The sequence below is a fragment of the Teleopsis dalmanni genome, chromosome X, assembly GCF_002237135.1.
Source record: "Teleopsis dalmanni isolate 2A chromosome X, ASM223713v2, whole genome shotgun sequence".
NCBI lineage: Eukaryota > Metazoa > Arthropoda > Insecta > Diptera > Diopsidae > Teleopsis > Teleopsis dalmanni.
The window spans coordinates 81962762-82084657 of record NC_051848.1 but is presented as its reverse complement, the minus strand read 5'-3'; the positions used below and the strand labels follow the sequence as shown (position 1 = coordinate 82084657).

The following is a 121896-nucleotide window of genomic DNA, read 5'->3' as shown; positions in this document are numbered from 1 at the left end:
TATATAATACTAATGTCAACATAGGGAAACTAGATTGAATTTTTTAGATTATATTTAAGAATTAACAAAAATAACATAAAAAAAAGTATTTCATTGTAACGTTAAATAGTTTTGACATAGTGCTATATATATAATATATTTTCTATTTACTTTTATGACCGATATATACATACATATATTATGATATTCTATAATAAACACATAATAGGGAATTATACTCTAGCACTTACTCACTTGGCCTTTATAGACGTATATAATCATTAATCAGCTCACCTGATCCGATTTTACCGAGTGACTGTTTAACGATCTCAGTTAATCAGGAAGTCCTTCTACGAGAAGGTGATGATTAAAAAACTATTCTCACCGTAGCCCTTTTCCATTATATTAACCAATATAATCATTTTCTTTTTAAGGAGTTATTAATAGTATATATATAATATATTTAATTGAATAATAATTTTATTTTTTTATAATTTTTTTTATTTTACTTTGTTTTTTGGTTTAATTTTTTATTGCTTAAGTATTGTATTGGTTTTGTTTTTGTTTATAGTTATCATTAATATAATTTAATTTGAATATTAGTAAAAATATATTAATTTCAATGAACTAATCACTTTGCTAATATTGAACGCATAATTTTCTACATTTTAAATTTTAATTGAATATTGATTCACCGTAATCTCCTTATTGCAGTTGCCCCGGTACTGTTGCTCCAAAGGTACTATTGTTTCCAATATAAAGAAACTATGTTAAATTAACACGGCAAAAAAAATACATTTATTAGGGGTTTATATTATACTAACCTATATTCGAGAAATCATTAAATTTTCCAGATATTCCGCGTCTTCGGAATCAACAGCCAAATCGAAAAGCATTGGTCAAAATGTTGGACACTGAACTTGGGGGTAGAGATTCAAAAATAAAGAATCAGTTATGTTTAGTAAAAAGACAAAAATTAATAACAAGAACCTTTAAATTATATTCGTTTATGTGTTTCACACTTTTAAGTTGAAATCTGGGTAAGTTAAGTCTAGAGTGATGAACAACCTAGTTACAAAAAAAATAAATATACCAGATTAAGAGATATGAAGTTATATAAAATGATATCTTACCAAACATTTTTTTGATTTCAGAAAAGAAATCTCAGGAAGGTCATGCATGTACTTAGTCCAAGCTGATTTAAGAAAGTTTTTAAAAATTTTTTGATTGCATATTATAAATTCTTTCAGATATTATACGTTAGAGACGAAGTTTTTTTTCGTGATGTGATTTAAATGCCAATAATAAATACCATTTGAAAATAAGAGAATAATTGACAGAAAACATAATTTATAAATTGTTTACTTCATCAGTTTTTAGGTCCCTCTATATTAATATCCTACTCGTGTAGTATTAGTATACTATTATCTAGTCGTGTATTCTGTATTACTTCAGATTTGAGGGAAAAATTAGATAAAATGTTCGAAGAATATAGATAAAATGTTAGAAGAATATGGATCAGAAATTCTACCGCATTGTACTTACATTGAAATTTCCTTTAAGTCAAGCAATGTGATTCGTGTGATTTATATTTGATTAAATCTCTTAACCTGCAAAAATAATTAAGAAACCATTAAAAAATAGTCTGCGAAATCTTTTTTCATTATTAATATAGGTCTAGCGAGAAACAGAGAGCAATACGCGAAAGTAATTGAGCTTATAGAAGAAATGGCAAATACTGATAGTCGAGTTGGTAAAAAAGAAAATATGGCTTACTTAAAATATTTTCTGAATAAAAGGATATTGATTTGCATTTTTGAAACGTTTTTTAATTACTATTAATTTTAATTATCGTTTTTAGTCCGTATTTTTGAAAAAATTTTTACAGAAATTAAAATGCATATGAAAAAATAAAAATTTATTTTAAAATGAAAATATTTTCAGATACTCAAATGTTACTATATTGATTTTTCAATTATCATAATTTTACTTATGTAGGTATGTAACAAACCTTCAGGTATATTAAATATCTATCACACCCATAGATATGTAGGGCGCTTCTGGAAGTTGTTAAAGAACTTCTTTACAACATATGTAATTTTTCTTTATTGATAGGTTTATGCTAATGTCACAATTTTTTTAATTCAAAATGATATTTTGTTTGTAATATACTGATAAGTTTATTATTAATATTAATTCGTGTTTTTTCCAAAAGATAACTCATATTATCTCTATTTCTTTTTTTTTTGTGCAATGCCAATTATAATGACACTCCGAAGAATCCACTTTTGACTGATTTATGTAAAGATCGAGTTGCACTCCACGACCAGGCATTTAACGTAACTCTTTCTAAATTAATTTTTAGTTAAAATCATACATTTTCGACATAAGCCCTTGCTACCACAAAAAGGATGAACATAGTTGATAGAGCCGAACTGACTTCGGTTGAATTCTTCATGGGTAGTAGCATAGTTAAATCTGACAAATTTAATAACTAGTCGAAAATGTGCAATCAATACTTATTTAAAATAAAGTTATTTTTGCAACTAAAAATCTATTTTCTTATATCTATTTCCAAAACTTATTAGTTGGTCAATAAGTACACAAACGTATGTAAAATAAATGTAAATAAAAATTAGTTCAATTCTGTATTCTAGCTTTAAAATACAATAGATATTTTGACGATATTTGTTGGCTTATTAATTTTTCATTTCGCATTATCTGTGAATGCTCGACTTTGGTATCCAGAAGATATAGGTTCTTAGGAAGATACTACTTTGACAGTTTATCAGACTGTTCATCGGTGAAAACGAAAGTCCTATTAAATTACCTAAATTCGGCGAGATGGATTTAGTCTCTATTCTTCTATACTAGGGTTCTTGCGAGGAATGTGGTAGCAAAACGGCGAAAAATCGCTAATTAAGGTACATTGAAGTTATCTAATGGCCTGCCACTGGAACCAACCATATCGCAATAACAATGATGTAAGTAAAAACGATAAAACTATATTAAATTATGTATTTATATTTCCGTAAACACTTTTTAAAACGATTAATCAAATGTAATAAACTTAACTGCTCCATTCGGTTCCATATGAGAAGCACTCAGAAAGTATCTCCATCACAAATCATGCGTATCATTTATACGATGTAATAATTATAGCCACAATGAAGCACATTTGCTGCTGTAATAATAATCAAACATTGGACCAATGTTTCTAAGCACCATATGATTTGCTTCTTTAAATATGCTTTTCCCACAATTGACAAATTTTGACATATTAATGTTATCTATTGCGTAGAAGTGCTAATATCTATGACATACCATGACGAATTTAAAGTTTACTTACACTGCCACATATCTCATCGATCACATTGAAGTACTTAGAATGCTGTAATACTCGTACTGTTTGTTTTGTTTTTGGAAACAGTTGTTGATAATTAATTATATTTAATTAGAGCACAAATATAAGTCATAAAGATAATTAAACATATGTTGACATACGATATTTACTCAACATTAAAATGAATTATTTTTAAATAAGACACACAATATTAATTTCAAATAAAATAAGAAACTATTGATGGAAAAAAAAATATACTCTCAAATATTACTGTATTATCTATTAATGTTATATTATTTATTATAGTACATTTCAAGACACGATGGAATATTCAAGCGTGAAACGTCATGTTTCACTAAAAAATCTTTAATAAAGTGAAGGAATTTTGATTTTTCTATGAATATGTAAAGTATTTTAGGTTTCATCTTTTTTTTTGTTATAATAAAAGTTTTTTCCTATTACTTTAATTTTTGCTATTTAAGTCATTATACTGTATTTATTTACTGTTGTCCTTCTCTCATAAGTGAAGCATAGGGCCTCAACATTATACTTTATGAATATACTAAATTCAATTTTTCTACTAACATCGAAAATGCTTTATGGAATATTTTTTTTTCTTGCGGAAAAGACTTTTCTTCATCCACATTATCCTGCGAAATTACAACAACCCCTGTCTTGCCTTAAATGTTATCATTCATCTACTGTTCTTCATTAGTATATATACGTTCAAGCTCCATCAGTTCACACACTCATCTTGCTTACGGTTTTTCCTCGCTTCCTGATCTAAAGATTATGAACTTATTATTTTACCATATGTGTAGAAATTTGAATATCTCTTAAGCAGATATCTTAAATATCTGTAAAATGATAAATTTTATTCATTTATCTAATAAGTCATTTACAATTTTCATACATATATTAGACCAGTTATCTTCGTAAGTATTCGTCTTTCGAATGTTTTAAGTGCTGATATGTGCTTCATGAACAACGTTCATGTTTCAACTATAACAAAAAAAAAACGAATTTATTTTACAGCAGCCATATATGATAGAGACCAAGACTTTGGGTATAAAAAAGGTCTTACATTCTGTAGGAGCGATATTTATTCGACAACTGAAGAGAAACCAGACCCTAACCCTTTCCTTATCGGTGGTGACTTCAATAGTAAGCACCCCTTTTGGAATAATTCTGCCTCTTGCCCTAGTGGCACTAGGCTATTCAACTGGCTGACTAGCAGCTCAGTCAGTCCTATTTTAAGTGTGGTAGCTCCTTCGGTTCCGACTCATATTAATAGTATCATTGATTTTTTCTTAGCGGATAATCGCCTCCTTTCCTGCCTTAGTGACCCACGAGTCATTGACGGCATATCTGACCACCAAGCAGTAAGGCTTGTGCTTCACGACTGCAGAGCTGTTCGTGCCTGCCCTCGTACTTTTTTTAACTTTCCTAGCACCAACTGGTCGGAGTTCAACCTCGCTCTCGACCACCTCCTTCTTAATTTGAGCATTCCCGAATACAGGAACATGACTCCTGTGGAGATTGATTTTGCTGCCCGTACTCTTGAAAGCATTTTCATCTCCACAATTGAGGACCATGTTCCGAAGGTGCGTGTTCGCAAGTTTTATCAAGTTCCTCTTGATGCTTCTACCCTTCTCCTCATTAACCTGAGGAAATCGCTTCGCCGCAGAACTTATCGCCTTAGACAGGTAGCTTCACCGCAAGCTCATGCGTTCCAAGCCATTCTTAAGAACCTGGACACCATAATTGCCCAGAGAGTCAACCAATCCAGGTTTAATTCCATTAGTGCCAGACTTCGTGCCACTCAGTGCCGGTCTGACGTCTTTAGTACGGTCAGGCAAATCTGTGGATCCAATAGGTCCATCTCAGACCTCCGCTATGGCAACTCCATGGTGTATGACGACCTTGATAAAGTCAACGTCTTTGGTGAAGTCTTTATGACTAATCACCGTCTTACGGCTGGCCTAGGCGAGCGCCACCTTACGTTAACTACGAATTCTGTAGTTCATGGGCTTTTCGATGCTTTCAATGAAAGCATAGTCACTTTCTCCCCGCAGTTCCCCGCTCACTGCATCAATGTTGAAGACACCCGTGGGTTTCTCACCCCTTCCAAACTCATCGACATGCTTCGGCTCAAAACACCTAAAAAGTCATCTGGCACTGACTGCGTGTCTTTCTACGCCATGAGACATTTCTCACCACTCTTTTTTAAAAAGTGCGCCATGCTCTTCAACCATGCGTACAACACTGGTTCCTTCCCCCAACCATGGAGGAAGGCCATAGTTTGTCCCGTTGCCAAAATTGGCAAACCCAAAGCTGACCCTTTCAGCTATCGTCCTATTTCTCTTCTCAACTCTGTCAGTAAGCTCTATGAAACCTTCATAGCCAGCAAGCTGAAATCCTTTTCTTCTGGGAATAATATTATTCCCCCTTTTCAGTTCGGCTTTAGGAGCCAAATCTCCACCATTCATGCCCTGCATCATCTCCAAAATGAGATATGCGTAGGCTTTTTCAATAAGCAGCCCACTGTGGCACTAAGTCTTGACATTGAAAAAGCCTTTGATACTGTCTGGTTTGAAGGCTTAATCCTTAAGCTTCACCAGTTCGGCTTCTCTCCTACGCTCTGCAGTGTTGTCCACAAATTTCTTTCTAACAGAACCTTTCAGGTTCGAGTCGGTTCCTCTCTGTCACGTGATTTCCCCATCGATGCTGGCGTCCCTCAGGGCTCGGTTCTTGGACCCCTCCTTCTCAACCTGTTTATAGCAGATATTCCACTCCCGCGGACCCCTATTAAGCAAATCTGCTTCGCAGACGACTGCCTTGTCTTCATGCGCTCGTCTAATCCTTTCCGCGTCTCCGATGAGCTTAATGCCCACCTTAAATCTCTTTTTGACTACTATACCAGGTGGAAGATTAAACTCAATCCTTCCAAGATCTCTGCCATTGCCTTTACTGGCCAGCAGCGTGATCGTCCCAGAGGTTTTAGCACCTCTAATATTAAGCTCAGGCTTAATAACTCTCCAATTCAGCTTGTTCCCAAGCTGAAATATCTTGGCATTGTTTTCTCTTCCAAACATAACTTCATACCACATATTGACTATGCCATCCGTAACGCCCGGTTCAGGCATACTCAACTTAAAACTGCACTTCGAAGACATAACCAGCTTAATTGCAAAGTTAAGCTGCTCTGCTATAAGCAGCTTATTCGTCCTCTCCTCACTTACGCTTTCCCTATTTGGTCAGCCATCACTTCCGCTCAGATGGAAAGAATCCGCCTGTTTGAGCGGAAACTTCTTCGCGATTGCACTAATTATAAGCGCAAGCCTAATGGCAAACACTTTTCCATATCAACTCTCTATAACAATGCCAAGATCACTCGTGTTGACGAGTATCTTCTGTCACTCGCCCGTAGGTATCTCACCCGGCTCCATGACCTTCCCCCCGACGTTTCCATTCCTTCCACTCTCTCAGAAGACTTTGTTCTAGCTTTGCGCTACAAACCCCCCCAATACCTGACTTACTACTTCGACGAAGTGGACCGTAATCTCTCCACTATCCCCTTATATAACCGCGGCCTTCGTGACCCCAGTCACAAAGTATATTGTTGATTCCATCCCCGCTAGTTAGCCGTAACCCCTCCCCCTTCTATATCATCCATCCTACCTAGTTTATGCCCTTGCTTTCTGACTTAGATGAATCTAGTTCACTAGGTATTAAGTCTATTTTCTCATTCCTCTGTCCCATGATTACTGGAATGAAGTTTCCACATTGCTGTGGAAATCTTCTTCATTCATTCCTAAGAGGTGGTTTTAGTGGGTTCAAGTCTCACACTGTGGCTTTCGATGCTTTCCACCTACCGCAAAAAAAAAAAAAAAAAAAAAAAATGGAGCGATATTAAGACTAACGTCGTGTGAATAGCTATTTTTGCATTTCAATTTTTGAAGTTAGTTTAAAATTTTGCACAGCTAAAATTACAATCAAAATTCTCGTGTGAATACATTATTTGGTTTATTAATTTAGATTTCAAAATTGATAAGAGCTCTTCTTTTTAAGCAATTCTAAACTCAGTTTAATTAAAAAAAAATGTATTTATCTTGTAAATTATGCCCGTTTTATAGTTTTAAATTAAATAGTGTTTACCTTCTGCCTTGGTTAACATTTTGATTATAAATTTATTGTGTATGTTTTTCACTCTATAAGCGTAGATAGTTCAATTACTGAATAAGAAATCTCTGTTGAAAATAACCTTGACCGAACCAAAATCCCGACAGTTACTTATACAAAGATTTGCTCTTTTTGAGGAGAATGTTGTTTTGTATGAAGTTATTTTTGTAACATAACATTATTTAGAAGTTGTAAGTACTCTTTTAGTCTAATGACTATATCTAAATCAGTTCAGGTGAAGAGATCTCTAAGGATAATATTAGCAGTTTGGTGGCCAAATGTAATTAGCAACAACGAGCTGTATTGCACATGGAATATTAAACCTATGGAAATATTAATTAATGGCGTTTCATTAGTTACATTCTGCAGAAGCAACCAACAGAGGTATGTCGTCAATCACGCGACTGAAACCCGCAAGGGTTACGAAAAAGAGGATGACCCAAAACAGCATGGAGAAGAACATTATACATAAAAATTTTAGCAACGGGGAAATCGTGGAACGAATTAAAACCTATTGCAAACAATCGGACAGGATGGAAATACGTAACTGAGACCTATTGCTCCACAAGGAATTAAGAGAATATGTTAGTCTAATGACTACCTTCTGCTCAAAAAGTACCCGGATTTTGTAAATAAAACACACAAAATTTAAATTTTATTTCAAATTTATTTTATGGCTTTTAGTTCCTTCGTCGAATTCGCTTTTACCGATTGAATCGACTCAAAACGCTTACCACGAAGGGGCAATTTGAACAGGAAATCGGGAACAGGAAAAAGTCGCACGACGCCAGATCTTGCGAATATGGTGTCAAAAAAATCGCGTACAACAAGAATTTTCCATAGTAAAGATCGCTAAACGCACTTGAGGTAGTCTCACATTAACAGCTGCTATAAACAAACCAATTGACAGGTGGCGCTCAAATTTGTCCCATATGTCAAGAAAGGGTGTGCCAACATAACAAAAAAAAATTTGAGAAAGGTCTATTACTTAAGGAGTAGTTGACAAACAACAAAATCCGGATACTTTTTGAGCAGAAGATGTGTATATATTAAACTGGAATTTAGGTTGAGACTTTCTTTTTTTCAACATATCTGATCAAATAAATACACTGCGAAAAATTTAGGTTTTTTACAAAACTTGAAAAGAATTTTTAATGATCTTTATATGTGTCTATCTCTATCGATATCTTTATCGTATTATGGTATTAGTGATATGGGTAAGTACAAGCCTTGTTTGATATTCTTTTTCAACAAGTCGAATAGATAACTATCCATCTTATAAGTTAATATTTTCAAAGTGTTCCCTCACTGCACTGATAAATTCTGCCGTCATTACTTACTTGATGATTTCATACTCCATTTGAAGTTTTAATATTCGGATAAATATTTTTTACAGATTATGTGTTCGAGCGTTTAAATCTTTATATAAGAAATTCACATATTTTTTTATTTGGTCAACAACTATTTGTTAGTGTCACTATCTCTAGTACCCAGATTTGACATTTGTAGCTTAAAACTGAGCAAAAGACAGTATTACATATTCTTAGCTTTGTTGGTCTATTGAACAAACTAAACTTAAAAAATTTGATCGCCGTTGCTCAGGAAAGGAATAGTCAAGTATTAAAAATAATTCATTGCTTCAAAACTTTAATACATCAGTTTTGAGATATTTAATGACTCAAGTCAATTAAAAAAAAGTCATTGTATCTGAGGCAATAACAGTTGAAGTTGAACTTCTTTGAATAATTAAAATAATTACAATTTGAGTTGATTAATTCCGGAGCCTTAATAAGTCAATGAACGCATGCATGTGTGCGAGCAGCGCAAAAAACCCACATGAATGCAACAACAATGCAAATATTGCCAAAGCGTGTAATGTGCAACGTGCAACAAGCCACTTGCCACTTGCAACAAAATGACAATTGACAAAACAATATTAAACCATAAAACAGCGACAGCGACAGTAACTGCAACAGCAACAGCAACAATGACAACAACAACGACAGCAACAACGACAACGACAGCGACAACGGCAACGGCAACGATATTTCGATAGTTAAAATTGCTGGGGTTTTTGCTTACTGATTGCATTTAATTAAATAGTTTTTTGTGTACGCAATACATAACGCAGCATATATAATATATATGTACAAGCACATACATACATATTTATTTATAAATGAACAGATATTACAGACCGATGTACGAGTGACTATGACTTTTTTCCTCGTTGGAGGCTTAAATTAATTAAAAACATTGTTTTGTTGTTGTTGGACACGAAATGAAACCCTTCTCATTAATGGCATGTCATTTGTTTAAGTGCATTTAATTGTTATTTAAAAAATGAATTAAACCCATTAAATAAATTGGAATTGTTAAAAAACGTTTAACCATTTTATGAAACCACAATTACGCTCGTTTTGCCAACGATAAACTTACAGTGATTTTTAAGGATATCGGTTGAGAAGCCTGACAGTCCAAAAGGGAATAGCCAGACAGTTTGCTGGTAGCTGCAATACATATCGATAGACCAATTATATTGATTTGCTTTACTGGTTTACTTTACTGGAAGTCAATTATTAAATAAATATTTAAGATTAAAAATATTCAATCGATGGTTTTCTAATGCGATATACAGATCATTTTAACTGTTGTTGTAGCTTTTAGTGTTTTATTGAAAACTCATTTATAATCAAATATCTTCCGAACTGAGCACAATTTTTTGAATTTAAAATAAAAAAATTCATACTATGTTCATTGAACATGTTTTTATTCAATTAGGAGTGATATAATATCTGAGGGGATGAGTGGATCATTATTAAGTTACCATTAATGGTAACTGGTCAAAAGTCTTAAATACATGATTCATGACTGTGTCACTCCGAAATTTCTACTCTAAATGTATACAAAAGTTTAGCACTATGTGGTATCACTAACGACAAATAGGCTTGCGTGCGGTGTATGACCAATCATAAATAACTAACCTACCGTCAATAGAGAATACTACAGAAACATGATAACTAATTTTCTTAGCATAAATTCAATGATTTTAATTTGGATGATAAGTCGTTTCAACTAGTTATCGAAACATAATACAATCATTAGTGGAGGCGCTAGACCAATTCTGGACGTCTACAGCAACAGAATAGCGAAGCCCCTTTCATTATCAAAGCATTACCGAAGCTTCACCATTAAGACGAGGCATATATGAAAGTATTATTGCTAATTAAATTAAAATTAACACAAATTAAAATAAAAAAATTTTTCTACTTTTAACCTCACTTAATTTTTTTAAAATTATATCATAATTTGCAACAGTTACAACTTTCGCTTCATTAGATAGAATTGCCAATGGAGGTAGTCTGTCTTGGCTAATCTACTTCTCAAGTGTGACTTAATCAATTTTAACTGGAACTGTGAGCATGACTCTGGTTACTTTATAAGCATTCGTATATATTTCCGCTAAATTATTTTCTTTCATATACCAGACGAGTTGTTTATATCGCAGTTCCTCATATTGAGGAACCTCCATATCTTGAGGAGGTCTATGTTGAGAATACTTTTCAAATGATAAATATCATATATGAAATCAAATTGTTCAAAATATCCATTAAGGGCTTTGAATCGATAGTCGGTAACTTGCTGCGAGACCCCTGTGGGTGCGAGGCCTTCGGCGGTCGTCGACGACACTGACGCCTACCGTCGCCACTGACAACCATATGTTATATACAATGACACAACCAATTTCCCCAAACGTCAAGAAACAATGAATGGGCAAGATATCTTTATCTCGGTATTTCTTCGGTAATATCGGTTTCGATATTTCCCCAAACGTCAAGGAACAATGAATGAGCAAGAAATTTTTTTTATTTCGGCAAAATTTGATGTCAAACTTTAACGCGGAGTTGCAGATAGCTATTTAGTTGAAGCACAGCGCAAGGTCCAAGTAATACCCATTAAAAAGTATATACCAGAGCGTTATGTATTTCGTATTCACACAAGACACGTTTTGTAGTAAACTTAAAGGTTTTAAGAAACTTGTTCAAGTGTTTGATCCCAAATTTCAGTAGGATGATACTATGTCCTAATAATCCAATTGCACTTTAGCGCTATTAATAATGTATATATTCGTTCAATAACTGTTTCGAAGAAGGCACAAAAAGAGAATAGGAAGATCTGAAATATATGAAGAAAATGGAGGAATATGATGGAAACGGTGACTATGAAAATAATGATTAGATTGATTATGTGCATTATGATAATGATGATAATGGGTATGATTATACGGAGTATATTGTGGACTATTATAATGATGATGAAATTGATGGAGTGAATTTTACTGCGGATGATAAGAATGATAATAAGAGAGATGGTGAGTGTAACAATGTTTTTGGAATTTGTTTTGTGTTACGTTTTTCCGTGTTGATTATATTTATTTATTTATTATCAATTACTTTCAATAAATGAAATTTCAAAACAAGATTTAAAAAAAAAACATTTGTAAATATGTAAAGAAAAATAAATGATGTTTTAATAAATTCTTAATCCTTTCTAAAGATAATTTTAAATCAAACCATAGAGATAAGTATCAGAGGAAATCAATGGAAATCAGTGGTTACAACACTCCGTCCCATTTGCTATTATAAGATGCACTGACGCATAGCGAACACGGAGTCAGGAACCAGCGCTTAATCAACTAAATAATTAAAGTATTTTTCGTTTTATTTGTAATAAAATATTTAAGAAATTCTAGTCTGATGGTAACTTTTTAGATGGACTTACTAAATAATCCTGATTATGAACTAATTGAAATTTTTTGACTTCATATCATTTTATCTGTTAAAGATATTGTACAAATTTTTTCTCTTCTTCTCTTATTCAATTAAAATAATATATTTTAGTAGTTTTCAGCAAAAAATAGGTTGTTTTCAAAAGAATTTGTGGTACAAGCTTTTCCATTTTTTAAAAAATATTGTATCATGAACTTATCATAACAGAGGAATCATTTTGATGGTATGCACAAATTGAATTATACAGTTTATTGTCGTATTGTTGAGAATTTATCATTTAAAATATAAAATATTAACATTTATTTTTAGTATAAATTTAAAAATAATATTGAGGATGATTAATATATTGATTTAATAATTCTTCAAGTTCAGTCAGATCTATAATAATCTAATCCATTGTGTAAATATTAGATGCTTTATTCTATATTGAATCTAACATATCAAATAAACCTAAAGATATGTCAAACGATCTTATCAATTACATTAAATTATATATCAGTTTATTTGATTAACTACATTAAACAAAAAATTATTTAACAAATATTTTTATGTAAATTATACTCAGTCAGTAATATTATAGGAGTATTAATTATACTACTTTAGTTATTGAAACTAAGGTATTTTTAAAAACACGTATTTTGAGTGACCATTAAGTGTTTCAATAAATATAAGCAAGTGATCGCCATTAAAAGTTTGGTTTAGAGAAAATAATATGAAAACATGATTATTTGAACATGATTATTATTTATTAAAAATAAATAATTTAAACATTTTGCAGTACATAGACAATAACTTCAATTTAAGAAAGTAATATATGCTCAGTTTTAACCACATAAATTTGTAATCTTTAGTATAAATATTTATATTTTATTTATTATTTCTTTTAGTTTATATTTTTAATACTTTATTTTAAATATTTGAAGAATATTTATTTAATTAATTCAAATTAATTTCAGTTGAGTGACTTTAATTTAACATTAATAGTTATTATTATTAATTTAATAACTAGAGTAGTCGTCTCACAGTATCTCCAATAAGGATCAATTTTAACGAATCACAGACCCCAGAATTGTACTGCAGCTGAAAATAAAAATAGCTGAAATTTTTTTTATTCATTAATGGCAATAATTTGAATAATAAATTTGTTTAAATTATTGATAAAAGATTCTAATAACACGCATCTTACTGTTCCAGAAACTGCTATAGATTCGCCACCGATAATGTTTCTTAAAAAATTTATTTTAAATGCTGCATAATATTAAAAATATTGGCAGCTATATCAGTGATCCCAACGACAAACCAGTGGCCATTAAGTACATTTTGGAGATTAATAAATTATTTCAAATACACTTTTCAATATTCATAGAGAAGAATAGGTGTAACACCAAAGGAGGTCAAAATTCAAACTGATTTCCTTTGTTTTACAGGCAAAAATTTATTTCTAAAGCCTTCTCTCCATCCCATTTCAAAGTCCTGGGGAAGTTTATGGTGTAAATAAAAGTTTTCTAATAGTTAACTTAAAGATGATACAAAGATTATGTAAGGTAGTATTAAATAAAAAGAATAGCCGGCTCTTACTTGAAAACTTTGGAAACAGACAGAGTTAAGTCCTGTAAAAACTGTTAAGTTGAAAATCACGATGATTTCACATCTCAATATGTGCTCATGTGATCAATTTAACAGTGCAGTTCACTTCAAATCACAGTCAAGTTATTAGTACAATCGATCTTTGAAATCTAAATTAATTCTAATCCAGTTGATAAGAATGGTTGGTTTTTTAATGTATCAAATCCGGGAGTTGTAAAGCAATGACTCATCACTGTTCAAATGATGTAAAAACAGGAAATGATTAGTTGAAAACTATATTTATAATGGAAGAAAACTAAATTTTACCTTGTGACATCAAATGAATATAATATAACACAGTTTAAACCTATTTCGGTAACGCATCGATAGAGTTTTTTGTCAATTTCGGTTATTATTGCCAAATCCAGTTGAATTTAAAATGAGATTCCTGAACAATGTTCATCACGATTTTTTATATATCTTTTAAAATAAGTAATTGGATTTTGAAAACTGATGAATAAAACACATTATTTTTTTATTCATCTGTACTAGTTATGTATAGTTTAGTTGTAATTCCAGATTATATACAAACTGCAAATAAAGAAAACTTTAGACAATATATGAAATGAATATGTGACAAATAATAACATAAATTAGTTATAATCAACTAACTAAATTTATTAAACTTTTTAAATAATTAAAAATTTAAAAATACGAAACTCTCAATTTTGAATCAGTTGAAAATATTTCTTTTTCTAAATTATTGTTGAGAAGCACGGATTTGAAATATATGACAAATATTTTCAGGGCTAAGAATTTTAAATGATTAGGCTCGGGAGTTCGAGGATCTCTGAATTCACCTACCAATTGTTTTATAGTCAACCTTTTGAAGAGTTTTTACTTTTTCAAACATCTTCTAGATATTAAATAATAGTATAACGCAAATTACAATAAAGAAGTTACTACACATATTCAATAGTTTAATTTGATCTGTTGATATCAGGACATCAAATCGACACTAAACCGAAAATATTAAAAAACAGATATTTTTACAGGAACGAAAACCAGAACCCAACCGAAATTTTTTCCTTTTGAAGCGGAACGGAAACCGGAATGAAAAAATTCCGGCTCGTAGCCCTGATTGATCTAATACTTACCATATAGGTCACCATTCAGATTTTAAGCTGTAAAATGATGTTTCATATATGCGTCTATAATACAAAAAAAAAAACAAATAAAAGTTCTATTTAAACATGAAAACATAAATATACTTTCTTGCCTCATTCCAATATCATCCAATTAATAACGCAAGTACCAATTTATATATGTGTATATATAAGTACATATATTAATCAAATGTAACCATAAATTTAAATAATTGGGATTCTTTTGCGTTTCCTTAAACTAATAAATTTTGAATATTGTGTGCAACCAGAAAGAGAAAATTTTTGAACAAAAAAATATTTGATTATTTGGGATATCAAAATTTTTTGAATTTCAAAGCCGACATTTTTAAATTGGAAAATTTTACTTCATTTTGACAGGAAAACTTTGCTAACAAAAAAAATCAATTTAATTTAGTAAATTGCACAATGGCGCTTTACGCAGACGGCACGTGCTCGATCTACTCTGACCGGGATGCCACATATGTAAGCAACACCGTACAGGGAAATATAGACCTTAGGGTGGAATACTTCCAGAAATGGAAGATTAAAATTAACAATGACAAAACCAAGGCTATATTCATAACACGAAAGAGAAGGCAGCATCCTCCAAGGGTGAGCGTCGGTGACACGGAGATACGGTTGAAGGAAAGCATAAAATATCTGGGGATCACTTTTGACAAACGGCTCAATTGGTATAAACATATGAAATGCAAACGGAATAGCTGCTCTGAAACTCCACATTTTCTAAAGCCGCTGTTTAATAATAATCACTTCAACCTCAAAAGCAGAAAGTTAGTATATACTCAAATAATTAGGCCAGCACTACTGTAAGGATGTGCTATATATAGCAATGCCTCAAATACTCTCATAAAGCAATTACAGATAGCACAAAACCTGGCTATGAGAAGAGTATTTAACATTCCATAGTAAATTAGAACAACACACATACACAGAGATCTAAGTATCGACTCAATGAAAAAATATATCAGTGACAGAGGCTTAAAATTATTCACAAAAGTTGATACGCTGCCCAACCACGCCCTAACAAACCTCAAGTCCACCTCAGGACCTCAATTAAAAGATAAATAAACGATACGAATTTCTCCACAGTTAAAGCCTAATGTGGGGCAGGGAGAAGCCCCCAGCCACAAAACTGTAAAAGTGCGCAAAAGCACTAATTCAAGACACCGCAACACATCAAATTGAACGAATTATTTGATTGAAATCAAATGAAAACGCAGGATTTTTACTTAAATTTTTATGAACTTAGATCAGTTTTTTATGGATTGAGTTCCTGTATTACGTTGCATTGTTAATGCAGGAAACTTGAACTTGAAGATTTGTCGTGGTTTTATGGTAAGTGTTAAACATCTATTTATAGTTTCTGTAGTTAAAATCTTTGTTTATTCTCTTAGTCGAGAAGCGATAAAACTCACAACTTATACTATATGGAAATAATTTACTGGATGTTTAGTGAATTTGTGTTAATGTATAAATAAAGGTTTCCGGAATAAACAGACTAAGTTGATTTATTCCTAATCAATGTGTAAGTACCTAATAATCTAATAAGAGGTTATTGATATGTTAGTTGTTTCCTCTTCAACAATATGGTGACATAATTACTAACTGTTAGCTACTCTTATTTGGAAAATCCTATTGTTGCTCACTAAACACTTGTATATTGTATATTAAAAATACTTGTAGTTGAATTTATTGTCATTTAGGGTATAAATACCATATAAATCTTTACCGAAACACTTAGATAACGAGATAGGTTTCAAGATTGATTTTTGTAAATATATTGAAGTTCACTGGAGTCAATATATTAAGTTTACAATCTTTTTATAATTTATTTACTAAGATGTTTAACATAACTGTAACAGCCTTTAAATATAAACAAACTGTTTATTGGTAACTACTTTTGCAACAAAATCAGTGCTTTTGGCAGAGGAACTATTCAAGATTATTTCTGATTATTATCAGTAATAAGTATGTATATTAAATTATAGGATCATTTGAAAGTTAAAAATGAGTGGTGACCAGATGATGTTTGCGATGCAATCCTTTTCAATAAAACACTCAGTCCATATAAATTTTGGTTTTAGAAAATAGTCTTCAAGTCCATAGCTAAATAAAACAAGAAAATTTACTGTTCAGTCTATGCTCCTTGGATTGTGCTACCAAAACAAGGTTGGAAAGTTGAAGTCTGATTTATTACTATTTTATTGTATTATATTAGAACTTCTAAACTGTTATTGTGATTTTTGAATAATCGTTCATTTTTTTTAGTTAATATAAGTGTTCTCTACCTTAACGGAGGAGATTAATCCTCCAGTAAACACATCACTCATGATCCAGTGCCAGCTCACAGTGGGAGCAAAAGGCGCCTCTCGACATAAATAAAGTTACATCATTGTCTATAAAACTACTCCAATATATGTACTGTAAATTAAGTTCTTGTATACCATATATATGCCGGTATTCATTCATTATCTATATTATTCAACTGTATGGTATATGAAGCTTACATGTGGTAAAAACTGTTAAGTAAATTAGCAAACGATTTGATACAAAATAAATAAATATTTCTACAGATGAAGTTGACCTGATGGAAAATTACATATATTGGGTCATATTTGGAATTTTATTTTCCGTTTTGATTCATAACTATTTATAGTAAAAATTAATTCTTATGCAATTTATTTTTATTGGTTTTATTTTATATTAAATCTTTATATTGAATCTTTCCTTTGCAAACTGAAAGTATGAATTATGTTATCACTTATTAGTTACAATGGTAGAGCAGAGATTTCATTTTCAGTAGTAGATTTTGTTTATAGATTTTTGATTTTACTTCTTTATTATTACATTGAAAATATTTTTTAATAAAAATAAGAATTATGCCTTAAGTCTAAAAACAGAATTACTTGAAAATATGTTGAAATACAAAGAATTTTAAAATGATTTATAGTCGTCTGTCGGAGAGTTTGGTTTTATTTTAATTTACCTTCTTGCTTAAAATTATTTACAATTCAAAAATGAAATTAATTGCCTATGTTTTAAATATTAAATGAAAAATATTAAATTCATTTATAATCAGTTTTTTGTATTTCAAAGCACTAGTAATATAGTTAATCAATTTTTTCCAGTTAGGAAAAAAGGCTAATTTAGGCTAAATTAACCTCTAAATTCCAACTGTTGCTGTATGTTTCTGTATCATTTCCTGTAGGGTTTCTGCATCATCGGCCATGATAACTATATCATCTGCATATAGCAGCAACCTTATAGTCAGTTCTTCCACCTGCATACCACCCTCTAAATAATCGTGAATCGTTTAGGGATAACGCAAACAGAAGAAGGGAAAGCAAGCAATCTTGTTTGTAACCAGAAATTGTGTTAAAACTGTCGAATATTTCGCTTCCGTTCCAGACCACCGAATTTGTCTTTTCACAAACCTGCTCAATAAAATCTGCAAATTTGCTTGAAACGCCTATGCTCCTCAGTTTCTACGCAAGTAATTTTCTAATGATTTTATCAAATGCCGCCTTTAGATCTATAAACACAGCGTATACTTTCTTTTTTTCATTAAATTTCAACTTTACGATTGATGCTAGATTGTATAGGTTGTCGACCGTGGAATAGTTTTTACGAAATCCTGTCTGGTATTCGGATATGATATTATTGTTTTCAACCCAACGTGATAGCCTTTCATTAAGCACACCTATCAATATTTTTGCTTTTGTGTTCATAAACGCCACACCCCTATAATTGGCTACAACCGAGCTATCTCCCTTCTTGTATATTGGAAATATTATACTCGTTTTAGAGCATAAATCTGTCCTTCCTGAGTTGCACATTTGGTTGTGCAACTCTCTAAAAATTCTGTCTTTGCGTTTTTTTAAAATTTGTATGGAATTCTATATAATCCAGATGCTTTCCCGTCTTTCGATTTTTTTCAAGACCTGCAATATCTCACCCACCATTATAGGTTTACCGAGCTCGTCGATTTCTACAAAGTTTGGAGCATAATGCACATCTTTCGTCGTTTGCGTGTGATTAAGAAGATTTTCAAAGTGTGTCTTAAACTCGTCTGGTGCAATTCGTACCTCATTTACTAAAGACTTATTTCTTAGCTCTTTAACCAGCCGGTACCATTCTTTGCCATTTTTAATCGTATTTATGCGTGTCTCTAGATTTCTATAATATTCAGCTTTACATTTCCCACATACATCTTTATATTTCTTATTTGCTTCTAAGTATTTTACCTCTAGTAGTGCTGTTCTCTGTTTTTCTATATTTTCTAAACAAGTGTTTAGCCTTTTTCTTCGCGACAAAGCATCTGAAGTTATACCCTTTTTATCTTTTAATAGAAAATCCCTTGCATTTTCGTATTTTGGGAGTAGATTTAAGTATAACGTCAGTTAAGTCTGTTAAGTCTAGATGTCTTTTATTTTGCAGCTTCGCCTTTATATTTTCTTTAACTCTTTTACTATATTGTACCCTATTTGTATTTTTCCATTTGAGGGTCGGATGCAGTTTTCGTTCTATATATTACTGTGTTCCACATTACAATTTCAACTCTACAACCAAAGGCATATGATCGCACCATTCTTTTTCTTCTACCGTAAAGGTTTCTATATATGTTAACATTTCTTGGGAGACTGTGCATAAGTCTCCCAGTAGTATGCAACCAGAAGTATTTCAAATATATTCTTAAAGTGGAGTTTCATTTACTTTACGGTTTTTGGTTCTTACTATTGGGTTCTATTACTATTGTATTTATTTTGGAGAGAATGTTTTCTACAAAGAAAAGAGACGTAAGTTCGAATCCCACTTCTGGCAAGAGTTTTTTTCACAATTTTTTTTACAGAAATTTTTTTTTTATTTTATCTTAAATAAATTTATTGCTTAAAATATTTGCTAATTAATATAATTGTTTCTGCTTATATGATATAAAATTTCAGAACAATAGATTTATTTATTTATTACTTCGCATAATACTACCACAAAATTAATGCATTTCATACGTATTTTACCTAAACATTTGCTCGACGAAAATTTTATGCAGAAAAATAAAATATCACTAATGCCGGAAAGGTCAGACATATTTCATTGGTTAGTCTTCGGAATAAATTTTCAATGTTTACGAGAACTTCAAATGTATGTAGTAGGCATAGAAAAACATATGCTGTTTTGCAGCACTTTTTTTCGTTGCACGTGTAAGCTAAGTAAGACAATTGCCGAGCATCGCTCGGTAGTCTCAGTGGCCTAGTGGTTAGTGCCCCTGAGGTCCGGGTTCGAGTCCCGATGGTGTTAATATAAAATTTCTAACGAATGTTGTTGATGTGTAACCTTAGCATAGTGTATTCATCAGTTGCGTAGTAAAATGTGAAAAAAATTTTTTAATTGATTCTTTTTAATGATTGTTACACATTTTATAAATGGAAAGAAGTTTACATTTTCGACGGGAACTGTACATGAGTTATATATTTATGTTATATAAATATATTTAAAAAACAAGCGATTTATTTATTAAATAAAAAAACCTTTATTTCACACTTTGAATATCAATTTAACTTTAACATTAAATACTTTTAAATTAAAGAAAAAAAAAAGGAATCACACGAAAGAAGTAAGATATAGTTATTAAAATGTGTGTTTTATAATGGGTTAACTATATTATTATATTATATTTGTACCCGTTTAAGTGGATGCCTATGTAACTCACGAATTATTGTTCAATATACATATATTAAAGTATTCCCAGTCAAAGTGGCCGACCTAAAGAACTCAACATTAAATAAGATGGCATTTAATCTCAATCCGCATTTGCTCAATTATTAATGAAGACACAAATTGATTCTATATATAATATGTGTGTAATAAAAAATGTGTTCTTTTAAATAAATGAGAATACAGGTGTAAAATGCGTCTTTGTAACGCATTGATGGAGACTCCAATGATTACAATGATTTGGCGATATCGGTCTACCAGCAACTGTAGGTCTCACTAACCACAAATTCCATTTACATAACCATAGATCAGTGATTCACTTTTCCCAAAGAACTTTTGTGAGCCTAGGCAAACGAGTTTGGAATGTGAAAGTGATTTGTTTATCTTAGTTGGTTGCATCTAACTTTTGGATATACTCTTTAAAATTTTTGATTCCATTTGGATTACATATAACTTTTAAAAATTTTATGTTTAACTTTGAAATGCAATTAAAAAAGTTTCGTAAGTACAAAATAAAAGATTGGGATTGGTTTTACAACTCTCCTCAATTAAGATATACAACACAATATTTGCAACATTACTCATATCAGGAGCTTTTATGGTACTTGAATGGCAGATTATCAAATATCCACATATGAAAATGTAGAAAATGTTTAAAATACATTACGGAATTTATATATATTATATATATTAAAAAATGATATTATATTTTAATGTTCTTTGTAGTGGTGTTGTTATTTCATATGTTTTTAAATATAGTCTTATGTTAATCCTTTTTTTCGAGTCAGCACAACTGGGCACTTTTACTCTTTGATAGCTGGGGGTACTACAGGGTCCCACCAATCTCATTGACTAAAAAAAAAAACATTCTCCGAAGTCGGGATTCAAACCTGGAACACCAAATTTATTCGGTTTAATAAAGCGACTACGCTTTCTTCGCACCACAGGGACCGAAATAAAATAATAACTTGATTTTTCCCCGCTCTCGAAATTCATTTTTGTAGTAGTAGAAATGTATGGTACGTTCGCATCATATAAGTCACATGAGACAAATTTGATTATTTTTATGAGAAATGTGCACTTTCATGTAGAAGGAGAAGTCGTCAGTCTGACTCCTTCTTTCTGCAAAGACTGACCCATAGTATAGAAGTCTTTTAAGCTTAATACAATAATTGTAAAGGCAATATTTGTCTACTTCAAAGATTCATAAATTATGTGATACTTCAAATAAAACGCATAAAATATTTTGAAATAAATATCAAGAACTACTAAAAAGGAACAAATTTTGTAATGACGCTTCTCAAAATAAACCTAAGACGGCTTCAAAGGTCCTCCGCGCAACTCTTCGGTAATTAAAACTAGCTGTTAGTCCTACAGAATAATATCATACATATTCACAATTTTGTCTATCTCATTCTTATCTGAATGCTTAACCAAATGGTCCGTGAATCAGAAGTACTTACGAAAGACCAATTTTAAGACCAGTTTTATCGCTTGCTTTCTTGCTTCTGAAGAATTTGTCTTGTTTCTGGTTCTGGTTGGTATATTCGTCAGTCAACTTTTGCGTGCTGAAATTGGCGCCGTTATAACTCACCTCATCTTAATTTTTATAATGTTTATTAAAATCACCTGTAACAAAAGTGGTCTGATTAATACCAGCCATAGTTTTGTTGTTAAAGATGATCGAAATTATTATTATTATGACTGACTTTGACTAACTTTGAATACAACATTTGCTTGAAATTTTGACACAAATTCGGAACACAACCTCTCATTATAATTGGACACAACCTCTCACTAGTTGCGAGTTAGTGCGAATACCCATCTCGAGATTTCGAATTGTTACATTAATAATCTCTAACAGGTTATTCCTTTACTGTACGTTATTCGTTATCCATTCCTGATCAGGTAACAGATTCTTTTTTTTATTTGTTTATATTACAACTACTATAGATATCTAATACTTTTAACAAAAGAAAATTTGGAAGTTTGAGCTATCTTAAATCACCATTTAAGATAACATGTTAGTGATAATGCTACATTTCATACAAATTTCAATACATTTCATAAATAAATAAATAAATTCATAAATAATAATAATAATAAATTACTAAACATAAATAATTTTCTTTTTCTTTTTTGTGAAGTGAAGAATTCAAGTTAATTTAATACTTAATTCTTAAGTAGGTTGGAAGTGTACGTTTTAGGCGTTTTTTGTACCCTAGTTTCAGGGTTCTAGGGTGTTCTCATTTCCAAATTTTTGTGCTGTAGCACTGCTACAGTTGCATATAGAGATATTCAGGTGTTTGTGAATATCGTCATTTTTAATGTACCATCTAGTATCTACTATCGTTCGCAGAATTTTTGATTGCAGCCTTTGGATAGTATTTATATTAGTCTTGCAGGTGATTCCCCATATTTCAATTCTATATTTCCAAATCGGAACAATAACAGTTTTGTAAATTAGTAGTTTGTTGTCAATCGCCAGACTGGAATTTTTACCAAGAAGCCAATATAGATCTGTAAATCTTCGATGCACTTCGTTTTTCTTCTGTATTATGTAATTTTTCCAAGTCAGCTTTTGGAATAATAGCATGCCCAGGTATTTGGCTTTCATGCAGATTGATATATCAATGTTCACGATTTTCAGTTTCTGTTATTCAAATTTCATATTGGTGAAAATAGTTTTGTCAGTTTTTTCGACACCAGCTTCTATTTTTATTATGCAGGATGTGTCGTTTTGATATTGCACAATGAAAACTCTATTTTTAAGGTAACTCTTCAGTAGTAAATAAAAATCGGCAGGCAATATTCTTAATAGTTTGTAAAGCAATTCTTCATGCCAGACACAGTCCAATGCTTTGGCTACTTCTACAAACATACCCACAGCGATCTATTTTGTGTCTATATTCATTGCAATTTTGTTAGCCATCTGATGAACTTGCTGAATTGTAGAATGCTTTCTACGAAATCCAAATTGATGACTTGGCAATAGGTTGTTTCCTTTTATTATTGATTCCAGTCGGGAGAATAGAAGATTTTCGAATAGTTTAAATAAGATGGGTAATAAGATGATCGGTCTATAAGAGTTGACAATTGAAGCATTTTTGTTTGGTTAGTTGTTACTACAACTTTCACTACTTTCCAAACAGAAGGAAAGATTTTTTTGCTAATCATGCAGTATTGGTTTTTTATTTATGTTACTTTTTCAAGTCAAGCATTTCATTACAGCGTCCACCAACAATAATGTATGTACATGAAACGTTACCTAGTAATTGTTATTATTACTCTAGGTTAGAGTGAAAAATAATATCCATATATCTGAAATCCACTAAAGCTAATAAAACTACTAAATGCCTTCCTTTATAGTTATAATAATCAACTTTAATCAAATTTCGCAGATACAAATGGTGTTTGTAGCATGAAATTTTTAACATTCGATTTGTAAACAAAAAACACATGATTTCAATAATTTGAGGCAGTGTGAACACTTTCGAAATTAGCTTAATTTCATTTTCACGAAATTAGGGAAATTTGACTGCCTGAATATAGTTTAACTTAGTAGCCAAATTTTTTTGGTTTAAATTGATATTTTCGTTTTTTGTATTTAAAACATTTATTTTTTAAAAGCATTTGGAAAATAAAAAGAATAAAAAGAAGAATATATTTTGCGACAAGCTTATCCACATAATTATATTTCAAAATTTACAATATACAAGTATTACAAGGGGTGAGTAAAAAGAAAACGCTTTTTATTCATTTAAGTCAATAAAAAAAACTGAAATTTCAACTTATTCACAAAAAATATATAAAATTATACATAATATAATCGGCGTCTACACTAGACAGAATTCAGCAAAATTTTTATAATGTGGACGAAAATTTGTATGTGCTAAAAGTGAGACAATATGCAGAAATCTTGCCATAGTCTAGCTAGTGTAGATACAGAGATTAGACACAATTTCTTGTTTATACTTGAATATAAGTATTTAATTGCGCAGTTTTATGTTGCAATGTGGGAATCACCGAAATATAATAATAAAACAATGTAAAACGTGTTAGGTTATAATTATACGAGGGGTCTTAATTTTTGCTTGTTTTTTATTCTTTATTGTACTACACCAGGTGCGGCTTCAATCTCTTAGGCACGTTGATTTATTAACGATTCTTTTCGTTAATCGAAAAAAGTTTTTCTTCTACCCTAACATATATGGCGACATAGGTTAATTCTCAACACGTCGAAGCTAAAATTTGTAAATTTTCAGTATTTAATAATAGTGTAATAAGAAAAATCACACATGCCCTCAAGTGTCAGCTAGCAAACACAATTCTCACATTGATAATACAAACTACGAGTCCTTGCTATTAGTCGTTTTCATGTAAAAATGTCAAGCTTTGAAATCAGATAACCCGAAAGTTATATTGACAAACTGCCTAGTAGAAAAAGTTGCTTAAATTAGCTGGCTTTGCGAGAATATGTTGTCAAGTAAGGATACCCGGAAAATCGAAAACGAGTTCTATATTATAATAGTATTGTATAGTAATAATTCAACAATACTATGTATATTATTATTCTACACTATGTTGTTATATACTGCATATAAAACTATCTAGTGCAGCAAAAATTCTAAGCTATATTGTATTATACCTAGAACAAGACTATCTAGTGCAGCAAAACGGGACTGGTGCAACTTCATATGCATATGTTAAACAATTACTTACTGAAATGTGGAGCTTAGATTGATTTTATTTCCTTCTCTGAAGTGCTTGCAACTATATAAAACACTTTTCCTACAATCATTCTCTGGAACTACTATATTTTTCAACAAAAATGCACACAGTTTTTTATTATTATGAAATAATCATAAGGATATGTATTCTATATAATATAGCAATTTTTTTGGAGTGATCTATTATTATGGTTTTTAATTATAATAATGGTGTATGTTTATTGGAGTTATTATCTTTCATCGGCACAACCTACTACATTCCATTCAGTTAACAATTTTAAGAGACTTCAAAAATACTAGCAAAGTAGTAATAGATTAGCATGATATTATTATATTGAATTTAATTTCAGTTATGGCGGTAGTGACTAATTTACTTAATAGAAACTATTTTGTTTCTGAAACTAATGAAAAATAACTAATTATTCGTTATACAGTCAAACTTCCATAACTCGGACTTCTATAACTCGAATTTTCTATAACTCGAACTAAATAGAGTACATCAAGACTTAGAGCGCAATTTACATACAATTTTAAAAAGTCTCCATAAGTCGAATCTTTCTTTGTAAAATGCTACTTCGAGTTATGGAAGTTTGACTGTATTATTATTATTAAATGATAGACTATGGCCCAACTAAAACAGTTCTAGACTATTTATAATTGCTGATTGCTGTGGGCTTAATTTTACCTATTTGATTTGGGACAAAGATCCAATTTTCAAGGTAGTTTAGTCTACACCTTGCCGCGGCTGTGCAGTTGCATAGAATATGTTTTCCTCATGACCGAGTAGACAGGACTCGCTTTCTACCGTACCTATAATCTTCATGTGGTAATTAAGTCTACAGTGTTCTACAGAAGTTCAGAGTAGATTTCAATATCGTTTCTGATAAGGCCAAGGATTACTTTGATGTCTTCAGCATCAATGCATCTTCTTGACTGTCGCATGCCTGTTTGGGTTCTCCAGTGTTCAAGTAGATCGTGTTTCACCCGTTCACATAATAAGTTATTTATGAAGCTATTTGTCACCCCGCAGAAAGGTTCTGGATCAATAAAAGGAGTACATGTAAAGTTTGACTGTATTTAATTATTCGTAAATAATTTTTTAGAGCTACAAGTGCTCAGGGATAAAATCGTATCCCACTAAATTTGAGTCTCAAAAACTTATTTACGAATGATTGTTGGGTAATGGGTAACGGGTATTTGGCAGCACTCGAAACAGCTGTAAGGTCACCCAAAAATTCAATTAATTAAAATATAAAAAAAAATTTTGTTATAGTTCACTACTGTTCAAAACTTCTCTAGTAAGTTAATTGTAATAGTGTAAACGTCTGTTAATTAGTAAAAATGTCCATATGTACAACTTAAGCAACTGAAGAAAGTTTTCATTGGTGTTATTAAGGATGTTGGATTCATAGTTATGTGTATAATATTTTACAAAATTTTAATTAAGATAATGGCTTTAATGAAAAGTAATGAATTATTGTATTTACGATACTTTTAATATTGTAGAAATAATAGGAGCCATTGACATTTGTAAAATATATATAATTTCGAAAGTAAATATTTTTTTGTTCGTTCAATTATTTTGAGCAAATCTGTTTACATGAAATTTTTTAAAAAATTTTAGTTTTCTAAAATTAATAAATTCTTTTAATATTTTTGGTTAGACTCCAAAATTAATAATTTATTTTTTATATGAGGTAAAAACGCTTTTGACTTTTTGTTTTCAAGAACTGTTTGAATTTTTGCGGCTACGGATTTGTAAATTTTGGATTATACTAACTTCTTAAATTCGCGTAAGTTATATTTACTTATTATGGAATCTTTTTTTTGTGCCAGGTCAAATATTCGTTTGGGCAAATAACAAGTATCTTTTCCTCCTAAGTTCTGAAACCTTTTTTATATAGATGTAACGTATACATAAACATATATATCTAGTTATATATAATACAATAGTATGTTTATGCTAAAATACATAAAAAGCTCTGTGTATTACAATTATTATTTAGGACTGTAAATGTTGGGATTATTTAGAATTAATTAATTTGTGCCTAAACTAAAGTTGAGACAAATGAGATAAATTATTTGATAAACGAATCTAGCTTTAATGAGATATTTGAAAAATATTCACATTTCGATTTATTGTAATAAATTAATATTTGCTTGAACGTTTAATTAGTTATACGTACGTTAAATATATAAATTAACTTAAGTGTAATAGAGATTTGGTCCAAAAGACTTTACCGTCCTGAATCGAAAGGTGACTGAATTACGCCTCTCAGCATATTCGTATAATCGTGCTTCGTCCCAGTGTTGGCAACAGCGCATTGATGAGTTCAGTGACGTAGCCAAGATTATGTTAAGAGCCAGAATATATGTACAATAAAAAATGATTGGGCAGTGTGTTATCTGTGGATAATATTGTAAATAAGGAGTTTAGTTCCATTACATTCTTACACTGACTTCATCACTGTTTCCATTAAAAGTTCTCATAAACTAACAATAGTTGTTAATTTTACATCAGAAATCAATTCTTATTTCAGGGTCAAAATATTATAAGAACTTGTGAAAAGTAATTTTTCAGTAATGGACGCTAGCTCACATCCCAGTCTTACTTATTTAAAATCGCACTTTGAGCTAGAAGATAGCATTTTAGATCAAATACTTTTATTGGAAGATGAGTACAAGAACCACTATGAACTCCATACCAAAGAACTGAAAAAACAGGAATTTTGGGTTAATCGGATGGTGATATTAACGGAACGCTTACATAAAGTTGAAAAGTAGATATTGATATTTTTTTAAATTTCTTGTGAAAACAATGAGTTAATAATAGAGTATCGTTCTTAACAGCTCAGATATTTATTGCGAATACCTAAGCCATGAGTTTGCGAATTTACCAAATGAGCTTATACGGGAATATGGCATCAAGCTAGGAAACTTACGAAGCTCAATGTAATTTTTTTATTATTATATTCTCTAAATATACTTTTGGAATATATTTATATTTTTATGTATGTCTTTATTATAATTTTAATTGTAGTTGTCGTTTAATGGTTTCCATCCACAATTTGAAAAAGACATGTCTTAAATTCGAGGAACTATGTTCACGTTTAGACATGTCTGTTCAGAGTCCATTGATAACTGGTGATGAATTTCATAAGCCGTTAGGATATTTCATGGAATTCTTGCCAAATTTGTTCAAGTATTTCCATGCAAGAACTTTGAAGTTGAAATGTTGCGCCCATCTGCTCGATCCAGAAGAATTTGAATGTTTGGGAAACTATATGGAATTGGTGAAGAGGAACGATGATTTTGAACATTACTTCAGAAAGGGAATGGTCTATTGTAATTGCTTCAGTCGTGAGAAATTACAATGTAAGTGAATATGGACGAGAGCAATTTTCAAGAGCTGCCTACTGTCGATACTAAGTATAAATCAGATACCAAAATCAAAAAAAAAATGTGAATTTATTTTTATAATGTTATTTTTATTTCTGCGTTGAAATAAATATATGCTGAAATTGATTAAATAGTAGTTTAATCTTTAATTGTGTGAATTGCTCAAGCTTTTTTGAAACTATTTTCGACCGGCTCGTGTATGCTTGACTATGGCTCAAAAAATATAAATACTCGAATATTTTGGAGCTGTCCAACATATTCGACATATTATTTGTAAAATAAACATAATATATTTACAACTTTAAGCTTGATATTCCTAAAATCAGGCTATATCGGCATAGCAAGTAGTGGAGAAAGCTGTTTAGAATGAAATTCATGGTGAAATCACGATGACTAGGAAATTTTAAAACGTATCTAAAATTTCTTTTTTTTATATATATGCCATCTTCCCTCTCAAAAAGTAGAATAAGATCTGTGATAAAATTCTAAATATAAGGAAAATAAATTGTTAGCTAGTTCTCGTAATATTGTCATATATTTCTCACTTCAGTCACTTACTGAAATCGGCATTTCACTTATTTTTTTTTAGCATATCCAGATATTAACTTTAAAACCATAATGCACACTATACATTAAGATAAAAAAGAAATCATTAATAAATAAGTTTGTGGTAGCATTTATCATTATGGCATTAAAGTCATATCGCAGAGATATTTTAAATTAATAATAAAATTTATTACCATAAAAAGCACTGGAGTGGCTTTGGCATATGGGGAAAGCAATTTTACGCCTATTTTCAATTTCATTTCAAGCCTCAACACATATTTTTTATTGTTGTGTTTGCGTAAAAATTTACCCTTTTTAAAAGACTCATTAATAATTTTTTGATAAAAATTATAAAATAAGCGTTCATGAAGTTTGGTCGCCAGCATTCAAAGCAAAAAAAATTCAATAATTATTTTCATAATTGAAACTATTGGGGGTCCCATTAATTATATATACGAGTACTCGTGTACTATCAGAAGGAGGCATAAAATTCATTAACTCAAGTGTTGCTATTTTATGCACTCAAATTGTGTAAATTGAGTGGTTCTGTGGTTATGTGCTTGGATGTGGTCATTCCAAATGAAATATATGCACTTACCATCGCTTGTACGTGAGTACGAATTCAGGGAAAAATTGATATATGTAAACAAAATTCTACTATATTACATCAATTAGGTTTCTGAAGTAAATAAATTTGCACTTTAGGCCATGTGGCACATACCAACTGCCAATTGAATGATTATAAAAATATTTGTTGAAGTACGCGGGTAAAAATTATAATTTTTTAAAATATATGTATTTTTGGTACATGTTTTTAAAATCAGTGTCAATAATAACAATATTTGCTTAGCAACACAACTTGGACATTCTATATCCTTATATCCGAATCCTTCCCTCATATCGCAATGTTTATTCGCATCTACGCATTGGGTATTATTGATGAAACAAAGTATATCTGCAAGTAATTTCTTTACTTAGTATTTACTCCATTTTGACAAACTCCGACAAACAGTTCATTTTCTTAAAGTAATGCGATGTGCAATGAGTAACCATTAAAACAGAAAAAAACAAACCATATTCATTAAGACGTATTGATTATGTATGGAGGCTGTCCACCCCAAGAACAACTGAAACTTGCAATCCTAAGGACAAAATTGTGCACTTGGATAGTTTATTATTTAGCGGGTACATTACGACAAATAACATCCTCAGGGACCTCAAGATTGATCTGATCAAAAAATACGTAAAGGACAGAGCCCTTGATTTATTTTCGAAAACTGACTGGCTTACCAACACCGCGCTATCGAATCTGAGAATAGTTACACGCTACTTGGGAAGGTATGCGTATCTGAGGTCAGTTATTGCTTAGTCTGATGAAATGATAAATAATAATCTAGTCAAGGCGCAGAGAGCGGTTATAAAGAAACCTGCGAACTGCGAAGTTAATAGAGAGTGAAAGTGCTCAAACACACTGACTCAACTAGCCTCAACATAATAATAATAAACCAACCATTGTTTGTCACGTAGATAATGTGAAAAAGCTTGGATCACTCAGATCACTTTCGAAACAAACTGATTTTTAGTTTAAAAATAAACTAGTCTGATCACATAAAAATCAATTTTAAATCCAAAATATTTTAATCATTCAAAGTATTTGTTTTACTAACCAAAAACTGTTAGTTGCTGAAAGACAGGCTTTCCGAAAACTCTTCAAAGTGCCATTGCACATCCGCACAAATGACATGCTAAGAGACCTGAGAATATACCCGGTCAAAAAATACATAAAAGACAGAGCCCTGAAACTATTCGCGAAAACGACAAGTTGCTCTAATTAGCACTATCTAATCTCAGAATAATCACTAACAATACGGGGTGGTACGCAGATCTTAGATCAGTCATTGAATAATCACGAAGCTTATAAGGAACACACAAATTAGTCAATGAGATAGGTGGGACTCTGCAGAAACTCCTCAGCTATAAAAAAGTAAAAGTGCCCAGATGCACTAACTCGAAAAACCACTTAACATGAGCACGAATATGAACTAAATGTAAATACATAAATAGAGAGATAATGTAGGTATAAATAAAAATTTGGGTTATGACTAAAATTTGAATATAAAAGTGGTATATAATTGCAATCCAATGAAATCGTTCCAAATCGTCTTAAATAAAAAACGCATGGGATTGCAATTAACATCAAGTGATCATCAAAACGTCAACGAAATCAAAGATTTAGTACTCAAAAATAGGCGGTTTTTTCTGTAGGATCAGTGCAAACCAATGTATGTTTTGGTCCCGAAAGAAAAGGAATTTTAGTTGGTGTCAAAAAGCACTTAATTTTTTTTAAAACAGTGTAGCGTTAAAGTTTGTCCAACAACGATTTTTGTCGGTCAGGATAAGATGAAATGCAAGATAATTAGAAATTAGATTTGGATCTATGGATACCACTTGCAATCACACAACCAATCAAGGAATCACACAACAAAAGAGTTTTTTTTTTAGTTATTGTCGTATGGTGCATAATGAATTCCATTCACCGGTTCAAACAGTTACTAAAAAATATTAATTAGTGGTATACAGCATTTATGTTACGCTATTCACAAAAAGAGACGAAAATTATGGGTTTTTGTACCACAATAATGCACCATTTCACACCGTATTGATTCTTTGAGACCAATTTATTAAAACTTCAACCCATCACTCCTCAATATATGTATTCGCCTTGAGTGACTTACGATGTTATTTCACCGTATGCATCCTGTGATTTCTGACTAGTCTCTAAACACAAGGGACTACTCCGGAAGCTCCATTTTTATGCAATTAGGAGAATGAAAACCGATTTGATGTGGACTTTGAAGGTAATTCAAGAAATCAACTTTAACAAATTGTGTTCGTTACTTATAAAAATCTTGATATAAGTATATGATATCAGAAAGAATGTACTTTGAAGGCAATTCATAGATTTAGGTGATTAACATAAGACTCTATACAAACAAAAAGTGTTCCACAAAATTTGGACATTCCAGAAGTATTCGTTGCCCGGTAGGAAAAATCGCCACATGAAAATTTTTCAAATTCTTTGTATAGAAGCTAATCGAAAACTAATCGTACGATATGCGTTAAACTTTGACAGAATGTGTATAATAGTGTTGCCAGCGTGAAAATAAAAAAAATTGACGATTAAATAAGCGCGGGAATTCAAAAATAGGCCTCTCCTTCTTTTTTGATCAGAAGGTATGTTATAAAAATTATATCTAAATATTATAATAATAGTACTGCAGTTTTTTGGAAAATATAGACACTTTTATATTCTACTTCAACCTTTGTTTAATTTTATGAAAACACTTTATTTGAGACGTTCAAGTTGTAAGGATGTCACAAATCAACTTAAAACTATTTGTCTTTAAATTGTAATTTTTTTCAATGATATTATATATCACCTTTCACCATTCTTCTTCCGCATTTCAGTCATAGGACATGACCATTGTCATGGACAACTACCTGCAATGTATTTCCTGCTGACTTCTTCCTTTTCGTTCATGATTCTTGTAACGTTGCAGTTCTTCATATAAGATTGAACAATTGTCAATATCCGTTTTTTTATTTGGCTTTGACCTAACATATCTGTTATCTTCAAGAGCTCAACTGTTTAATTGCGCTGGACAACTGGAATTCTTACGCAGTTGGTCACTCGAATGTGTCCAGTGGTGCTTTGTAATGCTTTCATTATTAATGAATCAGAACTCGTAGTTTACTTTTGGCACACTAAATTGCTAGTTCGGTTACTTGAATGGATGTTAAATATTATAGCAAGATTATAAGAGTTATATATCTCAATGATGCATAAATGCATAAATGATCATACATTTTTCATATTTTGATAAAACTAAAATATTTTATTTTTATGGCGTTCCAAAGAAATGAATTCAAATGAATAAATAAATAAAATTAAGTTTAACATTATCCACTTTAACATTATAACCCTATATTGGTTTTCCCAAAAAAAAAACCATTGACGTATATACTTGTTTCTGCGGCCCTCCAATCTGCACAGTGATTTGTATTGGCCCGGGATCGTTTTTAATATATGCGTTTTTAATATATAATTTACTTGGAGTTTTTTTTCAGCAAGTTAATGTTATAATAAGTTATTATTGGATAATTATTGATATTAAAAATATTTTGTTTCAGTCTGTCAATAAAAATTGTGTTTCTTCTCAAGTTTTGTTGTGTTTAGATATATATGATTATTTTCTATAAAACTTGAAGACTTATTGAATGTCTGAATTAACATACATATGTAGAAATCACTTATATTTATTAAGTGGTCATTTTACTAAAGGGGTTATATTTCGAAAGCACTCAAAAATATCAAGAAATAATTTTTTTCATATACTTTTAAAAATTTTGATATAGTGAGCTTTGAAAATTTAAAAAAATCAATATCCCAAACATATTTCTATTGTATTTTATATTTATTTTTTGTTTTCAACATAATGTTTCAAAATTGATAGTATATAAGTACAAAATTGTGAAAGTTACTTAAAATATATACACCACGAGCTGTGTGGACACTACAAGCTAATGAATAATAATGTCTATGGACATTATGGTAAGCTCTGTTCTTATGCATAGCGTATATTAATTGATGAGTTCTTTTACTTCTAGTATTATTCAATGTTCAATGACTAAACTAAATCCATCTAAGTTACCTGACTTGTCGAATTACCACTTCTGAAGAAGCCGGAAATTACTCTGTTTCTCTAATCACTCCGCCTGAATTTTATTATCAGAGAGGATTACATAGGTTACATGTTAGGTGAGATGAATTTTTGTTATCCATCTTAAGAGAAATGGATCTCATAACAACAAATCCAAAAGAAAGTATTCAACTTTCATCTAAATTTCAATTGTAGTAGCGTTAAGTGTGTTTTTAGATGGCGTTTAATTGGATTATACGTAGTGCCCATCTAATACACTCTAACTCAATTAAAAATTATAGTACACTTTTTCATCAAAAACTTCAAAGTTATATTCACTCGAAGAACGCAAGAAACTAAGTAACTAACTAAACTCAGTATTTTCAAGATTTTTAATCATTTTCATAAAGGTAATTTCGATATTGTAAAAGCAATATTTTTGGATACCATTCCCTTTTTATTAATTGAGATTTTAAGGATTTATTCATTTAAAAAACCATTGCATATTTGGAATGTGATTTTTACATAAATAAGCTAGAAAATATTTACAGAACATTTGTAGTTATAGGAATCTTAACGAATTTATAATATATTTAAGAAAAACATTCCAAAACTGCATTAAAAAATTACAATGTAACGAAATTACATCCACAATAATTGTTATATCAGTACATATCACACAAATTGTAACACATCACCCATATGTACCCCCACATATTCATATATACCAGTATATTAAGAACATACTCTATAACTTAACTCTCTTTCCAGAGTCGCCTCACTCGAATGGAGATAATGGAGACATCTAAAGCAAATCGAAGTGATATAAATTCTAATGCTATACCTAAATAGAAAAATATTTTACTAGACTTGGACTCATAATCATATTGGATTTGATAAAACAAACAAAAAATAAACACTCATACTTAAACGATGATGTTAAAAGGAACTATCCGTGCTGCACAGAAATACGAGGTTAACCGTTACAAGGTTTACGTTAATAAAATTCTCAAGTGAACTGTGAGCTGTGAACTGGCGAAATGAATCACTTCTTCATAACATTAATTGCTTCTAATTTATCGTAGGTAATTCCTGACAAAATGATCATTTACATTACAATTTTAATGAAATATTAATACAAACATAAAAAAGTGGTGTTTATTGTATTATATAGTTGTTCTTATATCAGATATTTTATTATTTTGAATTAAATATGTTTTTCAGTTTTGTGAGTTATTATCAAAATCCATATGGTTTATTTAATTGACGAACATTAAAGGATCTTACATGGAAGCTTATAACAGCCGATATCGATAATTCCAGATGATGGTAAGTTGAAGTTTTGAAGTTTTGATTTTCTTTTATTCCCAAATATAATTGTTTGGATATTTTCAAAACAGAATCGAACGTGTGACCTAACACCCACGCGTTTGTACTAATATCTATGTATGATCAAACTAACCCTGATGAATCTTTATTAATCAACGGAGCATTTTGACTAGGTAAGAAGTAAGAAGTTCTACATATTGAATGTACTCTAATTTTAAATGTGGAAATTAGAAAATCTATCTAACTAGTTTTCGTATGTTTATTTGCAGACCACAAATCACAAATAACAAATCTCAAACACGAATTGCAAATATAATTTTTGAGGAGGAAAGAATTAAATATAAAATTTTTTAAGTTTTTGATATTTAAAACAATTTTATCTTATATATAAAACGAGAAAAATTAAACGTGCACTTTTGGTTTAAATAAACAAATGTAACTTATTTGTTTTCAAACGAAAGGGTCTAACCCCACAAAAGAAATGGTCCGGTGCAATGTACAAATTGTCAAGAGTATGGTCGTACTAAGTCATATTGCACTCTTCGTAGAGTGTGCGTAACGTGTGGCGAGCTTCACCGTTGTTCCGAATACCTTAAAAAAACATTAAATGATATCAACTCAAAATAGTGTGGCAACTGCAGTAAAAGTGTGATTTTCACTGCAAACTACAGAGGCTGTCCTATTTATAAAGAACTGAAGCATAGGTTATTTCAGCAGAAAGAAGTCTTGTATAATATTATAAGAAGACCCCCCATCAAAGTAGTTGAAGTACATTAACCTCTATCTTCTAAGCTTGTTACACAAGATGTTTCATATGCTAATGTTGTTTAATTTGACAAGTAACAAGTCTCTGCAATTCAAAGCAATAGTTTGAAAATGGTAATATCCACTCTCACCCAGAGATCAACTCAGTTTATGTCAGTCATGCAAACTACTCTTAACAAGATAGTTAAAATGCAAAGCCAATTAATGCAAATGTTTTTGTCTAATAAATAAGTACTTAAAAATTTTGACCATGGCATGCAAACGGCTTAAGCCAACACAAACTAGAGCTCACAAACTTCACGTCCCGAGAAAGCGTGAATGTAATGCACCATTTATTGACATAAATATCACGGCCAAAGTTCTTATACAAATAATTACCAACAAATTGGATCGCAAAAAGGCATCTCACCCATTATGATGAAAAACTTCCCCCGTTTAGCCATAAATTTTTTCACAAGACTTTTTAATGCCATTTTTAAATTTGGCTTTTCCCCAACAGAATGGAAAGCATCCATTATTATTATTTATACATCATAAATCCTACGATTACGTCTTCATACAGATTAATAAGCTTACTGCTATGCCATGCTAAACTCTTTGAAAGAGCACTGCTTTTAAAGCTGAAACCCTGATCCTGGATTATCAAAACCTTATACCCTTCCACCAGTTTAGTTTAAAAGAAAAACGTAGAGCAAAGGAATCGTATAACGAATGAAATAAGACACGAATTTGAACTCAGTGAATATTGTTCCGCGGTATTTCTCAATGTGAAACAAGCATTTAATAAAGTAATGGGCTCATATATAAGATACGCTGCAAGTGTCCACTCAGTTCTAAAATCATAACTACAAAACAGAAGCTTTAAAGTCAAATGGAAATCATATACTTCTACTAATTTTCCAATAGAAGCTGGTGTTCCACAAGGAAGTGGACCATGCACCACTTGGCCATATCTGGTATGTACTTTACACATCTGATATCCCAACAAGCAGTTCAGTTATCAACACAAGTTAGAAGTTAGAAAGTTAGAAGTTAGAAAGTTAGAATACGAGTATTACGGAGACCATACGAATCACCACTTAACTTAACCTAACTAACGTAACCTATTTGATAAGAAACGTCCCATGAACGCGAAATGATTTGAAATGATCTTCGACGACAGGAACTTATAGTCAGTGGCGGCCATGATTTTGTTTGTCTCTTATTATGTGAATTAGAGAATAAGAGATATTCAGTGTTTGTCGCAACTGTGTTAAATATGGATATCATGGTTTGTTTTTGACAAAAGAATTCAAAAATGCAAGAATAAGAAGTAACATACACTGTAGCTTTGGAGCTTTTGAGCTTTGGATCTCAATTGGTTGAAAGGCCTTATTCACTAAGCCCACTTACAGCAACAGCAGTAACGTTTATGGAGTTTATCAATATAATCTATTTGCTTTTTTTAAATTCGACCTTAAAATCTCTCTCTGGAACATATAGGAGAGTAGAATCGAAGCAGTAAAAACGATATTTTTGCAATTTCATGATGTTATTGAATGCGTGAATGACCTGAGAAATAAAACAGATGATTTAAAAGTCCGGTATGAAATGGTAACTTTCGAGTTAAATGTTGCAATTCACGTGGGGTACAAAATTTTACTTTAAATGAAATAAACTATGATTGTAGAAAACTTATAAAAAGACCATCGTAATACTAGATTTGAAAAACAGCAAGCCATATCTTACTTTGTATCTATTTTCATTTAATTTAATTAAGTAGTGAATGTAATTAATTTACTTTTTTCATTCGGTAATAAAAGAGGCCTCACAATTCTGATGTTCCCGACGTTCAGAGTTCTAAGCCATCTACTTGGAATTACATGCGCCGAGAAGGTGATACTTTCACTGAAGTATTGTAATAACGTTTGGGGTATATATGTTATTTATTTTCTAGACTTAGTACTTTTTCCACCGAAATGTATTAATTGTGGAACCAAATTTGTAGTGATGATTATTTACTCTGCGATGAAGTTTATGAGCGACAAGTGCGAATTATATGAATAACAATTCAGCATTTCAAAAAATATTGATAAAATATTAACAAAAATTTGGAAAAAAATATTATTTTCGCAAAAATGAAAGAAAATTTTAGTTCGAACCCATTAAGTAACTCTAGTCAGAAGCATCCTTTGACACTTTGCATTTTGCTTAAAAGCAATTAGAAATTGAGTTAAATAATTGATACTTTTTTTTGTCAACAATTCTTTGATCATTATTATATGAATGGATAATGTATGAATTATGAATTATTATTATATTATTTCCCAAATTTTTGACGTGAAATCGCGTAAAACCCATTAGTGCGGCCAGAAGGGTCCTATAGCACCATTTTTACTATTGACTACACAAAGCTCTTTAAAGCTTTGTGAACAAAGTCTAGAACTAAATCTAGAGAAGTACTCTTAATCTGTTTTGATGACAGAAATTATATACTATTTTCACAGATTTTCATAACTTGAAACTAGATGATACTTTGTAATGCTTTCTTCAGTAAACTGGTAAGTTTATTTTGCTGTCATGATAACTTTTTTAAATGATTTAAAATACAATTTATAAGTATACCAATTTCATGAGACTTATTACTTTACTATATACTTTACTATATTATCACTTATTACTTTAGTCCACCGCTGTGACTTCAAATATACATTGTGACCGAAAAGTTTCCGGAAATTTTAAATAAAACGCAAAATTCTTAATCTTCATCAATATTTATTTTATCTCCTTCAAAATATGCTCCATTAGAAGCGATACACAAATGCCAACGTTTTTCCAATCATCAAAACATTTTTTATAGGCGCTTTCCGGTATGGCTTTGAGTTCCCTCTGCGAATTCTGTTTTACGTCTTCTATGGATTCAAAACGCGTTCCTCTGAGTGGTAATTTGAGGTTGGGAAACAGGAAAAAGTCACACGGTGCAAGATCAGGTGAATACGGTGGCTGTTCGATGGTATTTATTGAATGTTTGGCCTTAAAATCGTTGATAATGTTGAACAAATTGAGGTGAATCGGAACAAGCCGGGCGTTGACACGTCGCATACACAAATTGTCCACCAAAATCAAACGAGCCATCTCACGACCGATGCCTAGCTCTCGTGCTATCTCTCTAACACTCACATGAGGATTTTTGAACACGATTTCCTTTGCCTTTTCAATGTTTTCGTCGGTGGTAGAGGTCGAAGGTCGTCCAGAACGCGGCATGTCTTCGACGGTCGTACGACAGTCCTGAAAGGCTTTGTACCACTCATAAACTTGAGTTTTCGATAAAACTGATTCCCCATAAGCCTTTTGTAGCATTCGCAACGATTCTGCACACGAAATTTCGTTCGAAAAACAAAATTTGATGCAAACTCTTTGTTCAATATTTTTTTCCATTGTTTTTTTCGCAACGCACTACTGAGGTGAACTGGTTTCAACAGCTGCCGTAAACGAACTGTCTGACAGATCGCGCTCATTTTTTGCATAGTAATTAAGGACAGTGCTGCCAAACTACATAAACTTAAAATATCGAAAAATATACAGCGCGCGAATTTTAAATGAGAATTTCCGAAACCTTTTCGGTCACAATGTATATCAGCTTTAATATTTGATACCAATTAACAGGCCTAATTAAAATTGTCTTCTGCCTTCTCTTACTTAAAGTTCTTTCTGTGTGATTATTAAGTATATCAGAAAAGTGAAATATATGTGATTAAGTGTTTTTCTGATATGTTCTTTGCTTATATACAGAAGAGCGAGGAATATAATTTATAATATAAAGAACCCTGGACTATAATGTTTAACAGAAAAGAGTGATGTTGATGGTTAGATAGTTAAAGATGCTCATTAGTTACCATCCACATTTTAATATATTTAGAGCTTCTTTAGTTAACCAGGTCTAAATCAAAGACCTAGCATACTGAGTATTAGAACTAGGTATATAGGCCGAATAGCGTCATAGCTTTGTATTAAAATAAGAATTTTTGAAACAATAATAAAAAAACTATTTAATGAATAAAAATATGCTGACATGTAAATAAATCGTTCTTAAAAACAGGTTCAAAAAAGTCTATATATCATCCATAGGAAAGCGAAAAGATTCTGCAGGATATCCACTATAGACAAAGGGACGTCATTCGAGTCCTAGCTGACGGTGTACAACTACTTTTACATTTTGGAGTTCAAATTTGCATTTCTATATGAATATTTTTAGAATAAAGTCTTAAAATTGTAAACGAAAACGAACTGAACTACAATAAATCGCAAATAAATATTAACTGAAGCTTGCATTTATATTGGAATAATGTAGTTACGTGTTCCCATGGAACGGGATTATTGCGTATGTATTTTTAAAACTAATTTTAAGTTTCGTCTACAGTTTTACATTTTGATTATTTTATTAGAGAAAAAGAACAATAAAAAAATACTGTCTTGACGCAATTTGGAAAGTTCGAAGTAAAATATTTAATAAAATATAAAAGTTTTCATATATGCGCTAGTTCACATATTGTCCCAAGGATTGGCAACTTAATATTGCATCCATTCGAATATGCTACCGCTTGATTCAAAAAGTATCCTTAGGTCATACATGGAATATTTAACAGTTTGTTGAAAAATTTGAATTAAAACTTTTTTCACATTTTTTGTTTTTTATTTTGGTGACACGTATTTCCTTAAGAGTACTTACACTCGTATATTTGTAGAGTTAGCAAAAAGTTTTTCATCCCTACCACCTCGGAACAATAAAATTTACTCCAACAGTCCTCAGTATTGGATCTCAGTTTTTGGCGTTTAAGTGTTAAAAATTGTCGACACATCGACACCCTCACATATTTAGGGTATGCATTAAATTTTATAAACTTTGTTACTTTTTTAAATTCCTTACTTTTATGTATTTTCTATGCATGATTTGCGTTCCAGCGTCCATCGAGGCGAAGTATGGAAGGTGGTCACTAAAATACAAAGGTATTTTAAAAATTTTTCGAAATTTTGATTATGTGAGGTGAGCATAGAGTATATTCCTATTAAACGTATAACTTTAGCCCGTGCGACTAGAGGAGTAACATTAGCATGGCTTTACGGTCCTAAATTAGATTCTATACATAACAAAGAACAAAACATGCAACAAATAATGCCTCTACAAACAGAATAGTGTTGAAATTTAACAATTAAAATTAAAAATATAATTAATTAATTCAATTATTCTAGAGCTGGTTCATGATTTCGTTCTAATATAAACACAATAAGTAAATTTGTTAATAAAAACTTTCATAGCAAAACAACAAAACTCCAGAAAATTTAGCGAGCATAAAAAGACAAGTATGGTTTTGGGTCAGTTGGTCAAGGTGCGCTGATTCTGAGCTTCACATTTGACAGGACCTGAGTTTGATTACTGGTACTTGCAGTTTCAAAAATAATTATTTACGAATAAGTAAATACAAGAATTATTTGCAAGACCACTGATGATGGGTATTTGACAGTACTCGAAACAGCTGTATGATCAGCCAAAAATTCAATTAATTAAAATAATATAAAATGAATTTTTGTTGTTGTAGTTCACTACTGTTTGAAAAAACCTCTTTATATAATTTTAATAACATATTGTTTAATTCATTTCAGTGTAATAGTATTATATAAAATTAACTACGAAAGTTTTCATAGAAACCATTACTATAATGGATTTTTCATTATTACTATAATTATTTTGTTATATAACGAGGGTGGTTTGATAAGTCAGTGACTTTTTGAATAAAACAAATTTTTTTCTCAAATAAACATTTTATTTTTTTACATAATCACCTTTTAGCTCGATACATTTAGTTCAACGTTTTTCTAATTTTCTTATTCTCTCCAAATAACAGGTTTTCTTAAAGCTCTCAAAACACGCGTTTGTTTCGGTAATGACTTCTTCATTCGACTCAAATCTCTTACCGCCCAGCCATTTCTTTAGGTTTGGAAGCAAAAAAAAGTCGCAGGGGGCTAAATCTGGAGAATATGCTGGATGGGATAGCAGTTCGTATCCCAATTCGTGGAGTTTGGCCACAATGCCTAATCAGCACACGAAATTCACTTTTTTTCATTTTCATAAAAATTCACGAGGTTGTCTGCTTTGAACGGCTATCAAACACGAACTGAATGACGTAACTTGATCAAAATTCAAAATGTCACTGACTTATCAAACCCTCCTCGTAACTGAGAACGAAGTTATGAAAACTTCTGAATGACTACTATTAACCGATTACTAATACATAAACTCTTATAATGAAGAAGTAGTTTTATATGAATGTAAGCTACAATCACTTCTGATTGGATTCAATCGGTAATTCGCTTTGCAAAAAGACGTGACTCATATATGCTTTAAAATTAGACCACGAAATTATCTCATTTCGTGGTTCAGTAAAACATTGTCGTCAAAATAAAACAATATGTCAATCTTTTTGAATATTGTGTTTTCACCTCTTTAAATACATGGATCTTTATTAATATTGTGATTAAATATTGTTAAGTATTTCAAGGGGAATGTCAACTGGGATAATATCAACAATTTTACCTTAGCACTACCTTACGCAAAGACATGGAAAAAATGTACCAGAAAAAAACTCTCTAGCTAACTCTATAGGTATTTCATGGTAAACCAAATCCAACCAAACTTATACGCGCTCGTGGTACCTCGAAACAAATGTTCGCCTCTTATTAGATATATGTCAATACTGCTGTTAAACAACTTGTATGCTAGAAGTTTTCCAAAAAATGAGAAAAACGATCACTAAATAGAGGTACTATAATTAACTAGCATTCATGCCAACAAGAATTCTTATACATTAATTCAAACAAGTGATTTTTTGATTAAGGGCATAACTCGTCCATAAGATTGGACGAAAATAAAGGGGGGAGGAGGTGTTATAGCACAAGCACGTGGGTAAGATTAGCAGTAAACTTTGTGACCAAAGTCAAGAAAGACAGGTATTACTATTCAAGATTTGCACATGGTCTTTAGAGAAGGTATTGGGAATGGTGACGTCAGGAGGGAGGTCGTAGAGCCAGGTGAGGTGCCTACGGCGAGTGACAATAGGTATTTGTCAGTACAAGTGATCTTGGCATTGTCATGAAGGATTGAGGCGCAGATGTGCTTTCCGTTCGGTTTGCGCTTGTAGTTGGTGCAATCTCGAAGAAGTTTCCGCTTAAATAGGTGGATTCTTTCCATTTGGGCGGAAGAGATTGCTTGCTAAATGAGGAAGGCATGGGGAAGTGGCTATTTTTAAAAGATCTATTGTGCGCCTAAGGGCCTAACTAAAACAATTTTAGACTATTGATAAATCTTTTGGGCTTAATTTTACCTATTTGATTTTGGACTAACATTCCAGTTCCAAGGTAATCGAGTGTACGTCTTGCCGCCTCTGCACAGTTTCATAGAATAGGTTCTGATGTTTCTTTCTCCTCATGACAGAGTCGACAGGAGTCACTTTCTACCGCACCTATAATCTTAATGTGTTAATTAAGTCTACAGTGTGCTGAAAGAAGTTCAGTGTAAATTTTAATGTTGAACTAGACACTAAAAAACGACACTTGATGATAATATTTGTGATGTGGATGAATCGCAATGCAAATCCAAGAGCAACACGATCTCATAGAGTTTCTAAAATACTGTAGGAATAAATAAATACTGTTGGTAGGAATAAAATTTGTTGATTCAGGAAATTAAGAAATTGAAAATTAAAAATTAAAAATAATTTAGAACACAATTTGTATATAAAGCAGTCGTGTATTTAAACATCCTGGAAATTGGATATTGCGCATCGCAACTAACAGTATCCACACCAGACAATATAACTAAGTATGAATAATGAAATGTATAATTTTATAATTATTTTGCCCATACGTAGTTATATATATTAGATATGTTATAAAATTCGCAAAAGCAATAGTACACAGTATAACTTTATTGTTTCCGACTCACTTGATTCCGTTAAGGAGTACTCATTTGTTAAGAGCGAGAAGGACGAAGGTTTTATCTTTCCTCACTTAAATATTTTGCAAAGTATTTCTTTTTAATGCTGCACTTCAAACTTAGCTTATGCTAAATAAAAACAAATTCAACATGCATCTGTTAAGAGTTCAAAAATTCTTTTGATGCTGTTAAATTAAATTTGGTACGCAGGAAGAAGCAGTGTCTGAAGTTGTGCTTAGGTTAATTTGACTCGGTAATAAAATGCATATTTTTGCTTCATTATATATTGATCTAATGCTTACATTCATGTATCCTTAGGATTTCATTCATGCGTTTCATGAGACTACCTAGTTATAATTTTGATGCACTACTGTGTCTTTATTCCATTGTAGATGTCGGTATTGTCAACTCACCTTCATTGTTGCAGTCCAGTGCGGGTGTGAAATTTTTTGCGGAACTCTATGTAATTCACACTGAGCCAAGGCCTGCTGCTGTTACTTTGTCACTAAATATTCACTCTTGGTAAACTCGTGGTAAATGTTTTATCAATAAATTAGAATGATTTTCAATTTGAAGTTGTTTTTTAATATCAATTCAATCTTTATTAAAATGCACTCTGTTTAACTGCAGGGGACCGTTTACAGGTTAAGAAACAATATTGAAGTGCACACCTGGCAGTTCAGTTTAAAATAATATTACTTCAAAGAAAATATGTATGTGTTTTTTTTTGCTTACTGACTTATATTTGAAGAAGTTACCATTAATGGTTACATTACAAGCATTTATTATATTTTAATCAGACAAGGTAAATAAATTTTAATTACTTTTTAATTTTTGATTGCATGTATTAGAAAAGGTTCATTTAAGTATGAAAAATACTTCATTTAACTGTTATTACGACCTTTTTACAAGTTTTTTGATTAGTATCAGGTTTATGTCGGCAATAAATAAATAATTGAATAAAATAAATAAAAAATTACACGTTAATTTGCATTAATCATTTAAAAATATTTCAGTTCTTATAAAGAAAATTATTATTACACAACAAGTGTACTTATTAAAACTAAAATATAATTAAAATACTTAACACAAATCAATGAGTGATTTTTTATTTAAAAAAATAAAATTTTTAATTATTCTACAGCTGGTTTATGATTTCGTTCTAATATAAACACAGTAAGTTAATTTGTTAATAAAACATTCACAGCAAATTTACAAAACTCCAAAAAAATCTGCGAACATAAAAGTCAAGTACGGCTTTGCGTCAATTGGTTATGGAGCGCTGACTCTGAGCTTCAAATTAGGCAGGACACGAGTTCGATTCCTGGTACTTGCAGTCTCAAAAAATTATTTACGAATAATAAAATACAAAAATAAAGGACAAACACAAAAATTTATTTTAAAGACCACTGATGATGAGTACTTGGCAATACTCGACACAGCGTTGTATGGTCAGTCAAATTACAATAAAAATTAAAATAAATTTTTGTGTTTGTCCTTTATTTCTTTCTTTGCTATTCGAAAACTCTCTACATTTTAAATAAAGCTTCTTTGCCACCATATAAAGAAAGAGTAGCTTTTCAGCAACATTAATACTTTATTCCAAACACAAGAATTGTATCCAAGACCACTAATAACGGCCAGTTGGCAATACTCGAAACAGCTGTATGGTCAGCCAAAAATTCAATTAAATAAAATAATATAAAAAAAAAAATTTTGTTGTTGTAATCCACTACTTTTCGAAAAAACCTCTGTAAGAAATTTAACTAAAAATTAAAAATAATTAAAACTAACTAAGCAATAATTAAACATTACTGTGAAATATCTAAAAATTATTAAACATAACTAAAAAATGACTAAACATATTATAACTTAATAATGCTCATTTACCAAAATTAATAAATAAAGTAATAAATTTAATATACTTTTATCAACTTTCACATCAAATTTAGATGTCTTAGTTTTTATCATAAGGATATGTGATTCAAAAGTAGAGTTTTTTAAATAAATAAATAGAATCCTTGTAGTTGATATTGTTTATTTGTGTTGTAATATGTATGTAATCGTTGTTCTTAATTTTTAATACTATTAAACTGATACATTGAACTATTTAAATAAGTGAGATCGATCTTTGGAATTTATATCCTTCGCTTCCTGGCTGAGTTTGGTAAACTCGGCCTGCATAACATATCTTGTTTGTTTGATAATTCTGTCAAGATCATCCATATTGTAACCCTTTGTGTATATTGGAGGCATGATATGAATAATAGCGTGTCCAGGCGTGAATATTTTCGTTTTGCTATCCAAAAACTCAAATTTTGATATAACTACTGGTTGGATAGGGCATTGACTATGCACTGCAATATGAAAGGCGCCTTCTTTAAAGGGTAAAAGTGTTTCTTCCGAATTACGTGTGCCTTCTGGAAATAGCAAAAGCTTACATTTTCCTGCATTAATTGCTTTCGATTCCTTTTGCACCATTTCAATCGAATCAGGTATTTTTGAAAGATTAGTGAACATTGTACCCCATAGCCAAGCACCAAAACCAAAGATGGGTATAAATAGCATTTTCCTCTTTGCAACGACAGTGGCTTGTCCAATAACTGGCCATAAATGAGCCAAAACTGCAATTTGAATTCAATATAATTGAGCAATTTTAAAGGTTATTTATAGCAATATAACATACACATAGTGTTTCAAAAATAAACTTACCACAAAGATCTAATACGCTTTGCTGGTTCATAACTACTACAGCACCACTTTTCGTAATTAGATTCTCCAAACCACGTACTTCCATTGTGAAGCCTAACAGCCAACAAAGATCTCTGCAGCAAGTAGCCGGTCCTCTAAGTGTGTGAGAAAGGTAAATTATTTGTAAAAATTGAAAAAAAGTTTATAATTATAATATTAATAAAACCTTTGTATTTAGTATTTACTTAACAAAATGTTATATATGGAAACACAGTTTACTCCTAATCAAGTTTGAAGAAACTTTATGATAAGCGTTTTATTTTTCTTTTTAGCTTTATTACCAATTATTCGTTATTATAATTATTCATTATAATTATATTATTATAATTATTCAGTGTCCAGTCGTTTCCAGTGCAACAGTAATGATTACCCTGCTTCCGGTAACGATTTTATAGGCTCATTGGGTATGGAGTCTGTCAAATTTTACTAATCGTAGGATATATCTCTTAAATTAATTATTTTGATATGTTGCTAAGTGCTAAGTTTTGTTACATTCATCACTATTATTTTTACGACTATTTTTATTACTGCTTTATATATAGTTAGAGATTCACCATAAATTTCTGGAATTCATTTAAACGGGTCGAGAACCATTAGTTTAGTGTCTTTTTTACTATGGTTTCTTCTTTGATTATGACGACTTTCTTATATTTTTTATTATTTCATGCTTCTGTTTTAGAGTATCTATTATTTGTTTTTAGATGCTGTTCAGCTGAGCTGACGGCTATTGGTATTATATCTATTATTTTTAGGTTGAATTGATATTTCTACCAATTGAAATTGTGGAATCGATTATTTTGACAATTTTTTGATGTTGGCCAATTACACTAGCTTATAGCCAAAAATGTTCAAAGACGAGTTTCATTGATCCAGAAGTGAAATATTATGTGCAATTCGAAATTCAAGTAGTGATCATTTTATTTTCATTTTTCCCATGTGTCGTTTGTCGCGAAAAACTTTTAATATAGCTACTCTTCCGCACAATATGCCTCTAAGATCTTTCTTCTTTCAGGGTATATATTATTTTGAAAGTATTATAAATATATTAAGGTACATAACTGCAATATGATTTACACACTTTAGAATATGCAAAAAAAAATATTTTTTTTAGGTTTATTTAAAATTTTTTGACTTTCAGCTTGATGGGATGCCTACTGAAAATATTATCACGTCTGGTCTAACATATGTGTGGTGGATTGGAAAGTAATACTACGTGGATGCTATCTCTAATACTGCGTGATTTGGGTATTTATTTGCAACAGTATGATATGGTTGCACTTACTTCTTATAATGAGGGAGTGCAACCGTTGTCGAACTGTTCCTATTATTATTGTTTAAATTATTTTAATTAAAATTATTGATAATATTATACATACGTAAGAATAATATTTTATTAATACTAATACTAATACAGATAATCTTCAACTTACAATGCATTACGATAATTCCGCGGTGTGAAGATCATGATAGGTATCCAAATAAGTACAAACACAGTCGATCCAATAAGAAATGTTCCCATTCTTAGAATGTCTGGTGTTCTATCATAGCTTACGACTACGAATATAATGCAGAAGCACGCTAAAATTTCATAGAGATATCCCATTTTAATGCTGAAAATGTTAAACATTTAGAATTAGAATTATACATTTTTAATATGACGCCTTGTTTTTTAATTACTTATCTATTAACAAGTTTTATTTTCAAAAGAAAAAACTACAATAACCGTAACAAATCAAATTTTTCCGACTCTAGAAAAGTTAATACGCTTTTGAGCACAAGTCAAATTCTTTGCAGATTAATTTGATTTGAATATTCTGACGAATACAATATCTTTGACATTTACATAGTTTACTCGATTTATAATTCAGCAATCACTTTGTTTGATATTTCTCTCGTATGTACCTTATTGAGAGCAAAATTAAAATAAACCAACCAGAAGAACATTTCATATACAAGTAAGTATCTAAGAATTCCTAAATGGTTGTAATTATACAATTATTATCAAATTAAATCAGTAACTCACAATAATCGGTCCTTTTCTTTCCTTGTAACTATCTGTGGCACTTACTGAATGCCACGTCATCTCATCCCACGTCAGTTGTACCAGTGTTGCCATACTATGCAATGATATATGTATATATAAATCTTTCTAAATGAATTAGTAAATTGCATATGTTTTAAAGTAACTTTCAATAAAATAAAATCTATTGAAAATATTTAAAAATATACAAAAAAGACAATTCATTAAGTAAAAGGATGTGTAAAATATTTCTAGCAGTAACATCCTCTCTTCCCCCACTCACGTGTTTTCAATTTTGGCTTAGATATATTTGTTATCTAAATATGAAACCTTCTGTGTTCTAATATCTGTCTTGATAACTGAAATGGAGTTTCAAGTTTCTATTGGAATATGGGGACCAATGTCTACAATTTGCCCATTTTGCATTCCTCAAAGGTAATTTTGGTGTTAGTGTGTTAAAAAAAAAATATATAATATTTAAAATATCTCTTTGGTTAATTTATTCTCTACGAATCAAGATTTTAAAATGAAGTTTCACATGCATTCACATGTGAATTATCTCGGGGAACTCGATTAATTAAACTTTGATTCATAGATATAGACATGTTTTCAACGAGGTTCCTCTGTCTGTAGCTATGTTTCTCCAGCTACATGACTGCTGCAATGAGGTTGTGCTAATGGTTTTCTACAATCGCTCAAAGGTGCAATACTTGACAATTTAATTCACTTGAGGTATAACCAAAAATTTTATGTATGAAGACAGATACAAATTCTATTGTTCATTTCACTTTTATTTGAAGGGACTTTTATTTGAACAAAAATATAAACAATATTGATTGCGTCAGTTTAATACTCTCATCGAATATGTATGTTCGGTGTTCAATTCTTGTAAGATTAATTTAGCATTTGAACTGCAACAAATCCACAACAATAATTCAGTAGTACTTAGTGCTACGCGTATGACAATTAACTTCAATTTTTGCAAGATATGATTTATGTTATCTTCAGACACGCCTTCATTTCTCATAAATCTTAATTTCATCTTCATTTCAGAGAAATTAAGTTGATTTTTCCATACAAAAATCAGTTTTAAGGTTAGAACGAAATTAAGGAAAATTGCCTTAATTTCATTGAAACGAAGACTGAAATTAAGGGATATTTCAAATGCAACTATGCATAAAATAAATTTTAGTGGTGCAAATTTTTAAATTTGAATATAGAAAAAAAACTTTAACTGTTATTAATTTAAAATATAATATTTAAGAGATCATCCACAGAAATGAAATGATGAACTTAAGCCCTTATATCTACACAATTGTAGTAGCATAGGCACTTTGGAAACATTGAAAAAAAAAGTTACATCTTATGTACTACAGTTTTCAAAATTTCATATTTCTGAGGACGAAAATGGTTAAGAAGAAAAACAGTTTAAAATTGGGGACTTGGTTTATTTAGAGTGGACTGTTCTATGTCCATCACATCAAAGTTTTCTAAAATTAGTACATTCTATGATAAGAGCCAAAAAATGGATATGATAGTATGCATTTTTGTGGTACAGAGCAAACTGCAAACATTAATAAAACAATTAAAAAAATTTTAAGTATTATTAAAATAATGAAAAACTCTCCAAGAAGAAAAATTTAAAGCGTTGCAATTTTCGGGATGCTATGGAACAAAGCAAAACTCCTTCAAAGGTCGAAGGTGTGTCAAGTATAACCCTAACTGATACATTAGTAACTAATCATATTACTGACGCTATTTAAGGCAATTACGTATTAACAATAGCGTCGAAGTGGATGACATACAGATAGAACTAAATACCATAAATCTATCAATCTGCCACATGTTTCAAAAGAGATTTAAGAGATTTATATATGGTAAAGAGATCAACCCAAAGATTGCCAACAAGTTAACTACACTGAAGGAAATCACACCCGAACGATACTTGAACGGTGATGAGAATGTGTCAGCACATCAAGTGAAGCGGATATTTTCAAACGAATATATGTAAATGCTTTAATGAAACATATATAGAAAATAGTAGGACGTTGGTAATCTTAATAATTGGTGGACTGAACTATGTTTGTGGGTGGAATATTCAATGGAGTCTAGCAACGTTTTCTAATTAAGTTCTAAATAGTTTATATGTGCCAAATAATTCACCACCAACTGCATGGTTATATTAATGCTTAATATAATGTATAATATAAAATATTAAATTCTATTATCCTAAAATCCTATAGAGTAGCAATCTCATACAAGAGAACTCTGAGTTAGCTCTATGCGAGAATCAGAGAAGTCTATAAGGCATGTTGTAAAAATATCATATAATTTTTATATATGTTATGTGGTTTTATGTTTTATTAATATGTTTTCACCATATTACTTTTCCAACGACATTATAAAAACAAATATTTCTGTTCTATGCCGGCTGTCATCGTTAATAGACTACGAAGGAGACAAGAAGTTTTTTTTTTAACATGTTCTTGAAGTTTATATCTGTCGACAGCTTATCAACTTGTCTAACTGCACTAGCTTTCTTCTTAAGATTTCGAGACCGGTGTTTGAAAGTTCTACTTTCAATTATTGATTGAGTTTTTCAATTTATTTCTTAAAAAGAACTACACTGTTCGAGATAGGAGCACATATTTTATGTTAATAGTTTTGTATTCCATCTATCGTGTATTTCTTTCATAATGCCTCATATAGTATGCCACCGATATAACAATTTTCTACATCCACACTTTCGTGATTGTATGCTGTAGGAACCCTTTCTCAAAAATTGGCTACCTATATACGGAAGCATAGTGTCTATAGCAAATTTAATATTAAAATTAAATTTTGTTAATGGAAAAAAATATTTTAAAAAAAAACATAAGAAATGATGTTTATCTAAGAAGAAATGTTTATATTAATTTATTCGTAAAATTAATCACGATTCACATATCCTATCAAACTTGCTCCCGAACCTTATTTTTTTGTAAAGATATTTTTTTGTCAGGTCCGCAATCACCTTTCAAAAACGCCTGTGGTCTTCACAATATTCCTTTGTGATACAACTGACTTTTTTTCTTTTCATATTAGGAGTTATCAATTTTTCTAACAAACTTTGTTTGGAATTGTTATGGTTTGCTCTATTCTGGATAGATTTTGGTTCAAATCACATAAGCGGTCATTCCGAAAACGTTAAACGAGTTGCAAAAGTTAACAAATAACCACAGATTACATATGTATATTCATTATATTCATGACACTATTGTCCAGTGAGTCTACTCATCCACTGGTTTCATTATAAAACAAAATAAATATCTAGCTTATTCTATCTAGCTTATTGCCTTTGTCCATAAGTGCATCGGAAACAAGAGAATCACAGATTTATTTCGCTTTACATATATAATATTTAAGAGATCATCCATAGGCGATATGGGTACGTTACAGTGCCCTGATGTTTCACAAGTTGTAGGTTTTATATTATTGTTAATTATAGCAAAAAATTTTTTTTGTTAATGGAACTATTTACATTATTTGATTGTCATCTGAATCAGAATATTAGGAAACCTCTTGTTAGTCGATATGACTAGTTGTTGTTAATTTAAACTCTACATTTGTTCAAATATAATAAAAAAAAAATCTGAATCAGAAACAAGAAGGAATTTGGATTTTTTGGTCAAACTCTTTACCATCATTATTGATGTTACCTTTGGATTTACTTTCACCGGGTTGATTAGGCCACGTCTTTCTCTAACTGACAGAATTGAGGGGCGAACAGAACGAGGTTTAGAAACGTCTCCTGAAAGTTATTCATAATTCTCTGCACAGATGAATATTGACGACCGAAATCTTCAGTACATTTTCGTTGGCTTACGTCATCTTTTCAAAATTTAACAATTATTTGTCTCACTAACACTAATTTCACGTCTTTTATTTTCCATTGTATAAATTTATTGTTTATTTAAATAAAATATTTTTAAATGATTAATTCTTAGACTCTTTAGGAAGTCAACCAATAATAAAATATCATTTAATGACACGTTTATGCTTGCAAGGGAATTAAATTAAGGGTAAACGTAAATATTAAGAAGTGTCGGTAGACTTTTTCTGCTTCAAAAATTATAACTTTGCATATAATTGTGTTTAAAATTTTTTTTTAAATAATAGTTGTTGATTTTTCATGTTTTAACTTTATTGTTGTTTCTTTGTTTAAAATAAATCAAAAAACAAAGATTAATTTGAGTAAAGATTAAAAAAGTTATGCGAAATTTAAGAAAAATTTTGTAGGTGACCTCAGACTTTTTCTGCCCTGTGTATATACGTACATACAAAAATATACGGTATTGCTACATTAACCCTTTCTCGATTGTTGAAGGTGTTTTTATACACTTTCGCACTGTCTAGTTATGCATTATACAGTTAAGTGAATCGAGAACAGGATGACTATACATGTATGTATATATGTTTAAATATATTGTATTTATCGACCATTTGTTTTTATACTGTACAATTATTCCTTTATTCTGTATATTTAATTTGTTGCTATATTATTAAAAATATTTATTAATATTTTAATATAAAAATAAAAATAAATTAATAAATATTTTTGATAAAATGTTATATATAAAAGATAATTTAATAATAACTAATAATAACAAGACCACTTAATACAAGAGGACTTTTCAACTGAGGCTTTGAAAAATTTGTGTCCGAAAACATTACTCCGATCGAAAGGAACGATTTTAATTTGTTTTTCTATTACCTATTTTTGCTTTTGCTTTGGAATTCCACAAAAAATATATGAATTTTTAGCTGAAGGGAAAGGTATTTGTTTACTTTTGTGTTGTGTTTTGCTATATTTTGTTTTGGAGACATTTTAGCATCGAAGATAGTAAAAGAATGTAGAGAGGTAATCGACGAGCTAAATCGATTTGCAGACATCACCTAACATCACCCATCTGGGTTCTTGGACACAGAAACATCGAAGGGAACGAGAAAGCTGACAGTTTAGCTCGCTTTAGTGCTTCCCTGAATGTGTCTCTGACGATACCGGTGTACATTACCCTGAAGCCCATTAAGAGAAGTAATTATTTCCTTTTTTCTTAAAATTGCTAATAACAGATGGAAAACACTTAAGTCGTATGCAACTTACAGGTTAATATAGCCCACCTGTAATAAAATTTGATCCTCGAAACTCATTAAAAGAGACCGCGTGAACACTGCAAAGCTTACTGCAGTTCTCTCTGGTCATTGGTGAATAAGAACTCACGCAGAGCAACTGATTATTCTCCATAATCCTAACTGCAAAAGTTGTGGTGACCCGCAGTAAATGAAATCATTATGAATGAAATCACGTTCCGCCTTTGGCGTCCCAAAGAAATAGTTTTTGAAGAAGATACTTCTTTGAGAGTCTATCAGTCATGGACCCATATCCACCTCGGTGGTTATAAATCGATGTCTTCAGTACATTACCTTTAGCAATGAACGAATGTGATCTTTTTCACAGGAAACTAATTAATTACTTAAAAAAACGTGAATAAATAAATAACTGATGGCATACCGATCCTACATTAAAACTGAGAGATTAACATAATAAATAATTAATTGAACATATGTTTATGTGGATACATAAACAAATAAATAAATAAAAATAAAATAAATATTCCAATAAGTATATATCTACAGAATGTACATAAAAAAACAGATAAATAAAATCTTTCTGTTGAAGAATCATTTATGTATTCTATGACTTTGTCCCTTCAAAATAAACTTAGGCAATAAGTATTGAAAATAATTTCTATGGTAACACTCAACTCACATTAGCAAAAAAAAATTTTTTGACAAATGATAAAGTTAAAATTTGTTTCTCATTAAAATTATAAATTTTTAAAATTATAAATTTGTTGTCTTAAGATGTCATTTAATATTAACAAGTACAATCGATCCAGGACCGAAAAGAGGATGCGAGAGCAAGTGAAAATGGAAATCATAAATAAGATGAAACAGTGCAAAAACTCTTCTTATAAGTGCAGTTTACCCTGTTTGGATGAATATGACTACTGTCAAATGCATATATTAAACGATCCAAGTAGCTTTTATGCACAATGTACTTACTTATATAAAAAAAGGAGACGGTGTCCAAATCCAGTGCTTCTTCAACCAGTACTTAAAGCTCCAGGCCCCACAACGTTCTGCTTTGAGCACACACTTAAGGAACAACGTAAAAAGCGTCATATTAAATTTGGGAAGTTTTGTCGTCCGGAAAATAATGAAATTTTACTGAGCAACTTATCACATCATATCGAACGTAGGAATCTAGTTATTTAAATTAAACCATACAATTAAATAAGAAATGAATTAAGTCATATTTTAACAATTCTTTCAGGTCTCCTTATTAACGATGAGAACGATGGTGATCTTAAGAATAAACAACGTCATATATTGGATTATGCATCGGACAGTTCTGGAGAAGAAAGTGCTCCTTGTCTTGAAGATATTGCAGACTTTAATTTAGACAATTCAGATGATGAGGATTCTCTTTCATTGCAAAAGGATGATGTTTTAAGTAATGCAAATATTTTTAGTAGGGAGGAAGTCTTGCGAATATCGGCTAACAAAATGGCTCGCTTAAGAGATTTATATGTTGGTCAAATAAAGCATTTAGATCGAAAATTGAATGAACTTTCCAAAGACAAATGTTTTGAAAAAAAAGATCTTGCAAACATAAAAAATATGGCTAAAACATCACCGGTGGAAATGGAATACTATAAAAAGTTTAAAGCTCTCACACACTACCATTGTCCTCGTGGCCTTGATGCTTTATTCACTGAAAGACGAAAGGAAAAGGAACGCATTGCTAAGGGTGTGAAATTGACGAATGAAGAATCCATGAAATGTGTTCACATTAGTCAGAACAAAAGGTGTGAACATCCATCTTTACCTGCTACCAAATATTGCCGAGAACACATCTTAGAGGATTCGACTCAAATACTATTTCGTGCATGTGGAATGATAAGTAGTGGTATATCTTGCAATGAACCTGTTCTCAACGTTGAGCACTCAGTTTGTTCCTTGCACCAGACAATGGACAAAATTCACAATTATACTATTTAACCAGGCGATATCAAGCTATTGTATATTGATATCACGTTGCCGAAATATGGGGATATGGATATGTTTACAAGTAAATATTCGTTTTGAGTTATGACAGTTTTATTGACAAGCAATTTATGTGCATTGAATTTAAGATAATAAAATGTTAAAACCAACAGACTTCATTTCTATTGTTAGATCGAAAGTATTATATTGACGATTCTAATGCAAGAAGAGGGCAAAAGGTTTCATATTTTAATTCGTTGATTAATAGTCAAACATTTTTATTTTGATTAACGTTTACAAATAAAACTGTTGCTTGTACACAAATATATATCCGAATCATTAACTTATATGAAAACTATATTAGAACTTGTACGTTCGACTATATTTCTGAAAAAAATACATTTTCTAATTCAGTTTCAGAAGAATATTTCGAACTTTTATTCATAATGTATGTGAAATTTGCTTACACTTTTTTACCAAACATATCATCGCCAGCCATACTACATTTCGCCACTCATCCAATTTCGAAATATATTTCATAATTTCAGGATCGGTTCGTGCGTCTGATTGAATCTCTAATAAAACTATAAGTTGGAAAGAATCGTATGTTTTGTTTTTAAATGCGATTTTTATTAGTGTACATTTTATAGTCTAACATAATGAATGTATTTATAACCATTTAATGCATTTCAGAATATTGAGATATTCAAGACGATGCAGTTTTGACAACCGATTCAGTTTTGACAGCGCGTTTTGCAGTGATTTCACGCAACATTTGAATCTCATGCCATTGACTATAAAGCTTATCAATTAGTTCTTGCAACTTGATTCCGATACTTGTTCCATTCTACTTGTTCCATTATGCTCTCACAAAATGCACGCTCAGTAGGAAGTGTCATACATATGTGGGCAGTCAATATAATTTGATGTTTTGTTTGTGTTTCAATTCGTTCTTATTGCAGATTGATTTCTTTATACTCTGTTAGTCAACACAATATATTAAACAATATAAGAACCATTTATCCTTCCTACTTGATAGAAATCTACTCATATATTCCATATGATCACTTTGTTTATCCATGGCGAAGGTGCGTCTTACGCTAACAGCAGTTTGACGAAAATGAACGATGATATGCAATGACGCGAATTCTTCGGGAACTGTCAAAACTGCAGGGCAGCTCATGTATTCTTTTTTGACGGGTAAAATATTTAAGCAGGGATGGCAACTTATAATTCGATAGGATACTTTGAACAAACATTTGAATTTACGAATAAATGATAAAATGTTAGTAGAACTGAATATATTTGTTTAAACTAAATAACTTTTCTAGATACTACTGTATAGGTAATAAAAATTATATATATTATCAAAAATTGCGAAAATTGCGAAAGATACTTAAAACATTAAAATCGTAAGCAAATATCCGCTCTTGGAATTATAATTTAAATATAAGATTTAAAAGCAGAAACTGTACAAAAGAGTGTTTAGCCATTGTGAAATTTAAATTAAAATTAAATTAATATAACATTAGTTTGTGGATTAATTAAATAATGGACTATTTAATAAGAAAGAGATTTTTTTTCTGGTGATATAAGAGATTCCGGAATCATTTACGTTGCAAATGAATATGTTTGCGAAATTCTACAGACCCCTTCGCTATATCTGATGAGTGTTTTATTGAAATATTTCGTCTTTCGAAATTTTTATGTAAGCTTTTCATGGCAGAAACAATTCCGTGCATGGTACCGAGAAGTCGATCAGATGGAATTTCGAGGGACATTCGTGTACTTGTTGCTTTACGCTTATATATTATATATATATATATATATATATATTATATATTGTATATATTTATTTATATTGTTATTATTTTAATATACTTTATTAATAATAAATTGTTATTATGATCAATATTCAACACTTTTTTATTATTACTGGGCTTAGGTCGTTAATTTAACACATAAAAATTACACTTATGAATTTGCGTTAAATATTTAATTGTATTTTAGTTATTATGAAAACTTATTTGTATTAAAGATATTTCGTCTACGTCATAGACCAACTTCAGCGTACAATAAGGAACAAAAACCTTAAAAGTAAACAATTATTTTATTAATAAAACGAAGTGCAAATTTCCACATCAGCCCTGAGGTATTGCACATAATGCGTTAACCAAATTATTTTATATGGCTCGTTCTCCCGTAGGCCTCTATCCACCATAAAAAACTTATAACATATTACTATTATATTCTACTTATTAAAATTGTTGAGCGCATCCGCTAACAGTTTTATAGTATCTGTATGCTCTTTTGTGGCCTGCACATGTTCGTCCGCAATCTCCTCTTGTTTGAGCTCTGTATCCTCCAGCTCAAGTCGACGCTCCTCAAGCTTCAACCTTTTCTCCTCAATCTTCACGAACTTTTGGTTGCTCTTTTCTAATGCGGAATTTTGATTTCATAGGTTAGCTGGTCGAATAGCTCTGAAAGGAATACAACCCTTGTCAGCAGATGGACCTGAAGCGCTTGACGGTTCCTTTCCCTCCTCAAGGTACCAAAATTAAACATTTATTAGTTAATTAATTAAAAACTATATAAAAAATAAAAGCGGAAATAAATCTTTCGCCTCCAATGTGCATTGCTGGCTTGCAAACATCTTCCATGCACCGCCACTGGATGTACTACGACAATGTCATCCAGATCGGTTAAATCTCTTATGCCCTAGGATGCATTTCCGGTCAGCCCCACTGCATGCTTATGCTCCAGCACTTTTCTCTTGCTATGCAGCGTGAAAGCTGTGCTCTAAACATAACCATAAGCAGCAGCGTGAAAACCGGTATAATATATTTTCACATCGTACGGAAGGTAAAAATATAATGCTATGCACTATACAAGCACAGAAGTAATGAATTCGTTCATATTTGATTAATTTGTTTAGATCTCTATATTAACAGAGTTGCTGATGATGGTCCTAACCGACATCAAATATTGAATTCTGTCTCACTTACATCAGTTGCGTTGATGTAGTGCGCTTTGTATTGAATGTAATACAGATTTGTAGAAGTTTTATAGAAGAAAGTATAAGGTTTCAAATAAAGAGAGTATTTTTGCTATGAAAGAATACTTGCAAGAATCATATAACGTAAATAGAGAAGCATATGTCATTCATACAAAGCAGAAGCTTCCCAAAGGCTGTACCGATAAAAACGAGTACTGAAGTATAAGCCAAGGATATCGCGTAAGATATATAAACGCGTTCGTTTGAGTACTGCTTTATTTTCCGAAACATGAAAAGAAAAGCATCACACTGTTGTAGCTATGAAACTGAAATATGTAGAATCCATAAAATGTAGTCACTTCAGTGATACCAAAAAGTGTGCAAATCGAGCCATACTTGGTAGCAAATATTGCTATAACCACTTTTACAAGATACAAGGCGAGATCTACTCTCCGCATGTGGACTACATAATGATGGAAATGTTTTGATGGAGATGTTCTAAATTTTAAGTACGCGATCTGTTCTATTTTCTAATCTGAATATGTTGAGCTAATAATTTGTATATTATTTAAGAGTATACTTTGACTTTCTTTATTTTTAATGAAGATGTTATAATTTTAAGAAATCGATTTGCTCTATTTTGTAATCAAAAGAAGTCAAATTATTAACTTTTATTATCAAGTTGCGAGAAAGCACAAATTTATTTAAGAATAAATATTAGTCTTGAGCTATGACATTTTTTATAACTTATTAACTTGATCTTTACAAATATCAGTACGCCTTATTAGCATCCAGTAACTACTTCCGCCTTGCCTGATCAGTCGTTTGATGTCACCACTTGATAGTACCAAATGCTTTCATATCAATATTATAGTTATCGGGTCATTCCATCGAAAATGTCTCTATGGATGTCCTCTCAACAATTTTGCACTAGAGCCCATCAAATCAAACCTTTTGCAGCTAAGAACATAACGTTGTCAATATTGACATTATTTGTTGACGCATAACGTCAACAGCACAGGCAATAGCATCTCAGTTTTATAAAAGATCGTGGGTCTAATCTTCTTTAATATTGAATCGCTTAGAAAAACTCTTCCCAATTTGAACACAGCTGATGGTAGTGATCATTATTCGTCTGACAAAGATGGTGATGTTAGCTTAGTCCTTATCAATGAGCTAATTTTTATATTTGCGGTTTTATTTCAGGAAAAGGTCATAACATCAATTTTTTTTTATCTTCAAGAACATTAACAACTAAAAATCCAAAATGATATAAAAATATAAAGATATGTAATTTGCCTCTATTAAAATAACCATAAATTCTGAACAGGTACATGCAATGGGAAAATTATGTCTGTTCAAATATACAAACTAACGAACTTATTATTTAATGTATTATCAGCAATATTTTGTTAGTGGAGTCAGCAATCAAACCAATAGCGAACACACCATATTTCTCGTAGGCAAGACTATATAGAAAAATATCTAATATAAGAGCAAAACATTCATAGATAGCGCTAAGTTCATCACTACGAAGGGAGCCAAAGAAATAAAGTTTTTTGGTACTGACTGGACAAACAGCAACAACACTCTTTCTACTATTGTTTATTAGAGTAGATCGATATGCACTTTGACTCGATCAAAGGACAGAGTAATAAATTGATTTTAATATGCTAAATATGGATTTCATAACAGATATTTATATAAAAGGATGACAACTGTATATTCTATATACCAAGCATTTAATTAGGTTCAACATATTTGAAAGAGAAGAGATAAGGTACTGAATATGGTCAGACCAATTGTATCGATTATCGTTTTGAAAATGGTAACTTCATCAATTCACAAGCGACTGGCAATTTCACAAAAAAGTAGCATAAGAAAAAAAAATTAAACATTTGATTTGGAAAAAAGGACTTCCCCTAACACCAAAATGGATTCATATTTAAAACAAAAATTTTGACTTATAGAATGCACTTTTTCACATTTCTATTTGCGTGCGACAATATTTTTATTCGAGTTACAGAGAAATTCCAGTTAAAAAAGTTCGAGTTATAAAAGCTCGAGTTAAGTAAGCAGAATTGCATGTAATTTGCTCTCTAAAACCCCGTAGCAAACTTTTTAGTTCGAGATATAGAAAATTCGAGTTATAGAAGTGCGAGTTAAGGAACTTTGACTGTATATAATCTTATAAAGAAGAGAGATTTGTTCATAATTTATAGGGAAATTAAAATCACGAATCACACAGATCAAAACAGATGACGATGTGCTTTAAAGCACATCGCTTTAAACTACACTATAAAGAGGGGTCTATTTTATAAAGACATCCCTCTAATTGCTTAGTAGATGTGTGACGTGACTTATTCACAATTTATTGAAATATTAAAATCAAAATTTATATGAAGACGAATATGAGGACGAGTACAAGAACTTCATCTCTAAATCATCTGATTTACAGAGATCGAAACAGATGGCGAGGTACTTAATTATCTTATAACAACGCAGAATACTGGTTAAACCTTTTCTAATGGAAACGAAGAAGTTACATTTGTTTAATTAAACCAAAAGTGCACGTTTAATTTTTCACGTTTTATATATTAGATAAAATTGTTTTAAATATAAAAAACTTTAAAAATTTTATATTTAATTGTTTCCTCCTCAAAAATTATATTTGCAATTCGTGTTCGAGATTTGTTATTTGTGATTTGTGATTTGTGGTCTGCAAATAAACATACGAAAACTAGTTAGATAGATTTTCTAATTTCCACATTTAAAATTAGAGTACATTCAATACGTAGAACTTCTTACTTCTTACCTAGTCAAAATGCTCCGTTGATTAATAAGGATTCATCAGGGTTAGTTTGATCATACATAGATATTAGTACATACGCGTGGGTGGTCGGTCACACGTTCGATTCTGTTTTGAAAATATCCAAATCATTATATTTGGGAATAAAAGAAAATCAAAACTACAAAACTTCAACTTACCATCATCTGGAATTATCGATATCGGCTGTTATAAGCTTCCATGTAAGATCCTTTAATGTTCGTCAATTAAATAAACCATATGGATTTTGATAATAACTCACAAAACTGAAAAACATATTTAATTCAAAATAATAAAATATCTGATATAAGAACAACTATATAATACAATAAACACCATTTTATCATTTTTATCCTGATCATTTTGTCAGGAATTACCTACGATAAGTTAGAAGCAATTACCATAATGTCATGAAGAAGTCATTTATTTCGCCAGTTCACAGCTCACAGTTCACTTGAGAATTTTATTAACGTAAACCTTGTAACGGTTAAGCTCGTCATTTCTGTGCAGCGCGGATAGTTCCTTTTAACATCATCGTTTAAATATGAGTGTTTATTTTTTGTTTTTTTTTTATCAAATCCAATATGATTATGAGTCCAAGTCTAGTAAAATATTTTTCTATTTAGGTATAGCATTAGAATTTATATCACTTCGATTTGCTTTAGATGTCTCCATTATCTCCATTCGAGTGAGGCGACTCTGGAAAGAGAGTTAAGTAATAGAGTATGTTCTTAAAATATTGGTATATACGAATATGTGGGGGTACATATGGGTGATGTGTTACAATTTGTGTGATATGTACCGATATAACAATTATTATGGATGTAATTTTGTTACATTGTAATTTTTTAATGTAGTTTTAGAATGTTTATGTTAAATATATCATAAATTCGCTAAGATTCCAATAACTATAAATGTTATGTAAATATTTTCTAGCTTATTTATGTAAAAATCACATTCCAAATATGCAATGGTTTTTTAAATGAATAAATCCTTAAAATCTCAATTAATCTAAAATATTATAAAAGCAATATCCAAAAGTATACTACGTATAACACAATTAAACGCCGTCTAAAAACACACTTAACGCTATTACAATTGAAATTTAGATGAAAGTTGAATACTTTCTTTTGGATTTGTTGTTATGAGATCTATTTCTCTTAAGATGGATAACAAAAATTCATCTCACCTAACATGTAACCCATGTAATCCTCTCTGATAATAAAATTCAGGCGGAGGGATTAGAGAAACAGAGTAATTTCCGGCTTCTTCAGAAGTGGTAATTCGACAAGTCAGGTAACTTAGATGGATTTAGTTCAGTCATTGGACATTGAATAATACCAGAAGCAAAAGAGCTCATCAATTAATATACGCTGTACATTAGAACAGAGCTTACCATAATGTCCATAGACATTATTATTCATTAGCTTGTAGTGTCCACACAGCTCGTGGTGTATATATTTTAAGTAACGTTCACAATTTTGTACTTTTATACTATTAATTTTGAAACATTATGTAGAAAGCAAAAAATAAATATAAAATACAATAGAAATATGTTTGGGATATTGATTTTTTTAAATTTTCAAAGCTCACTATATCAACATTTTTAAAAGTACATATATGAAAAAATTATTTCTTGATATTTTTGAGTGCTTTATACTACATTCATTCTTCCTCATATACTGTCTTATACTGTCTCACTTCCTCATTTATATAAATGAGAAACCGTTCGCATAACAATAAGCTCATTTATCCAGCTTATAGAACTTTTATATGTCAAAATAGCTATAAAAGACCTTTCTTTTGTGCTATAAAGAACTGAGAGCGTAACACAAAAAAAGCGCCAGATTTTCATGGAATAGCTTGGTGTAAAGACTGGTAAGAACAATTGTTTTTTCAAAAACAAAACAGTGTAAATTATTTTTATTATTATGACATGTTCTTTAAATTACTATCACAATTCAAAAACTTAATCTATTCACATATGCTTTCCAGATACCCCTATTACGCGCTAATATTCTGAGCTCTCTTAATGATTTGTTAGTTTCCTTGTTTAATGATCTTCTCCATGTGCTTTTTGGCCGTCCGTGATTCCTTCTACCTAGTGGGTTCCATTCTTTTGCTGAGCGTGCAATTTTACTTTTCACGCAGGCTTCGAATATCGTAATTTTAATTTTTAAAAGCAAGGTTGTTGAACGTCAAATTTTTTTGAGATTAGCGGAGACATATCTGGCTTTCGAAAGTCTATTGGCTACGTCTTTTGAAGTATCACCTTCTGTTACTATAACGCTATCGGGATATTCAAACTTTTCGACGTTTTTGTCGACCGTATTAGTTATTGTGAGCTGGGAGGTGTTAGTTAAGACATATGTAATTTTGAGTTTGCATATTAGAGTGTGCTTTAGAGGTCAAGACCACATCACCGGCATATTCTAAATCAGATAATCTGTTTCTTATTCCCTAGTTGATTCCAAGTCGTTCTGAGTCCAGGGTCTTCATCACTGCGTACAATGCCGTTATGAAGAGAATTGGCGAGAGCGCACCACCCTGCCTTACACCACTGGATAATGGAACTGAATCGCTCAGCGCACCATTGTATAATATTCTGCATGTAGTTTCTTCATAGCTGCTTTTTATAATATTGACAGTTTTAAGTGAGATACCTCTAGCTTCATGCACCTTCCACACGTATTCGCGTTTTAACGCATCGAATGCTTTTTCAAATCGACGAAGGTGAGATATAGGTTGGTGCTGAGTTTAGCCGACTGTTCAATAAGTATTTTTATAGTGTTTATGTGATCTATGCATGAAAGACCAGAGCGAAACAGTTTCTGATTCTGCCGGAGTAGATTATTAACATAAGTAGCTCAATGATGTGGTTTAAAATAATTTTCGTGAATATTTTGTTTATTGTTGGCAGCAAAGATATACCTACCCAATTAAAGCATTTTTTCCTGTCTCCTTTACTAGGGATCTTGATTATGATAGTCACTTTCCATTCCTTTGGAATACATTCCATACCTCGACAAACTGGAGATGTAACTTTATAGACATTGTTTCCGGTATTGCTTTAAATACTTCTACAGGCAAGTTGTCGTTTCCCGCTGCTTTGCCTGATTTTAGAGATAGAATTGCCTCGTATATTTCTTCAGTACTGGGTGGATTACATTTTATAGATCTATTATGGTTGCATTGTCTAAACCCTGTGTTCTTATGAAGTATCTTTTCCATACTGTCATCTGATCGGCATAAGTTACAATGCATCTGTTTTAATTTTCAACAGGTACTCTACTGAAGTCTTTCTTACCAGCTATATCACGATTTATCTTAAACACTTCTTTAAGATCTCCTTTCAGTGAGGCAAAAAGTTAAACAAAGCATTTGTCGATCCTGTTTGGGCATTAAAATCTCCCATTTGAGCTCCTTTTTAGACACGTTTTCCTCCCATATTTAAGGTTCAGTTAAATTTTTTACATTTAAATATTTTGATATAGTGAGCTTTGAAAATTTAAAAAAATCAATATCCCAAACACTTTTCTATTGTATTTTATATTTATTTTTTGTTTTCTACATAATGTTTCAAAATTAATAGTGTAAATGTACAAAATTGTGAACATTACTTAAAATATATACACCACGAGCTGTGTGGACACTACAAGCTAATGAATAATAATGTCTATGGACATTATGGTAAGCTCTGTTCTAATGTACAGCGTATATTAATTGATGAATTCTTTTACTTCTAGTATTATTCAATGTTCAATGACTAAACTAAATCCATCTAAGTTACCTGACTTGTCGAATTACCACTTCTGAAGAAGCCGGAAATTATTCTGTTTCTCTAACCACTCCACCTGAATTTTATTATCAGAGAGGATTACATGGGTTACATGTTAGGTGAGATGAATTTTTGTTATCCATCTTAAGAGAAATGGATCTCATAACAACAAATCCAAAAAAAAGTATTCAACTTTCATCTAAATTTCAATTGTAATAGCGTTAAGTGTGTTTTTAGACGGCGTTTAATTGTGTTATACGTAGTATACTTTTGGATATTGCTTTTATAATATTTTAGATTAATTGAGATTTTAAGGATTTATTCATTTAAAAAACCATTGCATATTTGGAATGTGATTTTTACATAAATAAGCTAGAAAATATTTACATAACATTTATAGTTATTGGAATCTTAGCGAATTTATGATATATTTAACATAAACATTCTAAAACTACATTAAAAAATTACAATGTAACAAAATTACATCCATAATAATTGTTATATCGGTACATATCACACAAATTGTAACACATCACCCATATGTACCCCCACATATTCGTATATACCAATATATTAAGAACATACTCTATTACTTAACTCTCTTTCCAGAGTCGCCTCACTCGAATGGAGATAATGGAGACATCTCAACGAAATCGAAATGATATAAATTGTAATGCTATACCTAAATAGAAAATAACTTTACTAGACTCGGACTTATAATCATATTGGATTTGATAAAAAATAAACACTCATATTTAAACGATGATGTTAAAAGGAACTATCCGTGCTGCACAGAAATGACGAGCTTAGCCGTTACAAGGTTTACGTTAATAAAATTCTCAAGTGAACTGTGAGCTGTGAACTGGCGAAATGAATGACTTCTTCATGACATTATGGTAGTTGCTTCTAACGTATCGTAGGTAATTCCTGACAAAATGATCATTTACATTACAATTTTAATGAAATATTAATACAAAAATAAAAAAAGTGGTGTTTATTGTGTTATATAGTTGTTCTTATATTAGATATTTTATTATTTTGAATTAAATATGTTTTTCAGTTTTGTGAGTTATTATCAAAATCCATATGGTTTATTTAATTGACGAACATTAAAGGATCTTACATGGAAGCTTATAACAGCCGATATCGATAATTCCAGATGATGGTAAGTTGAAGTTTTGTAGTTTTGATTTTCTTTTATTCCCAAATATAATGGTTTGGATATTTTCAAAACAGAATCGAACGTGTGACCGACCACCCACGCGTATGTACTAATATCTATGTATGATCAAACTAACCCTGATGAATCTTTATTAATCAACGGAGCATTTTGACTAGGTAAGAAGTAAGAAGTTCTACGTATTGAATGTACTCTAATTTTAAATGTGGAAATTAGAAAATCTATCTAACTAGTTTTCGTATGTTTATTTGCAGACCACAAATCACAAATCACAAATAACAAATCTCGAACACGAATTGCAAATATAATTTTTGAGGAGGAAACAATTAAATATAAAATTTTTGAAGTTTTTTATATTTAAAACAATTTTATCTTATATATAAAACGTGAAAAATTAAACGTGCACTTTTGGTTTAATTAAACAAATGTAACTACTTCGTTTCCATTAGAAAAGGTTTAACCAGTATTCTGCGTTGTTATAAGATAATTAAGTACCTCGCCATCTGTTTCGATCTCTGTAAATCAGATGATTTAGAGATGAAGTTCTTGTACTCGTCCTCATATTCGTCTTCATATAAATTTTGATTTTAATATTTCAATAAATTGTGAATAAGTCACGTCACACATCTATTAAGCAATTAGAGGGATGTCTTTATAAAATGGACCCCTCTTTATAGGGGAGTTTAAAGCAAGTCGCTTTCACATAATGGGATTTTTAGTACCACATCCATTTATGAAATGCAGATATATTTACATTACCATTTGTTCGTTTCTGAATTTAAATACTCGCAAATTATCTAAAAGGACTTGGAGAGAAACAAACCTATTTCATAAATTTTCAAACTTTTTATAATTGTCTTATTATTGCAATATAAACTTATTTTAAAAATCGAATAATGTTCAATTGAATTGAGCAACTAAAACCGATGATTATAAATAGAGAGAAGTTTAGTTTAAACAAACATGATATAGTAACATGATAAGTAAGATACATATTTTTTAACGCGCATATGCCAGTATATGTTGGACCTACAATTATTGTTTCGAATAACGTTTTTAAATGCTGAAGTGGTACTCTAACGAACTTTCACAGAAAATTAACCAATTTCCAAGTTCAAACATACAAGTTAAGTACGACTGTGGGCTTCAAATGCTCTGAACTTCAAATTTTGGAGGGTAGAGTTGAACCCTTGGTACACTGTAGCCTCAAAAAATTATTTACGAATAATTAAATATGAGAAATAATTAAAACACCACAGCTGTATGGTTGGCAATAATTCAATTGATTACAAAATAATTAAAAATTTTTGTTGTGATTCTCATTGTCCGATAAAAACCTATCTGTTGAACACAATAGTTTATATTATATTAAGAATTTACTTTCTTTTGTTAAAACGGACGTTAAAAATCAATTTAATAAAAAAATGTTAATAGTCTTCTTCATCAAAATAAAAATCTTAAGTTTCATGCAGAGTTAACTTTTGATTAAGATTTAATTCATTTTCTAATATATCCCTCAGGTCTTACTATTACGTGTACAACTCAATAGTAGCCATCTCAAAGATAATGATTGCTTCACAACTCTTCGTTAAGATCGAATGAAATATATTCACTCCATTTACTTTATTTACGTGTTTCCGTATATATTTAAGATGTCACAGTCATATAAAACAATAAAAATATCAACTCTACTGCCAGCTTGACTCGTTTCCTAATTTATCTTTATTCTCTTATTTAAATTTTAACATATGTATATTATAAATGCAGTTCCTTTACTAGCACTTTTTAATAAAAATTGATCGTGTTTTTGAATTTCAGGAACTGCTGTGATATGCCATCTTTAACTATGCATAGTTCATATCTAGAGCATAATGTTGCATTTTCGTTAAAGAAAGACATTTCATTTAGACATTTTGATATATTTGACTGATGACTTTAAGTTAAGTCTCGATTAGCCAAGGTATACACGTAACGTAAACACGTGCATATGTTTGTGAGAGCGATACTTCTCAATCAGCTAATCCGCTTCTACACAATTAAATCCAAAGATCGTTTATACTAGATATGCTAACTCTTAGCTTCAAATTTGGGAGGGTAGAGTTCAACCCTTGGTACCTGAAGTCTCAAAAAGTTAACGAAAAATTAAATTCAAGAATTATTTCCAAGACCACTGATAATGGGTATTTGGCAATACTCGAAACAGCTGAATGGTCGGCCAAAAATTCAATTAATAAAAATAATGTAAATAAGAATTTTTGTTGTTGTAGTTCACGTCTATTCGAAAAAAAAATCCTTATGAAATATTAAATAATTATAAAATTTAATGTTATGGTTAAATGAAATATTGGTAATACTGAATCTGTTGCGCACATTTCTCATAAAATTAACCGAGTTATAATTTTTGCACATATTACAAGTGTAACCGGAAATATTAATTTATTGCTCACACGGATAAAGCCCCATAGATCGAGAACCGCGCGTTATTCTTTGCGGATATGTAATACATTCGCTTTCTCAATCGATAACAGAACAGACCGCTGTCAAACCTCAACTGATAACAATGCCCGAAAAATGTATGTTTTATCAGTTAATTAGTCACAATCAAAAGTTGTATGCGACTGTTTTGATTTCTTGAAGAAACGAATATAGCACATTTCACCAATAATTTTGTTTAATTCTATTCCGATAAGAAGCTACTGACTTGTCAAACTGTAGCCTGATAAAACAATTGAAAGCAAAAACAAAACAAGGTGAAAACATATTAGTTATCTCTTAATTACTAAAAATCAGAGCCTCATTATGGCGATATTAGGAAAACTCGTATAAAAGAATTGATTTAAAAGTTTCACCAATTAGTTTGCTTAATACTTCGACAAGTTCGGATCTTGTCTAAACGAAATTTATTTAAAAAGAAAAAACGATACAACGAATACGTGAACACAAAAAAAAATTTTAAAATGCAACGATTAGTGATATTATTACTGTGTGCAGTTGCCGTAACTGTATCTGGTCGCGCTTTAATCGATGATACATGTAAGACAGCCGGTTTCTTTCCATTGATCGATAATACACCAGAATTTTACGGTTGCTATCAAAATAAAGCCGGTGGTTTGACAATTAAATATTTAACATGTCGTCAGGGACAAGTTTTCAATTCACAGATTGGCTACTGTGTACCAGTGAAAAATTATGGTAACAAATCTGAGAATAACTTACACGCAGCTTCAGATGGTTCAGATATTGAAAATCCTACTATACCAACAACAACGCCTAGTGATATTGAAAATCCAACTGTGCCAACAACAACATCAAAACCTGCAACTGGTACTACAGGTAAATTTGATGAATCTACTCCAGTAGATACAACTGCAGCTCCTGATACAACTGAGGGGCCTGAGGATACAACCGAAAACCCTGAAACGACAGAGGAACCAGAAACAACAGAAAAACCAGAAACTACAGAGGAACCAGAAACAACTGAGCAACCAGAAACAACTGAAGATCCAGAAACAACTGAAGATCCAGAAACAACAGAAGATCCAGAAACAACAGAAGACCCAGAAACTACCGAAGAACCAGATACCACTGAGAAACCAGATACTACTGAGGAGCCAGAAACAACTGAAGAACCAGAAACAACAGAAGAACCAGATACTACTGAGAAACCGGATACCACTGAGAAACCAGATACTACTGAGGAGCCAGAAACAACTGAAGAACCAGAAACAACAGAAAAACCAGAAACAACCGAAAAACCAGATACTACTGAGAAACCGGACACCACTGAAGAACCAGAAACAACAGAAGAGCCAGGAACAACAGAAGATATAGAAACAACAGAAGAGCCAGATACGACTGAGGAACCAGAAACAACAGAAAAACCGACTACAACAGAACCAGAAACAACAGAAGATCCAGAAACAACAGAACCAGAAACAACTGAAAAACCAGAAACGACAGAAAAACCAGAAACAACAGAAGAAACAACAGAACAAACAACAGAAGAAACAACAGAAGAAACAACAGAAAAACCAACAGAAGAAACAACAGAAAAACCAACAGAAGAAACAACAGAAACACCAACAGAAAAAACAACAGAAGGACCAACAGAAGAAACAACAAAAGAAACAACAGACGAAACAACTGAAGAAACAACAGAAGAAACAACTGAAGAAACAACAGAAAAAACAACTGAAGAAACAACAGAAGAAACAGAGACAACAGCAGATCCGAAAACAACTCCAGATCCTAAACCCACAGAAACTACAGTTGATCCAGCAACACCTACAGAAACCACAGTTACTGATCCATCAGGGTCAACTACTCCTAAGCCACTGAACTGTCCAACCGAAGGTTTTTTCCCTCAGAACGGGTCCTGCAATAAATTTATATATTGCGCATATATCAACAACACATACACAGCATATGAATTTACTTGTCCAGCTGGCCAGAACTATAATCCAGTAGAAGGTTTTTGTGAATCTGCTTATACGGGATGTGACGCAGGAAACACGGAAGTAAATTTAGTGCATGAATTGCAACGCGATTATAATTGCTTAGTTGAAGGTGCCTTCCCCGATTCTGATAACTGCAATAAATACTATAAATGTTGGTGGAACGCAGAAGTAAAAGCATATGAGTACACAACTGAAAACTGTCCATCTGGTGAAGTGTTCCATCTAATAACTGGTCAATGTGCTCGTGAAGGGATTTTGACATGTTTGGGGCGCGCAGGTGGTTCGAAATTTGGTGGAAAACTGTAAATTACATACCTAATATCAAGTCTTTAAATTACGTATACAATATGTATATACAAACACATACTCGTATATAACGAATTTATTATATTACCTGAAATATACATAATTAAACTAAATAAATTATTTATTTTTATAAATTTAAAACGAAACGAAATATTATTTGTTAATTATTGTCAAAAGATAGCTGTTTATTGGATGCCTGAATGGAGTTGCTTAGCCAAGTCTTGGTAGAAATGTCTCAGTACATTTACTGAAGCACTTGAAGCTGTCTTAACATACGAGTATTTGGTTGTATATTTTGAATAACTGCAATCAGTTTTCTCTACACGAGTACTTCAAATTTATACTTAAATAAAAAATTTGACGAAATAATTATGAAGATTATCAACGATTTGGACGTGATTTCAGCGCATTTATTACGATACGGCTTTGTTCCTCACTGCTGGCTGAAATTAGTTTTCATAAGAATTTTAATTGATTTTATCGTTGATATTATTAAAAAAAACTATAAACAATAAACATTATACAAAATAAAAAATAAAAAATAATATTCAAGAGCAAAAAGTAAATACGTTTTTTATTTATTTTAGCTTATCATCGATTTTAGGCCTCTGACGTAGGAAAAAATTTAGTTGATGTGTATTAGTTAGGATTTTATGATTTCAAAATATATATTTTAATTAAAAGTTATTCAGTTGATATATCAGTTAAAGAAAACCATGTATTGAATTCTACCTAGCTTGAACCAATTTAATTATTTATCGATAAAATTTCAAAACCTAAAATTCTATTATTTTATAATTAATTTTTTTCATAATCAACGTTCTGAAAAAAAGGCCTTACCACTTAAGTGATGTTGTTAAAACTTTGAAAAAATAAACCGCAGAGTATGCTAAGATTGCTAACCTGAACATTTAGTATGCTAACCTAAAACATAAAGCTGTGCACAATTATTATTTTATTATAAAAGTAGTCATGAAAATTGCCCAACAGCCGGTACTGCGCCCAAAAGAGTCCTATTGTACCAATTTCACTATTGATTACACAAAGCTCTTTAAAGCTTTGTGAACAAAATCTAGAACTGAATCTGGAGAAGAGCTCTTAAACTGCTCTGGTGACAGAAATTCCATATGAAAGAGGTTTCTTCTGTGCGTTATTACAGCTGGACAGTCACAAAGAATGTGCATGGTCGTTTCCTCATCTTCGAGGCATAATCTGCATTCGGTGTTAGCAGATAATTGTGGTTTATGAAGATGATATTTCAGACCATAATGATCTGTAATGAAACCCGTTATCAACCTTAAATTACATTTTGAGAATTTAAGAATGTCTTTGTAGGAATACGGTGTTACCAGTGCTTTGCTTTGTCTGATTCCTGGAAAGCTTACCCAGTACTCCAGCTGCATTTGGTTTTCCCTTTCCTTGATAATATGTTTTGTACTGGCCCAGTTTATTCCACAAAAGGGTTGAGGGCCTATAAAGCTGTGCACAATGCTCGTAGTTATAATTTTGGTTTCAATGGATATTAGTATTCAACAACGATAATTATACAATAATCAAAATATTTTATTAAAATCTATATTCATCATAAAAAAAAATATAAACCATCTGATATGTGCGCATTTAGTGTAAAATGAAAAACTTAATCAATTAAACTAAATTTATGTTGCCGACTTCAGTGCAGTTCAGTACAATCACTACAATAGTACAATAGAATTAGCCGGCTACGTACACAACCCTCCACTCATTTTTCATAAGCTGATTGAGATGCGGATATTTGACTTCTTTAGGAAATTTTATTTTAAGACTGTAATTTTAATTTTGGGAATCACAAATCGTAATCGTCAATTTTTCACAAAAAGTTTTTACACAATGACGACTTTGTGCCTGTGCAGAGCATTCAAAAGTATAATCACAAAACAGCAGATGCAAACACACTGGATATTAGCACAATGTTAGCGATATTGGTTTCAATGACTTATTTAGTGACAGTATAGCGAAATCGGCTTAAATTGACATCATTAGCAGACCAAGTTTCAAATAATTTGCGTAATTTTGTAGGTTTATTGGTAGGCTATATAAAAACGAAGTAATTGTTTAGCAACATTGAACTCGATATCCTTAGATCTGCGTTAAACATATTTTTTTCAAAAAAAGCTATTTCCAAGTGAAATCATTAACTTTAAACATTCTTTCGAAAATTTAAGTTTGATATTGGTAGTTAAACTCTCTGACTATTCTTACTTCCCCAGCATTAAGCTAAACACATACTTTCTTGCATTTCTAGCCCCGCTTTCTTTAAAAATCATTACTTTCTTTTTTTCGGGTGTTTTTCAGCAAACTTCAAATTTACTTGTATAGGTACATATCATTAAATATGTTCAAATGTTCAAAGATAGTAGTTTTTGAACTTTTATAAATAAAATCACATTGTAAGTGATGCGAGTATGGATGATATGTTCTTGTTATATGTTGCTAATAGAGGAGGACTGAAAAAGCAATCTTGCATTATGCCCCTATTAGACTCGAACTCATTGGACACTGAAAAAGCAATCTTGAATTATGCCCCTATTAGACTCGAACTCATTGGACACCTGATATTCATTCCATACTATCGTTTGGTTTCTCTCACATAAATCTTGAAGATTTTTCACAATTTTCAATTTTTGTTTATGTGAAAGGAAATATTTCAAAAGTATATCTAGTACAAAAGTACTATCTATTGTGGAGTAACAGTCCGTAAGTCGTTATTAGCACTCGTTATTAGCAATAATAGCATTTTTCAACGCAATTTATGAAACGGGTAAGAATAATAGAGGAAGAATTCTTATTTTAACATTAAAAAATTAGATTTTCCTATAGTTTGTCTTTCGAAATTTATTTATTAATCTTTTTACCTGTTAACATAAAAACTTTCTACCACAATTGGTCGCTAATAATAAAAAAAATTGAATGTCCTATATATTCCTTTAAAAGGACATTTAATAGGAATATAATATATAAAAATATATATATTCCTTTATATTATAAAGGAATATATATATATATTTATTATAATAGTATACAATTATTACAATAATTTCTTAATTATAATAATTTATCAGGTTTTTTTTTTAAACTATTATATTTTTAGCATTTCAATTACAATCACCATTCAGTTAATTATGCTGGTACCAATATTCATGTGTCCCCATTAAAGAAAAGCACTGTGTATGATGAATCCAACCGAATTAGACAAGCCTGTGTTGAAGCGCTGTGGAGCAGAGCTGTTTATTAATAGATATTCTCTACATAATATATAAACATTAAGAACTTAATATATTCTATATAAATTATATTAAATAACTTGAAATTAATAATGTAAGTATATTTATTTATTTTTTTAATTTTTCACTGAATCCCAGAAAATTTTAGGAGGCACCAGAACCATTTATGCATACTTTCAATTTTAGGTCAAGTTTATTTTTAACCAAAACTGTTGCTATGAATAAAAAATTTGTTGAATAATGCAATTGCTTTTTAATCTTGAAGTGTATATTTTAATACAATGTCAAGCTGTTTTTAATTCAGAACAAAATATCGCTCCAAAATAACTTCAAAGTTCATTTTCCATTGTGAAATTTGAATACGAATGCATCACAAGAATGTTATTACAGTCGATAGGAGTGTTAAAAATGATTGAAGAGCAACGAACACTTGCGTCATTTTTTATCATTTATTATTATATTTTGCTATTTAGAAGTCAAAGTACAAATATTATTTATTTATTATAATATAAAAAGTTGTAATTACAAATAAAACGAAATTCAAACCACAAATTCAATCAATTATCAATTGCTGTAGGCTTTGGTGAGCTTTACCATGATATTCATACCGAACTTCGGAACCTCAGAACGATGACAGTTATAAGACCGGCAACAACATATGTAAGTCATTGTTACTACAGTTGAGGGCATAAAAGATATTAATTACTAATTCAATAAGTCATAAATGCCAGAGTCATTGTTATGAATGAGTTATGAAAAAGTATACATATTTCGTATGAATCAGAGTCCAAAATTCTTATTAAACGTTAAGCCTTCTTATTAGTAATAATTTCTTGTGATATATACAAATATTAATAAGCTTAAATCGTTCGTAATATTTTTATAATATATTATATTAGTTATAAAGTGTCATATAAATGAAAATTTTAAACTTATGTTTAGTATAAAATATGTTATAGTGCATCTTTGACGGTTCGTTAGTATCTATAATTTCAAGTAAAGTAAATGCTAACCCGCGTATATTAGTGGCGTATTATATCCACATACCTTGCATGCTTTCATTATAGAGACAAATACTAAAAATTGAAATTAAGCAAAAACTATTTCGTACATATTGGTACGTACATATTGGTATAAAATATATATATTAAAAATCTTTATACTATTTTACCTTTTTATGAATCTTTTATTACTTTGTTATCTTGTATATCTAGCAGTTGGGGTTCTATATACTCTCTACACAAATATCATCCTCAACCTTCTCTTGGTGTTCCCTATTTTAAACATATGAGACAATGGCGACTGAGTGTTCAGCGGTATAACTGTTTCACAACATCTGCTTCTTGGGGGAAATACCAATTGCCACTTGAAGATTGGTGCAGGTTCTGAGACAAGGGATCTAACAACTTTTATGTAAGGTAGCAAACGTACCACCGAAAAAGGATTCTTTGGTCTCATCAGCCACTGTATTTGACTTTCAAATGATTGAAGAGCTGCTTCGGATAGGAATGAAAAATTGATTCAGCAAACTTAGAGCATTAGCACGTAATAGGGGTATCTGGAAAGCATATGTGGATAGACTAATAATAATATTGAGCAGTTAAATATTTAATATAAATATATTGTTGTATAGTTGTATACTGTACAGTATAGTTTTGTCACAGAAAACTATACAGCGATGGAAGCAACAATACTTATTGGTTTAATAAAATTTTATATTATTTTATATTGTGTAGAATAAAAACTATTCAGCACATCACTTTTCCTATACTATATTTTATACTAGGAGGACTCAATGTGTTATTGAAGCAAATGGTTGATGACAACATTATGCCCATAAATGCAGCTGTGTTGTGACTTCCTAAATCGTGCAATACATCACCGTTAGAGTACTCTTTATCTAAGTCTAAATGGAAACAGAACGTTATGTCTCTTGTCATGAACACATATCTCAATAGCATTGTTGTTCTTACTACTGTTCTTACTTGATTACTGAATATAATACCTCAAGGTACGTGAAATGTTCTTCCTGTTTATATTTGTATACAAAATGATTCATATATATTCGGCGAAAATAATTTGGGTTGTAGGGATCAGAAAAGAAGAACAATAGATCATTTTCATATCAATTTCATGTACAGAAAGTTGTGTTATTCGGATATAAGCTGAAAGTAACTGGAAGAAACAGCAGATAAAATATTTTTCAGAAAACTTAAAATTTCTAATCAAAAAAATGTGCCATCCAAATAATTTGATTGACTGGGTTATATCCAATCGTACTACATGAAAGCAAATAAATTATGCGCACTTAAAGTTTTTAATAAGAATTCGACGATCTTATCTTCTAGTCATAAATTATTTAATAGAAAAATCTAAGACACTAACTACAATATAAAAACAGTAAATTAATTAATAATAAAAAATTTTTGTTCTTATCTATCAAAACAGAAAAATTTGAACACAATTTTATAATATTTGCATAAATATAAAAACTAAAAACTTAAAAAGTTAACATTTGTCTCAGGGCTACTGAGACCTATTCACATTTATTATTTAATAAAAATTTAGTTACAATATTTGACTAACATTGTAAACTCTAATTTTATCAGAGAAGCATATTGACTACTCATATGCCTACTCATATTCGCTCCCTTATACAATGTTATATACAATAAGGATGTAAGCAGCGAGTTTTTAGTATATGTGATAAAATTCATAATCATATGAAGTATGTAATATCACTATGTAATACATTATGTTATATCATGTGCTGGTCTATAATTTTTGTCAAAAAATAAACCTCATTTTCAGTAAAATAACATTTTAGGAATTCAAAAGAAGAATTTTAGTCACTGCAAAATAAGAATGAGAGGATTAGAAATTTTAGTTCCTAATCAAGTAATTAATCTGTAATCAAGGACAGGAACGGAAGTAAACAGGCTTAACACTTAGAAATCTAAATGCATTTAAGTCAAAGCGCAAGGGCAGCTGCGAACAAAAAAAAATGAACTGGTGAGGAGTGCAAGGTAATTGCGGTAATTACAGAGAGGTATGTATGTTTGTATGTATATTGCGTCATATTAGTTGTTATTTTCTAAGATAAAAAATTTCGATGTATTATGCATTTCTTTATATAATATGTTCTTTATATCATTCTACATCAGAACCATGAAATTGTTTTTATAAAACACGTTAATCAAAACTTTTCAGTATATCAGCGAATTGAGGCATTTTTAATAAGTTATAATATTATAACTTAACGTCTCTCGACGTTATTAGAAATAAATTGCATAAATGGGGCCATGAATACCGCGATTCTAAAAGAGTACGACGAAAGGATCGGATTCATCTAATAGAAAACGAATAAGTGATATTTGGGAAGAGGAAGCTTATGCTTCACAGCTAAGATCATATAAAGAGCAATAGTGCTAGTGTATTGGAGGTCAAAAGGAGGATCATACGAGTTTGTGCCTAAGTATAATACACAGAATTGGAATAATGCTTGCCGTTAGAAATGCGCTTATTCATGCATTCTCAGAAATTTTTTCACCAAATCGATGACATTTTTTATATTAAATTCAAGAAAGCATTTTTATAAAAACATGTTGGATTTAACACATATAAAAATATAAAAAATTTTATCAATATATTCGAAATGTTGTTAAAAAGATATTTACTAGCAATGTTATTTTATAAATAAAGCAGTCGAGTAGTTTAAAAATATAAACACGATACTTAAACTTTTTCGTATCTTTTATTAAAAAAAATGAGTTATTTTATCATCAATGTATCTAAACTATATAGTTTAAAAGCTATTTTTTTTAAAAAGTAAATTTTTTTCACTTTTTCGAACTTGGGAAGAAATTTCAGAATTTTAGTTATATTGAATCGTTTTGTCGTTATAAATTATTATTAATTATTTTTAAAGTTAATAACAAAGTTTATTTAAAAATTATTTATCTGAATAACCTTGAATGACATTATTACAAATTAACATATTTTTATATAATAAATGTAAATTAATTTCCATTAATTAATTTTTATAATCACAAAAATGTGAATTATGAAATCAAAAAAAAATTCCATATAATTTTTTAAATACATAACGAAAAAAAATTTCATTAAATAAGTAAAGGACTATTAAAAATGCTATTTTTAAACTATTTTAAACTATTTAATAACGAGATACATTGTTTCATTGCCACAGATTCGACACTAATTGAATAAAATGCCGAACACGTACCACACTGCGTATGAGTGTCTGTTATTTTTAGTTGAAGTAGATTCAATCATATATACATTGGATCTATTAAACATAAACTCAAACAACATAAGTTGCAGGAATTTTACAATTTTTTGTTTTTTTCTCACTGCGATATGGTTTATTTTAGTAACAAATTAATACTGATGCGATTGTGATTAAACATTTCAAACTTTTCAGGGTAAATCTGCTACCGATAAAGATATTCGTACTAACAAGTGTCTGCTATTCCCGGTGGCTTGAGTTTCCAAGAATTCAAAATTAATTTTTGAGATAACAGAACAAGAAAATCGTATATAATATATATGTATACACGGGCCAAGACAAGAGTTAACTACTTTTGAAAACTTGACAATGCAGTGGGGGAGTGAGTTAAGTTTTTTCAAGTTGCATGTTTAAAAAAATTAGAAATTTCAGTTTTTTTTTTTTATTTTATCTTATAGTGAGTTTACAGAAACTGTTTGTTTAAAATTTATTAACATTATGATAAATTTAAAAAAATATATATATATATTGTTCTAAGATACTGTGACTACAGAACCATATTTGCATTTGTTGCGTATAAAATATTTCTTAAAAATATATAAAAATATGAAACAATTAGAAAAATAAAACATAGAAATATTTCATATAATTTCAATATTTCATACAGTTATAATAATATAATAATTGTAGAGTTACTTTGGATTTGACAGAAAGGATTTGACATTGGATCCAATTGAATTTTTTTTTTATTCAATAAATAAAACATTATAAGCTTTGTCAAACGTTCTAGGTGGTTTTAACCCATGGGTTTTTAATAATATGGTAGCACAACTGGCTTATGGGTCTAAGTGACTCCCCCTGGGATCGCCACCTAATCTAAATTAAGCATTAGTTGATTGCTGTATTAAGTGATTATACTAAATAGAAAGACCAGTTAATTTTTAAAAAAATAATTAGAATACAATATTTTACAATTTTAATACAATAACTGAAAAAATGTGACACTGGATGGCGAATAAATTTGTGTGTTAATACAAAATTCATTCTATAACAAACAATTTTCAGAGAATTATTCCCATACTATTACCCGTATAAAATTATAATATATAATTAATTGAAAAATAACAGAAAGACAGACATGAAACCAAACCCAACATCGTTGAGGAACTCAAAATAGTGTTTTCGACTATTTGTTTAAAGATTTACTTAAGAAGAAACTCAATCTTTATATGCTCATGAAGATAAAAACAAACTAAATTTAAGCAAATGCGTTCGATATTTTTTAATCGATATTTTTTATCGATTTAATAGACAAAATAAATAAATAAAAATTTTTGTTACAATCAATCAACGTAGAGAATTTAAGAAATTGAAGTTTAAAGCAAAAGTTCAGTAGTATTTGTTTTTAAAAATTTAATTAAAAATAAATGAAACTATATACGTGGGAAGTTCTATGAAATGACTCTTTAAATTAGATATAAATGAAGAAAACTAAAATCAGGATCTTCACGTTTTAAATCACTATGTGAATAAAAGGATTAAAATAAAAATGGTAAGTAATGTGAAATTCAAAATAATTCTTGGTCACTTACTTAACACTTAAGATAAACAAATTTTACGCTTTCATTACAATGTTCTTAAATACTAAATAAATAAATTACGAGTATTAACAAAATAAAATTAAATAATACTTCCGCTAAGAAATAAGCATTTCCGTTGTTTTACCAAAAGTATTAAATACACTTAAAAAAATGTATTGGCACTCTCTCCAAATAATTTATGACCAACAAATATTGTACTAAAAACTGATTAGTCAAGATGTACAATCAAGAAATTTTGATTCCCAGAAAAAGTACATTTCAATGAAAAGCTTTAAAATGTTATCTATAATCAAAAGTAAAAGTTTCTGAAATAGATCTACGCACTTAACAACAACGTGACAGTCACGGTCAAGATAGTTTTGTTTATTACTTTTTTTTTAATTACATTTTTTATTACTTCTTACCCTATAAATATTTATTAGCGTAGGTTTGTTAAAAATTTTCCAATCAACTTTTACTAGAACAGCGTAAAGATTGCATCTAATTTCATTAATTTTGGGTTCGATTTTTGCTTTAGTTTTAGTTATTCTTATCAATAAATTATAAAAATACAATAAAAACAATTATCATCATAAATTTACTGTAATACTAATTGTTAAGTGATTCATATTCATATTTACTATGGTATATATAAAAACAGTATATACAATTCAGCCTAGTTTCGGCTATTTTGATTAGATTAAAGGGAAGTTATAAAAAAATCTTAATTATCTTCATCGTTTCATCGCATAATTGTAAATTATTAACTTAGCCTCGAGTATTTTTATTACTTAATTAAAATTATAAATATTTCAGGAATGAACAATATTTCACTTTAATATCAAATTTAACAAGACTTTGAGTCCCCTAGTATTATCTCATCAGAAATTGATACAATTTAAAGAATTAATATAAAAATTAAATTCTTTTTAATTAAAATTAAAAAATCGAAAAATATTAAATTTAAAATAAAATTTAAATACATATATATATATATATATATGTATATTTCGAAAATCTAAAGCAGTATAAGACAAGCACTGTATGCATATTTGTAGGTCCTGTAACAAAAAATTTATTTGGAATAAAAAATGGGGTGTGTGAGAGGATCTATTGCATTTATTGTCCAAATATCATTTTTGAACTGCCAGAATCCGGAATTGAACTGTTTTGGGTTTAAATCGCAGTAATATACATATATATTATATATTTTTGAAATAAAAATATAGTACATATGTACATTTATTGAAAAATTGTTTTTAATATATATTCAATTTTGAAGAAAGTTACTTCAATGACACTAATTGTAAAGAATTTATTCAAACACTTGAGAGAGAGGAGAGGGAAAGAGAAGACGAGACATTGAAATTGAGATTGTGATTGAGAATGCGATTGAGATAGAGATAGGCACGGTTGTCACTTAAAAATTTTTTTTTGTACCAAAATTGATTAAAAAAGATACCATTTCTGTAAGAAAAAGTCCAATTTTATTCTATTGTCTTTTAATAAGAATATACAATATTAATAAAGTGTCAAGAAATAAAGTCGAAAACTATTTGGCAATGTACCTTTTTCATCCCACATAAAGCTGTACGGATTTTAGCTGGACAAAGTAATGGTCCCTGTTATTTAATTTGATTCTTTATATAGTACGTACATCTAAGACACTGGAAACATGTCCTCCGTCAGTCACTAGTTGATAAATTTATAATTTAGTTTTTAGGTTATAACTCATCTGTTGATAAAATCTGAGATTTTTCATCTCAAGAACTGAAAAACTAGTTTTCGACTGATGATGTTAACATCGCTCTGGTGAAGACCAAAATTTATGAAGCTACAAGATTGATCCAAGGTGTGATTGCTATGGAAAATAGCTTTAGTGTCATAGATGTATCGCAAATATTAAGCACTCATATTGAATACACAAAAAACAATCAGCGACATAGGTTGTGTCAGCACAAAGACACAAGTTTTGCTCCATATTTTTATTTAATATTTGAAAATAGAAGACGCACCACCTCCAATAAAATTGTAATACAATAATAGTGCAATTCGAATAAATCACATTAAGATTTTTATTATGTAAAATAATTACTGCTTTGTATTTTTAAATAAATTACTTTAATTGTATTTAAAACAAAAATATGCCACCCAAAGAACTATGCGAAGTAATTTGGATAGATTTTAAAAAAAGAATTGATTATTTTTACCGGATCTACAGTAATTGCCCAGTGAACCAAATTATTTACAAGCTCACTGAGTTTATCATATATCATCACATTTTTTGATAACTAACGAAAAAATAGAGAAGCACAAAAACGTGAGTACGAAGAGGTTGAGAAGCTAGGCAACAGGAATATGGTTCGAAATTCTTTCAAAAAATCTGTAGCCCGACAAATGCTTATAAATCAGAAGTTAATTCTTGCAAAAATAAAAACGGTAATCTGGTAATATTATGTTGAAGCTGTTTTGAGCTAGTGCACTTAAGCACTTATACTCTTTTTTAACTCGAGGTTTTTTTAAAACCCCTTTTTACACCTTGACTATATTATTGTTTATCGCTTCATAAGACTAAGCAATAATTGACCTCAGATCTGCATACCTCCACGAGGATCCTGTAACCATTCTGAGATTTAATAACGCGGTGTTGGTAAGTCTGACAGTTTTCGCAAATAGTTTCACGGCTCTATCCTTAAGGTATTTTTTGATGGGATCAATCTTGATGTCCCTGAGGATGACATTCGTCCTAATGTACCATGCAACTTTGAAAAGTCTTCTCAGAGCCAGACTTTGTGCAATTTCAATCTGATGAATAATAGTGTTTGTTTCTGGTAATAGATGTCCAATATTTGGACGTCTTAATATTTGGGAGCAAGGTTTGCCTAATCCACAAAAAAGGTGATCCTGCAAACTGCATCAACTATCGCGAGGTCATTCTTTCATTTAAAGTTTTATCAATTTTTAATCTTAAAGGACCATGTGACCACCGATTTGGGAGCACTCCATACTCTCAACTGGCGACAGCATGTAACTAGTAGGGATGGCTGGCGGTGGCTACTCGACGCTGCCAATGACAACTCACGTCTGTAATGGCCAACAAACTAAATATGTAAGAAAATCAAATTGTAAACAATATAAAAAAATGAAGTTTATGTAGTGCTTTTGGATGTCTAGTTAGTAGGTTGTTTGCAACGCGTGATTTGAAGACACCCTTTCTCTTATCAAAATTAGTATAGGTTTGCAGTTTTAGTATCGCATTCTTCGTGAGAAATTGCTCACGAAGAAAAACTGTAAAGAAACTGAAAACTGTAAAGAAACTGTTTCCTTTTATATCTGATTTCTTTGTTAACCAAACTTAAGAATCTATGGAAAAAGTATGCAACTTCCACAATAAGTGTTCAATGGAATATGTAGAATCTCTGCATGGATTTATGCACGAATATACTGAAGTAACTGCATTTAACCTAGCTGTATTATGTTCCAAACTTTTGATATTATTGCACGAATGACAGTGAGGCCGACCTAGTAGAAGCTGGTTGATAAAACTGAAGATAAGTACCTCTTTTAACAGTATCCACAGATATGTACAACTGTGTTTTTATAGATATATAAGATATCAAGTTATTCTTATGTATTTTTCACTCTCTTAGAATAACTGGTTAGATAGATGACAGAATATGTCTACATAATACAGCGAAATGTTGTGACTTCACAAAATATCAGCAAATCTATTAACAGTTTTATAACTTTATTTCATTGCAAGGTGCACGAAATGCAGAGAATTCGCGAGCTTGCAATTGGCAACAACAAAATACTCGCACAAAGTTTTTTGCAATGGCTTGCAATCTTGCTATACCTAAACCTATGTATGTATGCTTGCAACGAAACAAAATAAATAAAAAAACAGCTGTTTTGACATCTGTTGCTTCTGATGTGGATGTGGTATGTATGTATGTAGCAAAAACAGCTGTTTCATTTTGATGTTGCAATTCTGCAACAGAGGTGCTCTCGCAGTCTTGCAATTTCAGTATAGCATTCTTGCATTTTATGCACTTTGCAATAATTTCACAAGACAGAGTGAATACCCCTCACATGTTTTTATTACCTCTTTAGAGCTCTAATGGTATGTAAATGTTTTCATATACTTTTAGGCAGGCTCAGATTAAATTCTCAGGTATTTGATTTATTTGTAATTGGAACATGCATGTTTCTCATAAAAATCGTAATTATTAAAACTAACTTTTGATATTCGTAAATAGCAATCGTAAACATTTTTTAAATATATATTATCCTATAAAAGAATTTTATGTGTTAGACACTGAACAGTTACGAATTTGGGTGAATAAAAAAATCAGTTTCGAGGACGGACAGACGGTTATATCAGCTAATAGTGAAAGGAAGCTAGGATAAGACATTTTATTTTGTCTAAGTATAAATATCCTTAAAGTAAATTTATTGTGAATTCACATTATTATTTAATTACTAATAGAACACTTTGCTGTAGGTGTCTCTGTTACGTTGCCGCTTGAACATCGTACATATCTGGTGATAGCAGACATATAAATTTTTATTGTCTCTACGACACATCTCACGATTAGTAACGGCTGCTCTAAGGTGCAGAGGTGTGCGGCACCTTAAAATAATTTCTGAAATTTCAAATTGATTAAAATATGTTTTCATGCAGAATTAATTTATTTTAACAGGAAAACAAACCTACTGGCCGACCGATCCAAATAAACTGCCTGATCATATAAATGTCTTCTTGTTCGATTTGTGCATGCACTTCGACCAACATATTTAACCTTAAGTGACACGATCATAACGAAAAATATCTATCCATACCTGACTAATAAATCTAAAGATTAGAGTTATTTTAAAACATTGCTTGAAGAAAGTGTAAACTTCTCAACTCCACGGAGCACTTGTGACGAAATTGAAAGACACTACGATTAATTCATTAAGCAAATTTAAAAAAGAGCTTGGAACAGTACCCCTTGGATTATAAAAGGACCACGTAGGGAAGAACTATCAAAGAGAAATTATGAGTCTAACAAAAGAAAAGAGAAAACTAAGAAAAAGATGGCATCAAATTCAATCTCCTCTAAATAAAAGCATTTTTTATTAAAAAGCTACTAAACGTTTTAAAACTGAGATTCGTCTTATCAAAAATTATATTTCATCACTTGGAGTTGACAAAAAATCAGAATACTCATTGTGAAAATCGACAAAATACTTAAAGAAGCCCATTACCATCACACCAACGTTCAAAGACAGCAATGGAAAATGGGCTAGAAACAATGAGAAAAATACCGAACCTTTCGCAAATAACCTGACAAATATATTTCAGCCTAATAATGTACTGTGTGGTGAATTACTGATTGCCACAGAAAGTAGAAACCAACAAATCGATCGAATAACAAAACACGAACTAAAATCAGCAATAAAAGACTTGAAAAATAAAAAGGCCCCTGGCTTTCACCTTATAACATTCGAAGTTTTAAACCAGTTACCAGATAAAGCTGTTCGCAAATTGTTAATGCAATTCAATGCAGAATTAAATCTGAAATATATTCCGAGCCTATAGAAGATCACAGAGGTAAAAATGTTACCAAAAGTAGGCAAGCCGCTAGAATGGATATCGTCATATAGACCAATTTCAATTTTACCAACCATTTCGAAGCTCTTTGAAAAGTTATTCTACAAGAGTAATGCCTATAATAGAATCCGGAAAGCTAATACCAAATTACAAATTTGGTTTTCGTGGCAAGCATTGGACTATAGATCAAGTACACCGCATTATCGATGAAATTGAAAGGGCTACTGAAGGTAAAAGTATGTTCTGTTGTATTCTTCGCTGTCGCACAGGCTTTCGACAAAGTCTGGCACAAAGGTCTTCTGAATAAACTAGAAACATATTTGCCGTCGTCATGTTTTGCGATTGTGAAATCTTACATTACCACGAGGTTTTTTATGTGAAGCACCTGTATGGTCGTATGGCACTGAACTATAGGGGAGCGCAAGTCAAAGTGAAGTCAAAATAATCCAACGTTTCCAGAACAAAATTCTACGGAAAATTTTTATAGCTTGCAGCTCAAATCGCAGAAAATATCTATTATATATCGTCTTTACCCTTTAAGCAATTGCATTCACAAATTTCTGTGATTATGAACAAAATAATGTGCATGTGCTCTCGCTTATAATATCAGAAATAAAGATTAATATAGTGGGAAATATATGAAAGAAAGTATTCTGTTCTATTCGAATATGAACTACATCCAGATAAATCCAACATGTTGAATTGCCGAAGCGGTTACGTGTGCACAAAAGTTTGGACGTTTGGTTGAAATATCGCACTATTCAGTTCATACCGTGATAACAAATTGGAAAACTACCAAAATTATTACGTCAAAGCCGCGTTCTGGTCATCCATCGAAACTTACACATAGTGAAAGCCTCTAAATATTATATTTGGTAACGAAAAAACTGCGTTTGACGGCTTTGGAAAGCTTTGAGACGGGCCTGTTTTCTTGGTATTGTAGTACAAAGGAAGCCTTACATATCTTTGATTAATTGAAAGAAGCGCATTGTTTTTGCGGATAAATATGTGAATGTGCCGGAGGAGTTGTGGAATAATTTGCAATCTTAAGTTTGTAGAAACAACACTGGATAACCATATTAATTTAAAGATTTTGAAGCGAAATATGCGATCAAGTGCTGACAAGTTGGGACTTACAGATGGATTTTATTTTCAACAGGTCAATGATCCTAAACATACAGCAGAAATTGTGCATATTTTGGTTGCTATATAAAGCCCCTAAACTGATAAATACGCCTCTACAGTCACCGGATTTAAATTCAATTGAACATTTTTGGGGATTTTTGGAAAGAGAAACACGTAAACATTCAATTTCGACCAAACAGCATTTGAAAGACATAACACTAAAATAATGGGGCGACATAGAAACTCAGGACACCAATAAACTTGTAGCTTCGAAGAAAAGCTGTCTAGTGGAAGTCCTTAAGCGTTGCAGTTACCCAGCAAGTTACTAAATTGCATAAAAAATCAGGAATTTACACTAAAACGTCGTCTTGTATTCAGTGCTTGTAGACTTTTGATCAATAAAGCATGTTTCCAATAAATTGAGTTTTTTGGAAAAAATTTTCCATTGTTGAGGATTGTTCTACAAATGGAAGTCCAGTGGTAACACCATTAAACCCAAATAGAATACATGGTATAGTCGTGTTACAATCATATGTCTTTCAAATTTATATTTTTATTTCGCACCATAAAAACTAGTAATTATGTGTCTCTAACAGTCACACCTTCATTATTTTCGAAAAATTATCGGCCTATCATACATTCATTTCAAAACCCACATTTTACTGTGGGGTGCAATAATCTTTTGACAGATGCTATGAAGCGAAAACTGAAAAAAATTTCATTGCGGAAAATCGTCGACTAAACGCTGTCTTTAAGTATAAATGTTGTGGGTTATAAATTGTTAGATGGTTTACCGTTAACTAAACACATAATGCCTTGGAAGATAGTCTTGGTTAACAAACTTTACTGAAATAGTGCTTCTTAATTAGCACCATTAGAATTAGGATTATCCACTTCATAATCCTTATAAATCGCTGCACTGTCACTTATATTTTATGCATTATCTAATAGGATTTCCTATCAGGTACATGTAACATATGCTGAAACCCTTATACATTAATCTATTTTTAATAATAATTATTTTCATGTTAACAATATATGTGCGTAATAAAATGCTTTTTAGTTTTAAAAAGCTGGTTTCGCAATTGTGGCATAAATACTTAGTGACATAGCTTAACAATATTTTGTGGTTTCTTTCTTGGTATCATCTGTCAGTCAAGGTTTTTGAGTGGGTCATTATATTTAATAATATTTTTTGTATGCTGCTTGTGATTTTATTTGTTATTATTTTTTATATTTATTTTGCTAAAGAGAACCAAGTAAATTTGTAGTGAAAGTAAAAAGTGATTTTAGCTGGCAGAAAGATATAAAATATATTTAAACAAATAAATTTTTCCAAAAACATTTATAATCGTGTAAACCAAAGAAAGCTAGTATCAAACTGAAATTTCAACCATAAAACAATAATTTTGTGGTTTAATAACAAAGTTTATTATAAAATAAACTCTTAATCAATAACAATTTAAATAATTAAGACCGACTTAATTATTACAGAAATCGATCTCATAGTTGGAAGAAGCTTTCAATAAATTATTAACTTCCACAATTATTGTGGACATATATTTGATTAACTGACTTGTATTTTATGTATTTTATGTCGGAAGGAGCCAAGTCTGGTGAATACGGCAGGTGGGGTAGCAGCTCCCAGCCAAGTGTTTATATTGCATCCTGAACCCGTTTTGCTTTGTGTGCAGGTGCATTGTCATTGAGCAGAATTACCTTGCCGTGTCTTCTGGCCCATTCTGGTCGTTTCTCGATCAATGCATGGTTCAAATTTATCATTTGTTGTTCATAGCGACCAGCATTAACGGTTTCACCAGGTTTTAGGAGCTCGTGGTACACCACACCTTTCTGGTCCCTCCAAACACACAGCATTGTCTTCTTGCCGAATCGATCTGGTTTTGCAGTCGATGTTGATGGTTGTCCCGGATTAACCCATGATTTTTTCCATTTAGGATTCTTAAAAAAAATCCATTTTTCACCGCCAGTAACAATCCGATGCAAAACCGATTTTCTTTCGTGTCTTTGAAGCAAAATTTCACAAGTGTTTTTTCGGTTTTTCATCTGTCTTTCATTCAATTCATGTGGCACCCATTTTCCACACTTTTGGATCTTTCCCATAGCTTTTAAACGGTCAGAAATTGTTTGTTGTGCAACATTTAATATTTCTGCCATTTGCTTTTGACCCAAAGTGTCATCTCCATCAAATATCGTTTGCAATTCGGCGTCTTCAAACTTTTTTGACGGTCTTCCACGTTCTTCATTTCTCACATCAAAATCATTATTTCTGCACCGTTGAAACCATCTTTTGCATGTTGCTTCTGATAGAGCATGATCACCATATGCCTCGACAAGCATTCGATGCGACTCTGCACCGCTTTTCTTCAAATGAAAATAAAAAATTAATGCTTTCCGCAAATCATCACTTTCTGGTACAAAATTCGACATTTTTAACACGATGAAAAAATATGATGTTGTCTGTTCAATGACTTGACTTGCTAATTTTTAATATTTAATATATATATAATATGTATAATTATAATAATAAATAAAGTTCTTAACAAAACAAAAAACAGAGACATATAAAATAGAATATAGAATATATATATAAAAAACAGAATATATATATATAAAAATATAGAATATAGAAAAGTGATCGGGATAAATTAGTGCTATATAGACAATAAAATAAACAAAATGACGGTTGGATTAATAGATTGTAATAATATTAATGTTTATTTTTATTAGGTAACAATTATATTAAATTCTTGGTTAGTATTTAATATTTAATTAATTTCAATTATGATTTACTTAATACTTTAATATATATAATTTTTTAAATTTGTTTTTATATTTATTTGTTTATATTAGGTGTACCGGTATGAAGTGAGGGTAAAGATACAAATGTTCCGGCAGGGATGCAATCAAAACACTTGGGTGGGAGCTGCTACCCCACCCGCTGTATTCACCAGACTTGGCTCCTTCTGACTACCATTTGTTTTCATCGATGGGACACGCATTGGCTGAGCAGCACTTTGATTCCTACGAGGAAGTCGAAAATTGGGTGTCTGGTTGGTTTGCTTTAAAAGAACAATTTTTTTGGCGTGGTATCCACAAATTGCCAGAAAGGTGGTCAAAATGTGTAGAAAGCAATGGCCAATACTTTGGATAAAATGTTTTTTACTTTCCTATTAATAATTAGTATTTTATTTTCACCAAAAAACGCTCATTTCATACCGGTACACCTGGTATATATATAAATCTGTTTACAATGTATGTTTGTTGTGTATATGTTGTTTATTGGGTAAACAAATTTAATGTTGTCATAATTATCTGTGCAGAACATGTTCCTGATGACAACTCTCAAAGAGAGTCCAAATATAGCATTAATTAAAAAACATTAAACAAAGAATTTTTAATTTTTAAATATACATATAAAATATATGCATACAATTCTAAATAATAATTAAAGAATTAACTTCAATTAATCAAGTCTATATAAATTTTCACAGCGCCTTTTTTTATACGTACTCGAATACAATTCTGATACAATTTCCAGGAAGTTAACACTTTAGTTCCTATTTAACAATTCTTTTCTCTTTCAAGGAAGTTCTTTAGTTTATTTTGATCCAAAACGTCACTCAGTCTGGTGGCCTGTAAGGTACGTATACAATGTTGTGCATGTAAACATTTTTTTCACAATTTTTTATGCTCAACCGCATAACGTTGAGAATATACTCGTCTGCATGCTTCAGATACCAATTGCAAATTTGCATTGTTGTTGCTTTCAAGAAGTATTCATTCAATAAGTAAATAAAAGTGCATGAGAAACAAAGTTTTCCCTTGAATGTCTTATTCGTAACCAACATGTTCAACAAACGGAAAACTTCAATCACATTTACAACTTCAGCAGTAACAGGAGCAAACTACGTGTAACATAAAAAGCGCCGGACTCACATCAACTCAACTTCACATCAACTCAACATCAGCCGTAATCGAAGGAATGCACTTGTAATCGATATCGACACTTTTCGAACTGTGGTCGTGATAGTTTTTTCAATCTCGACTTTCGGTTTGAGAAATAAAAAACCGATTACTTTCTCATGCAAAGTGAGTTTCAATGTGAATGTGACTTGCAATTTCTTTTTAAGGTTCTAATATAAATTGGTTTTCAAATAAACATAATACGTTCAACTTAATGTTTTTTAAATAAAAACGATAGTGCATTTCATTAATTTAACAACTGCAACAGCAAAAAAAAAAATTTATATGCTTTATTAAAATTTATTTAAGCACTTATAACCAAATCCAAGCTTATTAAATCTTTAATCAAAGACATGAATTATCATCCATTCCAAATATTAACGGACATAAATACTGTCAAAAGAAACTGTTCGAACATATATGAAAACCTTTAAATGTATTTATAAAAACATATAGTATAAAGTAATCAATTAGTTCAGAATAGTTTACGTTCTACCGGCGATTCCAAGGACCCACTTAGGCCTATTAGTCCAATGTGTTACCGTATAATAAGGTTAGAGATCTAAAAACTCACCTTTGGCAAAGCCAAATTTGCTCTTTAGGGGTGGATTCTGGTGTTGGCCAAAATATAACAAAGAAAAATTTGCGTAATTATGGTAGATTAGATGCATGTCGCGGGCCGTACAAATATAAGTCGCGGGCTACATGGGGCCCTTGGGCCGTGTTTTGGACAGCCCTGTCTAGATATTTGTCACCAGTGGACGAATGCAAATTGCAACCTCCATTTCTTTAAAGTGCGATTGGCATGTAACTTAATATTACAATTAGTAAAAATAATAAGTACTATATAGGTAAGTAATAAGTATATAATAATGACAATAATTATAAGTTTCTAGCTCAGTTTTCTAGCCAAAATATTTTATAAGAATAGTTCATATTATCTGCTACTTATTTACATATGAATAGATTTATAATAGCTCGTGAAACAATTATAAAATAATTGAATTTAATAACGAATCTCAGAACTGTTATAAATTTGGAATATCTTTATTTAATTAATATATTCAAAAAATAAGCGGTAAGTGATTTTTAACAATATATGTAAACTTAAAGATTGAATAATTTATAAAGTAACTATTATAAATATCTCAAACATATTTATTTCAATCAAAAACAGCTCTATTTGTTATTTGTTATTTTTTTTTTTAATTTTTAATATATGTACACATCATTTATATTATAAGTTTAGACTTAGGTATGTTACACTAAATTAAAAACTTGCTTAATTTATTCATTTCCGGTGCTTCCACAAAGCTCTGATTTACACATGTATAACACATATGAAGAGCCTCTAATGCCAGGTTTGATAACTTGCTCACTTCCGTCTATAAATGCAAAAGAATTAGTTTGTTCTTGGCACTTCTACTGGGCTACTTTCTAGAAAATAAACAATATTGTATCTTTACTCGTATGGGAAACTTAAATGCTTGTAATGCATAACTTAAATGATTTTATTTAAAGTAACCAATATCCGGACATATTGGGCACAACTAATTATAGCTGTCAATCAGATTATAATCACAACGTGTTAACATGTAAATTGATATCTACACAATAGAAAGATCCAATACCAAAGCTTGATAATGAATAAATTAATGAAAGAAAAAGCAAAAATATATGAAAGGGTATAAAAAAATGAGATAAGTAACAAAAAAAAAATGAAGTACTTGGCAAATATGTGAGTATGCAACGACTACGAAATGGGAGCTAAAATGCTTTTATGTTCAAGTAAACAGCTTTTAATTTATTCAAAAAAACTAAAGTGCAATAGACTTTTCTATTAGCACATAAACATAAATTAAGTAAATTAATGTTTATGTAAATACGTAAAAAACCTAAAAAATTCTCAGTTTTTAGCATCTTTTCTTTAAAATCCAAGAACATTTTGCATAAAAATTCAGGGTAAAGGAAGCGGACGGGTCTACTTTCCGGAGTTAGTCGTCTTTACAGACAACCAAGTGCCGCTTACCACTTTTTATTAACACAACAACACTAAAAGACAATATCATATATTCTATTAAGTCTTATATATAGCTCGAAAATAATATAATGACAATTTATTTAGGGGGCGGTAATACACCAGTTTCTTTGCATACATACCTCAATTAGGTATTAGGTTTATATCAGTAATAATGAAATATTTACTTTTTCAAAATACTGAAGATATATTATTTCGAATCAAGGAAAAACACTTCTGATCTTACTACTTACTGTTTGCATAAAACTGAGAATTCAAAAATCAAAAAACTTAGATTTTATATAAAATTCAAGACATATAATATTGAATTCATCTAAAAATATATATTTATTTGGAGATCAAAATATTCCAAACTTCAAATAGTTTTCAAACTCTATCAAAGTTTGCTGTCTATAGGTAGATTTGTAGCGACACCAGATTATAGTGCTTAAACGCTATTAACGATAATACAATTTACTTAAGATGTGTGTTTGTCTTTGGCGAATTTTAAAAAATATTTTATTTCATTATTAAGAATCGGTTACTCCGAAGAAGTGCAGTCAAGTTTTCGCGAGAGCTAGAAATAGGTGAGATGCTGATCTGACTTTCTTGGAGGAGTGTTTCACGTACATCATGCAGCCATCACAAATGGTGATTATTAGCCTATGTTAAGTTTATGCTAAATTAGTGTTTTGCAGTTCTTTAGATTAAAGGTCGTCGTATATATAGTATGTCAAATGTTTTTACAAAATTTGTAACATGTGCTCGTCTACTTGTCGGTATATATTACATAGTATCTTGCTCAGTCAGTCCTCCGAAATTGACAAGGATGACAGTATTTCAGCAATACTGTCAACCATTTAATTTTTTTTTACTGAAAAAACTAAGGATCAGTCCCAAACTTCAAATTTTTAAAATTCTTTTTTGTGTTCTTATCAAGAAACTTATAGTCTGAACTGACGAGAGCGTTAAGATTTCTGAAGTTTTATAAGTTAAGTATGATATTTTAAGGTTTTTAACTGAGAATTCTTTTGTATTTTCTGCTTATAGACAAATTGAGAATAGCCTTAGAAGCGGTGATTGTAGCTGTTGTAATGGCTCGAGTAATTTGAGGTGCCATGAGTTATTAACGTATGATTTCTTTTTAGTCCATCATATCAAAGCACAATCTTATAATCTATATCTTACAATTATTATGCAGTGTATAATAACGAGAGAATCACCTCATGTATCCTTTTGCGTTAAATGCCTTCTTCCAACATTCCTTTATATTAAGTTTCCAATTTCTAAATTTATTTCCTAACTAGATTCGTGGGTTAAAAAGTATTTCAGGTACAGAGATTTTTCTAATATCGGAAAAATGATTCATTCATATAACTGAAATTGTATATTAATTAATTTTAATTCAATTCATCCTTTAATTAATTTTGATATGCAATTTGCCTCCGCACTTAAACTTCAAAAGAACCTATTCGGCCATAATCGTGCATTTAAATATAAAACCAAACTTTTATTGAATGAACTTAAACAACCTTCCAGCTGGTATAGTGCCGAGCAAATGCAATCCACACCTACTCATTGCAAGAGTAACACCAACAGGCTTAACAAAGTGTCGGCCGGTCGATGGGTCGTTGCAATTGTCTCATGCGTATAACTTTACCAATTTGCAAGTATACCATGCCATACCATGCCAATGTGATTTTACCGGTTCTGTTGTAGTTGATGATCAATGAACGTGTTTAAATTAACGTAAAACCAATTTCTGTACTTTTGTCTTACCCTTTACTTTACTTCAACTTCGTTTATCCATATGTTTGGTTTTGTTTTAAATTTTATACATACAACTTCATTGATAACGCAGCTTGTGATAGTTCTCTATATGTATATGTGTTGTTGTGGGGATTGATTTGATTGCTTCCTCTCTATGAAATGTTTTTATAAACATATCGGCCTTCAGTATATGCATTTTAATATACATATATACATATGTATATCTACACATGTTTACATGTGCTTTACATTATTGCTGTTTTTTACATTCTTCTTAACAGATCCGGTGGTGTCGATGTCATGTCGCTTTCTGCTGTTAATTTGGTCACTCAGCGCTTGGTTTATACCTATCTTTAACTTTGTTTGACTTTTCTGTTGTTAAATGAAGAAATCGGTCATACAGCATATATTTTTTTTTTTTTTTTTTTTGTAACGTTGGTGAATTCTTCTCATAATATTTCATTGGTTGTTTTATTATGTATTTTTGTTGGAAAACTTTATATCACTTGCTTATCATTTTCACCTTGGGTGTTTGCTATTTCTAGGTTGACTCTGCTTCACCTCTTCGCCTTTCGCTTTCATTCATCCATAGCAGTAGCTAAGGTTTGACTTTGGCTTTTCTTGGCTGTCTACTTACCCCGGTGAATTCGCTTTGTTTTGATGAATGTCTTGTAAACAAATCCGGAGGCAAATATGCACTTGGAATACCTGTGGTTTTGAGAAATTCACAAGGTTTTTATTAATCACGCATTTCTATGGTTTGCTATATTTGACTCTTGTTAATGGGTTAACGAAGTTGAAACAAAATTTTCATGATATAAATTACAAAAATAAATTCGATTAACTTGGATTTTAAAATGCATATCTTACTATAATCGTTTTAATAAAAAAATTAAAAATTGACATTAATAAAAATCAATTCTTAAAGATCCTTTTGTAATAATTGTTAATAATAATTTTTATTATGTTATATTAGATCAAATACCATATCAAATATCTAAGTATTCTATATAATATGAAGACAATATGATAAATCTCTATTATTTGTTAAAATTGAAATATGCTGTGGCGATAGCTAACGATGTCTTCATAAATAATTCGCAACTCTTAATAGTATTGTCAAGAGTACAATAGTATCCACTATTGTCCTCCAAGTCAAAGCAACCAGTACGCCGGTTATCTTAAGTGTTGCAAGTTCTACCTCAATGTCTGTTGGGAAATTTTGGGTCTTCTGAGAGTGTGCTTTATCCAGGCCCATTTTCTTTTTCGTAGTTAATACGCATTTCTAATTTGTATAAGCTCACAAATATTAAATGGTTATATCATCTAAAATGATTATATATGCAGAACTCAGCGTAGACTTTAGTTTATAAAAATTTGAATTTTTGATTGCAATGGAAGCCTTCCATATTTTACGTTCATAAAATATGACTATGTTTCTAATAAATTAAATAAAGGGCAGCCAATACACAGAAGACTTTCTCAAACTGGCTTTGAAAGTAAAATCGGTCGATATTTTCTCGATTGAATTCTTAATCGTTGGTCATCAAATTAAAAAAAAATATTTTTATATACGTAGTACAGTAATTTCTTCGTTGAACAGTAACGAAAACGGGCTTTCAGTTACGAAAGCGCGCCTTCTCCACTCTCGTACATCAAGTCCAGTTAGTGCTCCCTCAACTTGATCACTCCACCGGAGACATGGTCTACTTGTAACACTTCTTCGTAAACTACTGCCGGAAACACCTTTTTCGCTGAAGCATTTTCATCTATTCTAACGACATGACTAAGCCAGCGAAGCCGGTGGATATTAATGCACTGAATTATATAAATGTCGTGATAAAGCTCGTACAGCTGGTGGTTCATTCTTATGCGGTAGTCGTCGCTAAATTGTAGAGGACCAAAGATCTAACGAAGAACTTTTCTCACGAACACTCCCATACAGAAGGACAGGGGAGATGAGCGACCTATATAGCACCTATTAGCAATGTTGATTCTTCGTCTGATCTCCAGGCTCATATCATTGGTGTTCGTTATGGCCATAAAAATAAAAAAATAAATATTATTAGTACATCAAAAGAAAATTCCCGGAATTGTTAATTAAAAACATGTCGCGGGCTGCACAAACATTCGGGCCGTGCTTTGGACAGCCCTGTTCTATTTCTCAAACTAAGAGAAAACATTTATTAAAAGATAGTATATCAGACGTATTCTGTTGTAATATTAATATTCCTTATTAATTAATTAAAAAAATAACGTTTTGTATTATTTTCCGGTAACATTTTTTTTATTTATAGTAAGCTTTAAATTCAACCAACAATTTTGAAAATAAAAGTTTTTTGTTTCATAAACCAAAAATTTTGATGAAGTTCTCAAACCGATTACCTACAAATAAAAAACGATAATATATTATAACAATTTTTTCTTTCTCTTTTAAAAACATATAAATTTAATTAATATATACGCACACTTAATTAATTTTGTCCGAGTTAAAAATTTAATAATCCATAAGCCAGTAGCGTTTGTAGGGTACTTAACTAAAGATTGGAATAATTTTAAGTCGTGAATTAAAATAATTTAAAATTAAAAGTAAAATTTACCAAAAATCTGGGAATAGTCTAGCCATGTTGTATTCGAATTAAATAATCTTAAATAATATCGCAAGTCTTAAATCATACTGAAAGAAAAAAATAAAATTACTTATTTATTTTATTAAATAGATCAAAATTTTTTTTAATATTTCAAATGTTTAAATTTCAAATGTGAAATTACCAACCAATACTTAAATACTTAAATTATATCGGATAATGTAGACAAGCCGTGAATTGTATACTCTGAATGGAAAATCAGAGGGAATCCGGAAAATAGTCCGGATTCCCAAAAATCAAAGACAAACTGTAGAAAATTAATAAAGCAATCGGTGGTTGGGAGGTTTCTCGAGCGAAGTGGAAATAAAGTTATGAGAAATGGTTCGAAGATAAGAAAAATTGCATAGTTCTTGGAAAATTATCAATAAAAATTTTTTATTATTAAACTCATTATACAAATAGTGGTCAAGGAGCCTTTCTAAAGCTTAAATGTGTTTCAAAAGTCTAAAAATTAAAGGGACTTAGTCTTAAAAATATCGTTGCAGTTTCTATTTTAAAAAAGTAGTATTTAAATATTTTTTTTGTACACATTAAAAATTAATATATTAAATTATTATATATGTGTAATAAAATTAAATAAAACTTACCGTTTTTTTTTAATTATTTACATTTGTTTATTTTAAAATTTGGCTTCTCATGATAGCATAAATTGGCAGTTAAGTAAGTCCTGTTCCAACTTATGCACGGCTTCCAAGTTATGATAAGCTGTATACTTATCAATAAGCACTCAGTTGATCTTTCATCATGAGACCATAAAGTAGTAATAAAATCAGTTGTTTACGACTCCTACGACTCCAAAAAGTTTCTACTACACAGAATATTCACAATATTCGCATAGTTGCTAATAAGCACAGAGTCGAGATTTCGTCATTAAACTTTTACATGTCCGAGGATTGTGCTCATGAATCCAATAAAGTTATGATATTACTTGCCGTCATTTGCTAGGATTCTTTCACAGTAGTCTTCCTCGGAAATGTTATCAAATAAGTTTTGATATTTTCGTTACACAAGTAAAGTCCGGTAATCAAAAGCCGTGAATTTCATTTCAAGAATAATTATAATAAATACCTACTATTTAAAATTGCAATTTTAACAATTTTAGTAATATGCACACATCCATTATTTTTTAATAGTAATTAATCTATAAAAGAAAAAATTCATTCAATATTATTCTTGATTCTTCTTCTTCTTGTGTTAGTGCTATTATATATTATAAGTAATTTTAAAAAAGTTATAGTCATACACTGTCATGGTAAGAAAAATTTTTAACTACAGAAATTTGTTTTCAATTTTGATTGAAAATATATCTTTTAAGTTTAATTATTCAAATTTTAATATTAAAAGTACAAGTATTGCGAATTAACCTTACTCAAATTAGAAGCATGGACTTGTATGTTATCACACTATTTTAATTCACTATCAACATTTCAAGAAGCTTAGAAACATAAAGAACCACTGATATGTGGATTTCAAATACTTAGAGCTTACTGTCTTACTAACGTTTCTTACTCAAATACTACTCAAGTAGCCAGCCCTATATAAAAAAAACCTTTGTATATTAATCGAATTTTACGGATATCAACGCGATCTTTTAAATGCATCTACAGATAGTATTGCGGTCTAGTATGGTAAACAAGAATAAAACATTTGAAAAAACAACTAATTTTTCATTTAAAATCAACTGCAAAGAATCAATATAAATTTAAAAAAATAATTTTCTTAGGTAGATTTGATTAAATATATAATTTAAATAAAAGATACATGGAATAGGTGTACTTAATCAAACTTACTTAAATCCTCCTTTCTCCACTAGGTTATCGCAAAAGAAGAACTGAAGAAATATGTTAACCCATATTTTCTCCAACCATAATTCCAAGTAATAGTAAGTTTTATAATTAACAATCTAGTATACTGAAAATATTACAAAAAAAAAAGAACTGTCAAAGTTAAAAATTAAGAAGAGAAAATTTAAAATAATTTCAAAAAGCAATTTTAACACACACTGAACTACCACTGCACACAATGGCTGTATGTTAATCTTATATATGCTCTACGTTTCTATATAATAAATAAACTAGAACGAATCGATGGTCTTCTTTAATATATATAATAGCATTTGATACTCTTTTAATAAGGGCAGTTCTTACTTACTCAATACATTAAGTTGCACCGTTTAAGTTTCATCCACTTTTATTCACTTTAAATTGCACATTTTATATCAGTTATTTCTAGCAATAGTTATATCTCGGGTTAATTAAAATTTATTGATAGGAAGAGACAACTTACATATGAGATGACTGCATAAATTGTTATTGTTCAAATCGGTAATAACAGTTTTTGGTTCATGATTAATTTTGAAGATAGTCTAAACTGTTAATTTTGAAACATTTTGTACTAAGAAAAAAAATATATGAGAAATAATATAAATTTATTTGGGGTATCAATTTTTTTTGAATCTCATGGCCAACTTTTTTGAAATTTTTATTGAATTTCAAATTTTTTTCGTTTATTGACAGTTCAATATACGAAAAAAAAATTTTTTTTTTGCAATACTAATTATATTGACAGACACATAAGTCTCATTTTGCAATTTGTTATGAATTATGTGTATAAAAAGAGTATTAAGTTCATTTTCTTTACTCTGTATTATATTTACATAGGAACAACGTGAATTTAGTTGGTAAATCCATAATATTTGCACCTAAATAACGGAGGAAATTAACCAGATATCTGTATTTACAACTGAGTTTACTTATATGTGTCTAATTTTCTTAACCATTTCAGTCTTAGAAATTATTGTATAATGGACTTTGACCACATATCGAAAAAGAAGATGTGGGTTGATATTTACTAAAGGAGCTAATAGATATACCGAAACGGAACTTTAAAAATGTTTTAGATGTTAATTCTTTCTTGCCGAAAGTGATGCGTCTTTATGACGAAAAGAAACCATTTAAAAGTTAGACGGATTCGAATAGCAAAGAAAAGACACAGACATAAATTTAGTAAATTTATTGAAGTTTGGCTGACCATGCAACGCTGTTTCGAGTATGGTGAGTAATAAATTAACTAAATACTTGTCATAGTCTTTTCTTTGCTATTCGAATCCGTCAAAAACTTTGGATTATTGGTATATATTTCTTCTTTGAAAATAACAACGTTTATTATCGATCCTTTTACTGTTTTAAGTAATTCATATCATATTAACACAGCACTTATGAACGGAATATGTATATTATTTTTTGACATTGCTTACCATATTTATTTACTACATATATATAAATAAAAATATAAATATAATATAAATATAAAAAATATAAATAAAGATATAAAAAAAAGATAAAAAGATATAAAAGATAAAAAGATATAAATAAAAAATATCAAAAAGAATTACTATAAAAGAAATATTACCAACACAATAATCACTACACTTACAAGTAAATACTAAATTTTAATAATAATAAATATAATAATAATAATAAATTAATTAATGTCGGTTTCAATCGGCAAATCTAGGAAAACTTTTTCACCCGAGTTTTACTTTTAATACAATTTTCATTTTCGATTGATAAATCTCAGGCAAAATGTATAACGCTCGAGATGAATTTACAACACTCCAAGTATTTTGCCATACTTAATATATAACTTTTACCCTAGAAATGTTCGAGAAAAAAATGAGATATCGGTTGCAAATCTTGGTTTGCCAATCAAAAACGATATAAGTATTATTTTAATTTTGTTCAAAACTCAACATTTCAAATATTAGCATTTACTTCAATCTTAAAACATATACATACATTGTTTGATGAATTATTTTTAAATAAATAAATAATATATATTATATTTCTATTAACTGCTTTTTATATATGATATATGTATTTTTTTTATACTAGACTATAAATTCAATCACTTCTTCAAGTACTCATAATATGCACTGAATGCATTCGGCAGCTTCGAAATGCGACAAAAAGCAACAAGTCTCTTGCTTTAGCCACATGCTGACATATTGGCATCACTGTTGCAACCTGTCATATATTATGTTTACACAATTAACAAATCGTATTAAAATAATAAAACTAATAGCGCATTAAAAGCAATAGCAATAATGTAGGAGATATCGAAAATTCATTTTGAACCAAAATTAGTCATAACTAAATATTTGAATTTTTTGTTTACAAACATCTTTCAATAAATGACCGAAATATTCATTATAGCTACCAATGAAGGTTCACAAAAGATCGCTTATCGTTTTTATAACATTTTTTCTGCAGTCTCTTTGACTACAGAACTAATCTAAGCGACTAAAAGACTGTATAACTAGACCTATAAAGCAAGGGAGTAGTGTAGCTATTTTGCACTCTGATTTAAGAGTTTGGCAAGAGACTTGTTGTTCTTTTGCTCACTTTGAAGTGGCTAAATACAACTAATTAATATCAATATCAAACTTCTTATTTTAGATCATGACTTCAATTACTTTCTCAAGCATTCGTACCAAAATTGGTAACAATAAATTGTTACAAAGATTTTTAAAAAATAAGTTTAATAAAAATACCTTAAAATTCTATATGAGTAGCTGATCGCGAATAATAAATAATTTATATACATTTCTTAACTGTAGCCATCTTTTACAGTCAGACAATTTGAATATATGTTATTTAAATAAAAAAAAAGTATTAATGAAATTTAATAAATACTTCCACATCATCTTCAATATTTATCGTTGTGGAAGTATTTACCACACAAAACACCAGAAGATCTAATCTCTGCAAAACCTATTAAATCAAAACCAATTTGTCATAATAAAATACAGCTTAGATTCATATAATTTTAATTTATCATTTGGTCTGAAATCAAATTATACTTAGATGAAACTTTGATGGCTTAATACGAGTGTACCGAATTCTTTTAATTGAAGCAGAAATGCTTAAATACAAAAGACAAAAAGGTCTACTCCTTCTGGGCTACAAACTGACGATCATTGAACTTTTAATTTTATTTAAGAAAATTCGATTTGTTTCACTTTGTTTCAAACTTTGTTTAAAGTTCTGATTTTCTAATCAACAAATCTGGTGGTGGTTGCGCCACTGAACTACAATGATTTAATCAAATGCAATCAACATAGTCAAAATGTTGATTCTGCCTATTTACAGCGGTAATCATCAGCAGCGAAACGAAACGAAACGAAAACCCAACAATAGCCATAAACACACTTAAAATACTAAAAGCAAACAACACAGGTCAACATAAAGCGCCAATATCTCCAATAGTCCAAAAGCAGAAACAATAGATTACTGGATCAACCGTACCACAAAAAGAACAACACAACAAAACAACAGAAGCAATAAGTTCAACAAGCAGAAAACACAACAACAACGCTTTAGTTTGAGAACTTCAGAACAACAGCCAAAACCGGTGGCCAGTCAGCATCTGTAGAGATCGACCCTCACATATTCCCACTTACATATGTATGTACGCTCATATGTTGACTTCATAAATGCGGGCAAATGCGCTGAGCTCCACTCAGCAGCAATTCTGGTAACAAAAGACAATGAAGTTAAAGTGTAGGGGGCGTTCTGAAGTAGTAGCCAAAATATTGTGTAACTGCAGATGTTTTGTTATTGGATGCTTTGCTGTTTGTTGCGAGTTGTTAATTTCGCTGTTTTCTTCCCGATAGGCGCTGCCCGTCAGAAGCACATATTTATCATTGAGTCTTCGAACCAAAAAAATAGTTGTTTTTTCGTAACAAATTAAAACATAAAGCAAATACATGCAGAGCGGTAGCGGCGCAGTCGACTTCTCATAGCAGCAGCAAAGAAGTATGTAAATTACAGAAGCAGCAAACGATTGAAACGGAAATTCATTATTAAGCAAATTAATTAATTTTTATACAATAAACGATGTTGAGATACAAATCGTGATAATGTTAACACAACTCTAGTATAGTAGTGATATTTGCAGAAGTGTGGGCGAAAACTGTTAGGCGACATACATATACCTATCCAGTTTTTAATAAATAATATTTTTAGAGCATTTTCACACACAATAAGTTTACTGCAATGTTGGTATATTTAAATTATTATGTATTTGTAATGTGAAATGGTGACTGCATTTCAATTTTATAATCTAGACCTCGACATAATTAGTTTTCGATTTATTCTACAAATTTAAATAAAAAGCATTAGTGAAGATCAGGGACCGTAACAGTTATCATAAACACATTTTGTGTGAAATTACAAAGAGGACAACCTTGTATGAAAATTGCATTTTATATTTTCGTTTTGAAAATATTCGGCAGAAATTGCCAGATATTCATGATTTTTTTATTTATAACGCAAAAGTAATAGTTATTTATGCGTTTTAAAATAAAAAGCCGAATTTTTTGAGTTACGTTTGCGCGAAAAAATAAAAGGCACATAAAATAATTATTTTTGATGAATATAATAAAAAGCAAATTTAATTATTATTTTTTTAATTTTATTTTAAGATGCGAATGATAATAGTTAAATAGTGATTTCTATTTTTTTTTTTGATACCTGTTACTGTCCCTGGTGAAGATAGTTGGGTGATACTAAGAATATGAAATGCGTAGATAATGTTTGTGAACTTTGGGTCAGTAATTCTTTGTGTCTTCAAGCTTCTTGAAATGCAAAGGAATAGTTGAAAATTATTTGAGTAAATTTTTTAAAATGCTAATTTTATAATATAACCATCAAATGTTTAAGCTAAATGTTCTTCTATAATATATTCATATTCTTAAATAGAGTATAAACTATCAATTCCATTCATTGAACGAAATGATTTATTACACGCATTTAGTTTTATTAACTTTTTTTCACAATTTCGTTAGCCATTTTTTCAGAAGTTTAGGATATTTGTACAAGTTAAAAGATGATTATGAAATAAACGATGAGTGTAATGCTGGTAATATTGTAACTAAGTGGTTGACGAATAGCAGAAAATAGCAAAAATTTTTGTGGACGTTTTTTAAACGATCAATTCCGGATACTTTTTACATAAAAGTATCATATGGATGCATTTATCATATGAATGCAATGTTATATGATGTGTCTAATTTTATAAATAATGTAAAATGATGCTAAATTTAAATTATAAACAAATAATTACCATCTCTTGGAATGATCATTATAAAATAATTCTTAAGAAGAACGTGTTCCTGTAATAGTTTCACGTTTACGTAATACTGAAAATAACTCACTGTTCAACTAGTTTCGCTATCTTAGTAGAACAATATGTAAGTGAAATGTCAAACAAGTTTTGTAAGTGTCAATGTAACCACAACAATGTGGTTAATCTAAAATCAAATGAATACCTTAGGAAATGAAGTCAACTTCCTAACCTAAGATATGATCGATCGCTTAGGAATATGGGCGCAGCAAAGAAGCATATGGAGCAATGACTCTTGCTAAAAGTGTGTCCGAAGCCAACTTTCATAAGGGATATGAGTTTCATTCGAATAATCATATTTGTTTGTACTTCCTCGTAAGTTTTGTTTCTGATACCTCCTACAATCAACTAAGATCCACTCGTGCCTAGAAAGTTATTAAACTTGATCCTCATTTTCTATTCACTGCGATGGTTATGTAGTTAGCAATACTTTCTTTAAAGAATTCTGATGCTTAAACTCGTTTTCTTATAATCACTTTTTTACTTCTGAACCGTGCTCGTAATCTGGTTTTTTATGACAATTAGTACAATTTAAGTACTTGACAGCAAAATTACATATTCTTGTGAGATCTTAAAGTATGTAGTTATGTACTTCGTAAATGTGAAATGGAAAAGAATTTTACTCATCCAACACAAGTGACGTACAAAATTTTTTTCCACTATTTTTGTCATGTAAATATGCGAGCATAAAATTCTTTGCTAGAAGACTCATTTTTAAATTTCAAGAGCATATAAGTATTAAAAAAGCTACTTATGGCCTGAATAAGTCAAGAGAAGGTAATCTTCATGCTTCTTGACGTCTTCTACAATGCAGAAAGTCTCATCATGCGGCAATTCGATATGCACAGCAACGAGTTTTATTGCATCTTTCCTGGTAGGTTCATTGGGTACTTCTTGCTTTCATACAAAAGTGTGCCCATTTAACCAACAACACTGCGAAACTGCATTTCTTTAAGTATTTAAAATATTTTTTAAAAATATCTCAAACTATTCTTATTGAACTCATTCACTTTTTACTATACTCAATAAAAAAGTATTTTTTGTTGAATTATCTTTAAAAAGAATTTATGCCATTGGCATGTCTTTCAGGCTAATTATTTGTTTATAATATTGAAGGTATTGCCGACAAAGTGTCTTTGCACTTGCTCAGCCAACTTAACTGCCGATCATTAAGATTACAAAACTGACGAGGTCACAACCTATTAAAAAAACTTAAACCGCTTGCGAAGGAAACAAAGAAAGAAAGCGAAATATGGATAAAATTAATTGACATATCTGAAATTCCAATAAACAACCTTTTGAGGCCACATGTCTGTTTATTAAATGATAAAAAAAAATTAATAATATTATGGTGGCAAAATATTTAAAATATTATAATTATAATGTTATAATATTATAATCATATATAAATGTGTGTGATGTCACATCAACAACATATTACTCTGAGATCCTTATTACTCGACACATGTATTGATAATACCATAGGTCGTAATTTAAATTCAATGACAACAACAGCCACAACTACAACAAAGACATATATAATAAAATATATCCAGAGACCCAACAATGTTTCTTCTGTAATAATAGGAAATTGCAATAGTTAAAATTGTATAATTGCAATAATTGTTTAATTAAACTTACCTGCAAGGGTCAGAGTTGCGTTGCACTTAACTTCTCAGCACTAAATATTACTTACTTTTTTTAAATACCAATATAGGCACTGCGGAATAACTGTCACAATATCAAACTGAAATAGAAAATAGAAAATGGTCTTAGTATAACTAATGTGGCGAATATATAAATTTAAAAAGAGACCTGATCTATAGGCAAACAGTTTTTAGTTATTAGTACACTATAATGCACTATCTCAGACTGCATTGGTTCTTCGAGACTATTTCGCTAAAAATTGAATTTAAATCATTCGACAATTTTCGTATATATCTGATATAGAGCCGCGTAACTTTTGGCTATTCGCTAAGCTCAAGATACCGTTTCAGGGACATAGTTTCAATACAAACGAAGAGATATGAACAGAATAGCAGCGCATACTGACGGCCATTCCTAAAATTGACTTTAACAATTATTCACAGGATTTGAATAATATTTGCAAAAGTGTGTTGTATAGGGAGGTCACCAAAGACAGCAGATTTTTAATATAAATAACTAAAATATAGTTGAATTGTACCATTAATGCTACCATATTAAATATTAGATTGTCTTTCGTTAAACACTACCCTCAACAACATGATATTTTCTAGTTCATATAAAAGCTTCTCTTATAAAATCTTTTGAAATAAATATTTACAGTCAGAAAAGTAAATAGCTTTCTTCACTTTTGGTTCAAAATTAAGTTGGGCATATAAGGATATTCAATATGAAAGAAGATTAATCACAGAAATACTGTATTTATGCTTTCCACATATTCATATTATGAAAAATCTATTCTACATTAATTAAAATGTATATGAATATCCATTTACATCTTGGAAAAAAGAAAAATAATTATAATGTTTTTTCTATGTAAAAAATATAAATGTTCAAATACCAAATAATAATTATTTAAATATATATATATATATAAGAGTTTATTGGTATGCAAAATAGTTACATATATCTAAAATTATAAAACTTTTAAGCTTTATACTCTCTTATAATCATCTCTTTTATAATCATAATAATTAGTAACTTGAATAATATACACAGCTTTTTATAGGCTATTTAATAGGTCTGGGTCCACTCAGTTGATGATCGCTTTGATTCCGGAGTGAAGTGATGGATCCATGTTTCATCCAGTGTCACATATTAACGCGAAAAATCTGATTTATTACGTGTTAACAAGGCCAAACACTGCTCTGAATTATCAATACGTTGTTGTTTTTGATCGACTGTGAGTAAACGCGGCACCCACTTTGAAAAGAGCTTTTTCATGGTCAAATGTTCATGCATAAGTGTAAACACACTACCTTCTGATATCTTTACGGTCTCAACTATCTCAAGCAATTTCAATTTACGATCAGATATAACCAATTTCTGGACTTTTTTGATATTTTCTGGAGTAACCACCTCAGAACATTCACCATCATCGGTGTCTGTAAGACCACGTTAAAATTCAGCAAACCAATAACAAATGGTTCTTTTCGACGGAGTAGAGTCCGGATAACACTTTTGAAGCCATTGCTGAGCTTGTACAGTATTTTTTTCATCAAGAAGCAATGATAAATTAACACACGAAATTGTTTTGAATTCATTGTTTTGAAAATAACAAAAGTAGCTTTACTTAAATGGCTGTCACTTTTTTTCTGACTAATCGAAATGTCATGAAATTTTATACATAGTTTTTTGAAGATTTGTACTTCATAAGCGTCATATAGATTTGACAATGGCAGCGCCATCTGTGTGTCAGTCACACGACTTATTGAGTGCATTCAATCACTTTTCACATTTTTCAGCCTTGAGAACTGGAACACGAAAGTATTCATGGCAATTTTACATGCCATGAAATATTGCATCCACTCCATAACTTACCAAGTTTATGTGTATAGTGCCCGTACGTACTATATGCCTGTGAGTGTAAAATAGTAGAATTTATGAAAAATGAAGAATTTAAAAAAAGAAATTAAAAGTTCTCAACTGTCTCCACAACTAAATCAGCGGAAGTTCATTATCAGCAACAGTAATAACAGCACAGTAAAAAGCATCGTTAAAACAAAAAAACAAAAACAAGGCAGTGCAACTTCAACGGGAAATATTCAGTCACTGCATCCGCAATATGTGGTGCATACACTGTCCCATTGCTAGAGAAAAACAGATACATGCCAGTGAAGAGCCATTATGTTCTGGTCGCATTATATGATGAGTTCCGTTCTGCTCAGCGTTTGTAGCAATGGACTAAACTGGAGTATCCGCAAGCGTATGCACGCGAGTCTCTCCATTTCAATATGTGAACGAATATGAAAGCACGCATCTATGATACTCGCTACGGAAGTATAAATTTCCACATCAATATGTTTACAGCAACAACGACTGCAACGAAGGCAACATCAGCTACAAAAACACGTGTAGATACAAAAAGAATAGCTACTTAACTTAATTAAGTTTGCATTGTAAAAGGGCGGGAAGTTGCAGTGAAAGCGTGCGTGTGACTACAATAAAAATATTATAATTACATGAAAATGAAACCCTGTGATTGTTACTTATATTATTATTATTGTCATTATCATTGTTGCATTCTTTTTTACTAAGTTTTTTTCTATTTACATTTTTGATTGTGACTTGCGTGATAATTGTTAAAGGGAATGATTTTGGCCCGGAAAAACTCTCAGAAGCATCGTTTATTCATAAAAACTCTAATTTTTGTTTTCAATGAAATTGTAATTATATTTAATTTAACAAATAACATTTAGAAATTTTTTATTTCTATTGGAACTACTCAAACTATATGCTTATTTTTTAATAAAAAGGCTAAGCTACCTAAAATAAACAATGAAAAATAATTTTTTATCACGAGTCTACATTCAAATATTACCTCAAGACTCTAAGAGCAACTAGATCAAACACTAAGCACAATTTATCATCAGCAAATTGGTATCATTGGACTTGGGTCATGATCCTTAAAATGACTTTTCATAATAACCTTAAACGAAAACGTCAAAAAAGTAGATCACATTTAACCAATAACTAATGAGTCATAAGTATCATGGTTGGTTGGTTGGTTGGTTGGAGTGGCGGCCTTGTATCCCAAAAAGCCCACTTAAGCACAAATAATGGCCCATTGTGGTACCACAGGAGTTACGTTGATTTGTATATAGATTGTAATCAATATACATTCAACGTCGAAGAAAGGTAACGACTCCCCTATTAGGTAAAGGAAAACCAACCTAAAGTTCTATGAACTTGGCTAGGTCCCTAACATTACAGGATGACAACTCAGTCAGGTCAGTTAGAAAAGGAGATCCAAGGGTTTTTAATCTTCTTCTAGCTAGGAAACATAAGTATCATTAACTATATAAAATGATTTTAGGTTTTAACTATCTTTTACTAATAACATAAAAATGAACAAAGGTAAGCAATTTATTTCGAATCAAAAAAAAAATATGAGCAACCTAAATCTCGATTTTTGCGATTAGATCCAGGCATTTTATATGATCATGCACGTTCGAATTTGACCAATTTAAAGTCAACCTTCATACCAGTTAAATCTTCCTTAATTTCTTAACTGTGAAAATAAGTTAATTTCGAAAGTGTTCATACTGCCGCAAATTAAGGAAATCATATGTTTTTTGTTTACAAATCGAATGTTAAAAATTACATACTCCAAACACCATTTGGGTCTGGGAAATTTTGTAAGTTATATATTATATTATAATTATAATATTATAATTATAGAGGATGGCATTCAGTAGTTTTATTAGCTTTAGTGGATTTCAGGTATGTGAATTATTATTTTTCACTCTATTTTAAATTAACAATAGTTACAGTTTTTTCTCTATATTCAAATTTAAAAATTTGCACCAGTTTCAAAATATTTTCCAGGTTTTATTAAAGTCAACTGTCATTGTGATTCCATTATTTCCCATCTAAAAAGAGCTGACGGTTCAGCCATTAATTAATATTCAATAGCTTGAAGTAAAAACCACCTAACATTCACTCCACTGAAATTTAACCCACTGATCTAATTGGGATTCGTGAGGTTTACTTAATTACTTATTTTATTTCATACAATGTATAGTTAAAATAAAAATTTTTGATATGTAATTAGTGATAAGATTTTACCACTTATTGTTAGTCTCATTCTAATACCAGATGCAACTTCATTGACATTTATTTAAAAACAATGTCACTTTTTCGTTATCTCAACTTTTTCTTTTGCTTCTTACGCATAGTTGCATTTGAAATGTCCCTTCATTTATGCCTCCGATTCAACGAAATTAGGTTAAGCAATTTTTCTCAATTTCCTTCTAACCTTAAAACTGAATTTTGTGTTGAAAAACCAACTTAATTTCGCTGAAACGAAGATAAAATTAAGATTTTTACGAAATCAAGGTGTATCTGAACATAGTAATAAGCTTGAATAAACCAAGGCACGTTTTTAATTATGCTGCTACAAGATTATGATCACTGAATATATCTATACCCATCTACGAGTGTGGTATCTCCTGCTAATTATAACGTGATCAAATTGGTTACATATGTGTTCATATAGAGATTTCAAGGTATACTTGTCTATATCGAGATGGGGAAACCTACTTTTTTATAAAGTAAATAATATTAATACTTCTGAAATTGTTTAGTATATAGTGTTGATTTCCAATTTCAAAAAAAAATTTACAAAAACGACTTGAAAAACAAATATGCCAACAAGATTATTTCCCCACCAATTATTTTTGATCCCTTCTTTTCATATGCTCTTCTGACAATATAGATTAATGCGGGTAAAAGCTACTACAATTAATTCAATAGCTTTCAATACGATGGTGTCAAAATATCACGGAACGTGTAGAAAGTTTCCATTATATTCAAATATGTTATGCGATACATTGCACACTGATAAAAATCGTATTACCAACAAATCATATGACACATTTCAAGTTTAAGTTTTGTTAGAGCTTTAATCAGATGCAGGAAAACATCTTTAAACTAAAATATATTTAAAATATATTTTGAAATTAGATAGAGTGGTGCACAATGTAGTACGTAGATGAGACGTTTAGTAAACTAGTGTTAAAAAATTACTAATACGTTATGAGTTATAATTTTAAATGTTCTACTGAAACTGAATTGGAAATTTGTATCTTTTTCAAAAATATTGTCGAACGTGCAAGTATTAATATAGTTTCGATATAAGCTAGTGGTTTTTTCAGTTGCCAATGCTTATATAAAAAAAGGTTGATTATGAAGCAACCAAAATAAAAATACTAGATTTGTTGCCATCTTCTTGCATTAAAAACACACAAATATAATACTTTTGATCTAACAATAACAAAGTCAGTTCCTTTTAAAACTTTATTATCTTAAATTTATTATACATTTATTATTTAGCAATAAAAATTGTTATAGCTAAAAACTAATGTAGTAATTCATAGATTCTGGCAACTTTAAATGAAATATTTTAATTTGATTTTTTCAGACTAATTAATAGAAGTTACCGATTACTTCGAATGTTCAAGTGATTTCTTGCAACTCATGTCATGTCGAAAATGCTTCTTCTTTTTCTCCAAGATGTGTTCACGGCAATATTTAGTTTCAGGTATGACTGCATTTTCACAGTTTTTGGTTTTATTAACATGAATACATTTTACGGTTTTCACAGATTGCAATTTCATACCTTCAGTAACGCGTTCTTCTTCTTTTCGTGTTTCTTCGAATAAAGCATCACTACCACGACTGCGTCGGCCATGTTTAAAAGCCTTAAATTTCTCATGAGTTTTAATTTTATTAGGCGAGTTCTTGGGTTTAGATGTCAGTGTTACAAGCTCTTCTATATTATCAATATTGCATTTGGGGCGCTCTTGCTTCGACTGAGTGGCATATGTTTCTTTCAACAATTTAAGCGATGCTTCAAAAGATTTTTTTAATGTAGAAACATCTTCTTTGTTAAAAATAAGATTATTTTGAAATGAAGATGTACCCTTCTCATTTGAATTATTTAAATATTTCATAGAAGAAGTAATTTTTTCCACAGAACTCTCTAAGGCGCTATCCAATTTATCATTATCCTCATCTTCAAAGAGAAGAACTAAAATAGTGAATAAAATATAATAAAATCTTTTTTTATGGAATTGTATTTTATAATTCTGATTTTACCATTTTCATTAGTTTTCGCACGAGAACTACCATTTTCATTAGTTTTAGCACGAGATAACTGCCCAAATGTACTACGCCGGTTCTTACGCTGTTCCTTACGTGTATGCTCAGTGCAGAGCGTATGAGTTCCTAGTGCCATATTTAGGCATTGTTTGTTATTTTTATAGAAATAAGTACATTGCCCATATGGGTTCTTTGGATCACTTGATAAGTGCGTTCGACAGTAGTTATACCCATCTACACAAGGAGAGCTACACAAGTATGTGGAGTTATTACAAACCTTTTTCTTAAATATGATTTCCCGCTTCACTCGTTCATGCATTATTTTCTCCTCCTCAGAACTATAAAATTTTTTAATATCGAATGGCATCTTAAAACAGCAAATGAGTTAATGATACTATTTATTTGACGAGAAATGCACCTTGCAACAAACTCAATCTTAATCATATACCAAAAATTCGACGTAGCTTAGTGTTGCCACCGGATTATTTTTAATATTTACTAGCAGCTATTTTGTTAACGCCGATTTTGTTACATATCGCCGATTTTTGTCGGTACAATACATGCACGCATTTTTTTATTTGTAGTCACATCTATATTAAGTATTCTTACCGATAAATCAGACTGTAATAAGTCACATATATGAAAAAACGCACATTATCTATGTAGAAATTGTATTCAAATAAAGCAATTTCCATCGATCGATACAATTTATTTAACATATTATTAGTTTAGACAAGCAAATTTTAAGCTAATAGTAGCCATGATTATTGCTTAATATAAGCGCAAACATCATTTTAGTATCAATTTTTAGTTTAAAACGATACTGACTAGTAACTATAATAGCTATTAAAACCTAAAATCTTAACTTTAGTCTTTTGAAACCATAAAAATTTGATAAAATCCAATTTTTTTTGTCTGGTTGAGTCGTTTTATTACTTCCGCAAAAGTTTTAGAGCAAGAATGACACAAATTCAAATAATACAAATAAGCCCTCTGCAAACTTGTCTTTGATAAGGGAATAAGCTAATACCCTTACCGCTGGAATATACATTGCCCTTCTTACACGACCACGTCGAAGGACCACTTGATGATTACTTTGACACATGTTTCATAACATATTAACACCACAAATTCAAATGTAGTACTTCTCTAGCATGTGAAAAAACCTATTCACCGGATTTTCATTCCACGAAGAGATGATAAGATCGTTATTTTGTTAAATCACCTCATTTAGATCATCACAAGATACTTCCTCAAGAGCTAGTACCTAAATTCTGCAGAACAAACGTTTTACAACTGGCCATCGCATTTCACTTACTCCCAAAATACCAATTTCGTTTTTTGTTTTGTATTTTCCGTATTGTATTATTAATTTTTCCGCTTTCGAACATGTTCCTGACATTCCAAGTGTCAATTTTATAGGATTGTTAATTATTGAATCTTATCTGAGCTGAACGGGAGATTCTTAATACTCCCGCCCCATTTAAGGGGCGCCCCTACTCGGGGCCGTTGTTTTGATTCTCAGCCATGTTAGATAAATTGATTCATGTTGATTCATGTTAAACTTGGAAAAAATAATAATGATGGTTTTCCGTTGCCTTCCATCGCTGTGCAAATACCGTTTACATGAATAACACTGCGCTATATGCTAATTCATATATAATCATACCAGTTGTCTCAACCTCTGTCTATACATGATACTGACAAACCAGCTGCCATTCCCCCGCACCATATGTAAGCTTTTACCGATACTACCTTCGGAAAGATTACAGTGGGGGTTTGGTCCGCAGTAGGTATTTCATTTCTCTCCTACCACCTATTATTGGTAGGATTTCGCTATCCACCACCTACGACGCGCTCTCTAGGGGTTACAGCCTTCCCCGAAGGAATTATATCTTGCAATTTCGAATTTATAACAATATAATATTTTCTATTCATTTTCACAGTGTTCTTTTTCATATATAACACCACACAAATTGAACCAAATTTTGTGTCATTCTAGGATCAAATTTTTTTGACATGTCATTTGTGTACATGTCATAAATACTTAGATTAGACAAACTATGTGAACTACGCCCTAAATGGAAAAATGTAGTATTTTCCAAAAAATCGTGTTCTATCATTTAGCTACTTGCTTTAAATATATGTGCAGCTCTTCCTAAACAACCGCTGCCTCTGAAATAAATTTATGATAAAAATAATCTGTGGTTTCCAATCACCGTAGCTTCTAATATATATATATGGTGGGACATTGGGACAGCGCACTATCCAACAAGTGGCCCCACTGAAATGAAGGATTAGTCGGAGTAGACCACGAAACGACTTGGGTCCTTTTTCGTCCTTTGATTCTCGGATGTTGTTATTGAGTTAAAGCTGGAATGGCTTCCGTTCGCATAATTACATCTTTTGTTAATGCAAGCATCTCATTCAGCTTGAGGTTTCCTGCCAAGTCGATACTTGATACTTAAAGTTGCCATGTCCAGTAATTAGTGAGGGCAGCCACCTTAGAGTGTTCCGCAAATAGCTAAGCACTTTTATCGCTTCTCTAGCCCACGGTTTAGGTAACATTAGTTTGATCTGTCTACAAGTGCTCAACTCTCTCCATCTATTAAGATGAAGTGAGATTATCCACTTATAGACATAGGCTACCGTCATGCTGTACCCCAATGGTATTCTGGGCTCCGGCCCACAGAAATTATGGCTTGAACCTTGCTTTGCAAGTTCATCTGCCTTCTCGTTTTGCTCAACACCGATGTGTCCTTTAACCCACATGATCGTCACCTCATTTCCATGAGCTTCGTTACACATTCTTGTACTAAGCTGTTAGTTATGTATGTCTTTTGTATGCTTTTGATAACTGCTTGGTTGTCCAGCGCTATCAGAATCTTTTTCTGATATACCTGACAATCCAATAGGTGATCCAGAGCATGTCAGACCGCCATAAGTTCCGCTTGATAGACGGAAACATATATTCCTAGATGTAGAGTGCACATTAGATTTAGCTCTTTCGAGTAAACCCCAGCACCAGCTCTGCCATCCATTAAGGAGCCATCGGTAAATATGCAAATGTCATTCCTTCCACAGTCATTATGTAGAAGGCCGTCTACTATCAGTGTTCTATAGGACACGTCTGTCCCATAAAACCTCCTCATAGTCTCCAATGGCATCTGCGTTTCCTTGACCGCGGCCTGGACGAGATCAAGAATCTTACGATGGCCCACTAATTTTCCAAAGTTGTTCCACGTTTAGCTCCGGTTCATGCGAATTACTGCCAGTGCCGCCGTTTTCTTTATATGTAAATCCAACGGAAGCAAGCCTAGCATCGCCTCTAATGCCGGTGTTGGTGTAGTTCGCATAGCGCCTGTAATTCCAACACAGGCTAGTCGCTGGACTCTATCTAACTTCGTCTTTATTGTCTTTTGGATGACTTTACACCACCGTAGCTTCTAAGCTATGACTAGTCTGGAGAAATGTCAAATACCATTAATAACTTAATTTGATGGTAATTTTTTTATTTATAAGATAATTCAGTCGCTCTTATGGTATATAACTTTGCGAGTACATCGAGGAAAAATAAACTATATATAAATGAATGTTAGAATTGTGTAAAGAAATTATGGTTATGTTCATACTCATTCTTAAATGCTCTACAGATATTATCAACATACCAAACAATGATATGGAAACCTTCTAAGCACCAATTAATAGTTCATTGCTGAAATGTTTGAATTTCTTATTGGTGTCGGTGTCGGAGAGTAAGTATCTGGCTAGAATTTGCTTAGTTTTAGTTTTTTAAATATCAATTAAAAAAGAGAGAATAATTGTAATTGCTATACATAGTGATATCTGTCACCTGTTCATGCTCCAACGAATAAAGGATTGCTTTGTTTAGTCTTTCGTCCTTCATATTTAAGTACGCGATCAACTCCCCTACTTTTTAATGATTAACCAGATAATAGTCTTTTTGTTCTATATCCATGCTTAACAATAATTGTAACCTGAGTTGTGCATCAAACTGTTTTGCATAGATCGCGTAGACATAACTGGCTTCCTTACTACTGAATTGAACAATAGTTTCAATAGGTCCGACATAAAAAATACCTTAGTGCAATTAATATTTCTCTTAGACCCAATGAATGCTAAAGTTTTTCGAAATAAAAAAATATTATATATGTATATCATTACACCATTAGCTAGAGTCTTTGTTGTATTCAACAATAAAATCTTTGAAAATAATAATAGATTATTAATTCAACAATAGAATATAAATTTAATTTTATATGTTATTGTTAACATTTTTACATATATCATAAACTTATTCAATTATTATTTGATTTTTTTAAAATACTCATAATATGTGCACGTCTTTGTACATTCTGGAATTATCTGTTATTCCACAATCCACCTATTTGTTACATTTGCAAGAGTATACCATACAAAGCTATCGTCTTTGTCTTCCAAGCTTTTAGATCATGAGATGGTATTTTTGTTAAACTATGTTAAAACTTTCCGAGTCATTGTTTCCTAAAAACAACAAAATAATACTAAAATTATATAAATAAATATTGAAAGTTGCATTACCTTCTCTTTTGTCACTACTAATCCACTATGACATTAGTTTTTATTTTATGCTGTCAGATATTTCGTCATCATCTCATTACCTTCGCCATCAGATTTTGTATAATTAAAAAAATTGTTTCCTTCATCATCGAAGTCGTTATTATAGTAAATAAACTGGTGCTTTTGATAAATTGTCGATACCAGTCTTACATTACCAGTGAGCATCACTTGATCTAAGTGTACATTACCAGTTTTGCGCAAGTCCTGCATTTCTGAAGATTTCCTCATTTTCAGATCTAATTTCACTAAAAGGCCCATCAGGGGCCTTTTAAAATCAACAGAATTCTAAAAGACGGCACTGTTGGTGTAGGACTGAAAATAGGACTGAAAATGTTTAGAATCGAGCTGTGCCCATGGTCACTAGCCCTCCATTGTGATGTAGCCATAAGTCTTAGGGCAGATGAAACTGCCAACTGCTTACTGATAATGTCAAGTGGCAAGAGCTGTCCACCATATGGCTATGCCATATAGAAGTATTGGTCTAATGACAGCAGTGTAAAGCCATTGAGCGATACGTGGTTGTAATCCCCACTTTTTACCAATAGCTTTTTGACAAAGGAGCAATGCAATGTTTGCTTTCCTAGCTCGCTCCAAAACATTTTCTTTCCAGGTCAGTTTCCTATCGAAAACAATGCCTAGGAATTTTGCTTTCTCAATAAATTGTATCTCCTTTAATTTAGAGTGGAGAAAAATTTGGAACCCTATGTTTTCTGGTAAATACTACGATTTCCGTTTTACTGGGGTTAACCCCGAGACCACATGTCAGTGTCCAATTGCTAAGATATTAAAGTAGTAGCATATTTTCCAGTAACTGTTAACGCAATGTGATCCGCATATGCAACTGTCCCGCAACCCGCTCTCCTCAGTTTTTGTAACAGTTCATTCACCGCTATATTCCAGAGGAGGGGAGAGAGTGCGCCCCTTTGTGGGATACCTCTATTCACCCGTCTGTGTGTTGCTGATACACCCAATTGTGCTTCAATAATTCTGCCAGTTAGTAACTGACCGATAAAACTGATGAGCGCATCTTCAACACCCAGACGCGAGAGTGCGCTTGCTATTGGACTGGGAAGAATATTGTTAAAAGCTTCTTCAATATCTACGAAAGCCAGTATACAAAGTTCCCTTAATTTAAGAGTTTTTGAATAGTATAAGTGAGGGCATGGAGTGCTGTCTCTGTGGATTTACCCTTAGTGTAGGCGTGTTGTGTCAGAGACCAAAGATTGGGATCTATAACTCGCCTTATTTCAAAGTCTATAATTCTTTCTAGAGCTTTCAGCATGAAAGATGAGAGACTAATTGGACGGAGTTCATTTGGGTCACTATGAGAGGTTTTACCTGCCATAGGAATAAAAACAACTCTAACCTTTCTCCATTGTGTTAGAACATAATTAAAAATGAAGCAGTATTTAAAAAAGGTCAAAAGCCAGTTGTGTATTTGTTCCCAAGAGTTTTGCAGCTCAATAGGATGAGTACCATCCGGTCCTGGTGATTTGTAGGGCTTAAAGCTAAAAATGGCCCATTTTAGAGTTCGTAGGTTTAACTTGATGGAGTTTACCGATGTGTAGTTAAAACATTCTGAGGATTCCGTCGAGGCGAAGAATCCTGGGAAGTGGGTATCTAGTAATAAATCTAGTGACTCTCTTCTGTTATTTGACCAAGTCCCATCCGGTTTTCTTAGCAACTCAGGGACACATGGATTTTTAGATAGGATTTTGCGTAGTCTAGAGGTTTCAGAGTCCTTACTTATCTCCTGGCAATATGATTGCCAACTGGTCCTCTTAGACTTCCGTAATTCTTTCTTGTATTTCTGCAGAGAGATCTTGTATTCAGACCAATCACTCTCATTTCTGTTTAGCTTTGCCCTATTAAAAAGTCTCCTGCATTCTTTCCTCAACTGACCTAAGCTACTATTCCACCAGGGTGGGTTGCACTTCCTACTAGGTCGAGTAGAAGGACAGGCAAGGTTAAAAGCTTCATTAAGTATTGAGGTAAGATCTCCTACGTGCTTGTCCAGGTCATTTAAATTCTCTGGAGGGTAAAGAGCAGTGTTTTTCAACAGTTCATCTATAGATGATTCGTACTTTGTCCAGTTTGTATTCCTGACATTTCTGAAAGTTTCTAAACTGGGGGTACTTGATTTCTTTAAGTTTATAGAAAATTCTAAAATCATATGGTCTGAAAAAGAGTGTCTAGTGGACACTTTCCATTTTTTGATAGACCCATGAATTTTGACAGTAGTCACTGTGATATCTAGAACTTCCTGCCTGTTTTTAGTAACAAAAGTCGGCCTATTACCGTCATTACATATAAAGAGATTATTACTAAGAATAAAGTCAAAAAGTAACTCACCACGTTCATTTGTATTTGAGCTGCCCCATATTTCATGGTGAGCATTTGCGTCGCAGCCCAAAATAATATCTGCACCAAGTCTCCTAGCATCAGTTGTCAGCTGCTTCAGGCTACTTGATGGTAATTCTTCGTGATCATGAGCCATATATGCAGATACCGCCCATATCTGGCCCCAAGGTCACTCAATACTTACTGCGGTTAGGTCTTTGTCACTATACTGCGAAAGCATGAGAGTGTTATATGTTTTATTTATTAATATGCAGGATCTAGGCTTACCCTTGTTTACCGCATATATTAAGTCAAAGTTTTTAGTCCTGAATCCGCATACAAGATCCTTAAAAACCCATGGCTCTTGCACCAGGACCATATCAGCCTCGTTGTTGCTGAGGCATTGCAGCAAGCTAGCGGACGCAGCCTTGCAATGGTGCAGGTTAATTTGTAGTACCCGCATCATGGTTTGTTTTGAAAGTGGTAGTGTCCACCACTGTTACATCAACGCGCTATCTTCCTCACATTCATTTCCTGAGTTCAAAAGTTGTTCTTCGTCAAAAAGATAGCGCGTGCCAATACTCTCCTCAGATGTAATCGAGGGGGTTGGAGAGGACATAGTCACGTCCATATTCGGTGAAACAGAAGTGGCAGGCAGTATTTCTACTGGGCCCACTGAGTTAGCGGTAGCAGGTACCAAGTCGCCCGCTTCCATTATGGTATCAACAGTCCCTTGCAGTGCTGTTGGACCCGTATCATTAGGTGAGGATTGCTCCTCGTCCTTTTTATATATCCTCATTGTAATGGCTGAGAAACCTTAGTTAATAACACCATTAGATTTCGCCAAAGTGGCCAAGGATGCTTTGTCAATCACAAAACTGACCGACCTATATTTACCCTTGACTTCCTCCAGCTTAGTAATCTTCCACGTTGATGTGTTTAACTGTCGGTTTCCTCACCGAATAAGTTCCAGAATCCGCTGAAGATCGGACTGATGGGCTGGTATCCAGGAACGCGCTCTTGGTCGACTAGGGATTTGCTCCTTAGTAACAACCTTGAGTTTGGCGCCTGGCCATGCCTCACCAATTCTGATATATATATGCAATCAACCAATACAAAAACTTTACTTGGTTGCATAAAATTACAGTTAGCGTAAAGCGCGTCCTTGCAACAAATAAACAAATAAACCAAATAAAAGGTTCGACATGAATACTTTTTTATCAAGTAAATAATATTAATACTTCTGAAATTGTTTAGTATATAGTGTTGATTTCCAATTTCAAAAAAAAATTTACAAAAACGACTTGAAAAACAAATATGCCAACAAGATTATTTCACCACCAATTATTTTTGATCCCTTCTTTTCATACGCTCTTCTGACAATATAGATTAATGCGGGTAAAAGCTACTACAATTAATTCAATGGCTTTCAATACGATGGTGTCAAAATATCACGGAACGTGTAGAAAGTTTCCATTATATTCAAATATGTTATGCGATACATTGCACACTGATAAAAATCGTATTACCAACAAATCATATGACACATTTCAAGTTTAAGTTTTGTTAGAGCTTTAATCAGATGCAGGAAAACATCTTTAAACTAAAATATATTTAAAATATATTTTGAAATTAGATAGAGTGGTGCACAATGTAGTACGTAGATGAGACGTTTAGTAAACTAGTGTTAAAAAATTACTAATACGTTATGAGTTATAATTTTAAATGTTCTACTGAAACTGAATTGGAAATTTGTATCTTTTTCAAAAATATTGTCGAACGTGCAAGTATTAATATAGTTTCGATATAAGCTAGTGGTTTTTTCAGTTGCCAATGCTTATATAAAAAAAGGTTGATTATGAAGCAACCAAAATAAAAATACTAGATTTGTTGCCATCTTCTTGCATTAAAAACACACAAATATAATACTTTTGATCTAACAATAACAAAGTCAGTTCCTTTTAAAACTTTATTATCTTAAATTTATTATACATTTATTATTTAGCAATAAAAATTGTTATAGCTAAAAACTAATGTAGTAATTCATAGATTCTGGCAACTTTAAATGAAATATTTTAATTTGATTTTTTCAGACTAATTAATAGAAGTTACCGAT

The 121896-nt window shown here is 30.9% G+C and overlaps 6 protein-coding genes and 6 long non-coding RNA genes across 24 annotated transcripts in view; 5 read left to right on the top strand and 7 right to left on the bottom strand.

Moving 5' to 3' along the window:
- Positions 1 to 545: 545 nt before the first annotated feature.
- LOC119688514 lies at positions 546 to 1836 on the bottom strand. Of its 2 annotated transcripts, none has more exons than XR_005253314.1 (6): positions 1756 to 1836; positions 1525 to 1589; positions 1113 to 1428; positions 970 to 1047; positions 804 to 898; positions 546 to 721 (listed from the first exon to the last, which is right to left on the bottom strand). It is a non-coding gene; the product is annotated as an uncharacterized LOC119688514 (long non-coding RNA). The 2 variants fall into 2 exon arrangements; XR_005253315.1 differs by having other exon boundaries at positions 804 to 893.
- An 11419-nt stretch (positions 1837 to 13255) lies between these two features.
- Positions 13256 to 15253, bottom strand: LOC119688513. 2 transcript variants are annotated; one of them, XR_005253312.1, is made up of 6 exons: positions 15132 to 15253; positions 15018 to 15071; positions 14188 to 14451; positions 13873 to 14113; positions 13481 to 13810; positions 13256 to 13374 (listed from the first exon to the last, which is right to left on the bottom strand). It is a non-coding gene; the product is annotated as an uncharacterized LOC119688513 (long non-coding RNA). The 2 variants fall into 2 exon arrangements; XR_005253313.1 differs by lacking the exons at positions 15018 to 15071; positions 15132 to 15253 and adding an exon at positions 14827 to 14847.
- Positions 15254 to 24448: 9195 nt separating this feature from the next.
- LOC119688511 lies at positions 24449 to 28997 on the top strand. Of its 2 annotated transcripts, none has more exons than XM_038103187.1 (4): positions 24449 to 24489; positions 28030 to 28269; positions 28340 to 28441; positions 28530 to 28997. In XM_038103187.1, exons 2-4 carry the CDS (start codon positions 28073 to 28075, stop codon positions 28870 to 28872), a joined length of 642 nt encoding a protein of 213 aa, XP_037959115.1. In that variant the 5' UTR covers positions 24449 to 24489; positions 28030 to 28072; the 3' UTR covers positions 28873 to 28997. The 2 variants fall into 2 exon arrangements, with proteins under 2 accessions (XP_037959115.1, XP_037959116.1); XM_038103188.1 differs by lacking the exon at positions 24449 to 24489 and adding an exon at positions 27144 to 27282.
- Positions 28998 to 33929: 4932 nt separating this feature from the next.
- LOC119662609 lies at positions 33930 to 35897 on the top strand. 3 transcript variants are annotated; one of them, XR_005250832.1, is made up of 6 exons: positions 33930 to 34046; positions 34103 to 34253; positions 34906 to 35215; positions 35359 to 35463; positions 35535 to 35636; positions 35733 to 35897. It is a non-coding gene; the product is annotated as an uncharacterized LOC119662609 (long non-coding RNA). The 3 variants fall into 3 exon arrangements; XR_005250830.1 differs by having other exon boundaries at positions 34906 to 35219; XR_005250831.1 differs by having other exon boundaries at positions 34906 to 35219; positions 35712 to 35897.
- Positions 35898 to 46252: 10355 nt separating this feature from the next.
- LOC119689455 (1-acyl-sn-glycerol-3-phosphate acyltransferase alpha-like) lies at positions 46253 to 49048 on the bottom strand. 3 transcript variants are annotated; one of them, XM_038104290.1, is made up of 4 exons: positions 48972 to 49048; positions 48379 to 48558; positions 46910 to 47043; positions 46253 to 46821 (listed from the first exon to the last, which is right to left on the bottom strand). In XM_038104290.1, the coding sequence occupies exons 2-4, from the start codon at positions 48549 to 48551 to the stop codon at positions 46304 to 46306; spliced, it is 825 nt and encodes a 274-aa protein (XP_037960218.1). In that variant the 5' UTR covers positions 48552 to 48558; positions 48972 to 49048; the 3' UTR covers positions 46253 to 46303. The 3 variants fall into 3 exon arrangements, with proteins under 3 accessions (XP_037960218.1, XP_037960219.1, XP_037960217.1); XM_038104291.1 differs by lacking the exon at positions 48972 to 49048 and adding an exon at positions 48792 to 48897; XM_038104289.1 differs by lacking the exon at positions 48972 to 49048 and adding an exon at positions 48626 to 48740.
- A 5791-nt stretch (positions 49049 to 54839) lies between these two features.
- LOC119689435 (KAT8 regulatory NSL complex subunit 2-like) lies at positions 54840 to 56286 on the top strand. Its single transcript, XM_038104265.1, has 2 exons — positions 54840 to 55266; positions 55345 to 56286. The coding sequence occupies exons 1-2, from the start codon at positions 54873 to 54875 to the stop codon at positions 56070 to 56072; spliced, it is 1122 nt and encodes a 373-aa protein (XP_037960193.1). The 5' UTR covers positions 54840 to 54872; the 3' UTR covers positions 56073 to 56286.
- A 5467-nt stretch (positions 56287 to 61753) lies between these two features.
- LOC119689373 lies at positions 61754 to 63392 on the bottom strand. 3 transcript variants are annotated; one of them, XR_005253412.1, is made up of 5 exons: positions 63069 to 63392; positions 62257 to 62578; positions 62041 to 62145; positions 61868 to 61969; positions 61754 to 61771 (listed from the first exon to the last, which is right to left on the bottom strand). It is a non-coding gene; the product is annotated as an uncharacterized LOC119689373 (long non-coding RNA). The 3 variants fall into 3 exon arrangements; XR_005253414.1 differs by having other exon boundaries at positions 62261 to 62578; XR_005253413.1 differs by having other exon boundaries at positions 62281 to 62578.
- Positions 63393 to 65452: 2060 nt separating this feature from the next.
- LOC119689544 lies at positions 65453 to 67268 on the top strand. Of its 4 annotated transcripts, none has more exons than XR_005253445.1 (6): positions 65453 to 65569; positions 65626 to 65776; positions 66267 to 66553; positions 66718 to 66822; positions 66894 to 66995; positions 67092 to 67268. It is a non-coding gene; the product is annotated as an uncharacterized LOC119689544 (long non-coding RNA). The 4 variants fall into 4 exon arrangements; XR_005253446.1 differs by having other exon boundaries at positions 66267 to 66573; XR_005253444.1 differs by having other exon boundaries at positions 66267 to 66577.
- Positions 67269 to 69710: 2442 nt separating this feature from the next.
- On the top strand, positions 69711 to 72114 carry LOC119688608 (cell surface glycoprotein 1-like). Its single transcript, XM_038103281.1, has one exon. It carries the CDS (start codon positions 69795 to 69797, stop codon positions 71598 to 71600), a length of 1806 nt encoding a protein of 601 aa, XP_037959209.1. The 5' UTR covers positions 69711 to 69794; the 3' UTR covers positions 71601 to 72114.
- A 25362-nt stretch (positions 72115 to 97476) lies between these two features.
- LOC119689500 lies at positions 97477 to 100229 on the bottom strand. The gene is made up of 7 exons (XR_005253441.1): positions 100116 to 100229; positions 99981 to 100057; positions 99620 to 99740; positions 98417 to 98970; positions 97782 to 97858; positions 97650 to 97718; positions 97477 to 97566 (listed from the first exon to the last, which is right to left on the bottom strand). It is a non-coding gene; the product is annotated as an uncharacterized LOC119689500 (long non-coding RNA).
- Positions 100230 to 107094: 6865 nt separating this feature from the next.
- LOC119688607 (KAT8 regulatory NSL complex subunit 2-like) lies at positions 107095 to 113244 on the bottom strand. The gene is made up of 3 exons (XM_038103280.1): positions 112818 to 113244; positions 112218 to 112749; positions 107095 to 107122 (listed from the first exon to the last, which is right to left on the bottom strand). Exons 1-3 carry the CDS (start codon positions 113185 to 113187, stop codon positions 107095 to 107097), a joined length of 930 nt encoding a protein of 309 aa, XP_037959208.1. The 5' UTR covers positions 113188 to 113244.
- An 8651-nt stretch (positions 113245 to 121895) lies between these two features.
- The window catches only part of LOC119688606, a 1082-nt gene continuing 1081 nt past the window's right edge, over position 121896 (bottom strand). Inside the window, exon 2 of the mRNA XM_038103279.1 lies at position 121896. This exon is cut by the window's right edge and continues 586 nt beyond it. Coding sequence (XP_037959207.1) covers position 121896 — 1 coding nt within the window.

Bases quoted from the DNA above. Each gene is read 5' to 3' on its own strand.
- LOC119688511 (XM_038103187.1), top strand. From the start codon at position 28,073: ATGGACGCTAGCTCACATCCCAGTCTTACTTATTTAAAATCGCACTTT. The intron at 28,270-28,339 runs GTAGATATTGAT...CGTTCTTAACAG, and splicing joins CGCTTACATAAAGTTGAAAA to CTCAGATATTTATTGCGAAT. The intron at 28,442-28,529 runs GTAATTTTTTTA...TTTTAATTGTAG, and splicing joins GGAAACTTACGAAGCTCAAT to TTGTCGTTTAATGGTTTCCA.
- LOC119689455 (XM_038104290.1), bottom strand. From the start codon at position 48,551: ATGGGATATCTCTATGAAATTTTAGCGTGCTTCTGCATTATATTCGTA. The intron at 47,044-48,378 runs GTAAGTTGAAGA...TCACACACTTAG, and splicing joins CGGAATTATCGTAATGCATT to AGGACCGGCTACTTGCTGCA. The intron at 46,822-46,909 runs GTAAGTTTATTT...TTCAAATTGCAG, and splicing joins AAGCGTATTAGATCTTTGTG to TTTTGGCTCATTTATGGCCA.
- LOC119689435 (XM_038104265.1), top strand. From the start codon at position 54,873: ATGTCATTTAATATTAACAAGTACAATCGATCCAGGACCGAAAAGAGG. The intron at 55,267-55,344 runs GTAGGAATCTAG...CAATTCTTTCAG, and splicing joins CTTATCACATCATATCGAAC to GTCTCCTTATTAACGATGAG.
- LOC119688608 (XM_038103281.1), top strand. From the start codon at position 69,795: ATGCAACGATTAGTGATATTATTACTGTGTGCAGTTGCCGTAACTGTA.
- LOC119688607 (XM_038103280.1), bottom strand. From the start codon at position 113,187: ATGCCATTCGATATTAAAAAATTTTATAGTTCTGAGGAGGAGAAAATA. The intron at 112,750-112,817 runs GTAAAATCAGAA...TCACTATTTTAG, and splicing joins TGCGAAAACTAATGAAAATG to TTCTTCTCTTTGAAGATGAG. The intron at 107,123-112,217 runs GAAGCATTTTCG...CAACACACTTTT, and splicing joins CACATCTTGGAGAAAAAGAA to GCAAATATTATTCAAATCCT.